This window comes from Saccopteryx leptura, chromosome 1 (assembly GCF_036850995.1).
Source record: "Saccopteryx leptura isolate mSacLep1 chromosome 1, mSacLep1_pri_phased_curated, whole genome shotgun sequence".
NCBI classification, from domain to species: Eukaryota; Metazoa; Chordata; class Mammalia; order Chiroptera; family Emballonuridae; genus Saccopteryx; species Saccopteryx leptura.
This window is the reverse complement of record NC_089503.1, coordinates 184,884,093-185,027,264: the sequence shown is the minus strand read 5'-3', so window position 1 is coordinate 185,027,264 and position 143,172 is coordinate 184,884,093. Positions and strand designations below refer to the sequence as shown.

Sequence of the window (143,172 nt, the reverse complement as noted above, 5' to 3'; positions counted from 1 at the left end):
TTTATTTTTTATTATATAATAATAATAATAATAATACCTTTTATTATATAATGAAAATAATTTTACTATTATTTTTAGTATATATACATATGCATGGAGAACAGACCAGTGTACAAATCACAATGTTCACATAGTTATATTGTGTTTGTATCTTCTCTATTTTTCAAATATTTTTGTTGACACTACTTTTACGATCAAAGTTAATTTTTTAAAATTTATTTATTGATGAGAGAGAGAAACATTGATTTGCTGTTCCATCCGCTATGCACTCTTTCGCTGGCTCCTGCATCTCATGATGGAGAGGTCAAGTTACACGGACCTTCAGCCTTTACTTAACTAGCACTGGAAGGTTCAAAAAGAGAATAGAACCATTCATTGCTGGAAGCAATGTCTATCCTATAGAAGGTTTGGACACAGACCTTACTAGGAATCTTGGAGATGTGATCAAATCTGGAAAAATCAGGAAAAGAGTCAAGATGAGTTAGAAAAGTATGTTATTAAATCTTAGGAGAGACTAGTGTGTCAGGTCTCATTCAGTTCTCAACATCATGAGGATGGAACTTCTGGAAGGTCAAGGAGGACTCCAAGGAGTCTCTCCCACCAACTACATCACTGATTCCCAAGTCTAAATTCTGCTGCTTCCAGATCTACTAGTTCTAGACTGTGTTCCTCTGTCACCTACTGTTGGTCTTCAGTTCTGTCTTAGCTTCTGATTCGATGCTTTCTCTTTATTTATGGTCCTAGTGTTGTGCTGGCTTCTGCTCTGTTCTGTCTGCTTTCTTATTAAGTGTCTTTTCTTGCTTCCCTATTCTGGATTGCTCAATCTCAAGCATGATTCAGAAAGAACACATAAATAATAATACAAAATGGTGACAATTATAAAAGAACAAAGTCACAAGTGCTGTGACATAGTCAAGGACCTAATTATCTGTGCTTGGAGTTGGTAGGTGGGGGATGGCTACCCAGAGGAGATGAGTGTGTTGGACCTTGGAGTGTGAGTAGGAACTTGCCAGGTAGGATAGAAGGACTTCCCAGTAGAAAATAATCAGATGTGAAAGTGCTTGGCAAGCTTGGGATGGCTTGTAGATGGGGAGCCATAGGCAAACAGTCTTGCCATTGTACTAAGAAATTAGGACTCATCCTCTGAAGGTAGATTTTAAAGCATAGGAATGACTGGATTAGATATATTTGGAGAGTTCATTCGGTAGCATTCCCAGGATGGTGGAAGAGGGCAGGTCCCTACCCCACATTTCCCATTCCTGATTCATTCTCTGTAGCCCTGGCCCTCTCATGTCCCAGTTGGATCCATGCTTCTGTTTTAGGCCTTTTTCTATTCCTACTGTTCTTCACTGACTATGTCTCTTTATAGTTTCAACCATCATCTCTATGCAATTTCTAGCTGCCCTGTCAACTCTAACCATGCATTTCAGTTGGCTATTAAACCTTTGTTCCTGCATGTGCCACCAGCTCCTCAGAGTCAACTTGTGTGTAGGCAAACTCTTCAAATCCTTCCCCCAATCAATTAGTTCTTTTTAAAAAAAAACAACAACTCCATTTCTCCTTTTTTTTTTAATTTTTTTATTTATTTATTCATTTTAGGAGAGGGAGAGAGAGAGAGAGAGAGAGGAGAGAGAGAGAGAGAGAAGGGGGGGAGGAGCTGGAAGCATCAACTCCCATATGTGCCTTGACCAGGCAAGCCCAGGGTTTCGAACTGGCGACCTCAGCATTTCCAGGCCGACGCTTTATCCACTGCGCCACCACAGGTCAGGCATCAATTAGTTCTTGCCTCTGATTCTTAATTTCTGCCCTTTGCCCCATCATTCTCTGAGTTATCCAAGCTCAAAACTTGTTGGCTCTTACCACTTCCTTTTCCTTGTCCTTAATGTTTAACCCATTTCCAAGTCTGTCAAGTATTTCTTTGTGATTTCTGATGTCTCTGTCTTCCCAGTTCTACTGCAACCATCCTACTTGAGACGCCCACCCCCATTCTGTTATAGGAATGACAGCCTCCTACCTGGTCTCACAAGTCTCCAGTAGCTCTCCTGGGTCCTCCTATTCTGATACAGTTTCTAAAAATCAGTCCTTACTATAGAGGGCCACGTATAAGATACTGAGCATAGTTGAAATCACCCTTAAAAATCCCTTATACCTCGGCCCTGGCCGGTTGGCTCAGCGGTGGAGCGTCGGCCTGGCGTGCGGGGGACCTGGGTTCGATTCCCGGCTGGGGCACATAGGAGAAGCGCCCATTTGCTTCTCCACCCCCACCCTCCTTCCTCTCTGTCTCTCTCTTCCCCTCCCGCAGCCGGGGCTCCATTGGAGCAGGGATGGCCCGGGCACTGGGGATGGCTCCTTGGCCTCTGCCCCAGGCGCTGGAGTGGCTCTGGTCGCGGCAGAGTGACGCCCCGGAGGGGCAGAGCATCGCCCCCTGGTGGGCAGAGCGTCGCCCCTGGTGGGCATGCCGGGTGGATCCCGGTTGGGTGCATGCGGGAGTCTGTCTGACTGTCTCTCCCCGTTTCCAGCTTCAGAAAAAAAATACAAAAAAAAAAAAAAATCCCTTATACCTCAATTTAAAAAAAAATTCCCTTAGGAAGATGCTATACTGAAATCTGACAAACCATCTCTACAAAAATCCAACAATAATAAAATACAATTATTTTTCTTCCAGCAAAGGAATAGATTGATTGTTCCCTCTTATTTCCAGAACTACATAATGTAGTTGGCTTGCATTTAGAAGCCACTGAGGAGGGGAGATGAATTTTTAAACACTACTTCTATAAAAGGCAAACAAGGAAGAATTGAAACTAAGGGAGGAAAAATAATTGTTTTCTCTTCTGAGTTCTTGACTGAGCCCCACTACTGTAATAAACAACAGAATAGCAAAAGAAAAACAAACAAGGATATCTCCTCCCTGTGTACATGTAAACCTCATGTACACAGGGAGGAGATATCCAGGGAAAAAGAGTGACTTTCTGAGGTGGCTTAGAACTCTGGCTTAAATACCATCTTCAGCTAAAGACAAAAGAAAGAAAGGTATGTGAGAGAAAAGTTATGGGTGGTTGCCAGGAAAAGCACAGTAAATAAGAATAAGGTTTTTATGCAAAGTTAAGTCCCTGCCTTCTCCTTCTCCTGTTGATAAGGATCCAAAGTTGTCTCAGGGGATAGCCCTTGTCTTTCCTGACAGGGAAGGGAGTAGGTATCTGGGCTCTGCCACTCTATACCACCAATTCAGGTGGAACTCCAAGGATTCTGAAACTTTTAAATTCAAAGCTGGCCTTCTACGTCTTTATGAAAGTATATATTTTTTTCAAGTTAGGAGGCTATAGTATATAATCTTTTAACATTTTGTTACCCTGACTTGTAACTTCTAGCAGCTTAGCCATACGGTATACGACCCTCTATCAGTGCTCCTGTTCTGGCCATGAGTAAGAGGCTGGCTGTGTATGTGGTGCCTTTTCCTGGACTGGAGGGAGAGATCACATTGGGGCTTTATTCTACCAACACACAGCACAGACACAAATTGTGGTAGGAAGCCCTATGGCTCCTCTCACCACCTCCCTCCCCATCATCTGAGCTCCTTCTCTCTCCCCCTCCCAGACCTTCTTGTGCTGCAAGGAAATCCTAAATGATCCTTACTTTATTCTCCCTTTGACACTAAAAAGTAGCTCACAAGTCCTCAAAATCAGCAACCTCTGAGAGCTGGGTGAAAAAGCACTGTCCCAAGGAACAGCATTACTCTTCCTGGGAACTGTGAGGAGCACATTTGGGAAATGCTAGAAGATGGGCAGTCTGTGCTCTTGGTAATGCTGGCAGAGAAGATGATGAGAGGACACCGGGCTTGGGCCTTGGAAGAGAAGAAGAAAACAGAGGAGGAAGGGATGGTGAAAAAAGTGGAGACAAATCCAGGACAGCAGCGCAGCTCAGTGGCCTAGGAGAGGAGAGCGGCACCAGGACCAGAGCCACGGAGGACACGAAGAAGTTTCCTGGGTGGACAGACAGTACTTGGCCTATGTCCAAGAAGAACCAGAAATGACAGCGATCAGAGTGGTAGAACCAGACTTTATTTAAGACTATTGCAATAGAGGGAAAGACACCTCAGTATAGAGATGGGCTCAATTCTGAATATCGCTGGGCAAATGGGTCTTCCCAGCCAAGGAACAGGGTGAGGGCGGCAGAGGAAAATTACTGAGAGAAAATATCAGGGGCAAGGGAGGGTCTGGCTAAACAGACGCAACAGGATTTCTTGCTGAAGACAGGGTCAAATGTCACCTGGGGGGTGGTAGGGGATGAGGAATCCATGTAGATATCCAGGTGATCAGATACTGAAGGTAGGAGGTTGTAGTTCAATTGACTTAGGGTTCTTGCTGAAACTTGGTTTTATAAAATGCACAGATGGGCCTATGAAATGTTCCAGGAGTCTGACTAAAGTCTGGTCAAGCAAAGAATCTTTGTCACCTTGACACAGAGGGGCAGCTTTGGTCCCTCACAAGATGCAAATCCATGGCTCTCCTAGAATAATCCTATGCACCACACAGCCCTGCCCACGTTAGGCCTTATATCCACAGCGAGCTTCTGTTCCTATGGTCTCAGCTTCCTGAGCCTGCAGACATGCCCTAGATATGGCACCGAGGGCCAGTGATATCAGGGAGCATGATACCTCCCACTTTGTTTTTCCTCAAGATTTCTGTGGCTCTGTGGGAGCTTTGTGGTTCCATATACATTTTAGGATTAGTTGTTCTAATTCTGAGAAGAATGCCATTGCTACTTTAATAGGGATTGTATTGAACTTGTATATCGTTTTTAGTAGTAAGGCCATTTTAACATATTAATCCTTCCAATCAATAAGCAAGGTATAGCTGAACATTTGTGAAAGAAGACACACAGGAAGCTTGACTTTGACTGACTCTGGATTAAAGTAGTGTAGAGACCATGCAATAGTTGATTCCATTTAGCTACTGGCTGTTGACATAGGAACATAACTAATATTTCTGAAATGTAGTTTTCTTGACTCCTCTGGTCTCTATTTTATGTTTCCAAAACAGCTTAATCAGAGCTCTCCATATTTCTGGGGTTTCAGCCCCACAATTCTTTTAGGGGTCATAAGGAGTTCATATTGGCTTTGTGGAGGGTGATAGCCTGCAGGTACTAGACCAGAAGGGAGAAAGGACAGGGGAGGAGAGGATGGGGAGGCTCCCTGGGGACAGCTTATCTGCAGGTGGGCGAGTAGCCACCATATAACCTCCTTGGAGTCACTCAGCTATTGTTGGAGCCACTTTGCTATTGTCCTTATGACACAAGCAATACCTACTATGGTGTGCTCTCTATTGTGATGGTAGCCATGGATGCTACAGCCACCACAATTTAAATGAGAGGAAATGCAGTAAAGGTCAGCAGGATGGCATTTAAACCAAACTTACAAGAATAAGTAGAATTTGGATAGGTGGACGCAAAGAAGAAAGGCTCTCTAGCCAAATGAACGGACGGGCACAGAGCTAACTGGGGATGGACTCACCTAGTCGAGGCTTTGGTGACGTGCTGGGAGGGAGGGAGGGTGACCAGTGAGAGAGTTTAGACCTAAAGTGTTAACACAAAGGGAGACACCAACCCGACCTGAGTGCTTGTGAAGGAGGAGGAGGCTGGCAGAGGTATGCAGGGTGATTTGCCAGAGCGGCTTGAGGTAGACAGGGGTCAAAGTCACTGACACTAGCACACACATTTCATATTCTCAGCGGTCAATAGCATCAATCCCTCTGTTTGGAAATGTGGATGACTCACAGTCCTTGATGATTTTAATGTATCTATTACACAACTCTTTTCACAGAAATTAAAAAAATAAAATACAATCCCAGAAACTTAAAAACTTTTCATATTTCTATAGTTTTTTCCATTCTTTATGTCATTTTGGTATTTTGTTTGTATTTCAGGTTAAAACAATTTGAATATATAGATTAAATCCAAGCAGGGACACTAGAATGAATATATTAAGATCCCCAAAAGTCAGTCTTTATAATTGCACAGTTTTCCCCAAGTACCTGAGTTTAGCTGATGGTAGAGGTAAGGGAACAGACTCGTGTTTACTGTTGAGCACAGAGCTCTGGCGGATTCCACTAAACTCCTTGGGGAGCCGGGATGCCTATCACAGATCTCAAAATGGAGACATTCACAAGCTGAGAGCCAGGAGCTCATTTAATATATGTCACGGCAGCCTGAAGAGACGAACAGAGGAAAGAAATGTGCATGCCACATCTGGGAGTGTTTAGAAGTCAAGAACAGATTGTTTAGAGGAGGAGAGAGTAATTCCTTTATTTCTCAATCAGTAAATCATTGCCACATACTTTTAGACCAGGGGTCCCCAAACTACGGCCCGTGGGCCACATGCGGCCCCCTGAGGCCATTTATCCGGCCCCCACCGCACTTCTGGAAGGGGCATCTGTTTCCTTGGTGGTCAGTGAGAGGAGCATAGTTCCCATTGAAATACTGGTCAGTTTGTTGATTTAAATTTACTTGTTCTTTATTTTAAATATTGTATTTGTTCCCGTTTTGTTTTTTTACTTAAAAATAAGATATGTGCAGTGTGCATAGGGATTTGTTCATAGTTTTTTTTATACTTCGGCCCTCCAAGGTCTGAGGGACAGAGAACTGGCCCCCTATGTAAAAAGTTTGGGGACCCCTGTTTTAGACCCTCTTCTCACCGAACATTTTTATGTCCCTTTCTCTCCAAGATTTTACATGACTTTAAAGCCATTTCCACATTGTCTTAGTCTGGTTGGCCTACTGGGTGACATTAACCTGCATTTCTCACAGTTCTGGAAATTGGGAAGTCCAAGATCAAGGTGCTGGCAGACCTGCTGTGGTGAGTGTCTCCTTCCCAGTTTTCAGGTAGATGTTTCCACACATAGTGGAGAGCAGTGTGAGAGGCAAGCTAGCTCATTTCTTCTCATAAAGCTCCTACCTCCAAATACTGTCACATTGGGGAGTAGGGCTTCAACTTACAGATTAGAGAGGACACAACACCGAACCCATAACACATGTAAATAAAAAATGCTGGCATTGTTCTTCCAAGGACAGCGAAGTCCATCTGAGCTTAAACTCTAAAGGAGATGAACTGTCTCGATTGTGCCTACCTACCTTCTTTCAGGTGCAGGTGATCATGAGGACTTCATGGAGGCATTTGAGCCAGGTCTTAACAATGGGGTTTCTCTATTTGGTGATCGTGGGGTGGGAATTTCAGGTGAAGGGGAAAAATGAGTAATTGCTTCTAGAGTTGTTTATATTTTTAGAGGACTAAAACTCTCAGCAACTTTACTGAATGTAAAAATTTAGGCAGATAGAAGATTTTTGTTGTTGTTTTCAAGAGGCCTCTTAGCATTTTTCATAGAGCAGCTAAGCCAGTTACCTTTGCTACTAAACTATGATTTCAGTGGACAGAAGAGTCCACTTCTGAGCCTCACATAGGCCATTTTGCTTGAAGATGATTCTTAGACACAGGGAGTTCTTCCTACCTGCTCAGACTTTGTGACAGACCATGGTTGTCTTCTTGCTACAGTTGGAAAAAATTACTCCACCCCTCAAAATATTCAAAGCATATTTTCTTCCAATAGTAAATCTGTAAAATCATCTTGTCTTTCCCTTCTTTCTCTGTCTTGGTCATTAACATGGCCCTCCAATCACACCATGTACCAGCTGGTCTTCTAAATAAACCAGGTTCACTCTTGGCCACTGCTCATCCTCTCTGGGTGTGGTAGTGAAGAGCAGAGAACAGTCCGGGCAGCATCTGGAATAACCAGTAACAGATGTAGGGATGAATCATCATCCTCAGGAAGTCTGCCTGCATCCAAGGAGAAGTGTCTATAAGGAAGGATGGCTTTATCCACCAGCAGACGGCCCAGCCATGTCACCAAGAGATGGCCTTCCCCAGTCATCTGTTTGTCGCCATGTCTAGAATTTCACCATTCATTTTAGCAACTGGCTGGCAAATGTTAGAGCCGGTCACTCAGTCACTCGGCTCTGAGACTAGGGCTGGAAAGTTTGCCCTGTGGTTTTCCATTATCTTGCAGGGTATCTCTGTTGGGGGCTGGGATCACAAACTATTTGGGAAGACAAATTCATTCAGCAGACATTTTGTACTGAGAGCCCACATGACATTCAGCTGTGTGGATGGGCAGCAGAAAGAGAAGGAACCCTTCTCTGATCTTCAACTAAGAAGATGAGAGTCCTGAAAAAGCATTCATAAACACCAGGGGACCTTGCATGTGGGTAAATACGATAACTACACCACACGCAGAGCCAAGTGGGTGTGACGTGAGAGAGGCTGGTTCACCAACATGGACCCAGGGAGGGTCTGTCCCTGGTGTCACCTTTCTCTCATTTGACATGCTACCTTAGAAGTTGGTGTAGTCATTCTCATCTTAAAGACTAAGAAACGAAAGCTCAGACAGGTATTTAGCAGAAGCTTTGTGTAAGCCCCTTGGTCTACCTCTGGGGTGGGCAGATGCATGGTGACAATGCCCCACTTCAAGCACATCCCACTCCATTGCCTCTGGGCTTTTCCCCAAAGCCATCGAATCTGTCAGCCCCCAGGTCTCCAGAGGTGCCTCAGGGCAACCTACCATGGGGGATAGATAGCCTTGCTATTTGTGTCTCTCTCCTTAGGTTTTAAAAAATGGGGCTGAGCTAGAGAGAGGGGTTCTAGGATAGCAACTGTTAGCTAAGCTGTCAGATGTGTAATGGAAGTATTGGTCATCATCTTGTGTATTCAGAGGTGTGTTACACCAATGAAGAATATTAAAGCTTTAATAAATTATAGCCATAGCCCTGGCCAAGTGGTTCAGTTGGTTGGAGCATTGTTCCAAAGCCCCAAGGTTGCAGGTTCAGTCCCCAGTAGGGGCACGTACAACAGTCAACAACTGGGTGTGTGGATGGGTAGAGCTGCAGGTGGATTATTTCTCTCTCTCTCTCTCTCTCTCTCTCTCTCTCTCTCTCCCTTCTTCTCTAAAATCAATTTTTAAAAAATTATAGCCGTGAACCCCATTAATCATTAATCAGCCAATAATTAACCTTAGACACGTAAATTAATGTTAGAGGCTTACCAAATGAAAGAAACTGCTGTTGTCTGAATCTCAATTCCATCTCAGACTATGAAGGGTGATAACCTCAGGTGAGATTTTTCCTTTGATGCCTCAGTTTCCTTATCTGTAAAAAGGGGATAATAATGCAAACTCTGTAACACTCATTCATTCATAATTCATTCAACAAATAGTTGTTGAGCCCTTTCTCTGAACCAAGCATTCTTGCTCCCAACAGTGAACAAGACAGATATGGTTCTCCCTGTCATGGCGTTTACATTCTAGTGGGGACCCAAGAATAATTCTGAGAAAAATTACTGAACTGACACCTGTGCAGGAAGAACGCCACAATCCAATACATCAGAGACAGTTTTATTAAAGGCACTAGTTGTGGTATCTCCCTATTTTCTCAGAAAAGCATTTCAGGAACCAACACAACCTTCCTACAGAGCTGACCTGGCGTGGACTACCAATTGCCCATCACCAACAGATCTAGTAAATATAACCCCGTATTCTCTCCATCTCACAGCTTTTCTCCTCTCTCCATAGTGCTTAATGCAGTGGTTCTCAAAGTATGAGCCCTAGAAGATTTCCAGGTGCACCCTATGGTATTCCAGAGAAATATGTGCCTGTTGGGGACCAAAAAACCAACCGGGTTTTTGGAGTTTAGATTTTTGGGGGACAGAGGTGTGGGGAATTGGCTGTAAGCTGACAGTCTGCCCAACCCCCCACCTCACTTGCCTGATTAGGTTGCAAACGGCTGTTAAGCTGTGGTGCTGGATTGTTTACACTACCCTCCAAGTTCCCCGGAAAGACTGGAGGCAAGTTTCTTCTATCCTTTGTTTGGTGTCAAGTTAAGATGATATGTGTGTGTGTGTATGTGTGTGTGTGGGGGGGGTTTCTGCATTCAACACAATTAAGAGTAAAAAGAGAGAAATTCTTCAATGTATTGACGAGGAAATGAGAGTTTGCCTTTCAGATATATGCCCAAACATTGAAGAAATCGCTAGGACACATCAGGCTCATGTTTCTCATAAACACAAGAATGAAAAAACTTAACACATTCGCACCAGGACCTGCTGAATTTACTAAATCTTACTAAGAATGTATCTATATATAAAAAAAGATAACATTTTTGTTGTTTTTTTATTTTTAACCCCTTTTTTTTACAAATTCTAAAAAGCATAACTCAAAAAATATAACATAAAAATGTTTTTTAATGTCAGAATAAATTTAATTTTGTCATATTTATTTCATTTAATTACCATAAAAGCATGCTTGGACTTTATATTTTTTCTTTAATATTTGACTTAATTATTATAACATATTTCTCAGAAATTTGTATATAGAGCGCCTACAATTATTTGTAGGATTTTAAATGTGTCCCAACTTCAAAAAGTTTGAGAACTTCAATGAAGTGCCTCAGTGAAGTGATGAATACAGGATGCTTTGTGGATCGCTGCAAGGTTGTACAACATTACAGAGAGTCAGGGACCACATACCAGTTTCTTCATTTTGTGAATAGAGTCCACTGGCTAAATCAAATCCAAAAAGAAGGAAAAGGCAGGCTGCCTCCAACCAAATTCTTGCTTAAGAAGGCACTGTTAACCTAAAACTAAAAAGCCAAAGTGAGAGGTTACAAACATTTATTTGAGAACCAAAAGAATAGCTATTCACGCAGCACTGATTCAGGCAGAAACACAAATAGTGGTTTAATTAGGAGGCCAAAGCAAGGGGGATTTATGAGGAAGAGAAGGGTAACAATTACATCAATAGAAGGAAGGCCTTTATATTGGTGTAGATCAGTGGTGGGATTCAATTTAACAACCAGTTCTCTGCCCTAATGACCGTTTTAAGTATAAAAAATGATATACCAAAAGGTAGTTTACTATTTCATGCATTTAATACTTAAATAAGAACAATTAAAGAGGTACACAAAACTAGATTATGTTATAAGAGTTTTAAAATGTTAATGAAAACATGAAATAATACTTGACAAAAAACAATAAAACTGTTATTTAAGATATTTCCAATGACAGCTTGTCATGCCTTGGTTGTTTGGCACTTTTTTATTAATTTAACTTTAATTTTTTTTTTTTTTAATTTTTAATTTTTTTTTATTTATTTATTTTTTTACAGAGACAGAGAGAGAGTCAGAGAGAGGGATAGACAGACAGGAATGGAGAGATGAGAAGCATCAATCATTAGCTTTTCGTTGCACATTGCAACACCCTAATTGTTCATTGATTGCTTTCTCATATGTGCCTTGACCGTGGGCCTTCAGCAGACCAAGTAACCCCTTGCTTGAGCCAGCGACCTTGGGCTCAAGCTGGTGAGCTTTTGCTCAAACCAGATGAGCCCTTGCTCAAGCTGGCGACCTCGGGGTCTCGAACCTGAGTCTTCCGCATCCCAGTCTTACACTCTATTCACTGCGCCACCGCCCGGTCAGGCTAATTTTATTTTTTACAGACAGAGCGAGAGTCAGAGAGAGGGATAGATAAGGACAGACAGGAACGGAGAGAGATGAGAAGCATCAATCATCAGTTTTTTGTTGTAACACCTTAGTTGTTCATTGATTGATTTCTCATATATGCCTTGCTCGTGGGCCTTTAGCAGACCGAGTAACCCCAGCGACCTTGGGTCCAAGCTGGTGAGCTTTGCTCAAACCAGATGGGCCTGCGCTCAAGCTGGTGACCTCAGGGTCTCGAACCTGGGTCCTCTACATCCCAGTCTGACGCTCTATCCACTGTGCCACCACCACCCCCCTCAGGCCACTTTTTTCTCTTTAAGTCATATGTTTGTTTACTGAAGTAACAAACGCGAGGAAATTAAAATATAGTATTTCATCAAAGGTATAATGAGTTTTATGAAATGAATAAATATTATAAGCATAGTTCATCAATTTTTTTTTCATCTATGGACAGATGTACGGTAATTAGAAAGCAACAGCACAGATGAAGATTAAAAAAGAGTAAGGAATGTAGATTTGTGATTTCCACATTGGACAGCTGCCCAAGCACCCACCTTAGAGAGAACTCCAATTACAAGCGCCATTTTAACAACCCGTTCGCTGAACTCAACAAAAAATTAGGTATCGGTTCTGCCGAACCGGCGCGAACCGGCTGAGTCCCACCACTGGTGTAGATATGCTAACCCAGTGGTGGGCAAACTCATTAGTCAACAGAGCCAAATATCAACAGTACGACTGAAATTTCTTTTGAGAGCCAAATTTTTTAAACTTAAACTGTATAGGTCAGTACATTGTTATTAACTTAATTAGGACCTACCGACACTCCCACGCATAACTGCACGCCCGCACCTGGTGTTTTGTGGGAGAGCCACAATCAAGGGGCCAAAGAGCCGCATGTGGCTCCCGAGCGAAGCAGCAGTTTGCAAATCACTGTGCTAATGTAACAATTTTAAGGAATGTTTTTAACTTTCAGTCTGGTAGTCAGGATACTTGCTTTCTTGTTACTTTTTTTTTTCCCCCCACTCAGACTGCGTTCTCTCCCTCTTACTCTCCCAAAGGAAGAGAAGAACGATCATCAATGGCAAAAGGCAGTTGCACAAGTAACACCAAGAGCCGGCTTCACACGGAAGAGAACACTGCAACTCCTCCTCCTGGTTTCGGGTACTCTGTTGTTGTTACTTTTGCTTACAGGTGCTTAGGATATAATAATGCTGCTTCAGGCCCAGTCCAAAGCTATTTTGTCCGGTTTTAACATTCCAAGGGGTTAAGGACTAGGATGTACAAGGCAGTCCTGGGATAGCAGCTCTGACTCCATTTTAAAATGGCTCATTCATACCAATTTTTACAATTCTTAACACTAGAGCTATCCCACTCTTTTACCTTATTATATATTTGGAATTTGTCTATTTTTATTTCTTCCCTGGGGTACGTGAATATGTGTATTCATTTCTCCCCTGTTTCAGCCAAGTTATCTGTCAGAGCCATTTAATTCCCTGAGTTTCTTATAATCTGGAAGTAGTTTTCTTTTAGCTACTCTTTATCTTCCAGATGATGAACTTGACACACTTTGGCTGATGTCCTTGAATTATGTCATATCATATTTATATTATGACTTCTCTGGCAATCAATTATATTCGACCTGAAAAACTTAATTGAGTTGTGCTGTTTTGAAAGCAACAATTTTGGCAACTGCCTTAAAAACCACAGGAAGTAGCCTGACCGGTGGTGGTGTGGTGTGTACTGAACGTTGACCTGGGACACTGAGGACCTAGGCTTGAAACCCTGAGGTGCTGGCATGAGTGGAGAATCACCAACATGATCCCAAGGTCACTGGCTTAAGCCTAGAGGTTGCTGGCTTGAGCCCAAGGTTGCTGGCTTGAGCAAGGGGTCACTGGTTTGGTTTGAGTGAACCAGTGACTCATACAGCCTGGTCAAGTATGAGAAACAATCAGTGAACAACAAAAGTGATGCAACTACAATTTGATGCTTCTCATTTTTCTCTCAAAACCAAAAACAAACAAAAAACACGAGACAAGGTTTCTAACAGCACAGAACCTTTCCTATGTGAATTTCAAAGCAAGTTAGAAGATGTTAATTAAATCTCAATAATACATGTTAAAAAATGACTCAGTACTAATCAGTGGGACTCAGGTTAGTGCACTGAGCCCAGATAGCAACTTAAATAGAGAATAATAATACCAAAAAGCTTTTCTCACCTGTGGCTTCATACATAGTCCCTTCACATACTGTGCAATCCAGGTTACTCAACTGGTGGGGTTTCAGTATATCATGCTGCTAACTCTGTTGATAGCAACGTCTTTTAGTATAGAGCTTGTCACATTCATGACATTCCAAAAAATGTTTTCTTAGAAATTTTGGGCCAGAAATAAGAAGACTATTTCACGTTTAAAATAGAACTTTACAAGTTATTTCTACAATTGTGTTCAGAATTATCCAAGTGTTACTTTGAAGGTGAAGTAACAGCTGAAATGCAGTTGTTTTAAGAGTGGATACTTAATTCTCTTCTGAGACCTGTTACAGTCTTCTTCAAATAGGTCAGATGGTAAAGCGATAAGTGCTCTGTATAACTTTAATTTTTGTTATCTAGGGCACACTTCAAAATGACCAACACAGCCCCTACTGTTGGGAAGTTGCTTCTCTGCCTATGAAAACTTGCCACTCCTCTTCAGTCTGTTTGCAAACATCTACCTGCTGAGAGTTCCGGTTTCCGAGATTCTAAAATAAATCTTGTCATTTCTTCTGTGGTATCTGAGAAAGGAAATGCCACGCGGCATCTCTGAGACAATCTCTTCCTCCGCACTGGCAAAACGCAGCACAGGCGTGCTGGCCCTGCCGTTCCAAACTCCTGACATTATGAGCTACCTGGTACTTTATTTCTCTGTCTCCTTAAGAAGGGCAGGTATTAATTTTCTTTTAACACTCCTACACTTGTCCAGTCTCCCCAGGTCCTCCCTTTGGCCTCCTCGCTGCCCACCGTCCACCCCTCCTCTGTCGGCTCACGACGCCAGGGACAAAGGCCCGGTGTCTTGGGTCGACTCAAAGGAAGGAAAAAGATGGCCCATCAGGGAAAGGGACAGGAGAGGAGCAGTCGGCAGGCGGCTGGTTCCCGAGATGTCCGGCTTTCTTAGACACATTAGACCTAGAAAAGTTTCCTTTGTCAAACAAGTGCCCACGTGGCGCTATGGCGGTCACCACCGGCAATCCCGTCAGACCGCGGGGCACGGACTTGGGGACGTGCCACCCACCTTCTGAACTGGCCAAGGGGAGCCCGGGAAGTGGAGGCACCGCGGGAACCCACGCGGGTGGGTCCGCTCGACGCCAGAGGCTGCGGGGTGTAGCAAGGGGAGAAGTGAGGGGTGCGGGGTTCCCAGGAGTGGGGGTGTGGAAAGTGTGGGGCGGAGTTCCCGGGGGTTCGGGTCGTGAAGGGTGGGATTGCGAGGGTGACGGGCCCGGGAGACGGGGCACCCGGGGCGGGGGACGTGGCTCCGGGGATGGGAGCGCAGGAGACAAACTCCTGGAGGTGGGGGCCGTGAGGGGCGGGACTCCGAAGCGGAAGGGCGCCGCGCTCGGGGGCGGATCGGGGCGGGGCGAGGGCGGGGTGGCCCCGGGCTGCGGGGTAGGGGGCGCGGGGAGGGGCGGGCAGGGAGCGGCGGCCGGCAGGGTATGGCGTCCATGGCGGCGGCTATCGCGGCCTCGCGCTCGGCCGTCATGAGCGGGAACCGGCCTCTGGACGAGCGGGAGCGGAAGCGCTTCACCTACTTCTCGTCGCTGAGCCCCATGGCTAGGAAGATCATGCAGGACAAGGAGAAGATCCGCGAGAAGTATGGGCCCGAGTGGGCGCGGCTGCCGCCCGCGCAGCAGGACGAGATCATCGACCGGTGCCTGGTAGGTCCCGGAGCCCCGGCGCCCCGCGAACCCGGAGACCCCGAGGAGCTCGTGCGCTTCCCCGGCCTGCGCGGGCCCACGGGCCAGAAGGTGGTGCGCTTCGGAGACGAGGTAGGCGCGGGAGGGGCCGGGACCCTCGCCCTCCCGGTGCCCCGTGCCCCGAGGCCCCCGGCTGGCGGCACCTGCCTGTGTGGGGCCGCCGCGCGGGTCGCGGGAGCGGAGGATGGAGAGGAGAGGGCGCAGGAGTGGGAATGGGTAGGAGGGGGTGTCCCGGAGCCGAAGGTCGGGGTGGGGGTTCCCTGGATGTTTGGGGAGAATCGCCGAGAGGAGGAGGTCTTTAAAGACCCCACTCCCCCTTTGGAGACCTGCTCCGCTGGGCGGCACCGCTTTCAGCGACGCCCCGGCGCTGAAGGCAGCTGCTTTTAAGCGAGGCCGGCCAAAGTGGAAACAGCAGGAATCTTAAACCAGACAAGTGGTTTCTAATCCACTCTACCCCTAAGTGTGTGGCGGTGGGTGACTTAACCTTTTAAAACAGGGGCCGGGAACCTATGGCTCGCGAGCCAGACGTGGCTCTTTTGATGGCTGCACCTGGCTCGCAGACTAATCTTTAATTAAAAATAATAATAACGTTAAAAATATAAAACATTCTCATGTATTACAATCCATTCATTTCCTACCGCTCATGATTGCGGTGGCTGGAGCCAATCACAGCTGTCCTCCGGGAGAACACCAAATTTTTATTGGACAATGTGTAACGTACCCGGGTTGTTGTATGGCTCTCACGGAAGTACATATGTGGCATTCATGGCTCTCTCAGCCAAAAAGGTTCCCGACCTCTGTTTTAGAGGCTCAGTTTCCTGCGGTATAGACCTGGACTAATAATACCCACCCCATGCCTGCCAAGGAAGGCACTCAGCAAATTCTACATAATATTTGTGAACTCTATGGGGAGAGTGAAATTGCCAAGCAAGATAACGAGAAGGAAGAGGTGCCTTCCAAGATAAGGAGGCGAAACCCAAAGCTCTAGGATGTTTTCCTAGTGACCACGATGTACAGCTTTGTTTTGGGGTGAGCATGGTTGCCCCAATATACATTTCAGTGAGTTCTAGCAAGACTTGGTACATATAAGAGCATGCCTGGGTCCCAAACCTAGACACTGTGTGTGTACTCAGACTTCTAGAGGGTGGTCATTCTGAAGGAAGACACACAAACTCTACAAGAAAACTTCAGGAATGACCCTTACTAAGTCACAAGGGCCTGATTGCTCCTATGCTGCTCAGAAACTTGGTTTTTTTCTTGGAAATATATTTAGCTAAAATCTGCTCTGTGCCATTAGATTTTGCACTGTACTTATTTGGCCTTTGTAACTCAATTTTTGTCATGAGTGAAGTCAAAAGGAGCAAGAAGTGAAATCCTTAAGTTCGTGCATTAAGATTGTGAGGTTGCGTGGAGGAGGAGCTGGGCTTGGAGAGTTTTTCCGAGGAAGTTGTGGGCTGTGGAGAAGGAATTCTAGTTAAGAATGAGGTTTAAATCTGATTTTCAGGCTTGGTTGCACTGAGCCATGTACTTAATACAAAGTATTTGTGGTCATAAGCCCACGTTAATGTGAGGGAAATGTGAAGGGCAGAAATATGCTGCCAGTATTGACTTATTCTGACAATATCAAAAGAAAAATCTCCATCAGACTTTAAACTCCGAAGGCTTTGCCAGGAAAAAGAGGGTGTGGTAAACTAGAAGGATGAGAGTATAAAGTGCATTCCTAGAGCTGAAACGTTTTCAGTGTGCAAATATGCATCCCTCTAAAGACGTTGAAGGGTTTGTACTCAGACTTGGGTGATGAAAATGCAGGCAGCTCCTCTGGGAAAAAGTCATTCAGAAATAAATATGAGAGGAAATAAACCTGTAAGTATTGTACTTAAAAATGTTGGCAAGTGACAGTTTTCCTTTGTTTGGTGTCTGGCTAATACCCACAGGTCTGCTCATCATCTAAAGCCCATGCCATATAAGGGCCAACTGTTACTGTTAAGAAAAATGTGGCCAAGTTCATTTAGTACTCTTAATTCCTTAACTGAGTGCCACGTTGAGCTGTTTCTGAATTTGTATATCCCATGTGATTTAAAAACAAACGGAACTGTTCACTGTGGTACCTGCATGCCCTTCCAGACCAAATTAGCCCTGTTTTTCAGAAATGAACTCAACTTTGCAAAAGGGGCAGAGAGTACACTTATGCCCCTGACCAACCTCAGCACAGGTGGCAGAAAGACAGAGACACTGATTTGAGGAGAGGCACATGGAACATTGTCCAGGCTGTATTTTTGCCTGTAGTGGCTCTGTGGTTTAGGGAGTTTAAAGTGTACTCCCTAACCTGGCAAAAGGTTGGCACCAAAGTGGAACTGGTGCTCTCATGCCCACGAGGAGGGCTATTCATGGAGGAGGGCTGGTGCCCAGGCACAAAAGGTGATGGATAAGGACAAGTGGTAGGTGACCGCTGGGTAGGCTACTGGACAGAGCAGCCCTCATAGGTGGCCCCAGGTTTGTCCTAAAGGGCATTAAATTAAATCAGCTAGGGCACTTGGTCCCTCCCCACTTGATCTGTCTTCTGATATGGTCCAGGGCCACATAGAATAAAGAGTGCTCCCTAGCGCCCTCCAGTTCCCTACTGACTATCAGTAAATAAATTCCTGCTATTGCTAAGCCTCGAGTTGGCCATGTGAAAAGTAGCTGGGTTTTTATGGACTTGGATTATATGCCTCAGGGCATATATTTGAAACTGGGTTTGTTCTGTCCACAGTGTGGTGTGGCCTGCCTCCTGACCCTCAATCACACCAGCCTCAGATTGTGTCCCCTTTTAGCTACCATGAGGACCAGGACATTGCCAGTTTCTTTGAATACCACTCCCCCATTGCCAGTAACATTTTTGTATTTTACATGGCAGCATTTTAAGTGAGATTGTGCAAATATAGCTTCCAAATGTGACCATCACCTAGTCATTCTTGTGCATTGCAGGACCAATGACTAGAGATTTGATTGTGTATTGATGGTCATAGCTCTTGGTGGCCGTGAGTATGGCCCGGGCTCAGTGCACACACTGTAGTTGATTGCCTCTGTGATAGTGCCACTCTGCATAGGACGGGTGCATCTGTGTGCTCGTATTTGCTTCTCTGTCGCAAAGGGAGAGGACCAGGGCCTAGATTACCCCTGCTGGATGGCTACCCTGATGCAGAGGGGGGCTGGCTGTCTTGCATTGAAGCCGGGAGGGGACCTATCATTTCTTTCAGTTCTTATGTCCTTGGGAATCAGTTGAGCAAATATTTCTCAAAACCAGTTATGTTAAAAACTAGAGGCATTTTAGCTTAGAGGTGCTTAGCCTTTCCGTAAATCTTCATCCGCTCCTTTAAAAATGCCCCCTGGGAACGTATGATCTCAATACAGCTTCAGGGCAAGGCCACCAGCTCCTGCTGTCCCCCATCATCTCTCCTGTCCACCCTCAGAGTGCTTCTGCCTCAGCAAAAGCAGAGATGCACAGAGCCCCATCCCTGGAACCCAGTCCTGGCCACACAGCCACAAGGCAGCAAGGCATTGCCCTCGAGGATGTGGTCCTCCCCCTGGGAAATAAGTGGCTTTCAAGGTTTCTCAGGTACAGACACAGACATTGGTCAGGTGCCTGGTAGAACATGAATGCATATTTGCAAATAGATGCTTTTAACAGTGTGGTGTGGCTTCTTGTTTTTAGATTGCTGCTTTCTTCCCCCAGCAGTAAAGTTTGGGGTATGGCTACTTTGGGAGATGGAAAGTTTGCATTTTAGAAGGGTTTAGAGACCACCCTAGTTTGTTTCTGGTGCTTCGTGTGTGATCAAGGAAGGAAAAAAAAAAAACACTGAATTTTTAGGAATGTGTTGCACTCTGCTCCCTGCCCCCCCTTCCAAAGTCCTTGCTACCGATGTAGTAGGATCTGAGTGTGCTGGTGAGAGCTGGTTATAGATAGGGTTCTGAGCTCTGGCCACATTCTCCATTCCATATGGGCCATAAGCAGGTGACCCTGGAAATTGGGCACTTGGTGTATAAATATATACTACTCTCAAAAATCAGGGGGGATATTTTATTGCTTCATATTTATTTTGAAATATCCCCTCATTTTTGTGACCTACCTCTTCCAAGTTCAGTGTAATGCAGATGAGTCTGGGTAGGAGCAGCCCAACCTGGATTTTGCGTGCAGTAATGCAGAGTATTGAGGCTCTGGAGCCTGACAACTCTGCCCTCTCTTCAACAGCGCAGCATGACCAGCTGCTCTCGTAAATGTCCCCAACTGCATCTCCTGCAGGAATCTGAGGACTCATTGGCACTCTCTTACTGCTTGTGGCCTTCACATGCTTTTCTGGGGCTGAGGCCTGGCCTCCCTGACTCCGCACACCTGTGGCACTGCCTGAGGCTGCTCTTCCTTGGCAGGACTCTGAAGGACCCTTGCTCCCGGGGCGGCCCCTGGGTGTCAGTGTGGAATCCCTTGCGCCAGCTCACCTGGCTGCATCCACTTGCCTGCAAAGCACCTGCCTCCTGGCCAGCCCCATGTTTGTTTTTCTGAAACAAACTAAGTTATTACAACATTTATAAAAGGATGTTCCTGTCGATTACTGTGAAAATTCGCAAACAATGCAGAAGCAGCATTAGAAAGCAGTTACTAGTATCCTTCCAGGACTTTCCTCCAGTATGAAATCTTGGTCATATCTGAGTGTGGCTGGATCTTTGGCTTCCCGATGGAGGACCTATAACCCGTGTGGTCTCCTCTTCTTTCAGCCTCGGCAGCTCGGCCTTTTCCTTGAGGGAGAAAAACTAAAAGGAAATTTGAGAGTTCCTTTTCGATATTATGGACTTGTCTTTTTAAGGGAGGTGGAATGTATAACTATGGTTCCCACCTCTGTCTGGCAGAGTTGTGTGTTTTTTAGAAAAGATGACAGAGTGGACGTGGCTTTTTGTGTCCCTGACCTTGGGTTCTGAGCCCTGGCCCCGGACAGGAGTTAAAGATGTGGCTTGGCGTCCAGATCCAGTTGCACAGGCTGCGGGGGGGGGGGGGGGGGGGGAGCTGCTGGCCTGCCCCGAGTTGTCAGTTGTCAGGCTCCCTTCACACTGATGGTCTTCGGCCGGAAGCAGCACCTGGCAGGTGCTTTGCTTGCTCCCTGGGACTCCTTGGAGAAATGGGGTTGAACTTCCTGAGCCCTGAGAGCTAAGGCAGCAACACACGCCCCCTCCCTGGCTCCTGTGGCTGCCAGGTAACAGGTTTGGCAGAGAAATTAAGTGACTAGTTCACTGGCACGCAGGGAGGGACAGAGTTGAAAGCAAGCTGACTGGTCTGGAGTCACTCTTTCATTGGCAGGAGTCACTTGATACTCTAAGCAAGAGATTTCCCTTAGTTCTGGAAAAAATATCCAGTTTTCAAAAATATACATGAAAACCAGACCTGTTTAAACTTCCTACTTGTGTTTCTGTTCATTTCCTTAGACCTCTCCCCCACTGCCCCCCGGGCTCCCCTGTCACCACAGTGGCTCCGCTTCGCTGCTGTGGTCTGTGCAGGCTGGTTCAGAGTCTGTGTCCCTGGTAGAAGCTGCCAGCAGCTCAGTCCCAGCCGCTGCTCTGCTGCTGGAAGTGCAGTTCTGTACTCGCTTTTGGAAGCCCTCTGATCAGCAGAGTTAAATATACGACACATCAAAAGAGAAAATCATCGACTTCATAAATAATGTAAATGGTATTAGTCCCTAAGAATGAGCAGTTGGTAAGAGCATATTTTAATGATTCTTCTTCCCTGCTCACCACTCCTTTTTATTTTTTAGTAGACTTAATTTTTTAAAGTGGTTTTAGGTTCAGAGTAAAATTGAGCAGAAAGTGAAGAGTTTCTATACACCCCCTGTCTGAACACAGCTCCCCCACGACCAGTACCTTCTACCGGAGGGTACCATTGTTGCAACTGATGAACCCTCACCAAGACATCGTTGTCCCCCAAGTCCATATATATTAGGTTCACTCATGGTGTCGTACAGTCATTGGCTTTGGACAAATGGACAATGACAAGTATCCACCATGATAGTATCATACAGAGTATTTCACTGCCCTGAGCATCCTCTGTGCTCTGCCTGTCCATCTCCCTCCCTCAACCCCTGGCAACCACTGATCCTTTTATTCTTTCCATTGTTTTGCCTTTTCCGGAATGTGATAGTTGGAATCATACAGTATGTGGCCTTTCAGATTGGCTTCTTTCACTTAGTAAAATGCATGTAAGGTTCTTCCATCTCTCTTCCATAGGCAGACTATTGTCTTGATAGCTCACTTCTTTTTAGTGATGAATAATACTCCATTATTTGATGTACCACAATTTATCCATTCACTTACCAAAACACATCGGTTGTTCCCAAGTTTTGGCAATTATGAATAAAGCAGCTATAAACGTCACCATGCAGGCTTTTGTTGTGGACTGAATATCAGAGAATATGATTACCACCCACACGAAGAATGTGCTCCCTGCTGGATGTGCCAGGAGGCCCAGGCCACCTGTCCTCAGTCAAGGATGACAGTCAGCAATGTAGGGGAGTGTCTGTCCCATTCCACAGGCTCTGCCTTATTTCTAATTTCTCTAGCTTATGGTATTTTACAGTTGAAATCTTCCCTTTAAGCCAAGATGCTACCATCTGTCAACCAGAAACAGGAGTATAGTGACAATTTATAGTTCCAGTGAGCACCTTGCCATGTTCCTGGATCTTCATGCTGTTTCTGAATCACTAAAGAAAAATCCAGTCCATTTCATGGTTGGGATTTTAACTTTTAGAAGCTCAGCCCTCCTGGTGAGAGGTGAGATTTAACAGACAAAGCACCACATCTGAGTCTAATGGATAGAGTGTTGACTGTTTATGGTTCCATACCTATTATATAGGTCAGCAGCAGTTGTCATAGTTTTTCTTTAGTCTTTGAATGAGACGAATAAAAGAAACTTTAGCTGTGGTTCTCATTATTCTGGAACCTTGCTGCATGCTAGGAGACTGTTCACTTGCGGTATTGATCATACTAATGCCACAGACATGGTTTCCCTGCTCCAGAGTGGGTGTGTGAGAGCAGCCTAGACCAGGGCTGGTTTAGGAGAGGTCCCTATTTGGGGATGATGAAGACCATCTAGTAATATTGATCCAGGGCACCTCTGCATGGGGCGTGGCCTGGGTAGACAGAGGTAGACCCTCAGCCCTGGTGGTCAGCGAGCACAGCCTGAGTGGCCATGTGGCTAGGTGTTCCCAGTGTGAAGAAGGAGTCAGCATCTTGTGAAGGACTGACCTGCCCAGTGGACTAAGGTATGCTGCCTAGTGGAACGGCTGCATAAGAATTATCTAGGAATAATATCTAGGGTTTTGTGAAACTAAGTTCGGTAGGACCCACAGGTTCTGCCTCTTGAAATAGTACTCTCGGCAATTCAGATCTGCAGCCACACCTGGGAACTGTGAGGCCAGGGGACCTCTTCCAAGAGTCTTGAATCTGGTGTCCTGGACAGTCAGTGTGAACCCAAGTCCAGTAAGGACCTGAAAAGAGCCATACCCTCTAGATACCTGTGTGTCCTAGAGAGGGCATCTGCAGGGAGGCGCAGTTTGTTCGGGCTGATTGCAGAAGGGCCCTGAGGGACACACAGTGCAGACAGACGTCCACAGGTGCTGCCTCTGTTCCACATGCTTGAGACGCAGCAGTAACACCCATTGGGCCCTAAAACCGGAAAGAAAGTTATAAAAAAAAAGAAATGCTCAGTAATCTCTAATCAAGCTCATCAGAAGGAAAAGTGAATATTTATACGGTTTCACCACATTTGGAATCAATGTTCAGTCCAGAGTCTCTCTTTTTTTTTTAAAGGGTAGATGACACAAGATAACATTTATTTATTTATTATTTATTTTTTTACAGAGACAGAGAGAGAGAGTCAGAGAGAGGGACAGACAGACAGGAACGAAGAGAGATGAGAAGCATCAATCATCAGTTTTTTGTTGCAACACCTTAGTTCATTGATTGCTTTACTCATATATGCCTTGACCGTGGGCCTTCAGCAGACTGAGTAACCCCTTGCTCGAGCCAGCAACCTTGGGTCCAAGCTGGTAAGCTGGTAAGCTGGTAAGCTGTGCTCAAACCAGATGAGCCCGCGCTCAAGCTGGCAACCTCGGGGTCTCGAACCTGAGTCTTCTGCATCCCAGTCCGATGCTCTATCCACTGCGCCACCACCTGGTTAGGCCAGAATCTCTCTCTTTAGAATACTTTTGGAAAAGTCGTGACTTTTACATAGAAATCATAGCCAAAATTATAGAGGAATTACTTGTAACCAAATAATTTCAAAAGCAAAATTGCCAAAGTGCTTTAAAAATTGAATTGCAGAAGTTGTATTTAATGCAGATTGTGGGTATACTGGCTGCAGCAGAGGTGTGGTGGAAATGGGGGAGGCAGGAAAGCAGCCCTGCATTGTAGCACTTGCTGGGTTGCCCATCAAGCCCCAGGTGATGCCCTGACTCAGAGCCACCCAGAGGTGCCGTGTGTGACACCACTGTGTAGTGTCAGATGTACTCTTCATCTTGCAGAAGCAGCAGATGCAAACAACCTCAGGAGCATGGATGATCACAAAATGTATTAATTAAGAAATGATGAGCTTTGACAATTTATTACCTTTGTGGCGTTTCTTTCCAAGGGTACATACTTTTTTGAAAATATGTTTTCGGCCTGACCTGTGGTGGCGCAGTGGATAAAGCATCGACCTAGAAATGCTGAGGTCGCCAGTTCAAAACCCTGGGCTTGCCTGGTCAAGGCACATATGGGAGTTGATGCTTCCAGCTCCTCCCCCCTTTCTCTCTCTCTGTTGTCTCTCCTCTCTCTCTCATCCTCTGTCTCTCCCTCTCCTCTCTAAAAAAAAAAAAAAAATGAATAAATTAAAAAAAAATTTTTAAAAAGAAAAGAAAATGTTTTCATTTTTTAGAGCAGTTTTAGGTTCTTTGCAAAACAGTAGAAAGTATAGAGAATTCCGATCTACCTCCCCCCCTCCATAGAGGCACAGACTCCCCCACTATCGGCCTCCCCAACCTGAGTGGTGCCTCTGTCACAGTGGGTGAACCCACAGTGACACCAGCAGTATTTCCCAGAATCCATGGTTTACATTGGGTTTCCTCTTGATAGTAAATACTCTACAGATTTGAGAGAAGTACCCATGATTACAGTATGGTACAGGGTATCCTTCTGCCCTTAAAAATGCTCTGTGCTCTGCCTCCCTTTAACTCCTGGCCACCACTGGTCTTTTTACTGCCTCTGTAATTTGGCCTTTTCCAGAGTGTGATAAAGTTGGAATTAGACAGGATGTAGCCTTTTCAGACTTTTTTTTATTGTGGTAAAATATACATAACAAACTATACCATTTTAACCATTTTTATGTGTACATTTAGTGCTTTGCCAACAATGCCACAGTCATTGATGAATGGGTACAGGCCTACTTCCGCTCACCACTGGTTGCAACCTCCAAAAGTAAAAATGTCTGGGCCCAGAAAGATCTTAAACTCCCTGGGATCTGTTTTTATCAAGTAATAGAGGCGTAAATGCTGGAAATTCCTGCAAATATGCATTCTAAGGGTGTGAGCAGGGAATATCTATTCTCACTTTTAAGAAAATACTGTTTCTTTTAAGAAGTGACATTGCGTTGGGTGAACATGTCCCAGACAAGGCCTCTGGACAGTTAGGAAAGATACTTGCCATGTGTCCATCCTAGGTCATTTGAGTCACATGGGGGCCCCCAGAGCCTGCCACGTGTACACTGGCATCTGATACTTGGCCAGAGCTGTGTCTCCCGTGGCCCTCTATGACTTCCTCTCTGGTTTTTGTCCCGTACTGTGCTTCAGAGAAGGAACTGTGTCCAGAGAGATTCGGTGTTGTCTCTGGTTGGGACGTCTCCTGTGGAACGGAATTTAACACTGAAGATGACCACTTTGGCCAAGAGCAGACATATTTGGCGGCTTAGTTTCAGATCTTTGGCGCCAGGGAGGCAGGTGGGAGAGCCTTCAGAGGAACCCTACAGAAAACACATGTGATTGTCCACAAACATGCCCAGCCATGTGTTGGTTGCCTATTTATGGTTACGTACCATAAACAGATTAGAAGAAAGAAAGCAGTGTGTGTGTGTACACTGCAGTTCTGATGGCACTTTGCATCCTGCTGCCTGGAGAGCCTGTTCCCGCCTCCCACGCTTTTTGTGGCTGGGGTGTGTGGCCAGTGGCTGACATCAGAGCTTCAATCACATTTTTGTTTGGCATGTTTATTTTTGTTAAGTGCTTTATTATTTTTTATGAGCTCAGAATTGCAGAAACCTAAGGAATTTGCCCCTTGACTCAGTTTCTTGCTGGAGCAAACAAAAGATTATTGACTTGACACCAAATTGGGGAGAAATCACAGAGTGACCCTCTCTCTGTGTCTGACCTTCTTGGAATGTCTGCTCATATGGGCTGCTGTGACCACTGGGGACGGCTGGTTTACCAGGTCCCAGACTGGATCTTTGTTGCTTAGTCTTGAATTCATTCACCTTCCAAGGCCAAAATTCTTATTTTAACCTTTGCAGATTTCAAAGAGACTCAGGTTGCATTATTATTATTATTATTATTATTATTATTATTATTTTAAGTGAGAGGAGGGGAATAGAGACAGACTCCTGCATGTACCCCTACTGGGATCCATCCGACAACCCTGTCTGGGGCCGATGCTTGAATCTACCAAGCTATCCTCAGTGCTAGGGCCTACACTTGAACAAATTGAGCCACTGGCTGTGGGACGGGAAGAGAGAGAGAAGGGGGAGAGGAAGGAGAAGAGAATCAGATGGTTGCTTCTCCTGTGTTCCCTGACTGGTGATCGAACCCTGGACATCTGCACACCAGGCCAACACTCTATCCACTGAGCCAACCAGCCAGGGCCACATAATATTTTGAAGAAGAATCATGTTGCATGATAAGAGGAGTTCAGCTCCAGTGTGCCCTGTTCTTGGCCAGCGCTCTTGTGCCCTTTCCTGCCTGTACACACTTCCTCTGTCCACTAAGGTGGCCCCTGGGCTGTCCCACCTCTGGCTAGAGGAACACACTGGTCCAGTGACATCCCTTTACTTTTTGTCAAGTCTAAATCAACATTAAATGATGCTTACATTGCATCGGCCGCCTTCATTTTTCCCAACTGACAACAAAGCTCATCTAGTTTTATTACTTCTGAGAGGAACTTATGGGGTCCTGAGATCATAGAACGGTAGTGACCTTAGGTCATGTAGCTCAACTGCCCTCCCCCCACCCCCACCATACACACACAGGGACAGGATGCAGGAGCCCACAGCCTCTGCTGGTCACAAAGTTTAGCTCACATTCCTCCAGGCAGCCCATTTCCATTTTTGGAGGGACAAAGTTTGTAAATTGAAAATAACTTAGGTTTAACTGAAATTCCAAATGAGAGGGCAGTGGCCCAGCTCCCTTACATTTTTAAAGTTTTGCCTGACAACCACAAGAGATAGCACACATGCAGACAAGAGGGTAGTTCAGGTGGGAACTATGAAGGAAGTAGGCGTGTCTGCAGACGGGTTTGTCTCGTAGAGGGGGAAGAGTCAGTGAACCTAACTCTGGGGCAGGGAGAACCTCTGGAAAGTGGGGAGACATAATTTACCTGGGGTGCTTTATGAAAGAACAGTCTCAACGTAAAATATTTTATCCTATTACAGTTTGTCTCCAGTTTGTCTCACCCAATATATCCCAACTTTTGGTATAGAAAATATGCCGCCCAATATAAGCTGGGCACAGATGAGACATTTGCTAGCACAGGAAGATAGCTGGTGGGTTGGAGGGGTCACCAAGGAAAGGCCCTTTTCCTGTCATTGTTTAGCTCAGGGAGCAGACATAATGGATCCAAGGTCACATTCTCAATGACTGTTCCAAAGGGCTCTTTCCATCATGTTCTACTTGGTGAGGGTGTGGAGTGATATCAGAATTCTCGTTATATTTAGGCACTTGCATTAAATTGGCATTTTCATCATTGATTTTGTTGATTGATGCCTTTCAGATCTCTGGTAGGCATATGGGAGGAGGAGGGGCTCAGATGTATCAGCTAATGGCAGACTGTTGCTGGTGTTCTTTTATTATGTTACCCCATTTAGTCCTCACAGCAACCATGCAAGGGGAGAATGATTCTCCTTTGACAAACATGGAAACTGAGGCTCAAAAGGCTAATCATCTTCCTGTGGCCCCTTGGTTCATCATTCTGAGTCCTGAACCCTAAAGCCCCCTTCCCCTTCTATTCAACATCCCTACCATCGAGTCCATCATGGGGCCTCCCAGGCCATCACGGATCTCTGTCTGACCAGGGAGGAGCTTGCCTGGCAGCCTCAGCTGGAAAGGTAGGGTCTGGCCCGACTGTGAAGGTCAGCACATTCTCTGTAGAGCATCAAAACATCAGGCTTATGTCCAGCCAGAAGTAAGAATTTGTCCTCAATTTTTGTTCCCTCAAGGCCATGGGGGGATGTTTGCATGGGTGTTCAGGTTTGGATTTCAGATTTCTTAAATTTTCATTTCAGGACATAACTTGGCAAGATGAGCATTCTGCCCCTTTCTCCTGGGAAACAAGGGTAAGTTGGATTAAATTTAGAATTGTTTGTCCTTTAAAAAAGATTTGCGTTATATGTTTTTCTTATGATGGACTTTGAAGGCAGTGGCCCCACTGTTGGTGGAAAAGGAGGAAGGTGGGGAGGGGCTGGTGATGAGTTAGCACACTGCTGTGTGATGTCTGGGCCCCCATCCTGGGGCCCAGGCTCAGCCTGTCGGCCATTCTCTGCTTCTGCTCCCGCCCAGCAGCACTTGGTGCCTTGGTGGGGATGCTTCATAAGGCAAAGCTGGGAGTGGAGCTTTTAAAAAATTATTTTTAGGTTGGGGAGGAGAAGGTAACAGCTGCTTTTCTTAAAATGAAATCAGAAGGCAACAGGGACAGGAAGTTGATTCAGGAGAGACAGTGGCAAAGACAAGATTGTATATCCAATGCAAATGCCTGGAAGAGTCAGCTCTAAGGTGCAAGAGTCCGGAGGGTGAGGGAGAAAGGAAGATGCACTTTTTACCATCTGGAATGGAAATCGCCAGTGATGCACATGTGCATGGATTAGCTGATACAACCCAAGGTGATCGCCAATGCTTACTCTGGTCTCCCAGGCGATCACAATTTATTATTGTTGTTGGCAGGGTTGCCTATGAGTATCCAGCTTGATTGCTCTTTATTCATTCCCACATCCTCCCAGGTTGCCCTAGTAGAAGTGCATTCATAAGCAGCAAAATGACCAGAAGGCAGTGTCTCTCACCAAGGAAAAGGAGGAAAAAGCCCAGGACTCTCTGAATTCTAGAACACTCAGTGCTGTGTGATGGAGGGTTCTTTGCATAACAGAGGCCATGAGGGGGACTTCGAGCCTGGAATAGGGCTTAGGCTTGCAGTCAGCTCGGGGCTCCTGGGCATGAGTTAAAGGGGAGGATTGTTGGTTTTTCTCTTGTTTCCAGTTTCTCATCTCAGTAGAAATGGGCATCCAGGGCACTTTAGAGCAGGGTGGGGGTGGGTCTGAGTGGGGCGAAGCAACGAGAATCTGCAAGAGGCCCTCACATGGGAGCTTGTGTCTTAAAATGAAATATTGGGTGAGGGTTTAGCTAGGTAAGGACAGCTGGCATTGTTGCACAGAGTTAGCATTTACATAATAATAATATAAATATTATAAATCATAAGAAGTGATTGCTGACTGCCTGCAGCAAAATGAGTGGCCTTGGGATAGAGAGGTGTGTGAAAGTTGAGGCAATCCTCACGTCTGGTTCAGAGGTGGTTTGAGAGGACACGGTGCTTTGAGAGTATGCAGACGAATGTGTTCCCCCTGTGAGCACAGGTGCCTCTGCCTTCACTGGATTGCTCTGCTGGGACCCACACAGCTTAAAAACAAAGGTGCAAACATATACATCCTGCGTGGGGTTTTTTTTATTTTGTTTTTTTTTTTTAAGTGAGAAGAGGGGAGATAGAGAGACAGACTCCTGCATGTGCTCCCTGGGATCCACCCAGACACCCTGTCTGGGGCCCATGCTTGAGTCAGCAGAGCTATTTTTAGTGCCTGAGGCTAATGTGCTCCAGTGGAACCATCATCATCACTGGGGGGCCATGAACCAATCAAGCTACTGACTGCAAGAGGGTAAGAGGGAGAGAAGAAAGGATTGAGGAAGAGGGAGAGAAGCAGATGGTCACTTTCTTGTGTGCTCTGACCATAGAATTGAACCCAGGATGTCCATATAGTAGGCCAAACCTCCACTGAGCCAGCTGGCCAGGACCATGCTATTTTTTTATTTCGACTGTAGCTTAGAAACCTAGCTCCATGTAGAGGGCAGAATGAGGGACAGTGGGTATCTGGAAGCTGGAGTCCCCCTAGGGATCTGGATGCTAGTTGAAGGAGTGGCTGATGGGGAGGGGAAGAAGTGAAGAAGGATGTCAGGGAGCAGCCTGGAATGACTACAACTCCTAAATCCAGCAGAAAATCCTTGTCTGGTGCCATGTAAAGGAAACAGTAGGCTATCACATTGGCGTTCAGCCATGGTCTTTGATTTCCTTTTGTATGGACCCTCTGAATGGGTAACTGAGAGGACAGGCCCTGTAGGTGAGATCTAGGGGTAACAGGCAAACAGGTGCTCGGCTGCGGGAGTGGCAGCCTTGGTTCAGTGACCCAGGAAGCAGCACAGGTCCTGGGCTGGGTGGGCCCTCTGTCTGATTCCACAGCAATGGAGACACAGAGAAGTCAGAACCGTACTGAACATGTATGTCCTAAGGCCTAAGTCCATTGTGTGCCCCATGAGAATGTCTGCTCTCTCAAGAATTTACCTGGTTAAATGTCCCAGAATCAGCTACTGGTAAAACTGCCTACTTCCATCTGTTTTTAACTCGTGTAGATGACGTTCCAGGGACAGAGATGGGATGGTGCCTAGGGCAGCTGCTGACATGGGGCTTAGCTCCTCGGGCCAGTGTGGGGGACAAGTGCCTAGGAAAGTGCCTAGGAAAGGTCTTGAGAACAGGATGGTAACACAGGCCAGTGTGGATCATGGCTGGCGGTCATTGTCCACAGATACCAGCTGGGTCCCATGGGGACCTGGTGAATTGAGAAGGTTTGATAAAATCAAGTAAGTATGTCACCTATTTTCACTTGTGTCCTTGTGTAGCAAAAAGCACAGTCTTTGTGGGTTGGACTTCTCTGGTCTACTTCCTGTTCCCTTTCAAGGAAAAGCAGCTTATTTCACCGATGTTGGGCTCACTAAGTGTCCTCATGTTTTGGTTCAAACCCTCAAGGTCAGACTTGTGTTGTTTAGTGAGCGAGCCTTGTGGAGAGCCTTCAAGAGCAAGGGGGAGCTTACCTCCTCCTCTGCCCTCATGAGTCATCGGCAAGTTCTAGAAAGCCCCCCATGCATGCCTCTCAGTCTTAGGGTTGGAGCATCCTGGACTTTGTCACTCTCTGCCTTAGGATTTACAGATTGATCAGAACCCCTTTGGAGAGCTCATTGAACAGCTGCAAACAGGAGGTGGCTTTAGCCAGTACAGGTGACCAGATCTCCAGGTGCAGACTGGAGACTCAGAGCCTGTGGCTTGTTCTCCCAGTAGATGCCATCTTCACCCCATCAATAACCTGTTGTCATAACAGCCTGCCCCGCAGCTTCTGGCCGAGAAGAGCCATGTTGGGTTTTTTGTGTGTGTTTTTTTTAATTTTTTAAATTCATTTTAGAGAGGAGAGAGAGAGAGAGAGAAAGGGGGGAGGAGCAGGAAGCATCAACTCCCATATATGCCTTGACCAGACAAGTACAGGGTTTTGAACCAGCGACCTCAAGTGTTCCCATGTCAACACTTTATCCACTGCGCCACCAGAGATCAGGCGAGCCATGTTTTTTGCTTGTGATTCTGATTCTGTAGGTCAGCCATCTGGGCAGGGCTCTGCGGGCTCAGTGGGTGTTATGCTAGCCTTTCCTGGGTAGCTCATATGTCATCTGACAGCCTGAGGGGAGCTGGCTGCTCCGAGATAACCTCACTTCTCTGTCCAATTGGCGCTGGCCGTCAGCTGTGCCACACGTGTGGTATAAGAGCTCCCTGGGCCAGAAGTGGGAGCCTGCAGGCCTCTCAACACTCAGGAGTGAAAACCACACAGTGTCACTTCCACTTTGTTCTGCTGGTCAAATTAAGGGATAGTCCACCCTGTATTCAGGTGTGGGGAAACAGATCACAGCCCTTGATGGAGAGTTGCAGAGAATTTTTGGCCGTTTTTAATCTAAGATCCTGTACCCTGGCAGCCGTGACACCAGCTTATTTCATTCCGTTGTTGACCCATAATCCACCAATTTCTTTTTTAAATTTCATTTTTCAGTTGTGGTAAGATACATACAACATAAAATTGATCAACTTGGCCATTTTTAAGTGTTCAGCTCAGTGGTGTTAAGTGTATGCGCAATGTTATGCACCAGTCACCGCCATCCAGCCACAGAATTTTCTTCACCTTCCCAAACTGAAACTCTGTCTCCATTAAAAGCAACTCCCCATTCGCTTCCCCCAGCCCCTGGCAACCACCATTCTACTTTCTGGCTCTATGACATCATCCCATTGATTTAAAAAATTCAGTGAACATTTATTGAACATCCACTCTATGTCAGACATTGTGCATAAGACTCAAAGTGAGTAAACACTTCTATGCTCAAAAAACATCCCAGTGAGAAGTGAGCTTCATTAGGTGACAAAACTCATACAGGAGAAAAGTTTTAGCCTCACAATCATCCCTTCAGCTATTTCCCCCCATTCACTTAACACATAGTCATGGACATGTTGGGAGGTGTAATCTCACACCTTCTTTCAACTCTTGCTTTCAGCAGATTGAATGAGTGTCAGGTGCCTCAGAAGCCCTGGTGGTCAGATAACTGAGGCCAGGGCTGACCCAAAGTCACGGCTGTTGGGGCAAAGCTGAGAACCCCAGGGGTTTGGGGTTTCTTGTCTAATGGCTGTACCTCTCTGTGTGGACTTCTTCTTTAGGCCAGCACATGGTAGTTCCACCCACATAGACTGAGCCAGTGCTATGCTGGAGACCGGGTCACTGCCCAGTGCTGGGGACCGAGGGGCTGCTGCCCAGTGCTGGGGACTAGGAACACAGCCCAGTGAAGCACAGCTCTCATCAGAATTTCCCTTGATGGCTGGGCAGGCAAAGAGGGGTCTCAGTGCAGCACACACTTCCTGCAGCCCATCCTCCCAGCCCGGGCCCCTCCATCCTCCCAGGCTGACCCAGCCGGTGCCCCTGTTGCTGAGATATTTGTGACCTCATCACAAAGGGAGGCTCAGAGGAAGCGCTGCCTGTCCCAGCTGGGGCGGGGTGGTCATGGCCGGCATCTTTCCCACTCATCCGTCAGCTTGGTAGGTGTGCTGGGAAGGGCGCCTGTGGGACCCCACAGTGGACTCCTCTCTCATGCTACTACTGATATTTCAAGAGGAAAAAACCCAGCAATTGGAATGCTCCAGAGAGGGGGGAGGCAGGAGCTGAGAGGATTCTTAGCATTCCCTGTCACTCTGGGCTAGGAGTGTGGAGGAGACGCCTGCAGAGGCTGGTCAAGCCCAGCCACTGGCGATAGCGGGGCTCTGGAGACCCCACCCCAACCGCATCTGTCTTTCCTCCCCCATATTGTCTGGAGTTTTCCCTTCTATATTCCCCAGTCCTTCATCTGATGGTCAGCTGCCTATTTGAGGACCGTAAGGAGGCTACATGAGAATCAGTTCCTTGATTCCTTTGATATCAGAAGATTTCTGAGGGCCAGCGTAGACCATCCCCAGAGCAGAGAGGCTTCCTAGCCCCGTTCTCAGGAAGACAAGTGAGTTCAGGAGCGTCAGGGACCTGCACAAATGTTGAATTCTTTTGCCCTAAGACCGGTGGCACTGTCCTGCTCTGGGTCGGGATTCGAGGAAGGCAGGAACCTCAGGCCGAATGGACAAAGAGAGACTGGCACTCAGGCTGTCTGTGGCTCCCAGGTCTCCTGCCCACAGGGGGACAGGGCCTTCCATCGGTATGTCCCGTACATAGGGGATCCCTTGGTTTCAAGCTCTGCCTAGCTGTCATCCTCACAGCCAGCTGCAAGTTTCTAAGAAGCACTGTAATGTGAGGCCGCACTGTCCCCCATCACAGCTTAGCTCCTGCACTGCTTGGGGACCCTCCTGAACAAGAACCCCCACTTCTGCTCAGCAGTCAGGTATCCCCACCCATCGTCGACAGCCCTGGCCCTGAGCTGCCATGCCCCGGACTCTGTTCTCTCCTGCCTCAGTGGCCATGCCCTTTCTTACCTATTCAACTCCATCCTGCCTTCCATAGCCAGCCCAAATCCAGTGCTGGTAACTCTGCAGTCATGGCTGCGGCTGAGCAGCTCACTCATGCCTGTCAGTGCTGAGCACCTTTGGGTGCTTCCTCATGTAAGCCTCACGACAACACATTTTGCAGACCAGAAGATCGAGACATAAAGTGAAGGGTATGGAGGAGATGTCGAGGCCAGGCCCACGCGCTGAGGGGCAGCATCAGGCACTTCCCTCCTCTATGTCGCCTTCAGGAAGGGCTGGGATAGATGGAAACACAAAGTTTAGATGACAAGCCCTTGGAAGGCAGAGGCTGTTACTTGTCCCTTAACCTCATAATCACAGGATCAGGGCTACTGCACACCTGCCACCTATTGGGTCTCTGTTGGGTTTTCTTGGGGCTCTTGTTGCCATGGGGCCGGATGGGTGGGCACTGGGGACCGGGCAGAGTTCATCCACGGTCTGCCCAGCTCTTCAGACCTCTGGGTTCCCAGGTGAAAACACAGGAGTGTGTTCTTCAGCCCCTGGTCTGTGACGGGTGTCTTGTCATTAAGGCAGGTATCCACTAGAACAGCCACTCTCCACTGCCCGGAGGTCTGACACCCCTAGACTCCAGTGGCTGGGTCACGCTTCCCTGTCAAGTTGTCATTTTTACTGATTTTGGGACTCTAAAGGTATTTAGTATTTCCCCCTATTTTTCATCCTCTTCCTTCTTTGGAGAGGCCATGGAGAGAGTAGATGTTAAATGGTTTGTGAATTTATTAGGATTTGCTCTAGAAAACTGTTGTTTCTTCCATCACTGTTTCAAACCTGCAGCCTTTGTTCAACAATTTAGATCTGCTGGAGGCTGCCAAGCCAAACAGTTAGTTTTGGCTGCCTGTTTGCACTCCCCCTTCCCTGAAATATACATTCCTCTCCAGTGAGTGGGACATAAAAATAGATACTGGGCTCAGCTGTGGTCTTTCTGTTTTTAGAACGGACTTGGCCAGCTGAGACCGAGTTCTCCACATGGGGTGACTGACGCCCAGTCCTGGTGTTGTTGGACTGACTCCTCCCAGCACACCCTCTTTGTACTTTTTAGCTGGCACTTGGGATGTTGATGGTGGGCTGTCAGTGTTGCTAGAGGGGAGAGGGCTTCCTATTTACTCCTTTTCTCGCCTGGCTCAGAGATCTCCGGCTAGCTGAATCCCCCGCCAACTTCCTGCCTGTCCCCAGCATGGAGGCAGCAGTCCTTTGACCCATCAGTCCTTATATGCAGTGTTGTGCTGAGGCGCCGGCTCCACGTGGCTTTGTGCTGTGGGCAGGGCTGGCCTCACCTCCTTTGCCAACACCTCTTTCTCTACACCTAGAAACTGACCTCCCCCCTCCCCCGCCAGAAATAAGAAAATTGTACCTAGAACTTTATTGTCTTTCCTGTATTTATCATGGGGTCACAAAGTTGTCCCCCCACTAGCCGGTCACTTCCTTGAGGCAGGGCTGTCTCTCTCTTGTTCACTGATCTATCTCTGTATCAGAACGGCCCCAAACCTGTGGTACATACGGCGTGACCATCAAAGGCATATAAAAGGTGAGGAGGTCATAGTCTTGACAGTCCAGACCTGCAGAACAGTACAGTAGTTTGACCATAATACCCATGGGAAGCTCAACAGCTCAGAGTCTGTGGCCTGTCACTGGGCACCCAGGGAGGGAGATACCAAAGTACTATTCAACCCAGCTTTGCTATTTAGGCACTGACATTGCCTGCTGTGAGCAACAGTCACCACATGCCATGGCCTGGTGACCAGAGGAAGGTATACGAGGAGCCGTCGTACCTTGGGGTCATGGAGGTGCAGCTTAGCTGACCTCAGACCATGAAGAACCAGGAAAGCAAAGTAGTTTGTATTTACTGAGCACTTACTATGTGCCAGGCACTGTTCTAAAACCCTGAGGGCATCTGCTCATTTGATCTTCATAATAGTCCAATGAGGTAAGAATAATTATTACTCCCTTTTAACTAAAGAATTATGAAAACCAAGTTCAGGGTTGGGTAGCTGGTGGCGGGTTTGCCCTTTACTGAGGAGGAGCAAGTTTGAGGGGACGAAGGGGACAGTGAGTGAGCGGTACCTGGAAGCACCTTGGTTGGGTGCCTGGTGGGCTGGGGCCTGGGGAGTAGCTGGGGACGTCTCTAGGGAGAAGGCTCAGCTAGCAGAGGCCACCCAGGATAAGACGAAAGCCCTGGTGGGATTGAATCACTGAAGTGAGAATCAATCACACCTCCTTTGAAATGGCAAAGGCTGTTGAGGTAAAAGGTGCCACTTCTGTGTGGCCCGCAGGTGTGACTGCACAGGTTGGAGATGAGTTCGGAAGTACTTTTTGCTTTGCCCTGTTGTTGTGCACAGGGACCTTTACAGAATGTGATCCCAGGGTGCAGTCCCTAGATGGATAGGCTGCTCCCGCAGCCCCGTTCTGGTCCACTTGTGCTGGATGGACCTAGGAAGATGAGATCTAGACAGGAAGAAAGACCCTTGGCTCCTCTCTCTTCCTCCCGGCCCCCTCCCAATGGGCATGTGCTTTAAATATGTATAGATAACAAACCCTTTTCATGGGGGCAGAGCAATGGGGAGGAGACCCAGCACCAGCACAGTAGATCCAGGAGAACTGTTTTTTAAAGGAGGTGGTAGTCATATTTTACTTGTAAAATAAAGAACAACATATGCCGAGGGTGGGGGGTGGGGTGGCGACTTAGGGTTCGATATCCTGCGATGTTTTTTTCTGTGAGTTCTTGTTTTCCTCATTTTCTCTCCAAAGCCCCCCAACCAGGCAGCCCCTTCTGTCAGCACAGCACTGTCTTCTAACCAGGTGACACCCTCCTTGGAGGAGTGTGATGCGGTCTCCAGTTGCCCGAGGAGCCCTGGGAATAGCCTCTGTCCTTCTGTTGGAGAATGTCACATCCAGCTACGTGCTGCTTGAGTACCCTTTCAATGATGCCCCAAGCAGTTGCGGAACCGCTGTGACCGCCTTCTGTCCCAGCGCCCCTTGCTCGGCTTATTGCTGTCCACATGGACAAATGTTCAGCTCAGCTTCCCAGAGCCCTCTAAGCAGAGATCCCAGCCAGAGGGATTGCTGATCCTTAAAGCCTGGGGCTTGATGGAGTGCTCACTTCTAAGTGCCTTCCTTACACTGCACTTGCCAGATTGAAGTTCTTTTTGTCCTCTTGAGTCTTGGGCCCCACTTCTGAGGTTTTTTTCTTTCTTTTTTTAAGCAATTTGCTTATTTAAGGAAACCATCATCTCTGTGCCCACAGTATCTATTCTGTTGTGGAATTTGGAAATATGCCAAGTGCAAATGGTTTACTCAGAAACAGACCTTTAAAAATCAGATTAGATCCTTGACATAGATACATAGGAGCCTGCTACACAGGAGGCTTTCTGCCGTTTACTGGGATGGACGTGATTCCCGGCGGCCCTTGGCTTTCTATCCCAGCTGTGGTGCCCTGCCATAGTGCCCAGCATGGCTTCAGGCCTTGAACTCACTTGATCCAGGTTGAAATCTCAGCTGCTTGACTCTTGATGGGCTTGCTCCAAACCTCCATTTTCTCATTTGTAGAAGGAACATTCCAAAAACAAAACCCAACAACAGAAAGTGCCAGCTGCGTTGGAGACTCTCGGTAATCTACATTTGTCCTGAACCCCAGCTCCTGGCTGGGCCCGAGCTTCAATGTCCCTTTCTTGAGTTTTATTTCTTACAACATTGAGTTTGAAAGTGGCCTGTGCTCATGATTCAAACATGAGTTCTTTGTGGTCTCAGCATCTCATCTTCTGGGCCTTGAGGGAAGACCTTTGGTGATCAGAATCTGGGCTTTTGGAAGCTTCAAACTGAGCACATATGTCTTTCTAGGTTCAGGGTCTGCAGTTTCTACAGGAAAAGCAATGTTTTCATCCTGCTCTTAAACACGTCCATGCCTACTGGGGAGAGGCCTGGGAGAGGGCTGTTTGTAAAAAGTAAAAGGCCTGAGTCAACTATTTATTAAGTGAAGGACTAGTCATTAAAATGGTAAGAACTATGTTTCATATATAAGTTAACAGACAGTTTTACATTGTTATACTGAGAAATAACAGGGGAGCAGGGACTGATGTTACTTCTGCTGTGTAGCTGGTGGCATTAGAAATGGGGCCAGCTCCTGGCAAACAAATATGGTGGTTGGTGTGCATCTAGAATCATTAAAAGAACCCTTTTGTATTTTGATGTTTTACTTCTGGAAATCTATCTGAAGGGATTAACTCCAAGTGGAGCAGAACTCTGTGCTTGGAGACATTCGTGGTGACCTTAATTATAACAACAGAGATAAGAAGAGGCAAACTGTCTGCTAATATGAAAGTGGTTTAGCCTGACCTGTGCTGGCGCAGTGGGCTAAAGCGTCAACCTGGAATGCTGAGGTCACTGGTTCAAAATCCTGGGCTTGCCTGGTCAAGGCACATACAGGAAGCAACTACTATGAGTTGATGCTTTAAGCTTCTCTCTCTTTCTTTCTCTTTCTTCCTCTCCTCTCTCTAAAAATCAGTAAAAAAAAACAAAACAAAAAAAATGTGTTTAGTAGATGGTGGAACAGTTACTCAATGAAACATCTTGCACCCAGTAAAATATATGGTTATAATGACCATGGACAATGCTTATGTTAAGTGAGAAAACAGTACCCAAAATTATGTGCACCACAGAACAGCCACCTCATAAAATACGTATATGAAAAATACTACACAAAATACATAAAGGAGTACTGATTATGGGGAATGTGAAGGAGTATCAATGTTTTTTTTTTCCTAATTCCAAAACTTTCTATATTGTAGTTTAATTGCTTTTATTTTTAAAAATACAGAAGAGGGGAGCTGAGTGATGAGGAAGGAAGAGAGGACTTGTCAAGATTGGTTTCAGAGTGACTGAGATGGCAGGTTGCTCGTCCTGCAGCGTGTGGAAGATGACATCCTCTGTGTGTTCCCATCTGAAGAGTTAGGTTTCCATCTAATGATTTGTTGGTCGGAACAGTTCAGCACTATCATTTTTAGAGATCACTGTGTTGGCAGCATTAATTGCAGAAAGCATTTCTGGGGCTCTCAGATGCGGGTGTGGGCTGTGCTAGGTGCCAGGCCCTGCCTGCCTTCAGGGGGTCTGTGATCTTGGGTGCATAGTGGTGTTCTGGTTGATGGGAACAGGAACAGGGTGAGACCAGTGGAGGAGTGACAACTGGGAACGTCTCAGGGCAGGAAAGTGGGACCATCTCTGGAGTGAAGTGCTATCTTGGTCAGCTTCGGCTGCTGTGACAAATACCATAGACTGGGTGGCTTAAACAGCAGACATTTATTTCTAGCAGTTCCAGAGGCTGGAAGACTGAGAGTGGGGTGCCAGTGTGGTGTGCTGCAAACCAGCGCAGCTAGTAATTCCAGGTCCTGAGTGGGAACGGTATGGAATTAAGAAAATAGGCTTACAGATAAAGGATGAGGTCAGGAGGGCTTTGCAATTGCTGATGGCAAGAAGAGAGCACCCTCCACGCCCGTTTCTTGCTTTATTTATAGGGCAAAGTGAGGCCGTTATCAAATCAGAGATCTCTGATCACATTTCCAAGGCAACCCAGTAATTTTACCAAGTGCAGAAAATTTCCACCATACATAACATCTTAACTTCACACAAAACAAAGTATAGAAGAAACTTGCCTCCAGTCTTTCCGGGGAACATGAGGGGTAGTGTAAACAATCCAGCACCACAGCTTAACAGCCTTTTGCAACCTAATCAGGCCAGTGAGGTAGGGGGAATGGGCAGACTGTCAGCTTCTAGCCACTTCCCCACACCTCTATCCTCCAAAAATCTAAACTGCAAAAACCCTGTTGGCTTTTTGGTCCCCAAGATATCCCCTTTTCTGTTTTTTAACTTCAATTCGTGTGTTGTGATTCATACTCATCTGATTTCCCAGGTTCTGATTTGGAGGCAGACTGGAAAAATAGAAAATAAACACAAAATTTAAATAGCTAGTGCTAACAGATACCAAAACAAGTGTCTTACTACAACAAAGGGATTAAACCCTTTTAGATTATCAAGCAAATTCTTAGCTAATACAGCAGGATCTAAAATAAAATTTTTGCAGTTTTGAATGTCCTTAACATGTTAATGTAATTTCACCAAGTCCATGTTGACACCATCACCGCTCCACATTATCTATAAATGCAACACAACCCACTTCAGTCTGAGAACTTTCCCAAGGAGCAGGAGTCACACACATTGAGGAAAAGTCTGCATGGCACTGGAACTGTTGTCACATTTCCACACTCTCCAGCTAGTGTCCAGGTCCCAGTAACCACTACTTCTAGCACATTAAGGTTTTCTCTCAAGCTCAATGTCAATACTGGATTTCTGGCAATGATTCAGGTAGACTGGAAGGGTCATCTGCAGCATGTATGGAGATGGAGCTTCTGTTTTCTTTAACTTGGAGAGATGAAACCAGGAGGCCTTTCCCTGGAGCTTTGCAGCTGTGGGGTGGTGAGGAGAACCTTGGGATACACCATGCTGGGTGGTAGAGGTAAATTCATAAGACAAGTAGGCAAAAAGGAGAGAGAAAGAGAGGCTCTAAATTTGGGGAGTAGGTCCCAGCCTAAAACAGGCATGGGGCATTGAGGCAGGAGGATAAAAAAGTGTGTAAAGGAGACACTATGTATTAAATAAGGCAGTGGATACATGGCAGATGGGGAGGAAAATAAGACCATCAACACCCACAACAGAGATCTTTGAGGGATGGGCAGAACCTGAATATTCAGGCAAGGCAGAGTAAGTGGCCCTTGTTGTCTATAAGAAATGAAATCGGTTTACGTGCTACTTGGATGGTTACCCTAGGCTCATCCACGGTGACGTGAGATGGGGCCGATGGTCCTGGGCACCTTCAGACTTCAGTGGTAAGTCCCAGCAGGCTGGGCAAGGTTAGGTCAGAGGTGGCTGAGGTAGGGCTGAAAGAGACTGAACCCTCCCTTGGAGGAGTGAGGGGGCAGCTTACCTTCCAGTGTACCTTTTTCCCACAGTAAGGGCATGGCCCTGGCGGGGGCCGAGAAGCCAGGCAGGCTTTAGCCCAATGACTTTCCTTTCCACTCTTGAAGCAGGGCCTTGATGGAATTCTGTGAGGCCCCTTCGGGGCATTGGAGCCTTTAATTTTTTTTAATTTTTTTTATTTTTTAGAGAGGAGAGAGAGAGAGAGAGAAGAGGGAGACAGAGAGAGAGAAGGGGGGAGGAGCTGGAAGCATCAACTCCCATATGTGCCTTGACCAGGCAAGCCCAGGGTTTCGAATCGGCAACCTCAGCATTTCCAGGTCAACGCTTTATCCACTGCGCCACCACAGGTCAGGCACATTGGAGCCTTTAAGGGCGTATGCCAAGAGCTGGTATTTTGCCTGATCTCTTTGGGCTCTGCCTGCCTTTTCCTGTTTCGGTCATTATAGATCTTAAAAGCCATGCTCAGGAGATCTCATTGAGGGGTTTGAGGATCCTCCTCTGCCTATATAAACTTTTCCATATATCTGGAGCTGATTGGAAAAAGACAGGACAGTGTTATCAGCTGGATCAAATGAAGGAGGGTAGGAGTTTGCAGGAGAAAGAGGTTTGGAGTGTGCTAAGAGGATTTGATAGATGGAACAGGTTTGACAGAGAAAGGGATGAGGGCATAGAGTCTCTTATCATGGCTCATGGTGTCTCACTAAATGTTAAGGAACCCACCGAGGAGCCACAGGAGACCTAGGAAAAACACATACATATCCTCCACCCCATAGGAGAACAGGGTCTGGCCCTTGCCAGATTCCTGTGAGCGGGTCCCTCTGTCACACTTCAGGGAAGGCTTTCCTTGTAGGATTCCAGAGTCTCTTGGCTGCTGAATGGCCCTGTACATCAGTATTCAATTTTTTTTTTTTTTTTTACAGGGACAGAGAGTCAGATAGAGGGATAGATAGGGACAGACAGACAGGAACGGAGAAAGATGAGAAGCATCAATCATCAGTTTTTCGTTGTGACACCTTAGTTGTTCATTGATTGCTTTCTCATATGTGCCTTGACCGTGGGCCTTCAGCAGACTGAGTAACCCCCTGCTCGAGTCAGCGACCCTGGGTTCAAGCTGGTGAGCTTCTTGCTCAAGCCAGATGAGCCTGCACTCAAGCTAGCAACCCCGGGGCCTCGAACCTGGGTCCTTCCACATCCCAGTCTGACGCTCCATCCACTGCGCCACCGCCTGGTCAGGCTCAAAAATTTTTTTAAAGTAAAAAGCATGATAAGATTTGCAGTTCCAAGATATGACTCCCCCTTTATTATTTTTTATAATTGACATTTATGCATTTGCTGGATGTGCTTTCTAATGCCTTGACCCTGAGGATTGTAAGGAAATACTTGTCCTCAGGTTAATTCTAAAAGTCTGACAAAATACAGTAAATGCTTTTCCAAGTAACATTCCCATATTTTTCAAAACTTTTCAACCCCATTAACTAACAGACAATTTAGAGAGCACATTAAGGCTGAAAAAATCCAGTATGGCCTTTTTTATCTTCTCATTGTAAAAAAAAACTTACACTTTTGTTAGGCAAATCCACCCTGCCCCAAGCCTGACAGCTTGCAGTAGCTGCTTTTTGAATAACCAGTGTTGCTTAGCAATAACAGATGCATTAGGTCAACCAAATTAGCAAGTCTTTAGGATCCACATTCCATTCTATTTAAATTTAAATAAATGCGCCTTACAAGTTCCAATTAAAATAAAATGTAGGGATGAAATCATTTTATTTTTTCAATATTAGAGCTGGTATTTCTAATTTTTGCATGCAAGAACTTAATTCAGGCCTTAAAAACGACACATTTTAGACAACATTAGACAAAGAGTAAACAGAAACAAGAATTAGACAAACCAGAGAGAAAGCCGGGATTTCAGGGCACAGCCAGATTAGAAAGACGCCTGCCTGATCTTAGGGCATTTTCTGAGAGAGACTAAATGACAGATCAGACTAATCAAACTTTCTTGAGAAAAATCTTGGGCGGCCGCATGAAAATTCTGTATAGTCATATCCAACAGGCATCTCCTGCCTTAATTTCCAGGCAAAGAATAGGAAAGAAACAAAATGATAGTTCAGAGGATTGTAGCTAAAATATTAAATAAAATTAGACGACAACAGGAAAATTTACAACTTTCCTAACACCTGAGTCTCCTATCCATTCTCAAATTCCAATAGCTGCTGCAACTGGCAGTTCAGGTTGATAATGCTGAAATTTCTCTACCTCAATTTTAGCTGAGCTGCAAACTAAGTTGATGGGTTTGGGGAAGGCTCCAATGTCTGTTTCCCTGAATCACATGCCCTTCGGCAGTGTACTTAGATTTACAATCATTCGTCCAATGTTTCCCTCTAATGCAGCATGGGCAGAAATCCTGAGCTTTAAGGGCTGGCTGCCCTTGAAGGAGAGGCTGAGACTGACATCCCAGGGGAACAGGGCAATTTCTAGCAAAATGTACCAAACCCCCGCACTGGAAACAAGATCCACAGGCAGAAATATTTCCCTGACCTTCTTTCTTTCGTTTGTTCTGCCATTTGTCAAAGTAGTGTCCTGGAAGCCTCCTCTGAAGCACTGTGGCAATAGCAAGACCTTGCATGTATGAAGTCCCAATATCAGCGCATATTCTGATATAGTCCTTTGTATCTCCCTTTTTGCAGTGAGGCTGAAGTGCAGCCTGGCAAACAGAATTAGCATTTTCATATACTGTTTTACTAAAATCCTTCCTGCTTCTTTGTCTACCACTATTCTTTCAACTGCCTGAATCAGCCGTGAAACAAATTCCTAAAATGGCTCATCAGCACCTTGCCTAATTTTGTGCAGTTCCTCCATTTTGGCCCCAGTAGGCAGGCATTTCCATGCTTGTGTGGCTATCTGGTTAATCATTTGATAAGTAATTAGTTAATACTCTAATTGAGCCACCATAGGGGCATATTGTTCTTCTCCAGTTAACATATCAGCAGTAACAGCAACCTCCTCTTGCCGGTTTCTCTCATCCTGCTCAGCTGCGTTTTCATAAAAGTCTGATTTCCATAACAAATGATCACCCCTGGAGAGACAAGCATGAGCAATAGCCTTCCAGTCATTTGGGGGAAGAGCCTTTGCACTAATACTATCTAATAAACCAAGTGTAAAAGGGGCAGTAGGCCCCATAGTAAGCACAGGCAAGTTTAAGCTCTTTCAGAGTTTTAAAAGGTAGAGGTTCATGCTCTTGCAGTACATTCCCTTGATTGTCCCGCCTTTCTACAACAGGAAAACAGGCAAAGCCATTCATTATTTCCCCTATATTTTGAGCCTGATCTAAAGCTTACTGGAGTGGGAAACTCCAAAGGTCTGAGACAAAGACCCTGGGAGCAACCCAGTAAGCCTAAGAAAGAGCAGAGGGCAGCAGAGGCACAAAGGTTAAGGCGGCCATGGCCAGACATTTTCATTATCTCCCGAGTCACCCTCAGACTCCAAGGTCTTCTCATATTTACATTTCTCTGTTTCTACCTCACTCTGATCAAACAACATCTTCTCCTCAAATAAAAACATTTGTACAAAAAGAAAAAGGGCCCTCACTTTTGACCCTAACTGTCCCATTAATTTATTACTCCCAATTATACTCTTCCCCAAAACTCTACTCAAAAATTTTACTTACTATGTGCACTTAGTAAGTACAGCTAGTGCTCGACTTACGACCACGATTGGTTCCAACAGACCGGTCGTAACATGATTTAGTCGTAAGTTGAGTAGGCTATATGTACAGTACTGTGAAGTGATGTTATAAAAATCTTTTAGCCATATTTTATCATAATTTTCTTTCATTATTGTATCGAGTCTGGGATAACAGTTGAAATGGTGCACACGGAGATGGTAGTGCAGCTGGAAGCTGGTCCGCACTGTCGTATGCCCAGCTGGGCAATGCTTGCGCTGCCAGACGTGGAGCAGTCGTGGCTAGCGATTGTGGTCGTAAAGTCAAATGGTCGTAAGTTGCATAGGTCGTAAGTAGATCAATACCTGTAAATGGGGAGTTCCATCACCTGCCTTCAGTTTAGTTTTTCCTTCCTAAGGTCCCTATTCAGGTGCCACTTGCCATGAGCCAGCGCAGCTAGTAATTTCAGGTCCTGAGTGTGATCAGTGTGGAATTAAGAAAATAGGTTTAAAGATAAAGAATGAGGTCAGGAGGGCTTTGCAATTGCTGATGGAAAGAAGAGAGCACCCTCCACATCCGTTTCTTGCTTTATTTATAGGGCAAAGTGAGGCCATTAGCAAATCAGAGATCTCTGATCATGTTTCCAAGGCAACCCAAGAATTTAACCAAGTGCAGAAAACCCCCACCATACATAACATCTTAACTTCACACAAAACAAAGGATAGAAGAAACTTGCCTCCAGTCTTTCCAGGTGTAAGGCCAGTAGCCACGGCCACCAACACAGCCGCCTGGCCCATGCAGGTTCGCATTGGATTCGGACAAACGCTAACGAAACAACGGAGCCAAGAACTGGTGGGCCATTAGCTTTAATCCTAGCTTGCACCTGGCGGGCAAGAAATACACACAGTGGGAAAACACTTCCCTTTCCATTTAGGGCTTCCAGAGCCACTGACTTATCCGAGTTTCCTAGAATCAAAGGTTTATACCTCACCAGCCTTATTCATCTCTGTTCCCCATCTCCTTCTTTTTGCACAAATTCTGCACAAACTGGCCTCTCCCTCAGCACTTCGCCATTTTGGCTGCTTCTCCTCTCCCCTTCATGGCCTTTCTCTGTTCTCCCCCAGCATGGGCTCCTCGGCCCCATTTATATTATAGAAATCAAAACCTTTAATCCAATATACAAACAAGGAAGTCTCTGATACAAAGTCACTTATCTGAGGCATAATGGGATTCCTCATGAGAGTGCACCCCCCCCACCACCATGCAACAGTCAAAGGTGGGAAAGGCTTAGTCTTAAAACTAAGCCTAAGGCTATAATGACCCTGCCTGCTTACAGCCTGTCCCCACACAATGCAAACTATAAGCAAGCAAACATATATATCATATTTACAAACTTATTTGACCAACACCGGGGAACATGGGGGTAGTGTAAACAATCCAGCACCACAGCTCAACAGCCTTTTGCAACTTAATCAGGCAAGTGAGGTGGGGGGATGGGCAGACTGTCAGCTTACAGCCAATTCCCCACACCTCTGTTCCCCAAAAATCTAAACTGCAAAAACCCTGTTGGCTTTTTGGTCCCCAACAGTGGTGGGTCCTGGTGAGAGCCGTCTTCTGGATTGGCTGTCATCTTCTTGCTGTGACCTCCTAGGGTGGAGAGAAAGATCGTCTTTCTCAAGCCTTTTCATACAGGGGTGCTAATCCCATCCTAGGGGTGCCATCCTTGTGACCTCATTTAAACCTGATCACCTCCTAAAGGCCTCACCTCCTGACACCATCATTTTGGGAGTTGGGGCTTCATTGTGTGAATCTGAGTGACACAATTCAGTCTATAGCAGGTGTGAAGGGGCTTATCGGGCCTCTGCAGCCACACTCAGGCTTGCCCTGGACTCTCTTGGTTTTAGTCCAGGAAGGCAAGGTCTGGCTCTGTTGGTTTCTTTCTCTCGTTTTCTGTTGTAGGTCAGGAGGGAAGAGGCCAGGGAGGGCTGGGTTGGACCCTACCCTGTGCTGTGTTATGTCAAGCTTGTCACCCTCCCAGGGAAGTAGTCACCCACCCATCAGCTCTTCCTTGGGGAGGTCCTACATAGAATTACTCCTCTGGTGGGTGCTCTGCTCGCTGAGCAGAGAGGCCTTACCAAGCAGTGGGATCCAGGAGCCTATGAGCCATTCGTAGCGTGGTCTGTGCTGGGGCCTTGGTGTCAGAGCTTGTGCTGTGTTCCAGCTATGTGATGGCAGTCTTGGAGGTCACAGCTTGGGACAGGCAGGAGGCTGCGGGGAGCACCCTTCTAGGTGCTAGGTGGGAAGCTGTCCAACTTCTGAATTGCTTAATAAAGCCAAATACATCTTCAAATTAAAAAGAAAAGAAAGTTCTAGGAAATGGACAAGGAAACAGAGTTATGGTTGCGGGGAAGAGGTGGGTGGACTGTGCAAGCTGGCACCTGTTCTGGGAATTCTAAGGGTTGCTCCCTGTTTTCTCCTCTGGTGGTAGAGTCAGATGGAGTTCAGCGTCTCTTCCTTATCCATCCAGGAGCCAACTAGTGGCTCCACCAGCGAGACCAGGCAGCCGTGCAAAGCGCCTCAGGGCTCGCAGGCCCTCCGGCCCTCCCAGGGCAGCAAGTCCTCCAGCCTGGATGCTTTGGGCCCCGCCCGGAAGGAAGAGGAAGCATCCTTCTGGAAGATCAATGCTGAGCGGTCCCGCGGGGAGGGGCCTAAGGCCGAGTTCCTGTCACTGACCCCCAGCCAGATCAAGTCCATGGAAAAAGGTGAAAAGGTCTTGCCAGCCTGTTATAGGCAAGACCATGCCCCGAAGGACAAGGAGGCCAGGGTGGAGAGGCCCGGCCACCTCTGCCAGGAGCCGCGTGTCCTTCCCAGCACCAGTGTCAACCACGAGGGACCCCAGCCCGCCCAGGCCTGCACCAGCACATTGGAGGAAGTCACTCTTTCTGAGCCCATGGCCAAGCTGCCTTCTCTGGAGGCCAGCCCCAGGGATGAAGAGGACACGGAGGATGAGCTGTTCTCAGATCCCGTGCCTGCACAGGTAGGTGGCCCCTTCCTCCAGGAAGGACATGGGTGTTTCCACCTCATAGCTATGGTGTGCAAATATCTGTTCGAGTTCCTGCTTTCAGTTCTTTGGGGTGTGTTCCCAGAAGAGGAGTTGCTGGATCCCATGGCAATTCTGTGTGTAACTTGGAGGAACAGCCACCCCGTTTTTCTCAGTGGTTGCACCATTTTCCCTTCCTATGAGCAGAGGTCTGGTTTCTCCATATCCTCACCAGTGCTGGCTATATTTCCTTCTTTGGTAATAGCCCTCTAGTGATCGCCATCTCACATGGGATCTGATTGGCATGTCTCTCATGCCAATCAGTTGCCTAGTGATGCTGAGGGTCCCTCCTGCTGCTCATTGGCTGTTTGTATCTCCTCTTTGAAGAAATGTCTCTTCAAATCCCTTGCCCAGTTTTATGTATGTGTTTTCTGTCGTTGGGCTATGGTCATCTCTGGGTGTTCCCTGAATGGGGTTCCAGGTGCTTCCATGCCTCTCTCAGCAGATGACCTGGTCAGCTGTCCTGAAGAAAGGGGGTCCTGTGGTAGGTGATGTATCTACCTTCCTTCGACTGCACACTCTGCAGCCCATCCTCCCCCTTAAGGCTCTCCACCATCTTAACCTGAGACTTTGGGCCCTTCCTTTTCCTGCCTTCTCTTTGTGTCTCGAACCTTCTGCCCTCAGCCCCTTCCCAGACAGGCTTGCATGCCTCTCCCCCTGACGGCCATCTTTCTCTGGCCCTCTGCACATGGGTCTTCCCATACGGGAAGCACTGACATACAACACGTGAGAGGTTTGATTGTAAGAGACGTGGGACAGCGTATGGGGAGGGGAGGGTCAGAGAAAGCACACTGAGTCCCCCGAAAGGACAGCCTCTGAGCAGGAAGCCCAGAGTGACACGCCCCCACATTGAAGAAACTGCCAGGCCACCAGAGAAAGGGAACTCACCCGAACTCCTTAGTTTTTTTCATTTTTGGCTTGGTCTGCATCAAATTTGGAGGCAGCAAAACTGGGCTGGAGATAAGCGTCCAGAGACATTGAGAAGCCCATTGCCAGCTTAGATGCACTTTTTGTTGGCAGGCTGCATGCAGAGTGGGCTGTTAGTGTCCTTACCCAGGAAGGCTCGGCCACCAGGGGACTGTCTGCTGTGCCGCCCCAGAGGACAGGGGCATCTAGTCACAGGGGGCCTGGTGGGAGCCTGATAGGCTGTGTGTGAAGTCTGCAGCAGCTTGAGACAGCCCAAGCTCACCCCTGTCATTGAAGTGGGAGAATCTTGACCTGAAGAATGTCCCTGGGTTAAGAAAAATACTCCAGACCCTTCTACATAATCTGAAAGAAGCTTTTCATCTTTTCCCCATATTTTTTATTCCCTCCACTTTGTAAATTTTGTGTGTGGATGTGTGTTACATTAGAAAGACTATATCTGTAACATGCACTTTCATTCCATGGTGAATAAGTTTAAATATGCCTGTCTCTCAGAAAGAGAAAAAGATACATTTTTCTCATTTTCTCTGTAGGGAGGTCTAAAAGCTGCTCACAGACACATCTGAGGACAGAGAAGGGGTGCAGGGTCCTGACAGAGTGTCACTTGCATTGAATTTTTATTTAATTTTCTGGTTCCAAGCACTGAGGCGAATTGAGGTTGGGGAGCCTCAAGACTGAATCAGGCAATTTCATTTGGGTCATTTTAAATGAGATGTTATTTTTAGATTATGGAATACTAAAAAAGAAATCTCTCTTTCCTTACTTTGGTGTTTTTCTTTCCAGCAGGTCAGCTCAAGCAATGTCATCTTGAAGACGGGGTTTGATTTTCTGGACAACTGGTAAAGTGTGTTAGATGGGAAAGTACCACAAAACACCAAGGGCCCCCGAGTGTTTGCAAAGTGGTGTGGCGGGGGAGACTGGAAAGGGCGGCGTTTCCCTGGGTTGTTTCCTGGTTTCTATACACAATTTTCTTAATCTTTTGGAAACTGGTAAATATCACTTTGTCTAGATTTCCAGACTTTTCCCTTTTTTGGTAAGACCAGATAGATATGCTATTTTCATTGCTTTAATAACAGAAGTTTTACGTTTGGAATTTTTTAAAGACTAGAATTCAGTAAATCTTGTAAATAAAACTTCTGTTCCAGTCGCACGCAATTTTCCCCCTCTATGTCACAAAAATTATAACAGTGATATCTGTCTCCTTCTCCTTTATCCCCTCCTTTCTCTGAACATGTGGAGTTACCTTTGATGAGTGATTGTTAGTGCTGTCCTCAGCAGTGGTGACGTCTGCATGCTGGCTGTGGTCATGGAAGGATGTGCTCTCCACCCCGCCACCCCCACCCCTGCTCTGGGCCATCCAAGGCTTCCCCCACTGAAGCCACATTTCTTAAATCATGTGCCACCATCCACTCTTGCATCATTTCCAGGAAACAGACTTGACTCATGGCAGAGGGCGTCTTCAAGCTGCCCCAATACTTACTCAAATGATTCATCATTGTTTAAGAGTTGCATGCTTAAATGTTTTGTATTAACTTTTCATTATTTTGTATCTAGCCTTAGCGGTTGTAGGGCTACCACTTCTCTTGGATTTGTACTGTTCTCCTTCTGGAAGTTCTTCACTACTTACGTGGCCTGTGTATTTCCCTATCCTGGGCACCTGCAGGTGTCACTGGCGGGCAGGGCTTTTTCTGGTTAGTTGTGTGAGGCCTTCCAGCATGAGACTGGCAGGGGCTCCTTCATCCCAAGGACTGGTCAACCTGCGTCGCCATGGACCCTCCCCAAGCGCTGAGCGCCAGCATAAGTGGAAGAGTCCAGTTTCTGCACGGACCCAACAGCACTCCCTGGAGACCTTTGTGGTCATGTCAGTGGCATCTCCTGGAGTGGGACCTCTCTGTTCACTGCTGCTCCGCTGGGGGAAGCTCCCAGGATACTCAGGGGAGCAGCTTGGCCCATGCCCCCGATGGTGTGGAAGGAGTGTGGGCCTTACCCTGGAGTGTCTGTGCCCTGACCATGGACCCTGAGCTGCATGAACCTGCAGGACATACCCAGGCGTGATCTGAATGTCACCTCTCACTGTGTTCTCCTCACCTGAAGCCTTAAACCCAGCGAGTCCTGCCAGTGAGCACCTGCTCTCAGCATCAAAGTGTGTCTTTTAAAAAATGCCTCTTTGTTTTATAGAACAAATCTGAAATGATTTCCAGAACATTTTATTTGTCCCCAAGATGAAGCACATGGCAATTTTTTTTCTAGGAGAGTTACTACCAAAGCTGTGGTTTAGCCAGTGTTTGGTTTGGTTCCTGCCAATTGCTTAATGTCCCTAAACCTCATTTGCTTCCTTGGGGTACTGGATTTGACCTTTCTCCTTTAGTGACTGTCTTTATTGTTCAAATGCAGGTTCTTTCTGTACCATTTAAGTATAGTTGAACTACAAAAAGGAAAAAAGTTTTCTAACATGGTGGTGAGGGAAAGGAGCCTAGAAATCCCATCTGGAACAGCACAGCAGGGGTCAGCCCCTCGGACCAGCTGCGAGCCTCCAGCCTGGCTGACCACCTGCTGGGATGAGGGCAGTGACCTGTCTTACACCCCAGGCTTGAAAGCAGGCTCCCCTAAAAGCAAGGAGACGTGCAGACATGAGTTTGTACTCCTTGGTGTTGGCAGCAAAGAAGAAAGATCTTTGTCCTGGGACAATTAGCCCAAGGTGAGCTGTCTGTTCTGGCAGACAATTTCTTTTCTGCTTTCTCCTAAAGCCCGGTAACCCCTCCAAGTTCTCCTGGGGAATCCTAGAGGGAATCCTAAAGTCGTGTTGCTTTGCTCCACTTTCAAAAGTAAAGGAGCTCGTGAGAGGGAGAAGCAAAAGCCTGGAGGACGCTGGCTCATGGTCAGCATCTTGCCTGACCTTCCGGTCCTCCTTGTAACCACAACATTCTATACAAAGATGGCTCCTTTCCTGTCCTGGGAATCTATATGTTCTGTATATTCATTCAAATAAGGGAAAATTAAGCTCTTACGTTTGCCTCCTTTTTCCCCACTGTATATCAGCATGGAGCTTCTGAAACCAGGAGTTTCTATTTATTATTTTAAAAATACGCACTTGTGAAGCATGCGTGTTTCTGTATTCCCCACACCCCCTGCCCCTGCATCTGGGATTCAGCTCAAGGATTCATTGTCTTGCTTTGAGTGACTGTATTTTGCAAATCTCTCCCAGGAAGTTAGAAGCCAGTCTCAGTTCTTTCACCTAGGGGTCCTTCCCTCACCCCCTTGGGTCTCAAAGTGATGCCCACTTGAGAACCGCGGGGTTGCAGCCCCTAGCAGGGGTCCCCAAACTTTTTACACAGGGGGCCAGTTCACTGTCCCTCAGACCACTGGAGGGCTGCCACATACAGTGCTCCTCTCACTGACCACCAATGAAAGAGGTGCCCCTTCCGGAAGTGCGGCAGGGGGCCGGATAAATGGCCTTAGGGGGCTGCATGCGGCCCGCAGGCCGAAGTTTGGGGACGCCTGCGTGGGTGTCTGAATGACTTCCCTTTCTTTGCGCCTCTCTTTGATACGTTTTCAAAAATGAAAATTCTTACTGAGTCCTTGTAACTTGGTTGCGTTTTATATTAATAGCCTTTAATAAAGTCATTTAAAATATTCTAGACATGTCTGTTTAGGCCTCTGCTGGGGCCAGGAAGCCTGTTAGGATGATTGTTATTAAACACTGAGAAGAGGAAATAGATTCTTGCTAATTAAACCAGCATGAAACCCCATTCCTGACCTCTAGTGGCACAATGGATAAAGCATTGAACTGGAGTACTAAGGTTGCTGGTTCGAAACCCTGAGCTTGCCAGGTCAAGGCATATACAAGAAGCAACTACTACCAGTTGTTGCTTCCAGCTCCTCTCGTTTCTCTCTCTAAAAATCAATAAATAAAATCTTTTAAAAATATCCCACCTTGCACAATCCTGACCTGGTCCCCCTAAAGGTTTGTGGAAATCAGTGTCGAGTATACAGGTCCCCAGCAGAAGGGGTGGGCTGTGTCCTGAGGGCTCTAGTATTGCCCTTGGGTGACATACTTATCACATCGAATGATTGACTAGAGAGAATAGATACTATTTATTGTCCTAAAAGCATTCACATTGAATCTGGTAGAGCTGATTTGGGGGGGGAAGAAATACAAATTTAAGTCTGTCCAGTCAGTCCATTTCTTTACTGTGCAGGTGGTAAGTTGCCAGAGGAAAGTTTCTAGGTGTGAACTTTTCTATGTTGAATGTGCTTTTAAGACACCCATCAGGAATATAGTGATTGAGGTTGACAGACTTCTCCTGACTTATCATGCACAATGGTGCGTTGCTGCCTTTGAGATCTTGGGGAGCAAATATTTCTGGGTGAACAAGTGGTTGCTTACTGCTGTCCAGTGACTTGGATGAAGCCTGTGGGCTCAGTACACCTGCACATGGTGAGAGGAACTCAGAATGTCATACTGATATATCTTTTTTAAAGTGTTTCTTTGCAAGAGAGAGCCGTCGACATAAAGACAAAATATACCTGGATGTGTTTAGCACTTTGGAGCAAGGAGGGAAGATGTTGAATCTGGGAGCAAGAACGCACTCTTGTGGGGTGGGGTATTCATGAGGCTTTCTAGTCATTTTGTCAGTCTTACTCATGCTTATCTGCAATTGAATGAACTTAATGGCCCCTCTGGTGTGTTGTTACCAAAAAGGGGCACCCTACAAGGAAATCAGCAATTTGGAACCCCACCCAGACTAAGGCAGTGAGTAAGCAAGCAATTCTGAATATAACATCAGCTTAAAACTCAGGAGCAGTAATTCCAACTGAAAACTTAAATAAAAAGGTACCAACTGCTAACGGCAACCAAGAGTATAAAGTGTCCAGCAATCAACTTCAACAAATACAGGAAGACGTTTCTAAAGAAAACTATAAAAATGAAATAGAAGGCATAAAAGATGAGATCATCTTGGGTGAGATACTTAATAGTATAAAACCGTCATTTTTTCCCCAAAGTATTTTATAAAGTTAGTGCAGCTTCCACAAAAACTGCTGTTGGATATTTAAAGAAATTTGACAAGTTGACATTAAATTGTAGATGGAGGAGAACAGTTCACCAGGGACAAGGGGTTGTAATGCATTATGGAAATACATTACAAAGCCATAGACATAGGGTGTGGGTGTTGGTGCAGGGGTAGACGATTGGACCAATGAGACAGGATGGAGACTTGGGATAAACCCATACATACATATGAGGGGACTTAGTCTAAAATCCAAGTGCCACTGCAGACCATCAGGTTCACTGTGTGGACAGAGAAATGTAGATTCCAGCCCAACACCACATGCAGGGTGGGCTACATATGGAGACAAGACCAAGTTAAAGAGGGTAGAAGTATAAAGCTAACAGGCATATCTTGTGGCCGAGGGTAAAGCAGGACTTCTTCAATGAAAGTTCAAAAGTACAGACCATGAAGCCACATATTACATTGCATACATGGAAATTCAGGATTTTCATCAAGGGAGTAACCATGGATAGAACTAATTAGCTGAAAGAATGGGAGAGGATGTTTGCTATGTCAATTGCAGTAAAGGGCAAGCATTGAGAATATATTGGGTATTCCCGCAAAACAACAAGAGGCCAGCAACCTCAACAGATAACTATCATTAGAGAAAACGCTTAAAAACTGGGAAGCCTATGAAAAGGTGCTTTAAGTAATTGGTTATCAGAGAAAAAAAATTATAGAGTTGCATAATGCCAGAAATGGGTTAGGGCAGTGGTTCTCAACTGGGGCAGTTTTGTTCCCCACCCTAGGACATTGGGTAATGTTGGAAGACATTTTTATCACCACTGAGGGAAGGGAGAACGTGCTGTGGACACCCAGTGGGTGGAGACCAGGGATGCTGTCAAACATCCCGTAGTGTGCAGAACAACCCCACAGCAAGGACTCTGATCCAAAATGTCAGTGGTGTTGAAGCCGAGAAACCCTGGGATAGCAGACGTACAGATACTGTGTCAAGAGTAATGTAATATTTTGCCACATATCCTGCAATTCCCACCAAAGATATTTGTCTTAAATTCTTACACGGGCACTTAAGGGGATGTGTATAGGACTGTTTGCTGCAGTGCCATTAGTGAGAATTGGGGACAAGCTGGGTGTCCATTTGGAAGGTGGTTAGATAAATGAGATGCCCCCACCATAGGTTATTAGGTGGCACTTAAAAGCAACAAATTCGATGGACACATGGCAACATGGATGGATCTGAACAAATAGAGTACTTGGTGGATAAAAGCAACAAACAAAATGGACCAATCATGGCAATGTGCTGGTAGGCACCTTGCAAAGAAATTTGGAATTTTTCATATCCAGGAGTGTTACTGATCTCTCAAATCAGACAGGAGGCTCACTTGTTTCTCTGGTGTGTTGGGTTGAGGTAGCCATTGCCCAACATTGGTTAGATCCTTTGTGGCTCGTCTCCAGTTGTAATTTGTGTATATGAAATCACACCAGCTGTTTGAGGTAGGGCAGGACACTCTGCAGAAGAGGTGATTTTATCAGTTGGCCTGTTGCCTTTTCCACAGCAACCCCAAATTTACTCCATCTAAGAATCTGTCATGCAATAAACTCATATACAGTAGTATAAGTGGAGATCTTTAAAAATTATGTCAAAAGTTGTAATTATAGTATAGAATGTGTGGGAAACAGAGTCGACTGCTTTAACACCACACCAGCATTTTGAAGCATTTATGGCCTTTTTTTTTTTTGTGAAAATGTCCAGGTTCAAGTGGAAAACAATGTCACAGGGACAGTCCAGATTAGAAATGAGGTCTACATGCATCCTTGGCAACACATAGACCCTGGCCGTTTGCTTGTGCTGCGTACTCCACCTCCCTGTCGCTACTCCCTCATTTTGTCTTCATGTACTGATTCCTGCCAACATCTGGCTCCGGGATTCGTTGGTGTATAATACAGACCTAGTTGCTACCCTCATGGCTTGCAGTCTAGTGGAGGAGGCGGACTAAGCATATGACTATGTGAACAATTTCATAGTTGAAAATTGTAAAAAGTAAATATTTCTACTTCTGGCCATGACAGAGTAATAAGGAGTGGACTTACCCTCTTGTTATAAACAACTAGAAGATTGGAGAAAATACAGGGTGGGGAAAATACGGGAAACAGAACTTATTCTTGTATTATTATTTATTAATAATTGCATTATTTTCTATACAAACAATTTTTAACCTACCTGTGCCCCTCCCTGTACAGGAAAGAATGATTTATAGACTTTGGACAACAACCAATGCAGGACTGTGATCCCAAGAGAAGGGCAAAAAGTGATGTAGCCTTATGATTGTCCAGCTTTCTGACTTAGGCATTTTCTAGCCTGTGCTGCAGGAAGTCTTATTGAACTGGGAAGAATGAGTTTGGGGAGGAAGAGGGAGCTGGAACTTGTAGGCAGGAACTATGCAGATAATTCCCCTGGAGGGTGTTGGAGGCAGTTTCTGGATCACAGCACAGGGAGGAGGAAATCCTAACAGCCTGGTGATCTTGCTCAGGTGAGGACAATTAATTTGGAGCTGGGGAAGCCAAAGGGGCTAGAATTGGAAGGGCAGAGTTCCAGAGAAGAAGAGTTACAGCAATCTGCATAGGAGTTTCATTAAGTCTTTGGCCAAAGACCAACCTGTCCACGTGTTTGGTGAAACCCTAATGGGCCAGGCAAGAACAATCTCCATGGAAATAGCAGCTTCTCAGGAAGGTGAGAGGACTTTGCAGTTTAACACAAATATTTTCCAATTGCTTCAGACATACAGGTTCCCTCACCTTGAACTGCAGTGACCCACTGAGATGGAGTTTATTTTACTTGTCCAGAAGTGGTAATTTTCTTTACCTCCAGCTGTCGGTCATGGTGCCCTAGAACTTCCTGGGTTTGCCCTTATACAGAACCTGACTCCAGAATTAACCCCAAGGGCCTGAAAGGGAACAGGAGAAAAAGGAAGCTTTAAGCCAATCCCAGTGCATGATATGACTGCTGAATAGTTTCCAGCTCCTGGTCCCAGTTGAATGGCCCTTATAAACTGGAATAAGTCCTTGTAGAGGCTGGGCCCCAGAACCAAACTCGTGTGGTTTGGATCTTCTTGAAGGCATGGTGACAGATGAGGTGGCCCATCAGGACCTTTCCTCCTTACAGTTCAGTTCAGTTGGAAGTTGAATCAGCTGGTTTTTAGGTCAGACATTCTGGGGGAACTGATTATAACCAGCTTTTCTGCATAGCCAATTTGATGGGGGGCAATTTTTTGATTCTGAAGTAGCTATTTGAACAGAGCTTCATAAAAAATATCTATTACAATAACAGTCATCATTTATTGTTCATAAGTGTGCATAGTTCCTCATTCACACCTAGGGGACCTCGCCCCATCTCAGCTCATCCCCTCCCACTCCAATCTTTACCCCTCAATAGGCATCAGCAGTAGGCTGAGCCCTTGAGTTGGCTGAGAGTTTTTATTGGTTTTCTACTGATGCTATAAAAATTGCCACCAACTTGGTGCTTTCAATTCATTATCTTACATTTTTGTAGATTAGACGTCTGACACGGGTCTCACTGAGCTAAAATCAAGGTGTCAGGACCTCATGGCTAGAGGCTCCAGAGAGAATTCACTGCTCCCGTTTGTAAAGGCCACCCCTGTCCTTGGCTCATGACCCCACCCCCATGTCTGGGTCTCTGGCTCTTCTTCCGCATTTTACTCCCCTCTGCTCTTGACGTCATGGGGCCCACTTGGATAATCCAGGATAATCTCCCCATTTCGGAGTTAACCGATTACAGCCTAAACTCCATCTGCAGTTTCAATTCCCCTTTGCCGTGTGACATGGTCACAGATTCCAGGAACATGGTGGTAGGAGGGGGAGGGCATCAGTCTGCCTGCCTACCACAAGACATGTTTTTAATTACTTGGTAAGATCACCAAAATGTCCCAGAGGAAGGAACATTTAAACCAGGAGAGTAGTAAGAAAACCACTACCATCAACAGTTCAGGCAAGAAGCAGTGAGGAGTTGGCCCAGATGGGCAGCGCTGGAGATGGAGGCAGGATGGACTTAGGAGACATTTGGGAGATAGCTTGGCAGAGCAGGCTGCCACTGCAGGGCAGTGGGATCTATTCTCACCCTGGCATAACACAGCTGAGAACGGCTGTTCTGATTACGAGGAGGTAACGTCTGCACGAAAGCCAACCTGACCCTCCAGAGTCAAGGCCACACAAGAAATGGGAAATTGTTGGCCATTTCATTGGCCACAGGCTCTCCTCAAGCCAAGTCTGGGTGTCAGTGTTGGTGTAATCCTACACATGGTTTACCTCAGACAGACAAGCTCACTTGATGGACGATTCCTTCCATCTTGATCACGTGTCCCTACTCCCAACAAGAGGAGGAGTTCCCCTCCGTTCCCCTTGGATTTGGGCTGGTCCTTGTACCAACTCTGACCCAAAGAATGTGGGTAGTTACCTTGTGTGACATCTGAGCCTCAGCCTCTCGAAGCTGGGCAGCCTCCACTCTTGCTCTCTTGAAATGCTCCCGTCTTCATGCAGAGAACGTGGTCTGACCCACGTGGGCAGCCATGTGGGAGAGAACCGGGGCCACTCAATCCGCAGACCCAGCCAGCTGCCAAACATGTGATGAGGACAGCAGGGCCAGCCAGGCTCCGGCTTGAAGACTGTCTTGGCCTAGGCCACCATCACAAGTTAGCTTAGAAGTTTCATTTCTCACAGTCCTGAAAACTGGAAGTCCAGCTCTCTTCCTCTTATATGGACACCAATCCCATGAAGGGGAATCTACTCTCATAACTTATTCACCTGCCGAAGACCCTGCCTCCTAATCAACCCTATTGGGAGTTAGGGTTTCAACATATACATTTAGGGAGTACAGAAACATGCATCCGTAACACCCAGCTAGTGAAACACATGAGGAAGCTCGACTGACAACATAAGGAACCCAGGGGAGCCATCTCCGCTGAGCCCAAATATCAACCACAGAATCGTGAGCAAAAACACGGTCGCTATTGTATGCACTGGATGCTGGGTGATGTGATGGAGTTGGGCAAGATAACTGATGTGCCTTTTCCTCTGCTATCGCCCCTCCCCAAAGCTTACAGTGGATTTCTGTTATGAAGAAGGCAGAAGAGGAAGAAAAAAAGCAAAAGAAAAATTTTTTAAATTGATTTTATTGGGGCGACAGTGGCTAACATAATTATACAGGTTTCAGGTAACATCTCTGTACACCATACTGTGTGTTCACCCCCCAAGTTAAGTCTTTGTCCATCTCCCATACCCTCCTGCACCCCTCCCACCCTGGCAATCATTACACTGTGTCCTTGTGTTGTTGGGGTGAGGAGGGTGGAGGGATTGAGCAAAAGAGCAAAAGAAATTTTGCCCAACCAGATAATGCTGTGTGGAGTGGAATTCCTACGACAATTTGCACTGATTTCTGCGCTTACTGGTCATAAACGGACAGATGCATTATCTTTGGAGGGCCCTTGGCTATTTGCAAAGCACTGTTGCTCGTCTTCATTCTCTCTCAATTACTGAAATGACAGATGGCGGCCACCAGGGCTGTAAGTACAAAGAGGAGCCCTGAGATGACGGCAGAGCCCCTAGTAGGGCTGCTGGAGGCTGGCAGAGCTCAGAGGAACAGAACTAAAGATAGACTTTCACATGATGCCTAGCGCCCAACTTCCATGACTGGGCGGTTCATCAGCCAGCGGGCATGCACTGTCCCCACTGGTGGGGCAGTGAGGTAACAGCAAGACATATAAAGGTGCCATCACTGCTTCCGGAAGTCTAGCTGGAAAGGCAAAGGAAGCTACAATTTAAAAAAGGTTTATTGCTAACCTGTGTTTTACTGTCTGTGAGTCACTGTAAGTTACCAACCTGTCAGGCCTACAGAGTTAGAGAAGGTAACAGAACAGAGAACAGGGGTGTGGAGCAGGGGGGAAGCCTCCAGAAGACACGGGGTCACTCCTGTAATACTTTTGACCTCTCAGGTGGAACTGTCCCAGGAGGCAAGTAAGTTAGTCGTTTCCCTGTGGTCACGAGGTGGTGTGTCTCATCACTTGTGGTTGAGATAGCAAGAGCATTTGAATTATTGTAACAAGAATTATCATCCATTAAACATCTAATATGTGCCAACTGGCATCCTGGATGTTTTGAGTCATTTAATCTTTGCAACACTTCTTGCGAAGTTGGTATTGCTATTAATCTCATTTTTAGATGGGGAACCTGAGGCTCAGATTGGTTGAATAACTTCTGCAAACACAAACAGCTAGTACGTGGCAAACTGGGATTCAAGGCCCCGTTCACCTGACTTCTAAGCACGTGCAGGACCACTGTGCAGAGGCCAGACAATCCTTCAAACTTAATGAAGCAGTCACTTCCTAAAAGAGAAATCCATTTCCTCGAAACATCTTTATGCTTCCTCATTCATAACATCCAGTTCACTGAGCTGTGACTCCTGGAAGCTTCTTGTCCTTTTTCTTAGAACACAAAAGCTACAAAGAGCTCATTTCTGAGCACCTTCTTTGGATGGGCTTATTTGTTGCCCAGCGGAAAAATTAATGTGGTCACTTTAACACCCAGCTTACATGCCTAATGTTCTTGCCCTTTAAAAAAAGAATAAAAGCATTGTTCCCTGTCCTCCACAGGGCCCTCGGTGCCTTATGCTGCCTTGTCCATTTGGGTTCGATTGCTGAGTGTCTGTCACAGGGAGGGGAACCTGTATCTGTGAGGGGAAGACACATGTCTTGGGGGCCAACAGCCCAGCTTAGGGAGGAAGTCACCTTCAAAATGTACAGGCAGTGGGTGGAGTGGAGGGTGGGCAGGAAGGGGGAGGGGACTAAGAAGTACAAACATCTAGTTATGAAATAGCCATGGGGCTGTCAAGTATAGCACAGTACTATGGATGGTGCCAGGTGGGTACTAGACTAATTGTGATGATCCCTTCTTAAGGTGTTGAATCACTATGTTGTACACCTGAATTGAATATAATATTGTATGTCAACTGAAATTTAAAAGTTAAAAATAATTGTTAAAAAAGTCCAGCAGCGGCAACAGCAGTAGGGGCTGGCTGGGACTCTGTCATCCTAGCTTTCAGAATTCTGCCCAACACCTACCTCTCTCTGAGCGTCATAGTCTTCTTAGATAACACTCTGAAGTTCCTGACACAGAATAGTCACCTAGTCACTCCTTCCTAGCATGGCCTTACACCTGCATGTGCATTTAAATTACATCCTTCACAAAATATATTTACACATGAGACATTTTAACATAGCATTTTAAATCGTATAGTGTTTTAGACACTATAGGGCAAATGTATTCATTTCCAAGTCTGGGTTGCACAGCTTCCAAATCATGCTGACAACTTGTGCTTCTTATCCTTAATAACCCAGAGGGTGTCGTGGCTTGACCTTGGAGGCCATGGACGCATGAGAGCTGTCTGGGGATACACAGTGGTAGCCGCACAAAAGCTCCATGGCTCCAGAGACAGACGGGTCGATGTGCTGTGCAATGTGGAAAAACTAACCTTTCTCTCAAAGTCTCAGTTTCCTTCTCTGCACATGAGACTCACTCCCCATGTCACAAATTGTGGGGCTTTGTGAAGGGAGGTGCGCTTGTTGGTCTGACCCTCGAGGTGACAGAGGGGAGCTTGGGTGGTTACATGGTTCTGCCATTGAGTCTTGGCCATATCTGAGGGGGTAGTGGAGGTTGGACTCCATCAGCAGTTTTTAATCTGTAATATTTGAATGATTAACACTCCAAGGGGATGTTTCAGGGGACACCTTGGGAAGGCTCGAGGCTGGTCTGGCCCCTTCAGCTAGGGAGCTCTAATTTGATCTCTCTCCTGCACTAAGGCTTTGCACCAGCCCTTTGCTGTGAAAGAGGTTCTGGTGAAAAAAATCAAGGTTGGAGACGACTGGGCAATACAAGTTCTTGGGTCACTTCAGCTTCTCATGTTCTCTGAGGCGAAGGAGTTCTCAGCTCCCCTGAAAGTTAAGCTCAGCCTTGTCGGAAGTCACAGCTGCCCCGGATTAGAAACCGCTTTCCAGGAGATGCCTGTCCTGCTCCTGGACAGAGCCGAGCTGTCCCATAGAGTAGCCACTAAGCTCTTGAAATGGGCTGAGTCATAATTGAGATGTTGGAAATGCAGGGTACACACCAGATTTCCAAGGCTTAATGTGAAAAAGGAAGGGTGTTTATCTGAACGAAACAAAATCAGTATATGGGAAACACAAATACACCCCCATGCTCATTGCAGCATTATTTATAATAGCGAAGACATGGAAACAACTTAAGTGTATATCAGTAGGTGAATGGATAAAGAAATGAGGTCTGTATACACAATGGAATATTATTCAGCTATAAAAAAGGAAACCCTGGCCCTGGCCGGTTGGCTCAGTGGTAGAGCGTCGGCCTGGTGTGCAGGAGTCCCAGGTTCAGTTTCCGGCCAGGGCACACAGGAGAAGCGTCCATCTGCTTCTCCACCCCTCCCCCTCTCCTTCCTCTCTGTCTCTCTCTTCCCCTCCCGCAGCCAAGGCTCCATTGGAGCAAAGTTGGCCCGGGCGCTGAGGATGGCTCCATGGCCTCTGCCTCAGGCGCTAGGATGGCTGTGGTTGCAACAGAGCAACGCCCCACAGGGACAGAGCATCGCCCCCTGGTGGGCATGCCAGGTGGATCCCGGTTGGGCGCATTGCGGGAGTCTGTCTGACTGCCTCCCCGTTTCCAACTTCAGAAAAATACAAAAAAAAAAACAAAATAAAAAAGGAAAGGAAACCTTGCCATTTCCAACAACATAGATGGACCTACAGGGTATTACACAATGTGAAATAAGATAAAGATACTGTATGACCCCACTTATATGTGGAATCTTAAAAAAAAAAAAAAAAACAACCTCGTAGTTACAGAGAGTAGACTGGTGGTTGCCGGGGGTGGGGGACTAGCATGGAACAAAATGGGTGAAGGCAATCAAGGTATGAACTTCCAATAATAAGATTTTAACACAGTTCCAGCCATGGCTCACATTACGTTTCTCCTGGGCAGCATAGTTTAGCTCCTCTCCTTCCAGAGGGCCTTCCCATGCAGTCTTCTGTCTAACTCACACACAGTAGGGCTGAGGTGTGTCCTGGATGACTACTCATCATGTGGACAGAATATGAAATCTTGTCCTGCTTATGGCCTCTGTGACTTTGACCAAGTCTGCTTCCTTCTCTGTAAAATGGGGATCCCTGGCAGCACCCCAGTGGTTCTTGTGAAACTCAGACCAGACGATGGATGGAGCCTTCAGGAGGTCACAAGGCTGAAAAGGCTGATGCCCAGAGAAGCGCTGTGGCATTTTCATGCTGGGCCTGAGACCTGTCCCTGCTGGGCCAGCATTCTTTCCTACCACTAACCTCTATGCCACACTCTCTCTCCTGACCCGCTAGTCCAACGAGTTGTCAGATTAATCTGACAGAAGAGGCCCCTGCAAAGGGCAGGGTTGCCCTTTGGGATTTTGGGCAGGAAAAATAACAAAATTGACTTCAAATAATTGTACGACATGGGCCCGGGATCAAGCAACATTTTAATGCAGCAGCTTTCCTTGCAAATAACCAAGCAATTTTGAATCTTCCAGGTCATTCTTTCCAGTGACTCCTTTACCCCCCAAGATAGGTGGTGACCATCCCTCTCCTCTTTTTCCATTTGAAGACAAAGACATCCTACCAAAGGACGACAGAGCAGTAAGTATCCAGGGCCCAGAGGACCATGTCATATGGCCTTGCTGGAGCTTCTGTGGCTTTGCTGTTATTGGGTAGCACTGTGGGGCAACCCAGGGAGCATCCACACCCCTAAACTGCAGCTTCTTCTTTTTTTTAAGTGAAAGGAGGGGAGATAAGAGACAGACTCCCACATGCACCCCAATTGGGATCCACTGGCAACCCCTGTCTGGGGTCAGTGTTCAAATCAACCAGGTTATTTTTAATGCCTGAACCTGACACGCTAGGACCAACCAAGCCATCCTTAGGGCCCAGAGCTGGTGCTTGAACCAATTGAGCCACTGACTTCAAGAGGGGAAGAGGGAGAGAAGGGGGAGAAGGAAGGGGAGAGAAGCAGATGGTCACTTCTCCTGTGTGCTCTGACCAGGGATTGAACTTGGGACGTCTGCACACTGGGCCAACACTCTATCCACTGAGCCAGCCAGCCAGGGCCTAAACTATAGCTTCTAAAGCATCCTTGGGTGTCAGGTTTGAGTGGGGAACATACATGGTATCACAGGGGAGGCGCCTGGCCTGGGGGACCAGATGGTGCCTGAGTTGTCACATCCTGAGTCTTAGAACTGAGCCCAGTGACCTTGGATGCAGGAGGCATCTGTCCACACATAGCTCTCCTTCCTCTGGAGCACAGGCTGATGCCACGGGCATCTCTAACCTCAGCTACTGGGGGTCCTACTGGACAGCACAGCACCTCAGTCTCTATGGGAGGCACCAGGTGAGTGCAGGTAGAAGGGACTCTGGTGTCACAAACTGAGAGTCCCTGCTGTGCAACCCAGTGGTGACATAACCTCTCTCAAAGGTCATGTTGACCTTACAAGGGCACAGGAGGCTGGAGACAAGTGCTGTTGACAGAATGCCCGACTCTGCCGCCCTTGTTTTCAGAGCATCCCATGACGACTCAGGGAGGTGGCAGGAGGGAAGAGGTAGAGGGGGCTCCTCTCCTGGTGCCTAAAAAGACTTCTCACAGCTGCCTTACTTCTATCCCCTGTCCTGGCCACCACCTCCAAGGTGACGCCTGTGCCCTCTAAGAGATGTGATGCAATTTGTGACTTTGTTCCCTCCTAGGGAGGAGGGGCCCAGAGCGAAGGGGCAGGCTCCTGAAGAAAGGCCAGGCAAGGAGGGTGCTGGGTGGCAGAGACCTCTCCCCCCATGGGTGTCCCCTGGGGTTGGCACCATCTCAACAGAGAAGTGTCAGCACAGTGGTGAGGGGAGAAAGCTGGGTCCAGGGAGACCATCTTTTTAGAACCTAGCAGGTCAACTGTGAGGGACCAGAGACGATGCTAAATGAAGAAGTTGAGCTCTGGTGAGTTTAGAAGATGAAGGAGTTGATCATGTTGAGCTGCAGAGAGGAGGGAGGAAAATGGAGTGTCTCCTTGAAGCCAAGCTCTGGTGCAACCCACAGAGAATCGCCTAGACAGTCTCATTCTTCTCAGGACCCAGCATTGCGGGGAACCAGATGAGTGCCTTCTTGGGCTTGTTGGCCTGCCTTGCCACCTCCCACGACCTCTCCACCCACCTCACTGGATGGGACCAAGCCACACTTGACTTGCCTTCAAGGCTCCAGAGCTAAAGAAGGAATCATAGAATTGCACAGAGCAAAAACAGCCCAGAGAGGTTAAGCGATACAGTTTAGGTCACACACCTCTCTGGAGGTCAGTTCTAGACTAGAATACAGGTTTTCAGACTAAATCCTGTGCCGTTGCCATTGAACATGCATTTGCTGCATGTGGTTCAGTTGCCTGACTTGGAAAGAGAGTGACTTTTCCCCCCAGCAGAGCTCTGCTGGTAATAAACAGATAAACTAAGGCACATCAGTGGGCTCTGTCCTTCCATCTAGAGGTGCCATTCAGGTACCAAGGGAAGTCTATCTCCCCCTCTTCTCCCTTCCTCCCTCCTCCCCCCCCCCCACCTCTCAGAAAGGCACAGAGGCTCTGGGAAAGTGTCCCAGGCAGGCGTCAGTAGCAAGCACAGCTGCAGAGCCACAAGGCCTTCACACTGGTACTTGGCAGGCGGCCTTGGCTCTCAGTAGAATGGTGCTTTGTTACCGCAAATGAGCCAGTGCACTGAAGTGAGCTGGCACTGAGGCCCTAGGCACTCCTGCCAACCAGGTCACTTGCCCCTGTACCTCTGAAGCCCTGGTCCTCAGTGCACCACATGGCTCTGCATCGGACAGGGGAGGAGGAGCCGGGACAGGCTCCCCAATTCAGATAAAGGTGCCCTTGGACCTGGGGCTCCCTCCTGGTAATGAATGTCCCTGGGGTTTTGGGACCTATGGGAAAGATACCCAGTCCTAGGTTTGGTGCAGGCTCTTTAGATGTGACCACAGGGCTGTGATTGATGTCAGGCCTGGGACAACCCCATGTGGAGAGATAGGGAAGGAGGGCCATCTTTGCTGGCTGTGGGGGTGGGGCAGGAGGAGTGGCCACTCCCTGCCCACAAGCTGCCCCTGTTCTAGCTCAAGGCCCACCTAAGCCTTCATTCAGAGAATCCCCCCACCTCTTTATATCGTCCTTTATTGAAGACTTACAATGTTAAAACATATCAAACACTGACCATTCACACACACAAATTTCACTGTGCAGTTTGGATCTGGGAAAGTTAAGTCACAGAAAAGGGAAGACGCACAGCTAGTCAGTGGCTATCCTGTGATGCTAAGCTGGCTGGGTGACTGGCAGCTGTTCACAGGGGAAGTCCGTCCACATAGTTGCTCCTCTCAGGACCTGGAGTCCCACAGAGGAGACTATCCCTTAAGTATAAAGCCTCTATTTCCCTTCGAAATGTATATCGGGGAGATTTAAGTGCCTTTGGTCACTTATACTGAGAATGGTTTTCAGGTTATTTTGAAGCATCACCGACTCTCTAACTGGGACAGATGCCGCTTCCTCCAGCTGAGGCCCAAGCATCTCTACCCGAACATGTCTGTCCAGCTTCTGCTCGAACAGGGAGCAGACAGCATTGTTTTCAAGTCATTCCTCCGCCAGCTGGTGAGCCCCTCTGAGCCTCAGTTTGGGTTGTTTTAAAATCTGTTTTATGGGAATGAGAAAACCAATCTTGTGAAAGCGTCTGAATATTAAACAAGCTATTTATAAAGTGTAACTGATATTTTGAACAAACGGGATGAAATCAGAAAGTGTACTTGTACTTGTCTTGTGTTGTAACCATTGAGGAAGTTCTCTCCTGGCCCTGGGTGAGGGGTCAGACAGGCTCACGCCTCCATGGTCTGCCCTGGGCAAACAGGTCTACAGACACTGAGCTCATCAAACACACTCAATTCAGTGACTAAAATGTCCTAAGGTCTGGGTGGGCAGTTGAGGCTAAATCCACTGAACACAGTGGCCTGAATATCCCAGTGGTGTTAAAGGTGTGACTTTCACCCCTGCAGTCAGGGAGGGAGCATGACCTGCCTAGATATAGATATATTTCACCCAGCCAAGCTGATGTCTCTCTTACTAAAAAAATTAACACTCAATAAACAAATGAACCTACTTAGACATGCTCAAGCTCAGCTCAAGTTGTATTTTGTTGAATAGACAGCTGGTCTCATTAAATATACAAACTTTTGTTCCATAAAAAATGAATTAAGACAATAATTCATTTTGTCTTAATTCCTTGAAACAAAGATGAAAACACAAACATGAATTATAATTTTTGACTCATTTAATAAAAACCAGTCACTAAGGTAAACACTAATTTTTTCTCATATATCTAATTATTTTCTCTCTCATATCTCTACTTCTGTCTCTTATCTCATAGATCATGTATATTTTATTAATGGCTTTATTAGGGTGAAATTCAAATACTCAAAACACTCCCATTATAAGCAAATGCTTTTAATGTCTCTTAGTAAGTTTATAGAGTTGTGCAATCATCATCACAATCTACTTTTAAAACTTCCCATCATTCCAGAAAGTTCCCTCATGCTGTTTGCAGTTAATGCTCACCTCCACTTCCAGCCCCAGGTGACCACTGACCTGCTTTTAGTCTCTATAGACTTTTCTAGGAGTTCTATGTAAATAGAAATGGAATAAGCACAAATCAGCAGTTTATTTAAAAACTTTGCCCTGGCAGATTGGCTCAGTGGTAAAGCATCAGCCTGATGTGTGGATGTCCTGGGTTCGATTTCCGGCCAGGGCACACAGAAGCGTCCATCTGCTTCTCAACCCTTCACCCTTGCCTTCCTCTCTGTCTCTCTCTTTTCTTCTCCCACTGCTAAGGCTCCATTAGAGCAAAGTTGGCCCGGGCACTGAGAACGGTTCCATGGCACTAGAATGGCTGCGGTTGCAACAGAACAACATTCCAGATGGGTAGAGCATCACCCCCCGGTGGGCTTGCTGGGTGGATCCTGGTCAGGTGCACGCATGAGTCTGTCTCTCTGCCTCTGTTTCTCACTTCAGAAAAAAACCCCACAAAAAACCTTTTACAACAATCCTGCACCCATTGCTGGGTAAGCTCGGGAAAGCATTGGGAAGTGAGGGGGGGGGGGGCTTGCTGCTCTGTCATCTTTAGTCATTAGTCAGGGGACAGAGTTCTGATGATGCTTCATTTCTAACTTGACCTTCATACCAACATTCTCCCTCCTTCCCTCTGCACGCTCCTCCATGCCACCTCATCCGCCACAAGTCTATCAGTAAGAAAATGTGACCTGGCATTTATTGAGCTGATGTCTTATTGTTTATTTCCCATTAGTCTGATTTGCTGGGGTTTCCTGTTCAGTGTCAGGGGAGCCAGAGTGTGGCTTCTTCATGCTTCTTCCCCACCATGGTGGAGATGAATGAAATCAAGTCTGACCTGGATCTGGACTCCCTGGGAAGAAATAACATTGCTTTAGCTTTTCTGTCCCAAGAGCTTTGGGTACAAAGCCTGTCAAGGTATCTAGACTAGACAGAGACTGTTTTCGTTGCCAACTCTCAGAGGAGGGGTAGAGAGTTTCATATTGTTCTACTCTTACCAGTAAGCACCCAGAGTCCCCTGATGTTTGCCTCAGTAAAGAATCACAGCAACGATGGACAACATGCTTAATTATGTCCTCATGCCTTTTCCTTCTCCTTTCAGGCCACATCCATGTTTATAAAACCATTGTTCTCTACAGGATATTTGAATACAGTGGTTGAAGCTACATTAAGCCAGGCTTCTGCGTACTAGAACTTGGAATAATTAGTAATGGGAGGAGGTGGGGGAAGTGGAGGAAGGAACTGGTCGGGGTGTCTGAGCCTGGACGAGAGGCACAGGTAGGGGCACCAGCTAGCTCAGGGCGGTGATTTAACAAAGCAGCAGCATACAGTCAGACAGCATGGCAGAGCCATTTAATTCTTCCCGGACCAGGATGCTGTGGGGGTTGTGAAGGAGGAGAAGGCTCAGCAGCGAAAGGGATGCCCCTGGGCATGACAGCTCTGCACCAGCACACATGCTGGAGTTCATAGCCCAAAAGTCAAGTCTCAGCAGGACTGGCTGCTCCCCCCCCCCCCCCCCGAAGTCTCAGATGTTCATTGTCAGGATGATGAACTGGGAAGAAAAAGAAAAAGAAAAAGAAAAAGAAAAAGAAAAAGAAAAAGAAAAAGAAAAAGAAAGAGAGAGAGGTGAGGGCTGGTAAAACCCCTCCATTTTCTTACCAGCCTCAGGAACGGTCCCAGTTTATGTCACAGGAGCTCCTCCATGTGACCATTTTGCATGCAAACATGGACTTCTGCCTCAACGTGCAACATGAAAAAAATGTCTTATACTTTGAATTTCCCTTTCTGAGCAAGTCAAGCCAAGTGCCAAAGGTGAGAGAAAGAGAGAGAGAGTGAAATGTACTTTCTCCCTGTGGAGACACAGCCTCCTGGGTCCCCGAGGGCAGGGCAGTAGAAAGTGCCTTTTCCTCTTTGACGAGGGGCCCCTCCACCTTGAACAGGGCTGACCCTCCATCACAGAGGCGCTGCGGAGAGGGAAGTACGGAACAACTGCACAACGTGACTCCTCACCTCCTCCACCCTGAGTGCCTTCTGCCTGTTCTGCCCACTACTCTCTTATTATCACGTGGTGACATGGGGGGACATGATTTCGTGGGGGGATGATTTTTCTCTCCTTTCTGCCCTCCCTGGCAGAACAGGAACCAAGGTCAAGGTGATGGAGGACAGCTCGGTGCAGGAAGACTCTTAGCAGAGAAGGAGCAGGTGAGGTCAACTCAGGTGGAGAAAATCTCTGTATCTTGCGTGGAAGGAAGGGGCATTCAGAACGGTGGCTCTTGAATTTGGCCACACACTGGACTCACCAGGGAAAAATTTAAATATCAATGCTTGGGTCCCCACACCTGAGATTTGGATTGAATTGGTCTGCGGCATGACAAGGGCACTGGGGTTGCAAATCTCCCAAGGAGATGCTTATGTGTGGCTGGAGTCGGGCAGGTTAAAAACAGGAGAGGGGCACGGGAGGACACCGATTTGTCTTGGAGGGTGGTAACTATGGGCAGGGGCAAGAGCTTACACTGAATGGCTTGGGTCTGCTGAGTCAGGGGGACAGGAGGAAGAGCTCGTTCCAGCCCCCAGGCCTGTGACACTTAGGTAGGAAATGACGCCCTGAACCTGAAGCAATGGAATGTTTCGCCTATGCTTCTGGTACTCTGGGTCTTTGATGAAGAGGCCACTGAATGCCAGACCTGTGAACTCCCCTTGCACTGCGGACAAGTGACAACTGTCACACTTTCTTTATGCTTATTAGTGGCAAAATCTTGCAGCAAATAGAAATAAAGGTGGGCCCAGGGGTTCCTCTTGTTTTCTTTTCTTCTTCTTCTTTTTTTTTTTTTTTTTTTTTTTTGTATTTTTCCGAAGTTGGAAACGGGGAGGCAGTCAGACAGACTCCCGCATGCGGCCGACCGGGATCCACCCGGCACGCCCACCAGGGGGCAATGCTTTGCCCATCTGGGGCATCGCTCTGTTGCAACCAGAGCCATTCCAGCGCCTGAGGCAGAAGCCACAGAGCCATCCTCAGCGCCTGGGCCAACTTTGCTCCAATGGAGCCTTGGCTGCAGGAGGGGAAGAGAGAGACAGAGAGGAAGGAGAGGGGGAGGGGTGGAGAAGCAGATGGGCGCTTCTCCTGTGTGCCCTGGCTGGGAATCGAACCCAGGACTCCTGCACACCAGGCCGACACTCTACCACTGAGCCAACTGGCCAGGGCCCTCTTGTTTTCTTAAGAGACTAGTTTGAGGATGTACATCTTTCTTTTTTACACAGTTAACAACCAGAGTTATATGTATTGAGTGTGTTGTCCTTGCTAAAAGGGAAAGAGAATGCTAGAAAAGAAATGCCCAGTTTCTAGTCTCAGTGAACTTGTAATGTATCCAGGGACCTGGGATACAAACATGAGAACATTAGTGACAAGTCAACATAAATGAATTTTCAAATTTATGATATTACTATGAACCAAACTTTTGGTGTAAGTTTAAGGCTTACATCTCTTTCAGCAAATGGTGAAACTGAAGCATAGAGCAGGTTGATTGACCAAAATCAGTGCACAGGGAAGAGGAAGATTCCATCTCTTGTTTAGGACACACTGTCATCCACCTCTTTATCTTGGAATAGTCAATGAATGGTACCCAAATCCAAAGTGGTTAGTGAATTTGGAAGTGAGCTAATGTGTGCGGTGTGAGCCTGGGAAAAACTGCTCAGAGCTGGGGAAGGAGACAGAGGCTGCCTGGCTTCCTACCGTTACGGCCACGGAGAGCAGAGATGGACAGAAAGGCACAGGGACAGAAAGAAAAACGTGGGAAATTGAAATCGCAGGAACCACTGAAGGAAAATGTCCTGTGATCTTCTCCCTGCCTTTGGGCAGTAGGGGGTTTCACCAGTTCTCAGGCTTCAGTGTGTTTAGGAATCATTGGGGGTCCTGCTAAAGTGAGATCTCATTCAGCAGGTCTGAGGTGGGGTTTGGTTCCCTGCACTTTTTTGTTTCTGTTTTATTAGATATAATTGACATAGAACATTGCCCACATTCAAGGAACACAATGTGTTGTTATGACACATTTATATACTGCAATATGATTACCACATAGCATTAGCTATCACCTCTGTCATGACACATACTTATTCTTTCTTTTTTGCCCTGAAAACAAATAAGATCAAGACTCTTAGCAACTTTGAGGCTTATGACACAGTGTTGCTACCTGTAATCACTCTGCATTTCTAACCAGCTCTGCTAGGTGGTGCCCGTGCTGCTGGTTGTCAGATCGTGCTAGGCAGCGTGCAGAGAGCAATCTGCACCTGGAATGCCTCTTCCAAGCCTCTGAAACTCCATCACGCTCTCCCGCCATCACTTTTGCTGTGATTAGCCCCTGTAACTGCTATCACTTGTATGTTTTGCAGGGTTTTTGAGGAGTTTGCACGTGTGCATACATATACATGTGTGTGTGCATGTGCGCACACACACACTAAGAATCATGAGACCACAGGATGATATGAGCAAGGGGGAGGGAACAAATTGGAATGTAGAAGGCAGGCAGGCTGAGGAGCCCACATAGCAGAAGGAAAAGAAGACAAGGTTTGCTAGCTCTCTCTGTTCCTTAGGACTAATCTCAGTTTCCACTTCTGCAAAATGGGGATACTATTAGTCCTTAGCTCATGTGACTATTGTGACAATTCCATAGACTGCTAAATGCACAGTACATCAAAACTATTAGCAATCTGATTGCTGTTTTACCCCCAAAGCTAAATGTTAACCCTCACAGGCAATCAGGCAATCAGCAAACGTTTATGGAGTGTGGACTCCAGGCCTGGCCTAGGCTAGATTCCTAAGTGGAAGGTAGGCTTGGTCATACCTCATTTATGTTGAGATGAATGAATAGCTTGTTCTTTGTACTGAGAGCCTGGAACACCCCTGATGGGAGAGACATGAGAAAGGCATCTTTGCAGGAATCGTTCCTTCCACAGGCTTATTTTTTGCCCAGGACGAGGGCCTTCCGTGAAGCCTGTGAAAGAGCTACTCTGCCTGGTGGTGAGCATGGGTCCCACAGACCCAGCTCAGACCCTGACGGGATTTCTCTCCATGGAGGGAGGTAGCCTTTTGAAATCCTATGATGGAAGAGGCTGATGACCTCAGCACTGGGTGGCACACGTTGGCATCTACAACATCCAACCAGTTCCTGAATCCAAAACATTTCCCCATCTTCACTTTTTTGGAGGCTAAGATCCCTTGCAATCCATGGCCCTACTCCCAGAATAAAATCATGTGCACATGAAATTTTGCATGCATCCTGAAAGCTGAGAGCCCCTTGTGAGAAGTGAGCACTGTGGGTGCTCCCACATATTGGAGGAGCCAGGATAGGCGGGAGAGCCAGCCTCAGCCAGATGCTGAGACAGTGACTTTGCCCATTTTAGTCGAAGTGGTCAAGCCAGTCAACTCTGTCTTCACCTGACAGTCACCTGGGACCTTTAGAAACAACAAATGGGGGAGGAGGCTGTCATAGAATAAACAAGACAGAACCCAACAGCCAAATGCAGCGAGCAGATCCTAAGACCACCAGGAGAATATAAAAAGAGGACCTGTGGAATTTCAGCATGGACCAGGTCTTAGGTGACGTTGAGGACTTACAGAGAATTTTGTAAGGTATGCAAATTGTATGATGATTATGCTAAAAACAAGTCTGTCTTGTGATAGGTAATTACAGATGAAAGGACCGAATTTCTTAGAGCTGTTATTAAATAATTCAGAAAAAAATGTATGTGTTGGGTAATGTTTAGGAAAGATTATATGATGACAATTACTGAGGCTGGGTATAAGGCACTGGAACCACCTGGGTTGTTTTCACAAACACTGACACAGTGTGCCTCCCCCTAGATTCTAATTCAGTTGGTCTACTGAGCAGCCTGATAATCAAAATTGTGAAGCTCCCCCAGGGATTGTAACGTGTCACTAAGTTTGAGAAGCGCAGGTGGAGGGAAGGCTCATGGGAAATGATTATTCTTTATACTTAAGAGTCTGATTAAAAATATCTAGAATAAGAAGTTAAAATAATCCGTGGTCTTCTTCAAAGTTCTCCAGACAATGAATCTAAAGTGTGGGTCCCACGTAGGTGCTGATAAGCCCGAAGCACCTTCTCCCTGTCATCCCTAGATTATAAGAGCAAGCTGAGCACCCAGAAGGCTCGGGCCCAAGGGCATTAAGAAGGGAAATGGTAAGTTGAGAGAGAGAAGCCATCAAGTCTCAATACTGGTCATTTTTGACCAACCAGTAGGTCTAATAAGTGAATGTCTTTCAGGAGGGTCTTTGTAAAACGCACTGCTCACGGACTACCGGAACCCACCTGGCTGGACATTAAAGGCCCTTAGGACCTGCTCAATTCTCTCAAGTCAGCACTGTCAGTCAGCACCCACGCCCTGTCCACTACACACAGTCTTCGGACGCTTACAGTCCATGAAGACATGATCCCAAGAAGCAATACATGTGTTACCCGTGTCACAAAAGAAGCAGTGGGAGCTCTAGCACACTTGAAGCCAGGAGCCCAGACACTGCTGGGCTTCACCAGAGCCTGGAGTCACCTAGTGACACACCTTAGAAAATGCTGATGGGACTGGCGTCATCGTGGGTGGGACCCAGTGAAACACAGGCTCTTTGTTCAAAAATTATGAAGAGTAAAGATGGTGACCCTGGAGTGTTAAACCAAGTGCGGGCTCCCTCGGGGGTGTGGGGCCCTGTGCACTTGCCCAGACGGCACCCCCCCCCCCCCATGGTGGCTGTTAGGTGCCAAGTTACAGTCCCCAGACGTACTTCATCCAGCTTCAATTTTGCAGCAATATGACAATAAACCTCAAAGGCCGCCTGCACATAAACTCTCTCCTTTCTTGGGGTAGCAAATCCTGTTTGAGGTCTAGGGCTTACTTGTACAAAGACATGATGGAGAGAGAAAGAGAGAGACCCTTCTGACTCTGTGTATTATGGTGGGATTTGACCTGAAACCGGTTCTTGCTCAGCTCAGAGGCAGGAACCTCTCTCATCTCTGCCTGTCATCATCCTCCCACAAAGACATTGACTGAATACAGGGAACGACTGTTACAACTGATGCATTGCAGGGAAGATGCACATATTCCCGCACGTCACAGACACAGCTGACGGCTCTCTGGGCCTGTTTTTTGTCATGATTTGTGGCAGGTTGTTTCTCACATGCTCCTAGAAGGTGACGGAGGGGAGGTGGACTCTCCCCCGGAACTGAGGACATGCAGCCCCCCAGACGCTTACGGCTGGCATTCTCCAATTGGACCAGGCAGTTGAGGAAGTCATCAAAGCCCAATTGGAGCTCCTCATTTGCATACCTGAGGACGATCAGCTGCAGGAGGTGATTGTTCAGCTGAAAGCCTGTGGGGACAGTGAGGAGACAACACGACTGGGTCCCAAGGGGCGCATCATCAAGGAGTGCCAGTCAGCTGACCAGTGGACAGGGAACTCCCAGACCCGATCTGAATGCAGTGTGACAGTGCGCGCATGTGCGTGTGCGTGTATGCGTGTGCGTGTGTGTGCGCGCGCGCGCGCTCACAGGTAAAGTCACAGCTATTTCTTCTGAGTTTAACCCTTTGAGTAGTGAGTTTTTTCCATGCTAGCTGACCCCCAGGAGTGAGTTTCTTTTTTAAAAAATGAAATTAGTTCCAATTCCAGTTTTATTAACTTAAAATCATGTTTGATAACCAATTTATGGAAACAAGATGAACATACAATAGCCTTTTTTTTTTTTTTTTTTCATTTTTCTGAAGCTGGAAAGGGGAGAGACAGTCAGACAGACTCCCGCATGCGCCCGGCCGGGATCCACCCGGCACGCCCACCATGGGGCGACGCTCTGCCCACCAGGGGGCGATGCTCTGCCCCTCCGGGGCGTCGCCATGTTGCGACCAGAGCCACTCTAGCGCCTGAGGCAGAGGCCACAGAGCCATCCCCAGCTCCCGGGCCATCTTTGCTCCAATGGAGCCTCGGCTGTGGGAGGGGAAGAGAGAAACAGAGAGGAAAGCGCGGCGGAGGGGTGGAGAAGCAAATGGGCGCTTCTCCTGTGTGCCCTGGCCGGGAATCGAACCCGGGTCCTCCGCACGCTAGGCCGACGCTCTACCGCTGAGCCAACCGGCCAGGGCCAATAGCCTTTTTTTTAAAGGTTGCCTTACACATTTTTAAAATAAAAATCTTGTACTATTGTACTCTGGATAGTCAGGAGGCACGAGAACGTGCATGAATGTTTGTACTGTGCTCCTGGTCTTGGTTTGGACGCCAACCTCATCCACTATGTCTTGCTGACTTTTCAGGACACCTCATTTGGGGGAACTCAATGCTGGGTGGTGTCTGAGCCCCGTTCCCATCAGCCTTCTTTCTAGTTCTATGTCCGAGTCTACGTCCAGCTTCATGTCCAGCTCCTGCCAGGCTACAAGATTCCAGCCATCACCCCTGCAGTGAGTAGACATTTCCCAAGGGCATTTTAACCCAAAGGTGTTGGTGTAGTGGAAGCTCTAGAAATAGCATTTCTCAAAGAATAAAATATTACCATTTGTGACAGCATGATGGACCTAGACGGTATATGCTATGGGCAATAAGTCAGACAGAGAAAGACAGAAACCATATGATTTCACTTATATGTGGAATGTAAAGAAAGAAATTAAGAAACAAAATAGAAACAGACTCATAGATACAAAGACTAATGGTTGCCAGATGGGAGGGGGTTGGGTGAAAGAGATGAAGGGCTTAAGATGTACAAATTGGCAGTTATAAAATAGTCATGAAACTGTAAGTACAGCAGAAGGAATATAGTAATAGTACCCCAATGACTGTGTATTGGGCCATGTGGGTACTGGAAACATCAGGGGAAACACTTTGTAAAGTATATGATTGACCACTATGATGTACACTGGAAACGAATACAAAACAATATTGAATGTCAATTGTAATTGAAAATAAAATTTAAGAAGAAATCACGTACCTGACCAGGCGGTGGCACAGTGGATAGAGCATCGAACTGGAATGCAGAGGACCCAGGTTCAAAACCCCAAGGTCGCTGGCTTGAGCATGGGCTCACCAGCTTGAGTGCCGGTTTGCTGGCTTGAGCGTGGGATCACGGACATGACCCCATGGTAGCTGGTTTGAGCCCAAGGTCACTGGCTTGAGTAAGGGGTCACTCGCTCTGCTGTAGCCCCCAGTCAAGGCACTTATGAAAAAGCAATCAGTGAACAACTAAGGAGCTGCAATGAAGAATTGATGCTTTTCATCTTTCTCCCTTCCTGTCTGTCTATCCCTATTTGTCCCTCTCTCTGACTCTCTCTCTATCTCTGTCAAAAAAAAAAAGAAAAGAAAAAATAAGAAATCACATTTTTTCCAAAGGGGCGCTAGGCTAGTGCCCACCGTGAATGTAAGGGTGCAGGGGCCCATTCACCTCATGCTCAGGGCAGTGAGGATGCCAGGCTGGGGCAGGCTCCTGGGTTTGAGCCTCATGTTGCTCTGACCAGGGGCCATTGTTTCACTTCCCTGGGCTTTGTTTTCCTCATTGGTTGAATGAGGGGAGGTAAAGTTCCTTTTAGATCAATATTTAATGCTTTGATTTCTAACCACTGTCCTCAGGGATGACATCCCCTTTTCATTTAGATCTCCATGCTCACTTTCCAGGAAATGTTCGAAGTATTCCTCAAAAGCCCACTAGGGTGCCTGATTCCAGACAGAGGAGGCAGCCAGCCTGACACTGAACACAGGTCCTGGCACCTACACAGGGGTGCTGGCTGTCGGTGACGTCCAGGTCCCTGGCTGCTCTCAGTGGGAAGCCTCCCCTTCCCCACCCTCCCTAAGTTGGGGTAGGAAAGACTAGGTCACATCCCTCCTCTCTGAAGGGCTCCCCTTTTCCCCTCCTCTGTTCTTCTGGCCTAGAAGTGGGGTCGCCACCCCCTAACAAGTTGTCATCTGTGGCACTTTCCACATTTTTTTTTTTGTATTTTTCTGAAGTGAGAGGCTGGGAGGCAGAGAGACAGACTCCCGCATGTGTCCGACCAGGATCCACCCAGCATGCCCACCAAGGGGTGATGCTCTGCTTATCTGGGGCATTGCTCCATTGCAACCAGAGCCATTCTAGCGCCTGGGGTGGAGGCCATGGAACCATCTTCAGCGCCTGGGCCAAGTTTTTGCTCCAATGGAGTTTTGGCTGTAGGAGGGGAAGAGAGAGATTGAGAGGAAGGAGAGGGAGACGGGGAGAAGCAGATGGGCGCTTCTCCTGTGTGCCCTGACCAGGAATCAAATCCAGGACTTTCACACTCTGGGCCAACGCTCTACCACTGAGCCAACTGGCCAGGGGCTCTCCACATTTTGAACCATCTTATTTTCATCTCCCTTGCGTAGGACACAAGATGGTCCTGATTTTGTACATCCTGTCCCTTTATCAGACCATGAAGCTGACTGTGCTTCCAGATACTTGGTTTACTTGGGAGGGACCAGATGACAAGCTTTGGCAGGGTGCAGGGGGCAGGCCTGTGAAGCCGGGCTGTGGGCTGCAGTGACTGCCCAAAGCTCAGCTATACGTGGAAGACAGGCGACCCCCAGAGACTCAGTCATGGCAGCTACTCCACCCAGAACCCACCCTTCTTGCAGGAAGCCTGGTATAAACTGTGAGTGAATCATCCAGTTTGGATTCAGACCACTGGTGACAAAGCTAGAAACAGGGCTGCAGATGGCTCCTCCCTGACCCAGGACCAGGCGATGGAAACCAGAGGTTAGAGGTTTGGACGCACTGCAGCTTGCCACCAAAGGGACACATGAAACTAACTCTGCGTGGCCAGAAGTGCTGGCCAGAGGCTGAGAGGCCTTAGGGGTCAGGCTAAGTTCATCCTTGGTGGGTGCATTTGAGAGATTCCTGCCCATACTGCATGGTGGTTTAAAGCATGGGCCCTGGTGTGAGTGAGGGATGCTGAGTCGGAGGCCTGGCTCTGAGGCCTGGATGCAGTCTGTGCCCACATTCGGGCTTTTCGGTATGTGCATCTGAACGGCTCTCAGCACGGTGCGCAGCTCGTAGGAGGACATGGTGCCAGACCTGTCGGCGTCACACTGGAGGAAAAGGCTCTGTGGGAGGACAGCAGAGGCAATGAGGACCACAGAGCCCCCTCCCGGACCATCGATGGCAGTAACTGGGGGAAGTGAGCTCAGGAGGGGAGACTCCTCACAGGGGCAGGGCAGCAATGGCTGGGGTGGGTTCTCCAGAGGAAGGCGGGCCCTTTTGTTATTTTCATTTGGTCAGTGGCACTGAGATTTGGCTGTAATGTCAACAATAAGTGCCGGAATGCCGTTCTTTTTTCTTCCCTTTGCCCTTCCCTTTGCCCTCCTGAACACAAAATCCCCAGCTGGCAACACTTCGGTCTCTTAAACCCCTGCTTTCTGCTCTGGGCTTGTACGATCCCAGGGGTGCTGTGTGCTCGCCGGGCTACATACTGTCCATGCCCTCAGTCTGCCCCAGAACACTTTGAATTCATCGAACTCTAGCTTCCCGTTGCCGCTGGTCTGTGCCAAGTGCGTTAAGGAGACCTTGAGTGCGTGTCAGCTGGAGGCTCCTTATGGGACCTCTGACCCAGGACCGCAGCGGGGAGGGGCAATGGGCTGGGGTGGGTGACGTGGGGACACAGGTTCAGGGCTTTAGGGGAGGTGCTTTAACTGTTAAAACATTAATGTCTGAAGAGAGGACATGGCAGGGTTGAGATGGCATCGGCACACAAAACTCTTTCATTCCCCTGCATGGGACCCCAGAGTAGCAACAAGATCCCCAAGTCCCTTCAAAACATTCCCCTCCTTGGACAGGTTGTGCCTTTTGATTCTGTTCCAGGTCTAGCAGCAGGGACCTCCCAGGCTTTGGTTGCCCTTGTAAAAAAGACCATTGTGCTGGGTATGGGCGCCCGTTTTAGGAAGGTCTGCACTATAGAGAAACATGTAGCGTCTACTTCTGCACACACATTGGAAGGATACATCCATTAGAGAAATGATGTTTTTGCAGGAAACCAGGCTTAGCTTCTTGAATTTGATGTCCTTTTCTGAAGTCACACATGAAAGCAGAGTTCAGATCATCCCTAAAGAGATTTACCTAGTGCCATCTGCTGAAAGTCCGATGGCGTGGTTAGATCTGGGGCTGGGGAGGGTGGGGACATGGCCGATCTCTTAGGATGCTGGTGTGAGTAGAAGTTGACATGGCCTTTTGGGAGGAAGATTTGCAAAATACAAAAGAAAGCCTTAAAAATAGAAATATCCTTCCATCTATTTATCCCAGTTTTAAGAATCCCAAGGAAACAAATATCAATTAAAATTTTCCTCATCAGATTACTTTTTGTTTCTTTGTTGATTAATATTTTTAAGTCGAATTTATTGAGATGACACGGTTAACTTAATCATATAGGCTTCAAGTGCCCAACTGTACAACACATCTCTGTACACTGTATTGTGTGTTTACACCTCCAGGTCAAGTCTCCATTCACCACCATTTATCCCTCCAACCCTCTTCCACCTCCCTGCCCCAGCTTTTCCCCACACCCCGGCAATCACCACACTGTTGTCCGAGTCCATCAGGTTATTTATATTGGCGAACATTTAGAAATTATCTAAATGACCAGTGGAAGGGCAATAAGTTATGTCCAAAAGGTAGATTAGTACACAGTTCTTAATAATTATGCTTTTGAAACATATTTAATGACCTGAGAAATTGGAGAAATTTGAACACTCACACACTGCTGATGGAAATGTAAAAGTCACTTTGGAAAAAGTCAGGCAATTATTAAAACAGTAACTACAGAGTTACCATGTAACCCAGCAATTCTCTTAGCTATCTATATAACCCAGAGAAATGAAAACACATGTTCATACAAATAACTTGTACCCAAATGTTCATGGCAGCATTATTTCTAATAGCCAAAAAGTGGCCATAACCTCAATGTCCATCACTGGAGGAATGCATAAAAAGAAGGTGGTCTGTTCATACAGTGGAATACTATCCAGCTGTTATAAAAAGAAATGAAGTGTGGCCCTGGCCGGTTGGCTCAGCGGTAGAGCGTCGGCCTGGCGTGTGGGGGACCTGGCCAGGGCACATAGGAGAAGCGCCCATTTGCTTCTCCAGCCCCCCTCCTCCTTCCTCTCTGTCTCTCTCTTCCCCTCCCGCAGCCAAGGCTCCATTGGAGCAAAGATGGCCCGGGCGCTGGGGATGGCTCCTTGGCCTCTGCCCCAGGCACTAGAGTGGCTTTGGTCTCGGCAGAGTGACGCCCCAGAGGGGCAGAGCATCGCCCCCTGGTGGGCAGAGCATCGCCCCCTGGTGGGCGTGCCGGGTGGATCCCAGTTGGGCGCATGCGGGAGTCTGTCTGACTGTCTCTCCCCGTTTCCAGCTTCAGAAAAATACAAAAAAAAAAAAAAAAAAAGAAATGAAGTGTGACACATGCTACACCATGATGAATGAAAGGAGCCAGTCAAAAAGGACCACATATTATGTCAATCCTTCCATATGAAAAGCCCAGAGTGAGCAGATCTCTAGAAACAGAAAATAGATGAATGTTTGCCAGAGACTGGGGGAAACGGCTCCTGGGTACAGGGCTGCTTTCTGGAATAATGAAATGCTCTAAAATTGATGGTGATATTAGCACACATCGGTGAACATATCAGAAGCCACTGAATTGTATATGTTAAAATGGGTGAGTCATGTAGTATGTGATTTATATCTCAAACCTGTCATATTAAAATATAAAATTGTGTCTATAATTTAAAACTAATCATGTGTTGTCCATATGTACAGGAGTGGACAAAAGTGGTTTACAGCTGTAATACAAATAAATAATACAATAATCAATAAATGATAATATAAGAATAAACTCTAGGTCCTGGCTGGGTAGCTCAGTTGGTTAGAGTGTTGTCCTGAATGCCAAGTTTGTAGGTTTGATCCCTTGTATAGGCACATACAGGAATTAACCAATGAATACATAAATAAGTGGGACAACAATTGATGTTTCTCTCTCCCTCTTCCATTCCTCTCTCTCTCTAAAATTATAAATAAATAAAAATAAACTTGGGCCCTGGCCAGTTGGCTCAGTGGTAGAGTGTCGGCCTGGCGTGCAGGAGTCCCGGGTTCAATTCCCGGCCAGGGCACACAGAAGAAGCACCCATCTGCTTCTCCACCCCTCCTCTTCTCCTTCCTCTCTGTCTCTCTCTTCCCCTCCCGCAGCCAAGGCTCCATTGGAGCAAAGTTGGCCTGGGCACTGAGGATGGCTCTATGGCCTCTGCCTCAGGCGCTAGAATGGCTCTGGTTGCAATAGAGCAATGCCCCAGATGGGCAGAGCATCGCCCCCTGGTGGGCATGTCAGGTGGATCTCGGTCGGGCGCATGCAGGAGTCTGTCTGACTGCCTCCCCGTTTCCAACTTCAGAAAAATACAAAAAAAATAAAAAATAAAAAATAAATAAACTTGGTGCTTCATGTACTCACAACTGTAAATTTACTTTTGACCACACACAGACTACATGTGTGATACATATACACAAATACAAAGACACATACATATTTGTTAACAGTGATCATGAGTGGTGAGATGATTGTCATCCTTGTCATCAGGCTTTTACACTTTTTAGAATTATCTACCATAAATCTGCATCATTTTTGTAATCAGGAAATAAGCCTGTTTAATTGTAATCAGGAATTAAGTCTGTTTAATGTCAGCCCTAGAAGGCAGGTCTGTGGACCCTGAAAGCAGGGAGCCTGAGAGCTGAGGGGCCCTAGACAGTGTGCTGTCACAGGTTTGCCCCTACAGGAGCCTGGGGTCCCCCATGGGGCACAGAGTGGGTGTGAGCACTTACTCTTTTGTAGCACAGCATTTAAAACATACTCCAGTTCCTCTGCTGTCACCTCCATGTCCTGTTAAAGTGGAGAATATTACTTTTTAGGGCTCTCAGAGCCTTCTTTGGGAGTTTCTTTCAGTTCTGACCTTGCTTTGGCTCAGTGACAGACCAGCCCTCAGGAGTCGGCTACAGGCCCTGATCAGACGGTGCGTGGCTGCAGCGGCTCACTTCTCCAGGACCTGCGACCCAACCCAGAAAGCGGGGAGCAAGCTGGGCAGGCCAGCATGCTCACAGTCCCTGAGCTAAAGTTCCCATGGGATTCTTATGTTGGGGGACATTTGGGTCTGAGCCCCCTGAGTCCCCAGCCCTGAACAGCAGAACATTTAAATGCCCACACTGGGACAGGGGGCTTACCCCAGTAACTGTTTCAATCAGAAGACCGGGAGTATGGCTCTTATTTTCAAAACCTCTGGGGGTGAATTTCAGAACCACTGATCGAGGGTGCGCCTCTAAATCCCACTATATCTCAGCATGCACAGCACCTAAGAGCTTCTTAGAAATGCAGAATCCAGGCCTGCACAGCTCTTCGCTGAGGACCATTTATCTCCAGAGGCCCAGCTGACTATGTACAGGACGGTTTGGGCAGCACTGACTTAGGCCTCCTCTTGTCTAGGGTTTTAAACCAGCAAATAACTGGCAGAGTCATTTTCACATATATCTGCCCAGGTTCTACCTCTGGGCATCTGAGGCCTAGGGGTTGGGATGGGTTGAGATGGGTTGGGGTGTTTAGCCCCAGTGAAGAACCACTAATCCAGCCTAACCCCCCCTGAACGGAACAGCCAATTGTCCAAGTGTCCACCCTGCTGGTGAGAAGAAGAGCAGGACCAGCCCTGAGCCCCTGAACTCTCTAGATACTTTCTGAATTAATAAAGTTGAGTGACTCTCCTGAAATAGTCCCCCCTTCATTGGAAACCTCAATCTCTATTTCTGGTAATTTCTGTCCCTCCCTACAACCCTCCACCACTCCCAGGGGTGCTCACCCAAGCCAACCCTCCAGATGGGCCCTGAGGCTGGGGATTTTTCACACCCTTACCCCCTCACCTGCTCTCCTGCCCGGGGCTGCAGTTCACCACCCTGCCTGCTGTGGTGTAGACAGAACCTCACCTTTCCCCGCCCCAGTCCACTGTCCCCCAGTCTCCCTGACTGTGTCTAGAACAGTGCTGAGATCCTCGATCAGGGTTGCATCCCCAGGTCTGGGTGTCACTCTGACAAGTCAGGAGCCCAGTCAGGGTGGGAAGCTAACCTAGTCATTAGCATCTTACAATGAATTGGTTACTAGGCTACATTTATTTATGGCTACCAACTGAAGAGCTTCACAAGGACATGGATGGGGCAGTTTCTGGAAAGACAGAGGCCTGAGCAGGTTCAGGGAGAACCCAGGGCCTCTAACAAGCCAGCCGAGTGACAGAGAAGATGGGAATGGGGCCAAGGGGCAAAAGGATCCATTCTCTTCTTCCCTGGTGATCTCTATGGCCCTGGTGTTAAGGTGCAAAATGCTGGTTACATGTTTATAATTTAATGGTGGCTTGAATGATACCACCTTCAAAGAGAGTGGAGAGAAGGCAGTGATTTCTGGGCAGAGTTCAAAGGAGCCATCTCATGATTTTCCCCCCCTGGTCTGAGCCCCTCTGGGGGCCAAGCCTCCATCACCAGTGCTGTGAAGGGTGCGGTGGGAGGGCCGTCTGTAGGAGCTCTCAGTGACCAGGGCTGATCTCACTTTGTAACTAGCCCCACCACGCGCGGGGAGTGTTGCTGACAAGCATTCTTGTTACTATATCCCTGGAGTTGGGGACATCGTGGAGATCAAGGCCCTGGGCAGCCACAGCCACACCTCACCTCCCTAGCGACTCGTTCAAACAGAGCCCTGAATTGCTTCTCCTCTTCTGTCTCCTGGCCTGGTGCGGTCGGCTTTGGAATCTAAAACTGAACCAGAGGAGCTTGGATTGGAACCACAGGAAAGACACGTGGCATCCACTCTCCTATAGAAGTAGCAGGAAAGAAGAGGTCCGGCTGGAGGTGGTGCCACCAAGGGAGAAACCCAGACCTCCCAGCCAGATGACGTGTGTGCCATTCAGACGAGCTTGGGATTGGTCCTGCCGATGACACTAGGAACAGTCCTAATTCCTTGTGAAGGCTCCTTGGAAGGAGCGTCTGAAGGTCTTGTTGGTGGCCTCCTCAAGTCCTTCTCGCCATACAGGTGAGAACACTAAAGGCAGCGGACTCCTGATGACACTCTCTGCACTTCCTCTGTCTTACCACGCACACTCTTGCCTGTGATAAGCTGCTCGGTCATCGGCATTGGTGACAAAGCTTTGAGAGCAGGAGTCTGTTCCTAGCATGGAGCATGTGGCTGGGTGCATAGGAAGAGCTCAGCAAGGGCTGTGGGTGTTTGTCTTGTTTCGTTTTTGGGCCCCGTTAATAAGCCACAAACCAGACAGGGCAGCGAGAGCAGCAAGCGCCCTCCTGAGAGCACATCACTGCTATCTGGGGGTGTCAGGCTGCCTTGGTGACATCTGAGCACCTTGGGAAAGTCTCAGCGCCCCTCAGAGGCGGATTTAACGGCAGAGGCACTGGGCATGCGCCCTGGGCCCAACTTCTGAAGGGCCCCACAAAACCCCAACTTTTTTTTTTTTTAAATAAATTTTTATTAATGGGATGACATTAATAAATCAGGGTACATATATTCAAAGAAAACATGTCCAGGTTATCTTGTCATTAAATTATGTTGCATACCCCTCGCCCAGAGACAGATTGTCCTCCGTCACCCTCTATCTAGTTTTCTCTGTGCCCCTCCCCCTCCCCCTAACTCTCTCCCTCCCTCCCTCCTGCGTCCTCCCTCCCCCCACCCCTGGTAACCACCACACTCTTGTCCATGTCTCTTAGTCTCGTTTTTATGTTCCACCAATGTATGGAATCATGTAGTTCTTGTTTTTTTCTGATTTACTTATTTCACTCAGTATAATGTTATCAAGATCCCACCATTTTGCTGTAAATGATCTGATGTCATCATTTCTTATGGCTGAGTAGTATTCCATAGTGTATATGTGCCACATCTTCTTTATCCAGTCTTCTATTGAAGGGCTTTTTGGTTGTTTCCATGTCTTGGCCACTGTGAACAGTGCTGCAATGAACATGGGGCTATATGTGTCTTTACGTATCAATGTTTCTGAGGTTTTGGGGTATATACCCAGTAGAGGGATTGCTGGGTCATAAGGTAGTTCTATTTTCAGTTTTTTGAGGAACCACCATACTTTCCTCCATAATGGTTGTACTACTTTACATTCCCACCAACAGTGGATGAGAGTTCCCTTTTCTCCGCAGCCTCTCCAACATTTGCTATTACCCGTCTTGTTGATAATAGCTAATCTAACAGGGGTGAGGTGGTATCTCATTGTAGTTTTGATTTGCATTTCTCTAATAACTAATGAAGCTGAGCATCTTTTCATATATCTGTTGGCCATTTGTATTTCTTCCTGGGAGAAGTGTCTGTTCATGTCCTCTTCCCATTTTTTTATTGGATTGTTTGTTTGTTTGTTGTTGAGTTTTATGAGTTCTTTGTAAATTTTGGATATTAGGCCCTTATCTGAGCTGTTGTTTGAAAATATCATTTCCCATTTAGTTGGCTGTCTAAAACCCCAACTTTATACTTTTTTCTAATGACACCCAGTTTGGTTTCATATGTGCCATATTAACATTAATAGTACATAATATTTTTTATTTATTTAAAAATATGGTTAACATGTATTTTTATTTTCCCTGTCTCTCTCTTTTTTTTAAGGAGCCCAATATTTTCTTCTATGCCTATGGCCTCAACTGACTTTAATCTGGCTCTGGCGCCGCGGACAAGTAGAAAATCAGCCCTGCTCTCCCAACGCACAACACAGGGAAGAAGAAACGTGTTCCCCCGAGTCCCCAGTGAGAGAATCTGCCGGCCTCTCTAATTTTAAAGGTATCCCATTCCCTCCAGAAGCATCAACTGTCTCAGGAAACAGAGAAAGTAGACAGCACAGAGAGATCACTCTAATCAGAGGTTTCTACTGGGCACCTACCTGGTTCCCCTGCCAGGTCCTGCGGGCTGGGAGAGGTCAGAAAGCAGAGTCTTGTTCTCCAGGTTAGGATCAAGGTGCTTACCTGATCACAGGTAACCACTCTCTGACCTTTTGAGCTTTATGTGACGCTTTGGTTACAAGGACAGGCTCCAGGACAGCCACCGAGTCCCGTACTCCACAGTAACACAGGAAGGCTCACCTCAGGAAGGTCGATATCCACATCTCCATCCAGGTCCCTGCGGAGGCAGAACAGACACTTCCTCATTAGGATCCGCGGCGCTAAAGGGCCCAGAGGTCCTGGAAGGCTCTGTCCCATGAAGACCCTCTTCGCAGTGCCTTTCACATGACCTCACTCCTCCTCCCCATCTCAGAGCCTGCCCAGAACGCAAACAGAGGGAGCCAGCTTGGCCCTCACCGATGGAGAACTTGCACGTTCTGGGTTTCTGGAATAAAAAGCTAAACTGCAGTCATTCCCATTTCCTGGACACACTTTAACAAAGAATAGTTATGAAGAGTTATATAGAACAGCAAAGTCCTGAGGCCCTGTGAGCCGAACACTGTCATCACTGTCATCTCCAAAGGAGATCTGAGGTCACTGGAGACAGTCCATTAGCCATTGAGTGTGAATCATTCATGGGGAATTTAAAGATTATAGAGCACATTGGATCAAAATAAAAAAGAGGGCCTCTGAAATGGCCCTTCCTATGGCTGTCACTCCCTGATCCCACTACGAGCAAGGGGCTGTGTGGTTATGTGTTATGTCTGGGGAAGATGCTGGAAACATGTCTGCTGTTCACATAGTCAGGGGAATGCAGTGTTTGGAAAGCAGTAATACTGAGAGGAGGCACAGGCTTCAGCCTTTGCTGATACATCGGGGAGAATCCAATCTTAGAGTGAGACGTGAAGCACACCCACAAGAGGTCTGCTAAAAACTTGAAGGGAACACAGATCAGCAAACATCAGGATGGAGCCAGGGTGGTCCTCCCTTTCCTCCTCCTTCCCTGGGCACAGGACAGAAGCTTTATTGTTTTGTAGGACTCTCTAATGAGAAGGAAACCAGTGGAAACCAAGCTCAATGTGGCTCTTAGGGAGAGACAAGCTGATTCTATGCTCAGTATCAAAGCAGAAGATCAGGACAAGTGTGCGTGTGGGGTGAGTTTTGTCGTATGTCAGCTGCCTATAAATGCTGAAGACTGTGACTGTACCCACTAATGGGACAGAGCACACTGAGTGTAAGACTGGTACAGCCTGGTGCTCTCTCTTGTTCTTGCCTCCCCAAGAAGTTGCCAATCTGCTTGGGTTTCGTTTGGGGTGCTCTCGTGTGAACAGATCCTGGGAAATTTATCCTCAGTTTGCACTAGTATCTGGGACAAGACTGGAGGAGAACTTCCCAGCGGAGTTTTTAAAAATTAAAGGCTTTATTTCTTCAATTTAGTGGATGAGAAAAAACCATGTCTTTTGTGATCAGCTTGGGAAACCCAACCAGACTTTGTGACTAGAAGTGCTCTCTCTGCACGTGCACCATCAATCCAATTCTGCCCCACCAAACAGAAGGTAAAACCATAGCAGGCTAAATAACCACAGTGCTCTCCTTGTTAGTTGAGGTTGTCCTCTGTTGGGACCCAATCTGGCTTAAATACAGAATTAGTTGATTTTGCCATTCTCTTGGATTTCTACAATGTCTCCATTGGAAAAATAAATGACTTTTTGTATCTTGAACCATTTATTTTTACTTCCACTGCTCAATGGGGAATGGGCAGTAATGGGAACTTCTTTTTCCATAGACATAACTGACACAAAATAATTTTGTTAAGACACTACAAAGGAAAGGTGGAGAATGCCAGGTACGTTCAATGGGAGGCAGAGTTACCAACATTTATTTAAACCGGAATTGCCAGAACATGTCGTTCTTTTCTTTCTTTCTTTCTTTCTTTCTTTCTTTCTTTCTTTCTTTCTTTCTTTCTTTCTTTCTTTCTTTCTTTCTTTCTTTCTCTTTCTTTCTTTCTTTCTTTCTTTTTTTCTTTCTCTCTCTCTTTCTTTCTTTCTTTTTTTCTTTCTCTCTCTCTTTCTTTCTTTCTTTCTTTTTTTATTGAGAGGTGGGGGAGGCAGAGAGACAGACTCCTGCATGCACCCCCAACCAATCCACCTTACTGGGGCAATGCTCTGCCCATCTGGGGCCATTGCTCCATTGCTGAGCAACCAAGCTATTTTTGTGCCTGAGGTGAGACCATGGAGCCATTCTCAGTGCCTGGGGCCAACTTACTCAAACCATTTGAGCCATGGCTACAGAAGGGGAAGAAAGACAGAGAGAGAAAGAGAGAAAAGGAGAGAGAGAGAGGAAGAGCGAAGAGGGAGGGGTGGAGAAGCAGATGATCGCTTCTCCTATGTATTCTGACTGGGAATTGAATCCCGGGACTTCTACACGCCGGGCCAATGCTTTACCACTGAACCAACCAGCCAGGGCCACATGTCATTCTTGCAACTTGCAATAGCTACCTTCTTTGCTGTGCACAGAAATAAGTCTGGCACCCTCAAATAGGGCTCCCACTCCAGAAGCCTCTTGCTAAAAGGATCTGGAAAATGAAGGGCTTCACCCAAGAGAGGGTCTTGTGAGCACCATTCCGGGAGCAATTGGACAGAGTAACTTTTTAATGGTTTTTTGAAGGAGCACTGGGCATGCACCCTGGGCCCAACTCAAATGGAAATGTATCCTGTTTTGCACATGAGTTAAGAAACCCTCTGCCTTGTTTCTCAGGTACATCAAGGAAAAGAGAAGAATGGGTTCTTGGCTCCAACAATCTCCTGGCGACTTCTCTGTGAACAAGCCATTGAGTGAAAGGGATTCTTGAACCCGTTACTCACTGGGTGATGGCTTTCTTCTCTGAAAAGATCCTCAGGCAGAAATCAGCTTCCTGGTGGGGCTCAAAGGTGCTAGGTATGAGGGTGTACTCTCCGGGCGGCAGCTTGAACCTGTCGGAGACTTCTCTCAGGTTGATGAACGTTTTGCTTCTGGCTTGGGAGGCATGGTACTTGAATAAATCTTTGTTCAGGTGCTCCTCTTTACCTGGGCACTGCAATGGGAAAGGCAGGGACCATTTTGCTAGTGGGGAGATGTTGGTTTTGGGTATTTGGGCACAGTTTGGGGACTGGCCATTGAGTCTCAGGCGTGAGGCCAAAGAAGAACCAGGAATTTAGAGCTCAGAGGGTGAACTCTGGGAAGCAGTTGGCTTCCACCCACCTGGTAATTGGCATAGCCGATGGTCAGCATGCTGGCGCCAAACCTCTTGAGTTTTCTTCTATCCTTTTGCATCAGGGCCACACGGAAAGTGCACCCCTCCTGCCCATCATCTTTCTCAGTCAGGGACAACTTTATTTGTGGATTGGTCCAAAAGGTATCTGCCATTTAAAAGAGGCAGATTATTTTTCCTCCTTTAAAAACAAAACAAAAGATAACACACACACACACCCCACCCCATCCTCCCAAACCCGAGAAAATTTCTTTTCTCCCTATTCCGATCACCCTGCTGCCCTATTTTTCTAGACCCCCTGTGAGAACACAGTGCCCTATGCTCAGTTCTACCTTCCTTTGAACCATTTCCCAGGCAGTCTTTTGTGTGTGTGTGTGTGTGTGTGTGTGTGTGTGTGTGTGTGTGACAGAGACAGAGAGAGGGACAGATAGGGACAGACAGACAGGAAAGGAGAGAGATGAGAAGCATCAATTTTTTGTTGCGGCACCTTAGCTGTTCATTGATTGCTTTCTTATATGGGCCTTGACCAGGGAGCTACAGCAGACTGAGTGACCCCTTGCTCAAGCCAGCAACCTTGTGTTAAAGCTGGTGAGCTGTGCTCAAACCAGATAAGCCCACGCTCAAGCCGACGACCTCGGGGTTTTGAACCTGGGTCCTCTGTGTCCCAGTCTGACATTCTATCCACCATGCCACCACCTGGTCAGGTTGCCAGGCAGCCTTTTAAAGATGTTCTTGTGGATCTAGTTGGCAACAGTTTGCTCCATCTTAATATTTCCACTTGGCATTTCAAGGGGGACAGCAGTGCACTTGTGGCCCAGCACCATCTGATGGTTGTGTAATTTGGTAGAATCGACCTCCTCCTCAGCTCCTGGGGTGATTCTGATGAACCTAGGCGAGTCTCTCTTGCCATGAGAACGGGACAAAGCTAATCAGCCCATAGCATTCACCAGGCAGGACTGGTTTGAGGAATTCTCAATTAGAAGGAAGTTGAGGATTTTTGTTTAATGACATTTAGGAGCTCTTGCTGTGACAGGTTGAGGTTGCAGATCTCAACTTTGTCCAAATGGGCTTTAAAGTCACGAAATGCCATCCTGCAGCAAAATGGAGAGAAATAATGTGTAGGCAGTGATGCTGTGGTTCGTTCATTCATTCACTCACTCATCTAACAGACAGTGTGCCCATCCTCAAGCAGTGGGAAGACCTCAGGTATGTGGAGACAGAAAACGTACACACAAAAAAGTTAAGAAAAGAATTAGGAAGGCAAAAAGAAATCAAAGGTAACAATATAGGTTGATTACATGTAAGTGTTCCGAGAAAATAAAGTCAGGTGCAGGAGGAGGGTGCAGGGCCAGGTGCTAACAGAGAAGTAAGGAAATGCCTCACTGACCAGGTGCGGGGACCCAGGACACGTGTGTTTGCTGGGCTCCCACTAAATTTCCTCACTCCCTCTGCCTTGTTTCTCTTTCTACCACCAGCTCGATCACAGGCACAAGTAGCCCATCAAACTCTGGCTCCTACCTCCTGCTCATATTCAGCAATTTGTGTGAGGACTAATTCCCAACTTGAGCATTTTTTCTGCAAGTTTTGCTCTTTTCATAAAACTCATTAACCCAGAGCCTCTGTGCTCAAAATTCAAGGTAAGTTTGTCTCTAATTTCCAATTCCACAGCTTGTCACTCTTTTAAACACTCTGCGTGGTTCCACAAATTTCGTCTACTTTGGACTTTTCATGAGGCAGATATGGCTAACGGGTCACCAAAGTTCACCCAAGACAGGGCCAAGGATGCACCCCACCCCTTCCATCTAGGAAGGAAGGTGAGCAGTGATGTGTTACTTCTGGATCAAGGCTTTTAGAAAGTGGGATGTCTTCTTCAATCTTCCCTTTTTCTCCTCTTCTGCTGGCTTTTTGCAGATGACCATGTGGCCCCAGGGGACATTGGAGCCACACAGTAAGAGGCGTTTGGTCCCTGAGCCACTGCCCGGAGATAGCCACCACAGAGTAGGAATGGCCTCGTGGACTGTTCCATGATTGAGAAATAAACCTCACTGCATTTGTGTCCTCACACATTTTGAGTCTCCTTGTTACAACAGCTAGTGTTACCCTAAGTCATCAGTCCTTGAAGTATGGAGCCAGCATAACAGAATTTCTTTTTTCTTTCTTTTTTTTTTTTTTTGTAATTTTCCGAAGCTGGAAACAGGGAGAGACAGTCAGACAGACTCCCGCATGTGCCCGACCGGGATCCACCCGGCACGCCCACCAGGGGCAATGCTCTGCCCACCAGGGGGCGATGCTCTGCCCCTCCGGGGCATCGCTCTGCAGCGACCAGAGCCACTGTAGCGCCTGGGGCAGAGGCCAAGGAGCCATCCCCAGCGCCCGGGCCATCTTTGCTCCAATGGAGCCTTGGCTGCGGGAGGGGAAGAGAGAGACAGAGAGGAAGGAGGGGGTGGGGGTGGAGAAGCAAATGGGCGCTTCTCCTATGTGCCCTGGCCGGGAATCGAACCTGGGTTAAGTGACAGGAGGAAAGATAGTAAGACAGATTCCCACATGCACCCCAAATGGTATCCACCCGGATACAATGCTCAAACAGACTGAGCTATCCTCAGCGCCTGAGGCTGATGCTCAGACCAACCGAGCCCCTGGCTGTGGGAAGGGAAGAAAGAGAAAAAAGGGGAGAGGGAGAAGAAAAGTAGGTAGTCACTTTTCCTGTGTGCCCTGACCAGGGATCAAATCTGGGTCTTCTGCAAGCTGGGCCGATGCTCTACCACTAACTAAGTCAACCAGCCAGGGCCAACAGAATTCTGAATATGTGAATAATGTAGCAGTTTGGCAGGAGGTTGCAGGAAATACTGGAGCCCTTAGGAAACAAATATCCATGCTATGAATGTGGCAAAATATTTGCTAAACCTGTTGTCTATAAAAAATAAGGAAGACAGACTCAATAAATGCTTACTGGGCTGTGCTCTAAGGGAAAGAATGGAAAAGCTGAAATATTAGTGTGGGCTGGTTTTTGCTTGTTGTATTTAATGTGGTGTTATAGGAAAGAGATTAGCTTAGGCAGGGACTGACCAGTTTAAGCACATGACCCAAGGGTCAGGCATCAGGAAGTTGTGGTCTTGCAGGGTTATAAGAGCCAACTGTTTCTGGACGCCATAAGAAGAAATAAGATTGAAAAAAAAACTTCCAGAAATAAAGGCCCATTAAAATTTTTTAAGCAAAGAGACTCAGTCCAGATTAGGTATCTTTCCTTCTCACTTAGATCTATTAAATGCTCTCAAGGTAACTGCCTTCAAGGGTTCCTGTCATCATGGTGGGAATGGAGTAAGGGACCCTGCCTGTCTTCAAATTCAGGTGCAAACTCAGAGAGCTCAGAGGAGGAATGTAGGGGACCAGAGGCTCTGTCCCCTGCTCTCTGGATGACTGAAATGCCCTTGACACCCAGAGAAACCTGGAAGTGCAGTGAGTTCCTCAAATGTAACAAATTACATTCTGTGCCAACTTTTATGTATATAAAGGGGCTTGAGACTGAATTATTTGAATTGCTCAAAATAAAAAAGAAAGAAAGAAAGAAAGAAAGAAAGAAAAAGAAAGGGAAAGAAAGAGGAAGAGAGGAAGGAAGGAATGGAGGGAGGGAGGGAGGGAGGGAAGGAAGGAGGAAGGAAGGAAAGAGGGAAGGAAGGAAAGAAGGAAAGAAGGTTGGGCTCCTTGCACCTCAGAGCCATGGGGCATGCTCACATCTGCTGTGTGGTTGATACAGAAGTGACAATAGAGCACTATACCAGAATTCTCCATCATCGAGAGTGGTGTGACACAGGCACTGTTGCTCTGCTGGGTCAACTGCACGCCACTCAGAAGAGCTAGGAGATAACACAGTCAGCCTTAAGCAGAGGGCCAGGAGCAGCAGCCCAACCGACACCAGCCTTGGGGGTGGAGGAGTGCCCTCCCCAAGGAGCAGTGCCTATGATTTGTCACTCTTATTGTCATCATTATCATCGTCGCCGTTGTAGGGAAGTGATCCTGGTCAGGGACTACTCACTGGGCCCCAAAGATGTGCCCAGGAATCTAGAGGCTGGTTGGCAATGCCGGTCCATGGCAGCTGATGGAAAAAGGCCCTCAGCACCATTGCCCTTCCCAATGGAAGATTATCATGGGACCATCACAGAGAGATGAACAACAGGGTAGCAGAAGATTCCAACTGGAAGTCGCAAATGGATTGAAATGTGTGACCTGGAGCACTTGTCTGACCTCTCCTCTTTGCTAATAAGCTGACACTTTAAAAAGTGATAATAATATATAGCTTATGTTCACCATGCTTGACACTTTATGTACTAAGTACATTCTTTTTTTTTTATTATTCATTTTTAGAAAGGAGAGAGAGAGACAGAGAAGGAGAGAGAAGAGAGAGAGACAGAGAGAGAGAAGGGGGGAGGAGCTAGAAGTATCAACTCCCATATGTGCCTTGACCAGGCAAGCCCAGGGTTTCGAACCGGCAACCTCAGCATTTCCAGGTCGACGCTTTATTCACTGTGCCACCACAGGTCAGGCCTAAGTACATTCTTTACTTGACCTCTCTAGGAAATCATGCCCATCCTATGGACAAGAGGGCGCAGGTGAGCAGGCTCCAAGACCACTGCATCCCTGCGACCCCTACGCCACCTCCAAATAGGTCAAATTGAGTCACCAGCACAGTGGTGCACTAGCCAGTGAGGCCACCTCAGCCACCCCCATATAATCTTGACCTGAGGTGGGAGGGGGGCTGAGAAGGAACATCTCCCCAAGTCCCTCGTCCCTGGTTGGAAGAGTAAAACTATATAAGAGCCACAATTTTCTTTCGAAGCCATTATCTTCTAAGTGCTCAGACCCAGAGAATGGGCTGACGGGCCAAGCTGTGCCTTCGCCCTGTGCTCGTAACAGGTAGGATCAGAATCAGGGATCAGGATGGGGACCAGCTAGCTCTCTGTCACCCAAGGCTGAGTGGGAGCAGGAGGCAGGTTTGATGACAACCTGGGTGCCTGTAAAAATTCACTTTCTTCATTTCTAGCTCTGCATGATTCCCGGGAGAAAGAAAAGTGTCCCCTGCCCTTTGTAGACTGCGTCCTCTAAAGCGAGGGGTTCCAAGTTTACTCATAATATGAAGCAGCACTGATAATTTCAGTTTCAATATTCCTGTTCTTTCTATTTCCACCAGAAGAGGGAAGCTGGTCTCTTTCCCTCCTCTGATGATGGCCCGGTCTGAATTGACAAGTAGTCCCTGAGGTGTGTGCGGTGATCCCAGGCTAAAACCTGGTTAATAAAGCTACTGACACATGGGCCTGCTGACCTGGTGACCTTGTCTGAGCTGAGGACAAACGCTGACTCAATGCTATTCCAATTCTAGACATGCCACAGGGCTCCCCAGGGTCCTAAGGGCTGTCGGTGGGCAAGAGGAGGGACAAAGTGGGGGAGAGACAGCTCCACGTGAGCCCTGCCTGAGCACATGGAAACATCCTGATCCCAGTCACCTGGGCCACTTCCTAAGGGGCGAGGAAGGGACACATACTAGAAAGGCAGACCTTTCTTTTAATTGTCGGCCCAATATACGACCTTTGGTTAATTGCTCTGTAATGGGTGATTTCCTATTCTACTTCCTTTGTCTCTCTGCTAGGCCTCTGGGCTCTGACTGATGGCCATTGGAAACAATACTCTGGTGACCTGCTTGGCAATATTTTAGGAATTCTCACATTAAAAATACTCATTACTACCCCCATCCCATCCAAAGCGCACACACACATGCACACAGATGCACACACAGACGTAGACACAGATGCACACAGGCACAGACAGACAGACAGACACACACTACTTACTGGGGCTGGGTATATAAATATATCTTATAACTGGAGATAAAGCCTTTTACAATATCCTGGGGATGTGAATAAGTCCCATGGGAGCTCAAACATTCACTGACATAAATGTAATTACATGAAAGTTAAAGAGAAGCTTTTAGATTCGTCCTTGAGAATCAAATTTGACTGCAAGGGGGGCCTGAGGGCCCAGGTAAGGCGCCCAAAAGCAGGACCGGCCCTGTGTAAGAGCCAGGAGAGAGCTGCAGACAAACTGCTCCTCGTTCACACACCTGTACATGCCACCTGGACCGTGTGCCCCATGAATAGTAAGAAAGGGGTGAGCCAGAGATGTAGGGCACTCCAGGGCCCGTTCCACTCCACCTGGCCCCAAGGGTTCCGGACTCTCCTGAGCTCCACTTTCTGGCCGCAGAAGTTTACCTGGGAAACATGGAGTGACGAGTTCATCTATGAGCCCTGGTCAGGCCTGGATTTACGGAAAGCCTTCTGACTACAACACCCTAAAGACATGTCAAAACTCATCAGTTCTTCACTAGCCCTTGGGACTTTCCAATTCCTGTTAAACATCATGGCTAGCATTACCTACCAGTGATGTTCTAGTAATGACGCGAGAATGGTGACGTTGAATCTGGGAAATAAAGAAGACTTGTGATTAACAAGTGATTAGTCTACTTAACAAGTGATTAGTCCACATGAGTCTTCAAATGAATGAGTTTTCGCTCTAGACCCAGCACAGCGAATGGTACAGAGTTCTCACAGAACTGTTACCATCATGTGCACATAACGACATTTCAGTCACCAACAAACTGCATACACAAAGGCAGTATACCATATAGCCTGAGTGTGTGCCAGCCTGTACCACCCAGGTTTGTGTGAATGCACTCCTCTATGAGGTTCGTGCAACTATGAATTGCCTAAACATGCACTTCTCAGACGGCTTTCCTTTGTTAAGCTGCTCATGACTGTATGGAATTTCTTTCATCCTTAGCATCCTACTCACAGATGAATGATGAGAACACAGACACATGTTGGGAATTTGCATGACATTAAGCAAAATCCACTTCTCAGGCTTCTAACTCTGATTATCCTTCTCTAATCAGTTGTGGTATGAGGATCTCTGCCGCCCACATAGAGAACCCTTGACCCAGTGAAAAGAGACGCTTCTGCCATGACGTTCTTGGTCTATCCCACAGCTGGAAAGAGGACTAGTGAACTCTGCAAAGACTTTGGAGGAAAGAGAGTGAAAGTAAAGATTTCTATTCATCAACTAACCAGATGTCTTAGCTCTCAAGATACTTTGTCTTCATGCACTTGGCACAAATTGTTACATTTTTGATGTGAAAAAATAATTTGTGAGTATAACTTTTCCAGTGCAGCATTTCAGAGGCTCATTAATTAAAATGAGCAGGGAAGATAAAGTCCCTGTAGGTACAGAAGAGTAAATGCTACTGAACCGAGCATCATGTGAGGTGGGAGTTTTCTGTGGTTACTGGGAATAATATGTAGGTCTAACATTAAAAATACACGTTTACCCCAGTGAATGACTGGTGGGGCCTGGGAGGAAGGAAAGGAGCCAGTGCAAGTAGCTACAACCCTAAATGCTCCAGGCGTATTGCCCATCTCGATCCCAGTGAAGAGGAGTGACAGGTTCTTCCTTCCGCACTCTTCACTTCTGCTCATGTGGAGAGCGTTACCTGAAGTGTGGGCAGCAACAGAAGTGCTCTGTCCTTCAGAAACTGGGTTTGAGACTCACCCAAGAGAGTCACTGATCAAGTGGGCCAAGACAGGCCTTTGGACTTTACTGGACTTGAACCTGAGAAGGTGGATTCATGGCTTCTCGTCTTCCTCATTATTCATCCCCTGCCCTTTTCTTTCCCACGTGTCCCTCAAAGAGCTCCCCTCCAGAACAGAGCCCTCACTAGGTGGATCCCAGGGACCAGCCCCCCCTCCCCTGGACAATAGCTGCAGAGAAGAGACCTTATGATGGTTGATTTTGTGTCCAATTGACTGGGTCACTGTAAAGCCAGTATCTAAGGCCAGGGCCACTATCACAGCAGCCGCCCGGCCCATGCAGGTTCGCATTGGATTCGGACAGTCGGTAAAGAAACAGCAGAGCCAAAAACTGGTGGGCCATAGCCTTTAATCCTACCTTGCACCCGGCGGGCAAGTAAAAACATACACTGGGCTCCAAAACCCAGTCACACTCAGTGCTCACAAAGCCACTGACTTATCCGAGTTTCCTAGAATCAAAGGTTTCTAGCTCACCAGCCTTCTTCTCCTCAGTTCCCCATCTCCTTCCTTATCCCAGATACAAACTCTACACAAACTGGCATCTCACTCAGCACTCCACCATCTTGGTTGCTTCTCCTGGCCTCCTCCACGTGGCCTCCTTCTGCTCTCTGCTCTGCTCTCCTCTCTCTCATGCTAACCTCAGGAACCAAGAGAGCAAACTCTCGTTCCATCCCCATTTTATAGTGTAGAAATCCAAACCCTTAATCCAATATACATAATAGGGAAGTCTCTAATACAAAGTCACTTCTCTGAGGCATGATAGGATTGTACCACCTTACACCAAAAAGGGTAGGAAAGGCTTAATCCCAAAACCAAGCCCCAGGCTACAAGGATTCTGCCTGCCTTTAGCCCACCCCAACACACATTAATACCACCTGGGCAACGGCCTCTTTCTGTTATCTTTAACAAAGTGAGCATAATACATTTTATCTGCCCAACAGTCACGGAGTACCCATATATTTGGTTATACTTTGTCCTGGATGAGATTAGCATTTGATTCAATAGATTGAGTAAAGCAGCCTTGTCGGGAGCCGATCAACAACTGCTGGCTGACAAGGTCACAGCAGGAGAAGACCCACAACTTCTGGCTGACAAAGTCACAGCAGTGAAGACCAATGGCTGCGGGGTGACAAAGTCACTGCAGTGAAGACCAATGGCTGTGGGGTGACAAAGTCACCACAAAGGATAGGCACAACGATACTTCCCCCTTTGAGTTTTTGAATTAATCTGGCCTTATATCCCCCCTTTTTCTGGGTGTGTGCTATTATTTGATAATAGTACCATGCTTTCCCTGTAGATTCGTAGTGATTTCTTTGGAAATGAGACAGAGGGTGTGAGTTCCACAGAAAAGCCTGCAAGCCCCTTGAACTGGGCTCATAGACATAAGAGGCTGGCTATGATATCCCTCATAAAGGGTTAAGTTTGTAGGAGAATTCCTTCTTAATCATGTTACAAAGAATAGATTGTGACTTGTGAATGGTTAGGAGGCAGTGGCTGTGCACAGAGCACCCTTCGGCCTTCACTTAACATTTTTCCTCCCTAGCCTTTTCATGTGATAAGTAGAGAAACATTCCTTTCTTCTTTGATCTGCAAATAGTGGTATATTCTGAGAAGAATAGAGTCAGAACTTAACTAGTGTTTAAATATAATAAATAAGTAATATTTGATTAGACAATAGTATCTTAGGTAAGGTATAGTAGGATGGCCCATTGTGTGGCCTAGGATGAGAGCGTAGTCAGCAAGAAAAGAATGTTTTACTAAGAGAATTGTCTTTTGACTAAAGGCAATTGCTAGGCTTTCTCAATGAGATGTTCTCATGAGATTTAAAAATGTAGGGAAATCCATGGAATGTCTTGTGTTGCTGCTGGGCTATCTTGCAAGTGTACTCTGCATATCTTTGGATGAAAGCTATTCTTGATGTTATGTTAATTTCTTTAGAGGCAAGCCTTTTAGAACTAATACTCTAAAAGTTTTTACTGATGTTGTTATCGCTATTCAAGTTATTTTGTATTTTGAATTATTTGCTACCTGGTTTGTGACTCATAGATGTAAATTAACTGTTATCCGGAAACATGCAAACATAGTGAAACAAAAGCAATAATTAACACCATGTGATTGTAACTCGGTGTGCGTGTATAAAAAGGGAGCTATACTAGCATTTGGTAGAGATGCCTGGCAGTAAATGCTAACCGGAGAATAAAGAGAAAGAAAAGAATTCGGCTCTCTCACTCCATTTTCGCCGACGCCGTCTCCTCCTGTGGGACCCCTGGATCCCCCCCGGGGCTGGACCCCGGCACAGCCTGGCCTGTGGTGGTGCAGTGAATAGAGCACTGACCTATAATGCTGAGGACATTGGTTCGAAACCCTGGGCTCACCTGGCCAAGGCACACACAAGCAACCAATGAACAGCTACAGTGAAGCAACTACTTCTTGGCCCCCTACCTTCCTCTCTCTGTAAAATCAATAAATAAAATCTTTTGAAAAATAAACTTTTAAAATAAACAAAGCAGATGGCAGTCGCCAATGTCAGTGGGCCTCATCTAATCTGTTGAGTCTGAATAGAACAAAAAAGTGGAAGAAGGGAGAATTTGTTCTCTGTCTGACTGTAAGCTGAGACTTTGGCCCGTTCTGCTCATGGACTAGGACTCATATACCACTGCTTCTCCTGGTTCTCGGGCGTCTGCACTCAGACTTGAACTACACTACCAGCTTTCCAGCTTACAGACGGCAGATGTAGGACTTCTTAACCTCTATAGTAGCACCAGTCAACTCCTCTTTATGAATCTCAATCTCTCTTTCTCCATTTCTCTCTCTCTCTGTCCCTCTATCTCTGCCTCATATTGGTTCTGTTCCTCTGGAGAACCCCAACTATTACAGGACTGGAATGAGGGAAGAAAAGAAAAATCAAAGAACGGGTTCTCACACCTGCTAAACAGGTTTGGTACTGTGGTGAGATCACATGTTTCTCTCTTTCCTGTTTTGCTGTGTTGAATAGCCTGCCTCTTTCGATGAGACATTCTCTGAAATGTCTGAAAGTGGGTTTAAACTGGAATGCACTAAGTAACCACAGGGGGCTAGCATTGTTGAGTCTGTCCTGGTACCCTGTCAAGAGGGGTTCAAGTCACCTATCTGGTCAATTCCTGTCACACTGTAGGCGTGACCCTTAATAAGACCAAAAGGCGTCCGGGCTTCTGATTCTGCAGCAGTTCTGGTCTGAAACACGAAAGAGCAGCATTGGAACCATTGTGTAGGTCAAGACTGTGCTACCTGCCAGACCGAGTTCCGTGCCTGGATCAGCCCCTCCTGCTCGCCAAGGTAAGGGCTGTGAGCTGAGGACATGTGAAATGGATACATCAGGCACCCCTAGGTAGTTAGAAGTGACATTCATCGACTCCAAGTCTCTTCCAGGTGAGGAGACTTTCATTCCCAGATTGGACTCTAGCGATCAGTTCACTTTTTTTTGGCTCCAAACAGAACAACTTGACCGTCCCCATCACAAGACAGAAGCACAATCACACCAAAGAGGCGATAAGAAGCATATGACAGCGTTACAGTGTTACAGCCTTCCCTCTGGAGGGCTCAGAGGAAGCAGGTTTACTAACAAAGAATAAATTCCCAAGAGGACACAGAAAACTTGAGTCAGTTTCAAAAACACACAAGGTAAAATTATATGTGTATGCTTTTTAATATACAAAGTAATTCTTTAAAATACTGTTAGATTTCTATCTATGGGTATGTTTTTTTCATGATCTATGAAGCAAAATAAACAAGTTTCAGGAAAGTACATAGTAAGATGTGATTTAGTGAAATCAAGCCAACCCCCCCATCTCCGTTCGTGTATATATGCACGTGCCCATTTGTACCAGCAAGGGAGAGGTGTGACAAGCACATACCAGGCATCACAAGGTGGCAATGGAAATGTGCCTTTAGGTATCGCCGGATTTCCCCACCTGATACAGCCAGTATGTCTTACCTTTGTAATTTGAAAAACATTAAATAAAAGCTTTTGTTTTAATTAAAATAAATACCCTGCCCTTGCTGAAACTTATGTTCCTCCTTGCATGTGGCCAGGGCACCTGGCTGAGACCTCTGGCCCTAGCCCAGTGCCTAGACCGTGAGCAACTTACATCAATGGAGCAGCCCACCAGAGAGCCCCTCTTCAAGGCCTTCTCTAGAATCTCATAGAAGTTTACTGGAGCTTCTTTAGTAGTGAAGGTCTCTGTTACACCCCCGGTGAAGTCTTCCATGGCCTCGATGGCGCTGCCTCCCTTCAGAGCCTCATAGCTCCCATTCAGCCTGTAAAGGCACCAGAAAGAGTGGAGACTGCTGCAGGGAACAAGGCCGACCACCAGGGGCGCCCTCAGCCAGATTCAACCCCCCCCCCCCCCCCTTTCTTGGTGGTGGTCTCCCAGGGGCTGGCCCAGGCTGGGCGGTGCGGAGGAAGATAGGAAGCAGGGACAGAGTTCACTTGGAAACACGCCAGCCTGAGTGCTCGGCGAAGAGACAGTGTGGTGCTGTGGTCAAGAGCATGGATTCTGGTTTCCTGCTGGCTGCAGGTTCAAGTTCTAATTCACCATTTCCAAGCTGAGTGATCTCAGACCAAAAGCTTCCTAATTAACAAAACAAGGTAAAGGTCGTACTCGCCCTCATAGGGCTGCTGTGAGGTTTAAATGAGTGTGTGTGTCTCTCTCTTCTCACGTGGAACAGGGCCTTTCTCCATCTTTTTGGTCTCATGCACTCCGCTCATTTCCCAAATTACCAGATCGGCACCTTTCTCTCTACCCCTTCCGTGAATCTGTCCCGTTGATTTGTAATAGAACTAGGTTTTGTCGTGGTCTGCATTTCATCCTGGGATCCCCCATCCTACTATGGTTTTGATAAAACAAAACAAAAAGCACCACCTGCCGTGCACATCTGTAAACCCTGAGCTCTCTCTCCTGCTCCACAGAAATTGCACAAAAAGCCCGGGGAATGGAGCCGTATGCAGGGAGCTCTGCGTGGGGCGGCACTCACTTGGCGTAGGCTTTTTCCAGCAAGGTGCTCCAGAACTCGTTGTCAGCGGAGTGGAGGAAGATCAGGCGGTCCCTGAAGGTGGGCAGTCGGTCATCGATCACCACGTCCAGCCACTCACTATGCTGCCAGAACTGCAGTCAGACCAAACTGCCCCTATGGTGCTGAAGGACATCACATGTGGTTCCCTGATTGGGTCACATGGACTCTGTGCAGAGCACCTGAACCTATCCCTGACATCAGCTCAAACACTTGGTGTGGACCTATCACAGTGAGGGGAACAGGACAGTGCCAGATGTGGACAGCACCCTGATGGGCCTTTCTCTCTCCCCAGAACCTGGCGCAGGGGGTGGGGGTGGGGATGGGTTTCTGTGCAACAGGCTCTCAGCTCCCTCCCACCTCCATTCAGGCTGTCTTAGCTGTCCCTCTGCTTGTGTTCCCTCCTTGCCCGGAAGTGGAGCCTCCAAACTGGTGTTCTGGCCATTCACACACAGAGAGAGTCTGTAGTGAGACAGGTAGAAACCTGTGCCAGGTGCAGACATGAGGGGAGTGTATGTGCACACATAGGTGCATGCATGTGTTCTTATACACTCACATGTATGTGCATGTATGCATCTGCATGTGTGAAAACATGTGCGTTTATTTGCACGAGTGTGTCTGTGCCTTCCCATTTGGTTGGCCTTAGAGCGTCTTAGGTAAGAAGAGGAAGTGGAAGGAGGCCCATTTATCTGCAGCTTTGCTGGGTCACCTGAGTGTCTCTGTGTTCCTGAATCAATCCAAGTGGGCCTGCCCAGACCAGGCCCTAGCCCAGGTTGGGTGTGTTTTAAGGACTGTTGACCCACGCTCTCCGTGAGGGCTCCTAAGTGATATTTCAGAGGGAACTCAGTGTGGGCACACTGTCACCTGCCCCAGCTTGGCTCCCACTTGGGGGCTTCACCCTCCCAACACATGTCATCTTGAGGATATCTGAGACTTTGAATTCAGCAGAGGCACTGTTGGGCAGGTGTTTAAGTTCTGGGCCTCAGAACTTCCTAGAGCAGTAGCAGGGTTGGGGGAGCTCAGGGCCGGTCTCCGAGGGGTCAGCTGGCTCAGAGAGCCTTGTGGGACAGCAGAGAGATGGCACTACCAGCCTGGAGGCTCTGCTGGTCTCCAGAGCCCACACATCTGGAACATGACTGAAGACAGTGAGGAGTGGGGAGGGAAATTGATGGAGGATGTCACAAGACTTCAGCATGTGACTGACAGGCCCCCAACAGGGCAGCTCTCACTGCTGGGAGAGTCTGGCCCACATGAGCCTGGTGGCCTGAGGGGAGAAGATGGTGGGGCCAGGACAGGAGAGATTGTCTGCTGTGTGCCTGCATGCCACCTCCTTTGTAGGGTCCCTTGTCATTCAGTGAGAACCCCACAAGGTAGTTAGTCTCTTCTTCTTCCAGAGAGTATATAAGCTGGCCTTCACTAAGAAACTGCCTGTGGTCACCCTGAAGTAAATGGAAAGGCAGTGTCGCTCTCTGGTCAGACTCTGTGTGCAGCCAGGGTGGAGGACAGGGTGGCTGAAAGGGAGGGAGGAGAGAAAGCCGGAGACAAGCAGAGCAGTCCTGCCCGGCAAGGCTCTGTCCTGTGCTTCTCTGTTATTTTTCAAATTCCCTCATGTCTCCAACTCTGCATTTCTTTAATAAGGAGACTCTCAGTCTATGAGACAATCCAGTTCCTAAGAGGTATAATCATTTTAGACCATTTGTGCTTAAAACACAAGAATTTCCCTTCGCACACGGACCTCCACATTTGCCAAAATACCACTCCTGATTTTGCTACACGCTCTCCAGGGAGGTCCTCCTTAGCATGCCTGCACAGCTCACCCCTTCCACTTGGGGGTCATCCATGACAGCGCAGTTTGGGACGCCACCTGTCACACAGGTAGGGTGGCTTTCCTCTGGGGTTTCCCAGCAGCTAAAGACATCCCGGGCATCATGCTGGACCCCAGAGGCAAGTCCATGGCCAGCCCCCGCCTACCTGAAAGTGGAATATTCTGGCATAACCAGGGCCAAAGCCCTGATCCTGGGGGATGACTCTCGCTAGCGCTTTTTCATTAAGCGTAAGGGAGGCGATGGCGGCCAGCAGCCAGCAGTCACCTGCAAAATGGAAGTCATAAGTCATGCTTTTTGTTGCTCATTCATAGCCAGTGGGAAAACTCTGTGCCAGAAGATCTGGGGCGTTCTGGATGTGGCCACATCTTTTCTGCATTAAGAGATGGACAGAATACCAGCAAATGCCTCTGTCTTCCCCTCTGCCTCCCTTCCCCGCTCTCAGGCCAGGTTATCATAAATAGCTGTCCCTGTCTTGGCAGTGTTGTGGGATATGTAGACGTGGGTTTCAGACATAAGCTCTGTAAGCATCAGCTCTATGATGTTCCAGTGACCTCTCCTCAGAGGACCAAGGCTGCAGACCTTAGTTTCAGCATGGCCAGGCAGGCAGGTGTTTCATACCTGCAGCCTAAGCAGGTCTGCAGCACCCGGGGCTCAGAAATAGCCCCTGTGGTGACTAGGGGCACATTTCTGGGACTGATGCCTGCCCCTAACCCAGACTGAGGTATAGGTAATGATAGCTCTGTGGTCATTTGCTTTCAATTATAGTGGGTTTTCAAGTTCTGTTGACTAAATTTTCTGAGTCGTATCTTCAGTTAACACACAACTAGAGAAAAATGCAAAAATGAAAGTATTTTGTGCATGTCGTTCCAGACTCCCGCATGCAGCCACGTTCCCTGGGCTGCAGACACATCTGCCCCCAAGGAACGAGAGTCACTGTACTCCAATCAAGGAAGCAGAGGGACTGGCAAGGAGGAGGGGAAGAAGGAGCAGAGAGTGGTGGCCATGATGGTCCTGCAACCCCAGGGACCCATTGCTGCTCTTGCTGGGATGACAGCTCAGAGACCCTCTCTTGCTGGCCCTCACGGGGCAGTCTGTCCAACCTGTCAGCACATGCTCCTTCAGCTCACACTTACCAAGTCCCCCCTGGCAGATATCAGTCCTGGTGGCCCCTCCAAGAATGAATTCTGGATTTTCCACTATTTCTTGGAAGAGTGAGAGTGTTATTAAAGTGAGGCCTGCCACGCAGTGTGCGGCAAGATGGGCCAGTCTCAGAGTCTCTCTCCTATCCTGAAGCACAGGCTGTTTTCCTGTATTTGATTTTTGTTTCATGTAGGGGGGACATTAGAAGGGGAGTGGCGGCTGTGGTCTGTGCTCCACAGACAGGCCTTCACTGCTGGATCACATCCCCTGGGACAGGTCCTACCTTCTGAACAGCCCCTCAGCTCAGTACTCTGGCCAAAGCAGGATGTCAGCCAGGCCCTGAGGATTCTCAAGGCCACTCAGGCCCTGGGCAGGGTGTAAGGAGCCCTGGGTGTAAGTCCCAGCTCTTCCAAATCCTCATCTCAAAGTGGTGGCATACTCACTCCACTGCTCAGTGCTCAAGATTAAACACAAGTTCCCACTCAGGCTACCCAGCTTCCTTGCTTTTCAAAATATGCATTAGGGGCAAATTTTAAATATATCTATAGTATAGTGACAGATATGTGCATCTATCTCTCATATAATCTTACCAAAGTGCATTATATATATATATATATTTGCATTATATATATTTTATTATATATTACACATAATCCTATATATTATGTATATATAATGAAATCATTAGTATATATGAATATATAGATACTATGGAGGAATAAGTATGAGATATTAACAAAAAGCATTTAAAACATTTGTAAAAAATTAATATACTCTTTCTATTGTTTAAAGGCACCAGGCTCCATTCCTGGCATAAACTATAGCAACGAACAAGAGGGAAAGTTCCTGCCGAGTGACCCGGGGACAGGCCATATGCAAATGAACAGATACTTAAGGCCCTGAGTGGTCAGTGCCAGGACAGAGAAAGATGGTATGGGATGAGGCTGTTTGAGCCAGTGGTCAGGGAGGACTCCCGGGCAGCGACAGTGCGCAGGCAGTCGTGTGAAAGTCTAGGGCAAGGAAACGGGGAGTCAGGAGCCAGAGAGGAAGTCTGGCCATGGTGGACGCCCCAATGCAGGGTGAGGAGGGGACTTCCCCACCCATTTCCAGAAAACAGGACTGGGGACAGGAATTTCCCCCACCCCCAGTATGTGGGCAACACCTGGGGAGACCACTGCCCTGAACTGTCTTCCTCCAGCTCAACTGGACCTGCTTTCCCTCTGGTCTGGCCCCAGAGAATTAGAGGGGGATGGTGAGTCCTTTGAAGGAAGGATGCTTTCCCAGGACCAAGAGCTCAAGTGGGAAATGGTGGTGCTGTCTTTGCAGCCTCCAGGATGTGCAGCGCATGGAGGGTGGACACATGGAGAGTGCTGTGTAGGGTTGATGGATTTTAATATTCCAGTAAACTCAACCAGGGGCTTTTATGGAGAACACTGTGCTTGGTTTACCAGAGAGCCAGGCCTGGCAGAGTCCCACTGACATCCTGTCATGAAACCCCTCGTATTCCAGTCCTCAGTGCCAGGAGCCTCAGAGTCCTATCATTAGGTCATCCTAGTCTCCAACATGGTGGGAAGAGCAGCAGAAAGTCAGGGAGACAGCTCCTTCATGCAGGCCTCCTGGCTTGCCTGTGTGGACCTTTCCTGCCTATGCAATGAGGCACAGGGGTGCTCTCTCCTCCCTGACCTCAGCTCCCAGGGGTGCTGCAGGGGGCTTGAGACCTGGCCAGTGGAAAGGTGCAAAGCAGGAATGTGTGAGTGGTCTCAACAGCAGCCCATCTGGCTCTGGGCAGGCCACCTAACTCATCCAGGCTTTGTCCTCATCTGTCATGTGACACACAGACCACCTTCCTCCAGTTTGGACATTCGGGGCCCCACCAAGAATCTGTATTTGAGCTTCTGCCCCAAAGGGCAGCCAGAAGCCCCCACAGCCTGCCCTGCATAGCCCAGCTCCACTCTAAGGTCCGAAATAACAATGCTCACATTGCCATGGCTACTCATTTTTAAAGTGGATGGAAAATGGTCAGTGAGGCTGGCAGATCTCTGTCCAGCAGCCTGTGCCAGACCCTGAGCCTCCTGTGTGGACAGTCTGTGGGCGTGGAGGCCCCCTGCTTTCCCTCCCGCGCTTTCTGCAGGCGTTGCCAGGCTAACTGTGCCTGCAGCTCCCATCTTGCAAGTGGTCGTTTTTGTCCAGGAAAGTTTTATCAAATTGCATCAAACTATGGATCGGTGGAGAAAAATACAAAAAAAAAAAAAAAAAGAGAACTAATAATTTTCTCCAAGTGAACACATATCTATTAGGTATAAACAGGTGAGGTTCCAAATGTGTGACTGACACCCTTGTCTGTCCAGCGTTGGGTGTGACACAGTGCAGCTGTGTGCTGGTCATGGATGTTCTGTATGTATGTGTGTGCTGAGGGGCAGCTGTGCTGTGGCGAGGGTTACACACCCATGTGCTGAATATATATGACTTGTGTAGGCACGCAGTATATATGTGCCCACGTGCATGTTGTGAGATTGCGTGTGTGCTCAGGGTGTCTTACATTCATGCCCGGGGACTTTGCATACATGTGTGTGGCCGAGAAGAACATTTGTTTGTGTGAAATGCAGTTTGGAAGCTTGAGTACAAGGGTTCCCTGAAACTACAGCTCTGTGATAGGAAGATCAGAGGGGTCTTGACAACCTGAAGTGATCCCAGCCTGCAGCTCGGGGACCAGAGAGGGAGGTGAAGCTAGGCACCAAGTGGTATTCCTACAAGACTGAGGACCCAGGGACAAAGAAATGGTGGCTTTCAAGGTCTGTTCTGTTCATGTTGTACTTCATCAAGGGCTCAGCCCAACAACACACAGACTTTTCTCTAAGTAATCACTTTAAGAAAGGAAAAGCTGGAGAGACAAGATGGCGCTGGAGTAGGCGGACGTACCAGCATCTACCTCCCAGAACCAAAGTGGATTACAAACTAATTTTATGAACTATCATCTGGGAAAACCAACTTTGGACTAAACTAAAAGGACTCTTCAACCAAGGAACGCTGAAGAAGCCACACAGAGACTGGTAGGAAAAGCGGAAACGCGGAGAGGGCTGCCCAGCTCCTTGGAGCGAACGGCAGCAGGGAGAGACTCGCGTGGCGGGAAGTGAGTTTAGCAGAGGGGAAAGGGTCCTGAGCCCCAGGAACAAAGCCCCAGCCTGCAGCCCCAGAGCCCAGAAGAGGCGTAAGGACAGTATTTAGCTGGAAACAAGTCAGGATACTGTTTGTGAGAGAGTCTGATTTCTCAGACCCAGGATCCTTCTTAAAGGGACCGTGCAGAACATCTCTCTCAAAAACAATCACCTGGGGCTCCTGGGGCCGGGGGGGGGGGGGGAGAGGAGAAGACAACAGTAACAGGAAGAGAGTGCAATCTAGGAGGTATAGGGAGAAACATTTTGGGAGATAGCCACTCTAACCCCTGGGACGAGTCACTCCCCAAAGCTAAAGTGAATATTTCCCCCGGAAACAGCAATACCAGCAAAGGGAAGCAGGAGAGCAGCCAAACAAGCTCCCCCGCAGCATTCAGAGCAGAGTTGCATAGAAGGAGGGAGCTTTCGGGTCTACAGTAGCGAGTCTTAGGGTCTGAGCTGCAACGCCCCCACCCACGCGGCTGAGGGCACACCGGAGAGCGGGCAGCAGCGGGAGACAAAAGCCCGTTTCTGCTGGCAGGGGCGGAAGCCGGCTGGCCACCACTGGGCTCAGGTGTGAGCTCAATCTTGCCCGGCTGGGGAGAAGGGGGCGTGCAAAAGTGGTCAAGCTCAGCTGCCAGCAGCCTGTAATCCAGCCTACAGGAGAAGGGCGGGAACCCTGGAAAGGGTAGAAACCAGCCCCGGAGCAAGGGCAGAGGAGCACAGCCCTGCCCCGCCCGTGGAACCCAGGCTTGCGGTCTGACTTGGTAGCCGGCTCCTCCCGTGGGGGTGGAGCCAAAAGGCCAGAAGAGGCAGAGTTCCGCTATGGAGCTGAGCTTGGGCACGCAGCCCTGCCCGGTGGTAGAGCCAAGGCTAGCAGCTGTTCCTTGAGTGGGATCATCCTGCAAAGGCAGGGCGAAAGCTCAAAAACAGGCGGAGACGCGCAGCTGAGCAAAGGTGCTCGCCAGTGCCCTCAGGACCGAGCATAACGTCACACACGGGGGCGGGCAAAGGCCAAGGCCACCAACCCCTGTGCACCCGAGCACGTGATCACAGGCACTCTCGAGAAGAGAAAATGCGGAAGCAGAGAAATACAACACAAATAAACCAAGAGAAATCCCCAGAAAAGGACCTAAGTGAATCAGATATAACCAAATTACCAGATGCAGAGTTTAAAATAATGATTGTTAGGATGCTCAAAGATATTAGAACAACCATAGGTGGCCATTACGAAAACCTAAATAAAGAGATAACAAATATAAAAAAGGACATTGAAATAATAAAAAAGAATCAGACAGAAATGACAAATACAATATCTGAATTAAAGAATACAATGGAAGGAATTAAAAGCAGGATGGATGAAACAGAGAATCGAATCAGTGAGTTAGAGGACACAATAAATAAAGGCATGGAAGCAGAGCAGAAAAAAGAAGAGACTCAAAAAGTCTGAGGAAACCCTAAGAGAGCTCTGGGACAACATGAAGAGAAATAACATCCGCATCACAGGGGTTCCTGAAGAAGAAGAGAAAGAACAAGAGATAGAGACTTTGTTCAAACATATTATAGTGGAAAACTTCCCCCAATTAAAGCAGGAAAACATTTCACATGTTCAGGAAGCACAGAGAACTCCATTAAGGAGAAACCCAAAGAAACCAACACCAAGACACATCATAATTAAATTACCAAAGCTAAATGATAAAGAGAAAATATTAAAAGCTGCTAGAGAAAAAAAGACTATCACCTACAAAGGAGCCCCCATAAGGATGACTTCTGACTTCTCAACAGAAACACTTGAGGCCGGAAGGGAATGGCAAGAAATATTCAAAGTAATGCAGAACAAGAACCTACAACCAAGACTACTTTATCCAGCAAGGCTATCATTTAAAATTGAAGGAGAAATAAAAAGCTTTACAGACAAAAAAAAACTCAAGGATTTCACTGCAACCAAACCAAGGCTGCAAGAAATGCTAAGGGACCTGTTGTAAACAGATCAAAGGAAAAAAAGAATATAGCAAAAGAAAAAAACAGTTTTAAAGAAAAAAATGGCAATAAATAATTACATATCAGTAATAACCTTAAATGTTAATGGATTAAATGATCCGATCAAGAGGCATAGGGTAGCTGCTTGGATAAGAAAACAGGACCCATACATATGCTGTCTACAAGAGACACACCTTAAATCAAAAGATGCACACAGACTGAAGATAAAAGGATGGAAAAAATATTTCACGCAAATGGAAATGAAAAAAAAGCTGGGGTAGCAATACTTATATCAGACAAAATGGACTTTAAAACAAAGATCATAGTTAGAGATAAAGAAGGTCACTACATAATGATAAAGGGAGCAATCCAAAAGGAAGATATAACCATTATAAATATCTACTCACCTAATATAGGAGCACCTAAATATATAAAGCAGACTTTGATAGACTTAAAGGGTGAGATCAACAGCAATACTATAATAGTAGGGGATTTCAATACCCCATTAACATCATTAGATAGATCCTCAAGAAAGATATTTAACAAAGAAACAGCAGACTTAAAGGACATATTAGGTCAACTTGATTTAATAGATATCTTCAGAACCTTTCACCCTAAAACAGCAGAATATACATTCTTTTCAAGCACTCATGGTACATTCTCTAGAATAGACCACATGTTAGGGCACAAAAGCGGGCTCAACAAATTTAAGAAGATTGAAATCATATCGAGCACTTTCTCTGATCACAATGGCATTAAACTAGAAATCAACCACAATAGAAAAATTGAAAAACATTTAAACACTTGGAAACTAAATAGCACGTTATTAAACAATGAATGGGTTAACATTGAGATCAAAGAAGAAATTAAAAAATTCCTAGAAACAAACGATAATGAGCATACATCAACTCAAAATTTATGGGACGCAGCAAAAGCAGTCCTGAGAGGGAAGTTTATAGCATTACAGGCATACCTCAAGAAACTAGAAAAAGCTCAAATAAACAACTTAACCCTGCATCTAAAAGAACTAAAAAAAGAACAGCAAGTAAAGCCCAGAGCTAGTAGAAGGAAGGAAATAATAAAGATCAGAGCAGAAATAAATGACATAGAGGCTAAAGAAACAATACAGAGGATCAATGAAACCAGGAGCTGGTTCTTTGAAAAGGTAAACAAGATCGATGAACCTTTAACAAGACTCACCAAGAAAAAAAGAGAGAGGACTCAAATAAATAAAATTAGAAACGAGAGTGGAGAAATAACAACTGACACAACAGAAATACAAAATATTGTAAGAAAATACTATGAAGAACTGTACACCAAAAAACTAGACAACCTAGATGAAATGGACAAATTCCTTGAATCATATAATCTTCCAAAAATCAATCTGGAAGAATCAGAAAACCTAAACAGACCGATTACAACAAATGAGATTGAAACAGCTATCAAAAAACTCCCAAAAAAGAAAAGTCCTGGGCCTGATGGCTTCACAAGTGAATTCTACCAAATATTCAAAGAAGAACTAACTCCTATCCTTCTCAAGCTATTTCAAAAAATTCAAGAGGAAGGAAGACTTCCAAACTCCTTTTATGAGGCGAGCATAATTCTGATTCCAAAACCAGGCAAAGACAACACAAAAAAAGAAAATTATAGGCCAATATCCCTGATGAACTTAGATGCAAAAATCCTCAACAAAATATTAGCAAACCGGATCCAGAAATATATGGAAAAAATCATACACCATGATCAAGTAGGATTTATTCTTGGGAGGCAAGGCTGGTACAATATTTGCAAATCAATCAATGTGATTCATCACATAAACAAAAGAAAGGAGAAAAACCACATGATAATTTCAATAGATGCAGAAGAAGCATTTGATAAAGTCTAGCACCCATTCATGATCAAAACTCTCAGCAAAGTGGGAATACAGGGAACATACCTCAACATGATAAAGGCCATCTATGACAAACCCACAGCCAACATCATACTCAATGGGCAAAAATTAAAAGCAATCCCCTTAAGATCAGGAACAAGGCAGGGGTGCCCCCTTTCACCACTCTTATTCAACATAGTTCTGGAAGTCCTAGCCACAGCAATCAGACAAGAAAAAGAAATAAAAGGCATCCAAATTGGAAAAGAAGAAGTAAAACTATCATTATTTGCAGATGACATGATATTGTATATAGAAAACCCTAAAGTCTCAGTCAAAAAGCTACTAGACCTGATAAATGAATTTGGCAAGGTGGCAGGATATAAAATCAATACTCAGAAATCAGAGGCATTTTTATACACTAATAATGAACTGTCAGAAAGAGAAATCAGGGAATCCCCTTTACCATTGCAACCAAAAAAATAAAGTACCTAGGAATAAATCTAACCAAGGAGATTAAACACTTGTACTCAGAAAATTATAAAACATTGATAAAAGAAATCAGGGAAGATACGAATAAGTGGAGGCATATACCATGCTCATGGTTAGGAAGAATAAACATCATTAAAATGTCTATATAATCCAAAGCAATTTATAAATTCAATGCAATACCGATTAAAATACCAATGACTTACTTCAAGGACATAGAACACATATTCCAAAAATTTATATGGAACCAAAAAAGAACACAAATAGCCTCAGCAATCCTGAAAAGGAAGAAAAAGCGGGAGGTATCACACTTCCAGATATCAAGTTATATTATAAGGCCATTGTACTCAAAACAGCATGGTACTGGCATAAGAACAGGCACATAGATCAATGGAACAGAACAGGGAACTCAGAAATAAACCCACAGCTCTATGGACAACTGATATTTGACAAAGGAGGTAAGACAATACAATGGAATAAAGACAGCCTCTTCAACAAATGGTGTTGGGAAAACTGGACAGCTACCTGCAAAAAAATGAAACTAGACCACCAACTTACACCACTCACAAAAATAAACTCAAAATGGATAAAAGACTTGAATGTAAGCCATGAAACCATAAGCATCTTAGAAGAAAACATAGGCAGTAAGCTCTCTGACATCTCTCGCAGCAATATATTTGCTGATTTGTCTCCACAGGCAAGTGAAATAAAAGACAGGATCAACAAATGGGACTTTATCAAACTAAAAAGCTTCTGCACAGCTAAAGACAATAAGAACAGAATAAAAAGACAAACTACACAATGGGAGAATATATTTGACATAGCGTCTGATAAGGGGTTAATAACCAAAATTTATAAAGAACTTGTAAAACTTAATACCAGGAAGACAAACAATCCAATCCAAAAATGGGCAAAAGAAATGAATAGACACTTCTCCAAAGAGGACACACAGATGGCCAACAGGCATATGAAAAAATGTTCAACATCACTAATGATTAGAGAAATGCAAATTAAAACCACAATGAGATAACACCTCACACCAGTCAGAATGGCGCTCATCAATAAAACAACACAGAATAAGTGCTGGCGAGGATGTGGAGAAAAGGGAACCCTCCTGCACTGCTGGTGGGAATGCAGACTGATGCAGCCTCTGTGGAAAACAGTATGGAGATTCCTCAAGAAATTAAAAATCAAACTGCCTTTTGACCCAGCTATCCCACTGTTAGGAATATACCCCAAGAACACCATAGCACTGTCTGAAAAGAAGAAATGCACCCCCATGTTTATGGCAGCATTGTTCACAATAGCAAAGATTTGGAAACAGCCCAAGTGTCCATCAGAGGACGAGTGGATTAAAAAGCTTTGGTATATATATACTATGGAATACTACTCAGCCATAAGAAATGATGACATAGGATCTTTTACAACAACATGGATGGGCCTTGATAACATTATACTGAGCGAAAGAAGTAAATCAGAAAAAGTAAGAACTATATGTTTCCATACATAGGTGGGACATAAAGATGATACTCAGAGACATGAACAACAGTGTTGGGGTTACAGGGTGGGGGGAGGAGAGGGAGGGGGTTGGGGGAGGAGAGGGGCACAAAGTCATGGCTTTTCAGCATTTGCCATATTCCCCCCTTAATCTATAGGCAGACAGCAAATATTTACGTATGGTGTTCCCACTATAAAGACTGTTGTCTTAGGGACAAATGCTGATGAACTATTTCAGCAGTTCCTCCTTCTTCAAAGACTTATATGTCAACATAGAGCTCCATGTTTCATAGGACATACTCAAGCTCACTCCATGCTCCCTGGAGCTTTAGCACAAGGGAATGCCCCCCCCCCTTTTTTTTAGTATTTTTTCTTTTTTTAATTTATTTTTTGTATTTGGGGATGGGGAGGCAGTCAGACAGACTCCTGCATGCACCCGACTGGGATCCACCTGGCATGCCTACCAGGGGGGAATGCTCTGCCCATCTGGGGTGTTGCTCTGTTACAACCAGAGCCATTCTAGCGACTGGGGCGGAGGCCATGGGGCCATCCTTAGTGCCCAGGGTGGCTTTGCTCCGGTGGAGCCTTGGCTGTGGGTGGGAGGAGAGAGAAGAAGAGGAAGGAGAGTGGGAGGGGTGGAGAGGTAGATGGGCGCTTCTCCTGTGTGCTCTGGCCAGGAATCAAACCCGGGAATCCTGCATACCAGGCCAATGACTCCGACAGGTCTACCATATCATGCTTTTTACTTAAAAAAAAAAAATTTACATTTCTTTTGAATGCTGATGAACAGGAGACACCAAATCTTTTTCACCTGCAAACTACTACCTTCTTTATTAGATCTAGCTAATAACACTGTTCTGTCTTTTTTCCAAATAGCTCCAGATATATGGAAAAGATTTATATAGGCGGATGGGGATCCTCAAACCCCTCAGCGAGATCTTCTGAGAATGGCTTTTAAGATACCTAGAGGTAGAAAAAGCCCAATAGAGATCAGGGGAACTACCAGCTTTTAGGATACACCCTTAAAGGCTCCAACGCCCCAAAGGGGTCTCATAGGATGCCACCTGGGTCCTGCTTCAATAGTGGAAAGGAAGGTCATTGAGCTAAAGCCTGCCAGGCTTACACGCCTCTGCTGTGAAGAAACAGGGACCCTGGAAGATGGGCTTCCCCTTTGCTCCTCTAAGGGAGGGTTCAGTCTCTTCCAGCCCTGCTCCAGCCACCTATGACCTAACCTTGCCCAGAAAGCTGGGGTTTGCCACTGAAGGCTGAAGGTGCTCAGGGCCGTTGGCCCCATCTACGACACTGTGGACGAGCCTAGGGTATTTCTTCCAAGAAGCAGGTAAACTGATCTCATTCGCACAAGGGCCACTTAACTATGTTTTGCCTGAATAGTCAGGTTTTTTATTCTTCCCTCAAAGATCTCTGTTGTGGGTGTTGATAGTCCTATTTTCTGCTGCTTTGCTTAATATATAGTGTTTCCTTTATCCCTCCTACCTCAATGCCCCACTCATATTTCAGGCTGGGACCTACTCCTAATTTAGAGCTCTCTTTCCTCCTTTTGCCAACTTGTATTATGAATTTACCTTTGCCACCCAGCTTAGTGTATCCCAAGGTTCTCTTTACCATGCCACAGTCACAGAGCTCCAGGGAAAAGCAACCTGGTCTCAACTCTCCAGGCAGAGGAGAACAGAACCTCCATATCCACGCATGCTGAAATTGACTTTTTCCAGTCTACCTGAATCATTACCAGCTAGAAGCAGCGGTCATTGGGACTTGGACATGAGCTGCAAAGTATAGAATGGTGACAACAATTCCAGTGCCATGCGGACTTTTCCTGTGGGGAACTTTCCTGGACTCCTGCTCCCTATGACAGCTCCTAACAGACTGAACTGTGGTTGGGTTGAATTTTTCAGGGATTTGGCATGGTGATGGGGCCAACTTGGACTTGGTGAACATGTTAAGGACACTACTCTTTTATGGATTCTTGCTGTATTGGCCAAGAGTTTGCTTAAAGGCTTTTAATCACTGTAAAAAAAAAAATAGAGGACTGGATGAAGAAGATGGGGCACATGTACACCATGGTATACTATTCAGCTAGGAGAAATGATGACATCGGATCACTTACAGCGGAATGGTGGAGTCTTGGTAGCATTGTGCGGGGTGAAATAAGCGAATCAGAAAAAAACAGGAACTGCAGGATTCCATACATTGGTGGGACATAAGGGCGGGACTAAGAGGCATGGACGGGAGTGTGGTGGTTACGGGGGTTGGGGGGAGGGATGGAGGGCGAGGGGGAGGGGGAGGGGTACAGAGAGAATTGGATGGAGGGTGGCGGAGGACGATCTCTCTTCAGGTGATGGGTATGCAACAGAACTAGATGACAAGATAACCTGGAAATGTTTTCTTTGAATGTATGTACCCTGATTTATTGATGTCACCCCATTAAAATAAAAATTTATTAAAAAAAAAAAAAGAAAGGAAAAGCCACTTTTCTAATGTGGTTGGAGAGGTTAGGCCCTGCTATTGATAACTGTATGCTGCTGCCCGGGTGTTCCAGAGCTGTGGAGGTGTATGGGGACAGAGGGTGTCTCAACAGCATGGGGGGGGTGAGCCCAGTGTGCAGGGAGGTCATGGCCACGTGCCCTGGTGTATGCTGGCTGCCAGGAGTGCGGGTAGTACCTTCAGGGACCAGGTGTCCTGAGTTTAGGCTGAGAAGTGGGGGAGGGAATTGCATGGAAGAAAGCAAATGGTTTCAGGCAGGCAGGGAGTTGGGAAGAAAACCAAGGCCAAGGCAATCGTGAGCCGAGGAAGTTGGGCTGCAGGCCCAGGAAGCCAGGCCGTTGGTGAACTGCACTTCACCCATGTGGCTGTCTCCCCATCAGGCTGGGATACCTGGTCCCTGACCAGCTCCAACTCACTCAGACCCACAGCCCCTCCCACAAGGCCTGGTGCAGACCACACCCACTGGGGGTGAGCTCTCTTTCTCTACAAGTTAGCGGGTCACCCCACCCCCACACCAAGCCCCCAGGATATTCAACTTCCTGCCCTGGGCTCTCTGGAGTGCAAAGCTAGCTGCACAGCACCCTCCTCCCTGATGTCCCCTTGACTTTTCTGGTTTCGGCTGCTTTGCTGGGTGATCCACCCCCGTCCACAGGCACAGCTGTGTTTGCCAAGAAGGTGGTGCTGGGAGGTCACCCTGCCGCATGATCTCACTGGGCAGCTGGCAGCTGCTGCCCAACATGCACTACAGACATGCTGAGCAGAAGTGCAGCAGCAGTCCAGCCACAGAGGCCTTGGGGGAACACTGGAAACTGACCACTTCCCTGCTGCCCCCTGTGCTCCCAAACCAGGGACTTGGAGCTTCATCCTGCAAGCAGAACCTCAGTCCCAGATTCCCTAGAAGTCTATCAGATACAGTGCAAAGCCCCAGCCTCCCCACCCTCACATCCGAATAGGAAACAGCAGTGTCTGGGAAGAGCAATGATCTCCGAGAAAGTCCAGCTTTGACAAAGGAAAGATGGATTGTAGGCTACAGGGTTACAGTCAAAGCCAGGGGCTAGTGGTGTGGAGTACAAGGGTGGGCGCCCTCCTCCTTCCCCTCTCAGATGGGGAGAGGCTGGTGTTGGCTTACAGACACAGGTGGGCCTGTCACCCCCTGCGGAGCACTCTGAGGAACTGTCCCAGCCCCAAGCCTCATGCCCTTGGCTGATGCCTTCATGGGGCCACACCACAACCCACAGCCCCTTCTGCCCAATTCTGCCCAGTCTTTTCCACAGGTGTTGATCCTAAGAGCTCCCCTGTATAAACAATCACTCACTGTCCCACAGGCTAATTGTATCTGGGGTCAGAGAGGAGGTCATCTAGCTGTAAGAAGGGTTGCTGTCCATGGAAGTGGCGTTTTCTGCCTAAAGGAAGAGAGGCAGAGGGCCGAAAGGGCTTGCCAAGGCGGGCTCACACCCGTGCCCTGCTCTGCCAACCACCGCACTGTTTTCAGGGCAACAAAGTGTCTCCATCCATCAGGAAACAGTGTGCTAGTGAGTGCAGTGGCCTTGGGACCAGACCTGTCATGTTCACGTCCTGTGTGGCGTTAGCCTCCAGGCTCTGGTCCAGGGGTCCTGAAACTACAGCCCGAGGGGCCGCATGCGGCCCCCTGAGGCCATTTATCCGGCCCCCGCCGCACTTCCGGAGGGGACACCTCTTTCATTAGTGGTCAGTGAGAGGGGCATAGTTCCCATTGAAATATTGGTCAGTTTGTTGATTTAAATTTACTTGTGCTTTATTTTAAATATTGTATTTGTTCCCGTTTTGTTTTTTTACTTTAAAATAAGAGATGTGCAGTGTGCATAGGGATTTGTTCATAGGTTTTTTTTTATAGTCCAGCCCTCCAAAAGTCTGCGGGACAGTGAACAGGCCTCCTGTGTAAAAAGTTTGGGGGCTCCTGCTCTGATCTCTTCTTTTGTCAACCAGGGTTACAATAATGCCCTGCTCTCAGGGTTGTTTGAGATTAAGTGAGGTAATTCTGGTCAACAGGCAATGTCGCTCAGACCATAGTAACTATTGGCTGTTGCTATAGTAACTGGTGGCTGTTACCACGGTTTGGAACATGCCAGATGGCACATGCAGCTGAGGCACATGGGCCAGGACAAAGGAGCTTCTGCTCCCAAGACACGGCTCTCAGGCAGCACACGGGTACGCACACACCTACAGTGACACAGCATTGGTGCTGACACAGAGACACCAGGTGCTCAAGGATCAAGACGGCTCTGGGGGGAGGCCACTGAGCAGGAGTCCAAGTCTCCCTGCCAATAGAGCATGCTGGCCAGCTGGCCCGAGGGGACAGGGATGCTGTGGGAGCAGTGACCACGAGAAAGGGACATGGGGCATAAGGGCAGCGGGCCATGGGGAGCCTTACCTCATTCCCGGGCAGCACTGAGCCCCCTGAGGGCACTGAGTGGCAGTGGCAGTGGCAGTGGCGTGAGCCCTGGGGCAGTCAGGGTATGTATAGGGCTGGGGGCAGGGAGACCAGCTAGAAGGGGAGGAAGCTGCTCACAGGAGGAAGGCTCAGCCCTCCTGGGATAGCCTTGTCAGACTTAGGAAACACTAAAGAACCAGAAACAGCATACACATGCACCAGGGCAGGGTGGCTTATAGGTGAGCACATGCATGTGCATGTAAGGACCAAGAGAAGATCAGAAAATAAGCAGGGCACTAATGGAACAGGGAACTTAAGGGCTACAGGCAGGTCCTGCTCCTGTTCTGTTAGGAATAACATGCCCAAGGTCGTTCAAGAAGCAGAGACAGATAGGGACTCTGGGAGGCTGAGAGAGAGAAGAAAAAAAAAAAAAAAGAGACAAATGTTTGCATTCTATTGGTTAAAAGACCCTTATCAGAAGTTTAGGTTTGGAATTCGCCAATGAGCTAGACCCCAGCCCCTGTTGCTATGCTATGTGCAGCCCTTTAGCAAATAGGTTACCGCCACATCTGCTTCTGTATTAGGCTTGCTTGCTTAGCTTATAAAAAGATTTAGCTGTGAGTGCTAGGTGCGATTCCCATCCGCAGCTCCTTGTGAGCACGGTGTCTCTGGACACCTCGGGAATTTGCCCCTGTGCAGGTAAAACTGGCCAATAAAGTTACATCTATACTCCTGAAAGTCTCCGATGTTTGTTCTTATACCCGGTGGATGCTACATCTCTGGGGGCTCGCCTGGGATTTCCCTTGGTGGAGTTTTTGGTCGGAGATCAGAGGGACAGCTCGAGTTGAGTAAGTACTCTTTGAGGATCCTCATTTGGTTTTGTTTTTGAGCTCCGGAGCATATAAACCTGAGGTAGTAGGTGGGACACTGCTGGTAACCTACCCAGGGCTTTCAGAATGGAACACCGTTTTCTGAAAGGAATTGTTAACTCTAGGAGTTAACCGGTCACATTAGGAATTTCTGCGCCGCGCTGCGCTGCATTTTGTCTGTGTGCGAATGTCTGAATTGAGTGCGAGACAATCTTTTACTCTAGCTTTTTTTGCTTATTGGTTGGGGTATTTTGATAATTGTTTTGTTAATTCTTGAAGGTTTAGAAGCAGACAAAGCGGGATACAGAAGAATGGGACAACAAGAGTCTGTACCCGGTTCTCCACTTGAGTGCCTGCTAAACAACTTTTCTGATTTTCAGAAAAGAGCCCAGGGGTATGGAGGGCCACCTCTGGACCGAGAGACTCTCTGGACCTTGAGTCAGTTAGAATGGCCTGCCTTCAACGTAGGGTGGCCCACTGAGGGAACTTTTGATCTTCCTATTGTGTTTGCTGTCCGAGCTATTATCTACCAGGTGCCCCATCCAGACCAATATTTGTATATAGATGTGTGGGTTGATATTGCCACAGATAAGCCAAGGTATATCAGAAAGTACATAAAGAATGGCAAGAGAGAGAGAAGGGCAATATGTGTTACTGCAAGTAACCAGAGGGCAGGGAAAGGCAGTAGGGAGGAAAAGGAGAAGACCAATTCCCCGGTACAGTCCACTGTACCGTCATCTAGAATTTACCCTGTTTTGCCTGAACCACTGGAGGATCCCTTAGACCCAGTAAATTTCCCTCCTCCCTATCGGCGGCAGGGAGGACCTGATTCCATGCAGCAGGACGTAAGTGGATTTTTGAGTCCACCACACACCCGGGGAGGGGCGATATATTCACCTTCTCCTTCAGTAGGAGACGCCGCCATCTTTCCTTTGTCTCCTGCAGGAGGCACTGCCATTTTGCCTCCTTCTGCAGGAGGTGCCAAGGGGAGCATGGCCATTTTACCGCTCTGGGAAGTGCCGCCGGCACCAGATGCTGGTCCATGAGCACCCCCTCGCTTCATCTATGTGCCTTTTTCCACCAGTGATTTGTACAATTGGAAGTGGGAAAATCCTCCTTTTTCTGAGAAACTGCAGGGACTAATATCCTTGCTTGAGACAGTTTTTAGGACCCACTAGCCAACGTGGGATGACTGCCAACAGGTCTTACAAACTCTTTTTACTACAGAAGAAAGAAATAGAATAATGAGAGAAGCAGCAAAAGCAGTTTTAGAGGATGGGGGAACGGATAGGGAAGCTGAGAATGTCCTTCCCAAGCAGCCCCCGGCCTAGGACCCGAATACCTCAGGGGGAAGGGAAGCACTCTTCCAGTATCACCGGGCTCTGTTGCAGGGTTTAAAAGCAGCAGCCAGGAGACCCACTAATTTCAGTAAGGTAAGTGAGGTTATCCAGGGAAGGGAAGAATCCCCCGCTGCATTTTTAGAGCGGCTAATAGAGGCCTACCGGGTTTATACCCCTATAGATCCAGAAGCTGAGGAGAATCGCAGGTTAGTAAATATAGCTTTTGTGACGCAAGCTGCATCAGACATTAGGAAGAAGCTTCAGAAATTAGAAGGATTTGAAGGGAAAAATAGAAGTGAGCTAATTGAAATAGCTCAGAAAGTATATATAAATAGGGATGACTCAGAACTAGGGAGAGCAGCTGTCAAGATCCTCATTGCAGCTCATAAGTCAGAGAAGGGAAAAGGAGAGCAGCAAAAAGGCAAAGAGAAAGGTCAACCACGGAAGCAAATAGGCAAGGACCAGTGTGCCTATTGCAAGGAGAAAGGACACTGGAGGAGAGATTGCCCAAAGTTACGAGTTAACAGTCAGAAGCTAAAGCAAGATCCAGAGGTCTTGCTCCAAACCTTGGACTGATGGGGCCAGGGCTCCATTTCTGTCGGCTCCCAGGAGCCCATGGTCACCCTAACAGTCGAAGGAAAGCCAATAGACTTCCTGGTTGACACGGGAGCCACCTATTCAGTTTTAAAGAAGCCACAAGGACACATACAAAAAGAAAATACAAAAATAATAGGGGTAACGGGAAAAGCAGTAGCTTATCCACGGACCACCGCAAGAATCACAAATTTAGGTAGAGGCACTATTACTCACTCATTTCTAGTCATTCCAGATTGTCCTTATCCTCTCATGGGCCGAGATCTCTTGCAGAAACTTCAAGCAACGATAACCTTTAAGCAAGAGGACAGCAGCCTGACCAGGCGGTGGCGCAGTGGATAGAGCGTTGGACTGGGATGCAGAGGACCCAGGTTCGAGACCCCAAGGTCACCAGCTTGAGCGCGGGCTCATCTGGTTTGAGCAAAAAAAAAAAAAAAAAGGCCACCAGCTTGAACCCAAGGTCGCTGGCTCCAGCAAGGGGTTACTCGGTCTGCTGAAGGCCCACGGTCAAGGCACATATGAGAAAGCAATCAATGAACTACTAAGGTGTTGCAACGCGCAATGAAAAACTAATGATTGATGCTTCTCATCTCTCTCCATTCCTGTCTGTCTGTCCCTGTCTATCCCTCTCTCTGACTCACTCTCTGTCTCTGTAAAAAAAAAAAAAAAAAAAAAAAAAGAGGACAGCAGTTCCCAGGAGGGGAAGGAAAAAGTCAGTCTCGAGGTAACGGTGCCCATATCTGAAGAATACTTGATGGCAGTCCTACAGGAAGGTAAGGACGAAGTCATCGGGGTCCCAGAGGAAATACGGGAAAAGGTGCCAGGGGTGTGGGCAGAAACCAACCCACCAGGCTTAGCTGCTCATCAGCCACCTGTCATAGTGCAGTTGCTGAGCACTACTAGCCCCGTGCGAGTAAGGCAATATCCCATACCAGCACGAGCTAAGCAGGGCATAGCACAGCATCTGAAGCGCTTACTAGCGGCGGGTATCCTCTGGGAATGCCAGTCAGCCTGGAACACACCTTTGCTCCCAGTCCAGAAACCTGGGACCCAGGACTATCGCCCGGTGCAAGATCTGCAAGAAGTAAACGCCCGGGTAGAGACTATTCACCCAATGGTGCCAAATCCCTACACTTTGCTAAGTTTGTTACCCCCTACTTGTACATATTATTCAGTACTGGATTTGAAGGATGCTTTCTTTTGCATTCCATTGGCCCCCAAGAGCCAGGAGATATTTGCTTTTAAATGGAATGATCCGGAAAATGGACTAGTGGGACAGTATACATGGACCAGGCTTCCTCAAGGGTTTAAGAATTCTCCCACTATCTTTAATGAAGCTTTGTGTAAGGACTTGCAGGGGTTTCGAGCTGCCCACCCTTTAACTGTGTTGCTCCAATATGTGGATGACCTCCTCATCACTGCAGCCGAAGAAGAGCAATGTAAGACGGCCACCTTAGACCTACTCCAGGATCTCCAGCAGATGGGGTATCGAGTCTCTGCCAAGAAGGCTCAGATTGTCACCCAAACTGTAAGTTACTTGGGATATAACTTACAAGGGGGACAAAGAACATTATCCAGTCAAAGGATTCAAACTGTGTTGCAGATCCCAGAACCCACTAACAAAAGGCAAGTGCGAGAATTTCTGGGAGCAGTAGGATATTGCAGACTCTGGATATTAGGATTTGCAGAGCTGGCCAGGCCCCTCCATGAATTGATGTGGGGCAAAGAACAGTTTATTTGGACAGACAAGGAAAGGAAGTCTTTCCAGGCACTGAAGGAGGCCCTAGTAGCTGCCCCAGCATTGGCCCTACCAGATATGGCCAAACCTTTCCAGTTGTACAATATATTGCTGAGAAGGGAGGGATAGCCTTGGGAATCCTCAGCCAAGAGCTTGGGCCATGGAAGAGGCCTGTAGCATACCTATCCAGGAAGCTAGACCCCGTAGCGTCTGGCTGGCCAACCTGTTTAAGGGCACTTGCTGCTACCTCAATCCTAGTTAAGGAGGCCAACAAACTGACATTGGGTCAGGACATCTAGGTTATTGGAGAACACTATCTAGAACAAGTGCTGCGTGCCCCACCGGATAGGTGGCTCTCCAATGCTCGATTGACACAGTACCAAGCACAGTTATTGAATCCCCCAGCAGTGCAGTTCTTGAAGACGGCAGTCTTAAATCCTGCCACCTTGCTACTGTTGCCAGACCTATCAGTGGTCCATGACTGCAGACAGATATTAGACACTGTCACAGGGGCCAGACTGGACCTCAGGGACCAGGCCTATGAGAAGGCAGACCTCACACTGTTCACTGATGGAAGCAGTTATGTCCGAGATGGACAAAGATATGCAGGAGCAGCTGTAACTACCCAGGACAGTGTCTTATGGCAGAGAGCATTACCAAAAGGTACTTCTGCACAGCGAGCAGAGCTAATTGGACTTACACAGGCCCTCCAGATAGCTGAGGGCAAAGTGGCCAACATTTATACAGACAGCAGGTATGCCTTTGCCACTGCTCACATTCATGGTGCCATTTACAAAGAACGAGGCTTGCTAACGGCAGGGGGAAAAGAAATTAAGAATAAAACTGAGATTTTAGCCCTGCTCGATGCCATTTGGCTTCCCTCTAAAGTAGCCATAATTCATTGCAAAGGACATCAAAAGGGGGACTCTTCAATTATTCAAGGAAACTGTTTTGCTGACATCGTTGCCAGAGAAGCTGCAAAAGAAGGAACTTCAGACATTCTACCGCTTTTGCCTCAACCCGTGCTGCCTTCCAACCCTAAGTATACTCCTGAGGAAGAGCAAGAGGGAAAGCAATTAGGGGGTAAAAGAAATAAGCAGGGGTGGATAGAACTACCTGACACTAGACTCTACCTACCCCAGGGAGTTATAGGAGAGATTGCAAAGGAAGTCCATGCAAGTTCCCACCTAGGGCAAAATAAGATAGAACAACTAATTAAGAAGTACTACAGGGGACCCCAGCTTAGGGATATCATGTAATCCATAGTTTCTAGATGTAAGGCTTGTGCTAAGGTCAATGCTATAAACAAGAAGCTCCCCCCTTTAGTTAGATATAGGGGAAAGTGCCCAGGAGAGTTATGGGAAATAGATTTCACAGAAATGACTCCAGGAAAGGCAGGATATAAGTATCTACTGGTGTTAATACAATAGATTCTTTTACAGGATGGACGGAAGCCTTTCCCACCAAGGGTAAAACTGCTTCCACAGTTTGCAAGATCCTGCTAAGAGAGATCATCCCTAGATATAGAATTCCTATAGCCATAGGATCTGACAATGGACCAGCTTTCATCTCTAAGATTTCCCAGGAATTAGCTACGAGGCTAGGAATTAATTAGAAATTGCATTGTATTTACAGGCCTCAGAGTTCAGGACAAGTAGAACGAATGAATAGGACATTAAAGGAAACTCTAATTAAATTAAGAGAGGAGACCGGCGAAAACTGGGTAGAGTTACTCCCTTTTGACCTGTTCCGGGTTAGGTGTACACCTAACACTAATAGATAGACCCCCTATGAGCTTATGTTTGGACAACCCATTCCAATGGTACCCCAGCTCACCAGAGAGGAAGTAGAGATGTCTAATCATACTTTCCTCAAGTCCCTACAGGCATTGCAGCAGATTCGGAGAGAAGTAAGGGAACTGTGGGAACAAAGAGCTGCAGCATTGGAAGACAACGCCCAGAGGTTGTCGCCACCAGACCCTGGACAGTGGGTTTGGGTTCTCAACCACCGTCGAGGGAACCTAGAGGCGCGGTGGCAAGGATCATTCCAGGTGTTGCTCAGTACCCCTTCTGCAGTCCGGATAGCAGAAAAGCCCTATTGGATCCATCTCTCCCACGTGAAATCAGCCCAACCACCTGACGAAGGATCCCGGAGATGGCAAGTCAAACAGACCCCTGGAGAGCCTATAAAGCTCACCTTCTCCTCCACTTAGGACTGATGACTTTTTATTATTTACCCAGCAAGGGACTAGAGTTGCAGGAATGGGTTTTAATCAGGACAGCAGATGGCGCAGTTATAGCACAGAATAACACCTGGGATAGTAGCACCTCCATAACACTCCAAGCTGATTTATCAAAGTTTTTTGAAGAAAAATTCTGTGATTCACCAGCAGCTTGGAGACATTCTGATTCAGCCAGGCGCCCGGTCTTAGATAACTGGCCTAGCTCATACACTGCAGGTAGTAAGTGTGCACCTCATGTTAAAAATAGGGCTTTATAGTATACTCCACACTATGCCTGCCCTGAACCCCCTTCCAGACATCGCTGAATTTGCGGGTCTCACTCAGATTATTTTTGTAAAGCATGGGGTTGTGAAACACTTGTCAGTGAATTTCAATGGAGTCCACCGAAACCAGACCCAGACATAAGTCTCTTTCTATTAGGAACTAGATTAGGGGGAAGAAGGCCCAATGATGGTTGGGATGAGGACTGTGCTAAAGATAATTGTAACCCTACTATCATTACTATTAAGAAGCCTAAAGACCCAAGTTGGAATTCAGGAAAAACCTGGGGGCTAAGATTATATGTAACTAGACATGATCCTGGTACCTTTTTCACCATTAGAAAGCTTCCTACAAAGAAAAGACCTTTCCTAATAGGAGTAGGGAATGGGCTGCCACCTAGGCCCCCTGTCAGCCTCCCAGCAGCACACACTCCGGCAGCACCAAAACTCCCGGACAGTAAGACAGGCCTAGACCAGAGCGGAGCTACCACGACTCCTACTGTAGACACTTTCCCAATAGAGCCAGAGGAGCAGGACCATAAATTGCCTTTTTACACTCCCAGCCCGTTACTGGAAAGACCACACCACCAAGAGACGTATGCCCTAGATTTATTGGATAAGGTATTCCCCTTCTTTAACAAGACACAGCCTGAAATTACAAAATCTTGTTGGCTTTGCCTTAGTCCCAGACCCCCTTTCTATGTAGGGCTTGGAGCCAACACCTTGAGGGAAGGGGAACTAGCTCCTACTACAGTAACCCTTACGAGGGACCGGAACCAGGATCAGATGAAAGATTGTGTCTCAGAAGGATCTCTCACTTTAGCAGAGTTCCATGGGAAAGGAACCTGCTACCTCTTAGCAAATTTCACCTTAGGTAATTCCAATTACAGTGACTATTGCCTTAACCAAGAAACCCTACTCGCCACCCTAGAGGATCCGAAAGTGACGAAGGCACCTGAAGGACTATAGTTTGTGTGTACTCAAGGCATCTTCAAGTGTATAGTCCCCACTCATCCTGAACTTTGTGTAAGTGCTTACATTATTCCACAGGTATATCTGTATAGGGGAAATCCTGAATTCCTTGTGGCTCCCCCGAGGCGGGAAAAATGAGCTCCACTTCTTATCCCTATCATAGCTACCATAGGAATTGTAGGGTCAGCAGCAGTAGGGACAGCATCCCTCATTCAAGGGGAACTTACCCTCAGACAGCTATCCAAGACATTCTCCAAAAATATTGCGCTTCTCCAAAACCAGGTAATATACCTCGAGAAGCAAATAGACTCCCTAGCCGAGGTAGCCCTTCAGAATAGGAGAGGACTAGACCTCCTCCTCCTCGAGCAAGGAGGACTGTGTGCTGCTCTAAGAGAAGAATGCTGTTTTTATGCTAACCACTCTGGAGTAATTAGAGAGAATATCAAGGTACTTGCAAACAGATTAGAAAATAGGAACTTAGAAGAAGATGACCCAGGATGGTATGCCTCTATGTTCAGAACCTCCCCTTGGCTAACCACTCTTATATCTACAATTGCTGGGCCATTACTGATACTTTTGTTAGCTCTCACTATTGGGCCTGTAGTTATTAATAAACTCCTTATATTTATTAAGGAAAGAATCGAGACTGTAAAAGTGATGGTTCTGTCTCAACCTACCTACACCATCCTTCCTTCTGATGAAGAATCAAGGGTTTGATTTATGCCCTAATAGGAGTTGGGAATGTAAGGACCAAGAGAAGATCAGAAAATAAGCAGGGCACTAATGGAACAGGGAACTTAAGGGTTACAGGCAGGTCCTGCTCCTGTTCTGTTAGGAATAACATGCCCAAGGTCGTTCAAGAAGCAGAGACAGATAGGGACTCTGGGAGGCTGAGAGAGAGAAGAAAAAAAAAAAAAAGAGACAAATATTTGCATTCTATTGGTTAAAAGACCCTTATCAGAAGTTTAGGTTTGGAATTCGCCAATGAGCTAGACCCCAGCCCCTGTTGCTATGCTATGTGCAGCCCCTTAGCAAATAGGTTACCGCCACATCTGCTTCTGTATTAGGCTTGCTTGCTTAGCTTATAAAAAGATTTAGCTGTGAGTGCTAGGTGCAATTCCCATCTGCAGCTCCTTGTGAGCACGGTGTCTCTGGACACCTCGGGAATTTGCCCCTGTGCAGGTAAAACTGGCCAATAAAGTTACATCTATACTCCTGAAAGTCTCCGACGTTTGTTCTTATACCCGGTGGATGCTACAGTGCACACATGCACATGTGTGCACAGATGCATGTACATGTGCACATGCACACACACATACACGGCCTGCAGTTGGAGACAGCAGTAAAGAGCTTCCACTGCATTGATAACAGTGTGGTGCACTTTGGGCCAGGCCCTGAGAGCCCAGACTATTTTGGGTAAAACAGTGACATTAATTGAATGCAGGGAGAGAGGAAGGAGGTTGACATGATGAACCCTGACTGCTCTTATGTACGATGAGACTCAGAGCTGATGATGAAGATGATGATGGTGGTGCCAGTAAGGGCAATAATGATAACAGTCATCATGTATTAAAAAATGTCTGTGCTGGACTTTGATTATTACTGACCCACTTGACAGGTGAGAAGACTGAGGCTTGGGTCAACAGTTAGGTGAAGTGCCAGTCACAGGACACATTAGCAGCAGGGTGGGACCTGCCCTCACCATTAGGTCCAGTACTCTTTGCCCATAGTGACCTGCCCCCACAGGAGCCGCTCCCAGGCCAGTACCCACCCCAAGGGAATGAGAGCCAGTGGTGCCCGGTCAGAGGTCGAGCCCAGACTAATTCAGCATGGCAAATATTGACTCTTTGTCCCAAGTACCAGCTGGCACCCCTTTGGGACCTCTAGACTGTTGGGTGGGGCAGTGTGGATGGTGGCTCCCTTCCGGGAAGGGAGACTCAGGCTTTGAGGAGGGAGCCTTGCTTCCTGGTATTCCCTTCATCATCACACCAGGGCAGGCACCTGCTGAGTGAGTGTGCATCGCCCTGAGCATTCAGTACAGCATGGCCAGAAGCCCTGGGTCACTTCACAGGTGACCTTAGTGGTAACCCCCACTTGGGGGGTTCCCAATGCTTCCCACCCTCTCTGCAGGTTTGCCCTTGGTTCCAGTAGGACATGTATCCTGAGATTTGTCCTGGAGAAAGCTTTGAGCCCCGCTCACTCACCACCTCTGGACAGGACCCTTTCTGACTCTGGCAGCTTTTGTGGGAGTCGGAGAGCTGGGGTTGGGTTGCAGCCAGATGCCCTGGGTACCATCCCCCAGCATACCCCACTTGCTGGTGTGTGCCCCCTGTGCGTCATTCCTGCCCTCACACTGCACAGCTTCTCCACAATAGACTCAGCAGGTATGCACAGATCACCCTGTAGCCCCTCCTCTCCTTGCTGTCCTCTCCTGAGCCGTGGCACCCCCTGCCCACAGCCACCCCCTCTTCGTGGCTTCACTTATCCCTGGCCGTTTCCACACGAAGGGGATCTGTGGCCTCTCGCTGAAGAAGAGAGAGGAGCTGTTGGCCAGGAAGTCAGGATCCTCAAACAGGACACCCTTCCAAAGGCACTCTTGCCTTAGCTGCTCGAAGCTCTGGTTTGAGGAGTGGGTGCTGTGGGCATCCCCGGGAACTGGGTGCCCCTGGAGTCCTGGGGCCTGGTAGAGGTAGGGCATAGCTGCTCCTGGCCAGCGGGCGCAGGTCAGCAGCAATGGGTGGGAAGGAGAGAGGTGCAAGTGCCTGTCAAGAAGGAACCCTCAGGAGTACCTGGGCTGAGCAGTACTTGGGCTCCACCTATTTGCCCGGGAACTTCCCTGTGGACTGAGATGGGACACACCCTGAAGGCAAAGTGTAAGGAGAGCCCTTTGCCCTCCAAGGGCTCCTGCAGACCCGCAGGAAGCTGTGAGCCTGGACCAGTTCCAAGCAGAGGCAGAACCCTCCGCATAATGCTCTGGGGAGACCCAGCAGAAGAGGATTGCTATACAAGGAAAGAGAGCCAGAACCCACACTGGTCGAGGAGGTGGTGGCCAGGATTGGTTTTGCCCTGGGGAGAGTGCAAGTCTTAAATCAGAGAATGACAGTTTTGCAGGTAAAAGGGAGCTTAATAACAGTATATGTTCCTGGGACAGATCTTACATGGCTCTCTCTCATAGCCTGTCTCATTTTGATTTAGAGGAGGGGTTGGTGAACATTTTCTGTAAAAAGCCAGATAGTAAATATTTTCGGCTTTGTGGGCCTATGGTCTGTGTTGCAACCACTCAACCCATAAATTCTCTCCACAAAGCAGCAGGGGAAGAAAATGCTTGTGTTTTTGAATAAGCATCAAGCCAGACTGTGATGGGCATCACAGGCACTCTGCTTAGAGATTTTAAAGACAGAAAGTAACCTCACCTTTTATCTAGACTGGCAGACACACCCCATCACATACACAGGTCCAGTAAGAGAACTTGATGGTACTGTTGGTCATGCAGGGTCCATCCTAACTTTACCTGGGAGTTGTGGTGACCACCTATGTTAGCTCCCCGACTTTGTCCATGGTGGGAAACAAACTTCTCACATCGAAGACCGAAGTTGTTGTACATCTTCGAGTCTGGTGTCCACTGGAGTTCGGCTCCTAGTGTCTCACAGAAGCTGGGACACTGGGGTGGTGGCTCCCTTGATATTTCAAAATTAAGGGAAAGTATTTACAGTGATGAGATTTCTAAGGCAGATGCTCTGAGAAAAAGAATGAGAGGGAGTTCTCTGCCCCCATTCCCAACAGAGTGAGTGAAGTCCCTTATTTTATTTTATATTTTATTTATGTTATTTTATTTTTTATATTTTATTCAGTGAGAGGAGGGGAGGCAGAGACACTCCCACTAGCGCCTCGACTGGGATCCAACTGGCAAGCCCACTAGAGGGCGATGCTCTGCCCATCTGTGGCGTTGCTCCATTGCTCAGCAACCAAGTTTTTTCTTAGTGCCTGAGGCAGAGACCATGGAGCCATCCTCAGCGCCTAGGACCAAATCGTTCCAATCGAGCCATGGCTACAGGAGGAGAAGAGAGAGAGAGAGAGAGAGAGAGAGAAGCTGAGAGGGAGGTCTGGAGTAACAGATGGTCACTTCTCCTGTGTGCCCTGACCAGGAATTGAACCCAGGACATCCACATGCTATTTGGGCGCCATCAGGCTCTGGCTGAGTGTGGATGAAAGTCCAAAGAGAGAGTGGGAAGTGGATGCCAAATGGCCATGGGAGGACCTGAAGGGGTGAGGAAACAGCACAAGGCAGAAGTCCAGGCTCCAGGTAAGCATGGCGGGTCAGGTTGCCTTTGCATTTCTGTTTGTCGTTAGCCTGGATCAGTGAGTTCCATGGGTACCTAAACTCTCCCCAACCTACTGGCAGAAAACCCCATTGCCAACCAGCCAACCTTCTAGGAGCTCACAGTGGGCCAGTCTCTGCTCCAAATGCTTGCGTAGGCTAAGTTAATGAATCCTCACAACCATGAGAAAGGGTTTTTCCTGCTGGGGATTGCAAAGAATATAAAAACATGCCAGATATGTTCCCCAGCCTTGATTAGAGAGAATATGGTACAAAAATAATGCCTGTACTGAAAGAGACATGGGATATGCAGTACCCGCTGTCCCCTGACAACTACGTCCCCATGTAGGAGAATGAATGCGGAGGAGCAGATGTAAAGTGATGGGAAGGCGACCTGCTCATTAGAAATGCTTCATGAGTGACAGCACCTTACACTTGTTGCTGTTGTGCTGCTGGTTAACTCTTCATGTGCCTGAATGATCACCTCTTCAGCTTGACATAAGACACTTAGAAGCTGGAGAACTCTATACTGAGTTGAACAGTATAGAGTACTACGGAGTAGGTGCTCAATACTTATTCACAAAAGATGAGAATTGTTGGTTCCCAAGAAGTGGATAAAATGTGTCATTTTTTCTCACTCAGGCATGGTGTCTTTTGGAGGTAGAACTTTGAACTTTAGGTGTCCTCCTTACTTAGGGGTTCTGTCTCTCTTCGAACCTGTATGGATTAATCAAATGTTGCTAGAAACTGGCCATGTCACTTAGGTTTTCATGCTTCATGGCACGAAGCTGTGTGGGGTCCACTCTTTCAATTTTATAATCTCTATAACTGGAGTCTGTTCACATTTGCTCAGAAGGTATTTGTTGCTGGTTCAATGGAAAGTTTTGGGTTAAGATCTTGGCATAACCCAGCAAGTGCAGGTGGACATTTGCCTCCTAGGGAAGGATCTGGAATTGACAAGTGGATGCTTGGTGTTATGTGACAGGCTCTCTGCTCGGGGCTGCAGGGCACCCAGATGGAATGAGAAGCAGTTCCTGGCACAAGGTCACTGACATCTGGACCAGGGAGCTAAGGGGTGCTGTATATTTCTCTTGTTCAAATATTTAGGAGTGGAAATTATCCTTCTTGGCTTAAAGGTCATACCTGAGCACCACAGGTGGGTTTTTAGGGCTCTCCAAGGCCCACTGGGGTGCTAGTTTTATGGGACTGCACCAGCAAGTCCTACCATTTGTCATCCACTATGTAGACAATGGAGATAGGAACCTTGACTCCAGAAGGTCACCATTAATTAACATGACCATCTAGGAGAGGGGGAGATGGGAGATCTACAGATTCTATGTCCAAATTCCTTATTCCTTACTTGGATAGTCCAGGGTCTTCTTGGAAAACGTTTTGAGATTCGAAGGAATGGTATGAGCTGGAAAAACAGGGTTGAGTAGACATGAGGCTGGGTTACCTCAGTGAGGCCCTGTTGAAGGGACTAGAAGATGAGAGATCTGGATACAGGAGGAAGAGTGAGATAGCTGACTCTGGGGTCATCTGGAGCTTTAGGAGTCTTTCAGTTTGAAGAATATGCATGGGTATTTTTTATTGTATTATATTATTGGAACAGGGCTGTTTGGAAAGCCTGCTAGAACAGACTCCTTCACTCATCATACTCCCTACTGTTGAGTAAGGATACAATAAAATAATGTGAGAGGTCTATCAAGCTAAAAGCTTTTGTTTTGTTTTGTTTTGTTTTGAAATATTGTAAATGCAAACCAAATAGAGCCCTCTCCCACCTTGGCTAGTAGGATTTAGGCCAAGTCTTTATGTCCAGTTAACTTGGCTATTTGCTAGTCATCTTTGTTAAGGATGAGCAAAGCAACTCTCCAGGTTCTGCTCACACAATGCTCAGACAGCAGGAATCATTTAGCTCTCTAAGCAATGGCTAGCAGGCGGCTTCGGCGGCTGTGACTTAGAAACTCCAGCTCCACAGCGTGGTGGCTCTGGTCAGCAGCTGTTCCTACAGTGACTGACCTCCCTGCTGCACTCTTGAGTTCTCCTCTCCTCCTCGTTTGCACTATGAAGGCATTAACTAATACGTTCTTTTTCTAAATTTCTTTGCAGTGTTTTATGTACAAGGAGAACTAATCATTAAACAAATATTTTTTTCAAACTCAGCTTTTGCAAGACACAGCACCTCAGGCTCAAGAGGACAACATTTCTATCATCACAACTATAGCGATGTAGTGGAAAAAGGCTGACGTTTTTCCATTGGGACAGCTATTCCTTATCTAAACTTACCAATGGTGAGCATAACGGTCTCCTGGAGACTTTTCCTAACTCCGGGCACCAAAGCAAACATGGAGTTTGGCCGCGTTGCTACAGTTCACGTAGGTCTGAACAGAGAAATATAGTAGCCCTGGAAATTATACTTTCTGTATCTGATGTACTGACACAGATGCGGCACCCAGGCCTGGCCGGGGTCATCCCTGCACCAGGACAGAACCCACAAAACAAACTGAGGACACCAGAGGACGTGCCATTTTAAATAAGAATATTGTGTTCAGACTTCTGTGACTACCGTGGAATTTCAACTGAAAAAGTATTTCCTGGAATAAAATCCATTGAGTCAATTTAATTCCTTGATCAATTTCTATTTCAAATAATTAAATCATTTTTATTTTTATAATTATTGAGACTTTTTATTATTTAGAAGTTTACCAGGATAAATTCTTCCACTTAAAGTTTATAATGAACAGCTGATTTATTATTGTTTGTTTGCTGATTATAGCTTCTGTCATTGAGAGGTGTTTTTTTTTATGGCTGAATCAAAAGTTTCCTTTATTTTTTTTTCACCCCTTATTGCCAACTCCAATGTCCCAGGCTTAAACTTTGCAGATCTAAATTTTGCCAGAGGTATTTTTTTTCCACTTTTTAATTTTATTTAGACAATTAATTTTAACGGGGTGACATTGATCAATTAGAGTACATAGATTCAGAGAAAACATCTCCAGATCATTCTGACATTTGATTATGTTGTATACCCATCACCCAAAGTCAAATTGTCCTCCGTCACCTTCTATTTGGTTTTCTTTATGCCCCTCTCTCCTCCACCCCTTCTCTCTCTTCCTTCCCCTCCCCCTGGTAACCACTGAGCTCTTATCCATGTCCATAAGTCTCAATTTTATGTCCCACCTATGTATGGAATCATACAGTTTGTAGTTTTTTCTGACTTACTTATTTCACTCAGTATAATGTTATCAAGGTCCATCCATGTTGTGGTAAATGATCCGATGTCATCGTTTCTTATGGCTGAGTGGTATTCCATAGTATATATGTACCACATCTTCTTTCTCCAGTCATCTGTTGAAGAGCTTTTTGGTTGTTTCCTTGTCTTGGCCACTGTGAACAATGCTGCAATGAACATGGGGCTGCATGTGTCTTTACATACCAGTGTTTTTGAGTTTTGGGGGTATATACCTAGTAGAGGGATTGCTGGGTCATATGGTAGTTCTATCCTTAATTTTTTGAGGAACCACCATACTTTCTTCCATAATGGTTGTACTACTTTACATTCCCACCAACAGTGAATGAGGGTTCCTTTTTCTCCACAGCCTCTCCAATACTTGTTGTTACCTGTCTTGTTAATAATAACTAATCAAAAGGTGTGAGGTGGTATCTCATTGTAGTTTTGATTTGCCTTTCTCTAATAGCTAGTGAAAACGAGCATCTTTTTATATATCTGTTGGCCATTTGTATTTCTTCCTGGGAGAAGTGTCTGTTCATGTCCTTTTCCCATTTTTTTATTGGATTGTTTGCTTGTTTGTTGTTGAGTTTTGTGAGTTCTTTGTATATTTTGGATATTAGGCCCTTATCTGAGCTGTTGTTTGAAAATATCATTTCCCATTTAGTTGGCTGTCTGTTTGTTTTGTCGTCAGTTTCTCTTGCTGTGCAGAAGCTTCTTAGTTTGATGTGGTCCCATTTATTTATCTTTGCCTTCACTTCCCTTGCCTTTGGAGTCAAATTCATAAAATGTCCTTTATGGCCAAGGTCCATGAGTTTAGTGCCTATGTTTTCTTCTATGTAATTTATTGTTTCAGGTCTTATGTTTAGGTCTTTGATCCATTTTGAATTAATTGTGGTACAAGGGGACAAACTGTAGTCGAGTTTCATTCTTTTGCATATGACTCTCCAGTTTTCCCAGCACCATTTATTGAAGAGGTTTTCTTTTCTCCATTGTGTGTTATTGGCCTTTTATCAAAGATGATTTGACCATATATATGTGGTTTTATTTCTGGGCTCTCTATTCTGTTCCATTGGTCTGAGTGTCTATTTTTCTGCCAATACAACGCTGTTTTGATTATCGTGGCTCTATAATATAATTTGAAGTCAGGTATTGTAATGCCCCCAGCTTCGTTCTTTTTCCTTAGGATCACTTTGGCTACTTGGGGTTTTTTATAGTTCCATATAAACCTGATAATGTTTTGTTCCAAAACTCTAAAAAATGACATTGGAATTTTGATGGAAATTCCATTAAATTTGTATATCACTTTGGGTAATATGGTCATTTTGACTATATTTATTCTTCCTATCCAAGAACAAGGAATATTTTTTCATTTTATTGTATTTTTTTCAATTTCCCTTAACAATGTTTTGTAGTTTCCATTATATAGGTCCTTTATGTTCTTTGTTATGTTTATTCCTAAGTATCTTATTTTTTGTTGCAACTGTGAAAGGGATTACTTTTTTTAGTTCATTTTCTGAAGTTTCATTTTTGGGATATAAGAGGCAATAGAATTCTGTCTATTACTTTTGTATCCTGTAACTTTACTGTATTGGTTTATTGTTTCTAATAGTCTTTTTATGGAGTCTTTGGGGTTTTTGATGTACAAGATTATATCATCTGCAAAAAGTGAAACCTTTACTTCTTCTTTCCCAAAATGAATGCCTTTTATTTCTTTTGTTTGTCTGATTGCTCTGGCTAGAACTTCCAGCACTACATCGAATAAGAGTGGAGAGAGTGGGCAGCCTTGTTTTTTTCTGATTTTAAAGGAAAAGTTTTCAGTTTTTTGCCATTTAATATGATGTTAGCTGATGGTTTGTCATAAATGGCCTTTATTATGCTGAGATATTTTTCTTCTATATCCATTTTGTTGAATGGTTTAAACATAAAATGATGTTGTATTTTATTGAATGCCTTTTCTGCATCTATTGATAGGATCATGTGGTTTTTATTCTTTGTTTTGTTGATATGGTGTATTACGTTAACTGTTTTACATATGTAGAACCATCCTTGTGATTCCAGAATGAATCCCATTTGATCATGAGGAATTATTTTTTTAATGTGTTGTTGTATTCGATTTGCTAGAATTTTGTTTAGGATTTTAGCATCTACATTCATTAAAGATATTAGTCTGTAGTTTTCTTTTTTTGTGTTGTCCTGGCCAGGTTTTGGTATGAGGGTTATGTTGGCCTCATAAAATGTGTTTGGAAGTATTGTTTCTTCTTCAATTTTTTTGGAAGACATTGAGTAGAATAAGAACCAAATCTTCTTTGAATGTTTGATAGAATTCACTAGTATAGCTGTCTGGCCCTGGACTTTTATTTTTGGGGAGGTTTTTGATAGTTGTTTCTATTTCCCCCTGCTTATGGGTCTATTTAGGCTATCTACTTCTTCGTGACTCAGTCTAGGAAGATTGTATTGTTCTAGGGATTTATCCATTTCTTCTAGATTGTTAAATTTAGTGGCATATAGTTTTTCAGAGTATTCTACAATAATTCTTTATATATCTATAATATCTATGGTGATTTCTCCTCTTTCATTTTGGATTTTGTTTATATGAGTCTTGCTAAGGGTTTGTCAATTTTGTTGATCTTTTCAAAGAACCAGATCCTTGTTTTATTGATTTTTTTAATAGTTTTTCTGTTCTCTATTTCATTTATTTCTGCTCTGATTTTTATTATTTCCTTTCTTCTGCTGGTTTCAGGTTCCCTTTGTTCTTCTTTATCTAGTTCCTTAAGATGTTAAGTTATTTACTTGGGCTCTCTCTTGTTTGTTCATATAAGTCTGTAGTGATATGAACTTCCCTCTTATCACTACTTTTTCTGCATCCCAGAGATTCTGATATGTTGTATTGTCATTTTCATTTGTCTGTATATATCTTTTGATCTCTGCTTTTATTTTTTCTTTGTCCCACTCATTTTTTAAAAGTTTGTTCTTTAATTTCCACATTTTTGTGGGTTTGTTTACTTTTTTGCAGTTGAATTCAAGTTTCAAAGCTTTGTGGTCAAAGAATATGCTTGGTATAATTTCAAACTTTCTGAATTTGTTGATGTTAGTTTTGTGGCCCAACATATGGTCAATTCTTGAGAATGTTCCATGTACACTGGAGAAAAATGTATACTCTGGCATTTTGGGATGAAATGTCCTATAGATGTCTATCATATCCAATTGTTCTAGTGTTTTGTTTAAGGCCAATATTTCTTTATTAATTTTCTGTTTGGATGAACAATCTAGTGCTATCAGCAGTGTATTGAGGCCTCCAAGTATGATTGTACTTTGTCAGTTTTTATTTTTAGATCAGTTAGTAGATGTCTTATATACTTTGGTGCTTTGGTTTGGTGCATATATATTAAGAAGTGTTATGTCTTCTTGATTCAATGTCCCCTTTGTCATTATGAAATAACCATCTTTGTTCCTGATTACCTTTGCTGTCTTGTAGTCAGCATTGTTAGATATGAGTATAGCTACACCTGCTTTTCTTTTAATGTTATTTGCTTGGAGAATTGTTTTCCAGCCTTTCACTTTGAATTTGTTTTTATCCTTGTAGCTTAGATGTGTTTCTTGAAGGCAGCATACAGTTGGATTTTCTTTTTTGATTCACTCTGCTACTCTGTGTCTTTTTATTGGTGAGTTCAATCCATTTACATTTAATGTAATTATTGACACTTGAGGGTTTCCTTTTGCCATTTTATATATTGCTTTCCAATAGCTCTGTATCTTGTTTGGTTCTTCTCTTTTGTTTTTCTGTCATTTGTTTTTGTTTGGTTGTATTCCATACTTCTTTCCTCTGTTTCTTCTTTTTTTAAGCCATGTGTTTCTATAGTGGTTTTTTCCGGGGTGGTTACCATTGAATAATAAAAAGGATATATATATTCATTGTAGAATGTTTTCTCATGAATGCTTCTGTACTCCATCCTCCTTTGCTACTGTCAATCTTTGTTCTCTCCCCTTTTTTGTTTTTGTTTTCACAGATTAATCTTGTTTTTATTGTGATCTTATTGGAGCTTTTACTTGTGATTTTGTTTTGTTTTTTTCTTTGTATCTAGTCCAGGGGTCTCAAACTTGGGCCTGCGGGCCACATGTGGCCTGCCCACCAATTTTGTGCGGCCCGCAGACTGGCCCGCAGACTAATCCACGAAGTTTGATTAGTCTGCGGGCCGCACAAAATTGGTGGGCGGGCCGCGAGTTTGAGACCCCTGATCTAGTCAGATAACCCCCTCTAGTATTTCCTGAAATGGATGTTTTCTGGAGATAAATTCCCTCATCTTTTCTATATCTGTGAATGTTTTTATTTCACCTTCATATTTGAAAGATAGCTTTGATGGATATAGTATTTTTGGTTGGAAGTTCCTCTCTTTTAATATTTTAAAAATTGGGGTCCACTTTCTTCTGGCCTGTAGAGTTTCTGCTGAGAAATCTGATGATAGTCTAATGAGCCTTCCTTTATATGTTATATTCTTCTTTTCCCTGGCTGCCTTGAGGATTTTTTCTTTGTCATTGGTTTCTGATAATTTCATTATGATGCGCCTTGGGGCAGGTTTGTTTGGGTTAAGATAACTTGATGTTCTGTTTGCTTCTTGAATTCAAGGCTCTAATTCTTTCCACGGGCTTGGTAAGTTCTCATCAATTATTTGTTTGAATACGTTCTCCATTCCATTTCCTCTCTCTTCTCTTTCTGATATACCCATTATTCTTATGTTGCTCTTTCTGATGGAGTCAGACAATTCCTGTAGGACTTTCTCATTTTTTTAAAAAATTTGTGAGTCTCTCTCCTCTTGTCTCTGTAGTACCTCTAGTTGCCTGTCTTCTATGTCACTAATTCTCTCCTCTATCTGGCCTGTTCTATTAGCTAAGCTTGTTACCTCGTTTTTCAGTTCATGTATTGAGTTTTTCATCTTTTTATAGTTTCAACTTACTTGGTGAAGTATTCTTTTTGTCTATTGAATTGTTTTTTGAGCTCTCTAAATTGCCTTTCCATGCTTTCTTGTATTTCCCTGAGAATTTTTAGGAGTTCAATGTTTAATTCTCTGTCACTTAACTCCAAGGTTTCCAAGCCATTGAAATTTTTTTCTAGAGATTTTTCATCATCTATCTGAGCTACATCTCTGTCTTTTGTATCCATGATATTTGATTTATTTTTCCTTAATGGCATTTGAGAGTAGTATTGTTAATAACACTAATAAGAGATAATTTTTAAAATAAAATAAAAATTGAAAAGATACAGTGAAAAAAATAAAAATTTTATAGCGATAAGTGGAACAAAAATTACAGAGAACAAGGAGCAGGAACTGAGGAAAGATGACAAAAGAGATTAAAAATGAAATAAAAAACATGCAAAATGCCACAAAGAAAAATATGAATCCAAAATATAATAATTCGTTGATAAGTGACAATTGAATGAGAAAAAAAAAAAGAAAAAAAGTAAAGGTTTTTAAAACAAAACCCTCATAAAAAACAAGAATGAAAAATGTCACAACTATGGATAATGAAGTTCACAAGGAAAAGGAAAGGATAAAAAGAAAAGAAGATAAAATGACAAAATGAAAAAGAAAAAAGAAAAAAATGTTATAAAAATGTAATTTTTTCCTGGTTTTGAGAGGTAGCTTCTTCCTTTTTTTGGCAGGTGGTGCTATACTATGGTTTTTGCCCCTGTGGGGCCCTTGGGCAGAGGTTTGCTGCTGTATCACTTGGAGGCTCAGACAATGGGAGACTCAGTTTCCCAGGTGCCTCTCCCCACATCTCTCCCACCTGAGCTAGCAGCTCAGGAACTTAGCTGTGAGGTTTGTCCCAGCCACTGCTTGCAGAGCAAGAGGCTCTAAGAGCAGCCAGGTCCTTCCTCCAGTACTGCTCAAAGCACAGTTCTGGGTCAGGCTGTACCAACCAGAGCCACCAGTGAGAGTAGGCAGGGCTGGGAGCTGATTGCCGATCTAGTGCCTTTCTAAGGGCCGGCAGACAGATCTAGCATGTCTCAGCATGCCACAGGCTGGGAACCGATTGCAGATCAAGCGCCTTTCTAAGGGCCCCCGAGCATGTCTAGTATGCCTCAGTGCTCCACGGGTCTAATCTCCACAGGCTTCTCCCTTGTGTACTGTTTGGTAGCCCCAAGCAAGCCATGTGCACACCCAGCCTCCATGCCTTCAGCAGTGCACACAGAGGCTTGCACCTGCCCACTTAGGAGGATAGTGCCTGTGATCTCAGAGCCAGGAATGCAGGCCCGCAGAGGCGCCCTGCCCAGACAGTCTCAGGCCCAGGGATCCCTGTGTTTGCACATGTGCCATACTGGTAGTGGAGCTGGGACTTCCCAAAGAGGCTGGCAACAGCCCATGCAGATGTTTATCACTGATAATCTCGGGCTAAGCCCTCCAGCTCGCATGTACGCCCACGCCAGTGGTTCTAGGTGGAGCTACTCTCACACCACCTGGGATCGCAGAGCTGGGAGCACACAAAGCTGCTGGAGCCAGCTCCCGTGGGCACCTTGTACCAGAAACCTCTGCTGGAGCCTGCAGCCCATGCTCGCCCGGCATCCGTGATCTTAGCAGAGCTAAAGTGTTCCTCCTTCTGCTTGATCATCCACCCTAACCCAGCTTCCTCCCTCTGCCTCTGATCCTCCGCTTTGCTCGGCTGCAGACGAAAGCATTCCTTCCTCAGATCAGTGAGGAAAGTGAAGTACACCGTTCTCCGTCTTATTTCCTTCAGAATGGATTATATATTCAGCCACCTTTTCGCCCAATCATACCTTTGTCTGGTATATGTATATTTCAGGTGCTCCTGAGATTTTTTTCTCTGTCTTTAGTTGTTGAATTTGTTGAAATTTCAAGAAGAGATATCAGGAGCACCCCTCATGGCGCTATTTCTCTGACGTCACTCCTGGCCAGAAGTACTTTTTAAAAATCAGTTTTCACCTGACCAGGCGGTGGCACAGTGAATAGAGCGTCGGACTGGGATACAAAAGGATCCAGGTTCAAGACCTCAAGGTTGCCAGCTTGAGCGCGGGCTCATCTAGCTTAAGCAAAAAGCTCACCAGCTTGGACCCAAGGTCACTGGCTTGAGCAAGGGGTTAGTCTGCTGAAGGCCCGCAGTCATGGCACATATGAGAAAGCAATCAATGAACAACTAAGGTGTTGCAACAAAAAACTGATGATTGATGCTTCTCATCTCTCTCCGTTCCTGTCTACCCCTATCTATCCCTCTATCTGACTCTCTCTCTGTCCCTGTAAATAAATAAATAAATAAATAAATAAAATCAGTTTTCAGTTTGTGACAAAATATGCAATGGGAAGTTCTAGCCATTGTCTGGATAGGTTGTGTGGACTACGTCTACCTGTTGTATTCATTAGAAATTGGGTAAAATATATCTAATTTTTTGTGTGTCATTGTGTTCAGAATTCCCTGGATAGTCATCTCATCATGTATGAATAAAATAATAAAATTATACTCAGATAAGTGCTATGAATACAACAGATGTTCCCCAAGCTGATTTTAAAATAAAAATACAATATATTTATATATACAAGTATAACTTTATTGCCTCTCTCATAGGAAGAATAGATTAAGGGTCAGCAAGCTTTTTCTGTAAAGGGCCAGGGAATAACTACTTTAGGCTTTACAGGCCCCACATTCTCTGTTGCAACTACTCAGCCTGAAAGCAGCCACAGACTGTATATAATCTAATGAGCATGGCTGTGTTCTAATGAAACTTTATTTACACAGATTGTGTTGTAGTTTTGGGCCATGGGCTGCAGTTTGCTTATCCCTAGAATAGATGAATGCTCACTCTGCTATTTGTTTTATAAAAGTTCCCCTTCCTGGACAAGATTGACCATAGACTACTATAAAGATAGAGCTTCAGTGATGTGCATTATATAATTTCTTTCACTCCATCTTTCAAGATCACAGCTGTTATTGGAAGCCTTGTGCAGCAACAAATGTGTATTATTAGGATCACACACAGTTTAGTTGGAGGAGCTCAACAACCTTCATCTTCAGTCAAGATCCATCAAACCTCCTGAGAATAAGGGAAGGGAGGGTAACCTGTACTTATCTTATTAAAAATGGAGGCAGAACCATCTCCTAAAACCTCATCACAGGGTTAGTTACAGATAGCGCCTACAAACTAATAACAGGGTATGGCGCTAACCTTGTTACTCATTCAAGGCTTAGAGTCATGAATTTAATTGGGAAATTGTTAAACTTCATACTTTGAGTATTCACTTAAAAACAAAACCAACTAGAACAAATGTAAAATGGGAAACCCATTAAACAGGAAATAGACTATACTCATGGAATTGAATTTTTGAAGAGTGTTCTCTTGGCCTCTGGGTAAGAATAAAAATTGTTATTTTGGGATGTTTTCAGCTACACATAACTGTCTGAAAATGCTACAAATTGTGCTTAAACAAATAAAGGTCCAGAGATAGGCGATTCCTGGTACCAGTTTAGCAGCTGTGATGCCAATCAAAAGTTCAGTTTTGTTTTTTTTTTTTTTTTTTTAAATGTTTAGTTTTTTTTTTTTGTTTTTTTTTTTTTTAATTTTTTTATTTATTCATTTTTAGAGAGGAGAGAAAGAGGGAGAGAGAGGAGAGAGAGACAGAGAGAAATGTGCCTTGACCAGGCAAGCCCA

At 46.4% G+C, this 143,172-nt stretch overlaps 2 protein-coding genes, 1 long non-coding RNA gene and 1 other non-coding gene across 6 annotated transcripts; 1 reads left to right on the top strand and 3 right to left on the bottom strand.

Moving 5' to 3' along the window:
* Positions 1-6,676: 6,676 nt before the first annotated feature.
* LOC136389110 (uncharacterized) lies at positions 6,677-14,892 on the bottom strand. Its single transcript, XR_010748270.1, has 3 exons — positions 14,799-14,892; positions 9,087-9,189; positions 6,677-7,825 (listed from the first exon to the last, which is right to left on the bottom strand). It is a non-coding gene; the product is annotated as an uncharacterized lncRNA (long non-coding RNA).
* Positions 12,551-12,762, bottom strand: LOC136390116 (small nucleolar RNA U3). Its single transcript, XR_010748597.1, has one exon. It is a non-coding gene; the product is annotated as a small nucleolar RNA U3 (small nucleolar RNA).
* Positions 14,893-15,185: 293 nt separating the features above from the next.
* C1H1orf198 (chromosome 1 C1orf198 homolog) lies at positions 15,186-52,141 on the top strand. 3 transcript variants are annotated; one of them, XM_066382905.1, is made up of 4 exons: positions 15,186-15,438; positions 28,022-28,072; positions 46,971-47,519; positions 49,290-52,141. In XM_066382905.1, the coding sequence occupies exons 1-4, from the start codon at positions 15,217-15,219 to the stop codon at positions 49,347-49,349; spliced, it is 882 nt and encodes a 293-aa protein (XP_066239002.1). In that variant the 5' UTR covers positions 15,186-15,216; the 3' UTR covers positions 49,350-52,141. The 3 variants fall into 3 exon arrangements, with proteins under 3 accessions (XP_066239002.1, XP_066238993.1, XP_066238983.1); XM_066382896.1 differs by having other exon boundaries at positions 15,186-15,549; positions 49,293-52,141; XM_066382886.1 differs by having other exon boundaries at positions 15,186-15,549.
* Positions 52,142-68,757: 16,616 nt separating this feature from the next.
* Positions 68,758-129,664, bottom strand: CAPN9 (calpain 9). The gene is made up of 22 exons (XM_066360149.1): positions 129,448-129,664; positions 105,048-105,116; positions 104,060-104,178; positions 102,053-102,183; positions 101,167-101,335; positions 100,173-100,252; positions 95,534-95,672; positions 95,367-95,416; positions 93,185-93,262; positions 90,418-90,499; positions 90,187-90,310; positions 89,399-89,556; positions 89,023-89,231; positions 86,360-86,396; positions 83,948-84,028; positions 82,070-82,127; positions 79,213-79,277; positions 78,685-78,753; positions 78,243-78,318; positions 74,488-74,607; positions 72,071-72,129; positions 68,758-68,784 (listed from the first exon to the last, which is right to left on the bottom strand). Exons 1-22 carry the CDS (start codon positions 129,662-129,664, stop codon positions 68,758-68,760), a joined length of 2,217 nt encoding a protein of 738 aa, XP_066216246.1.
* Between the last annotated feature and the right edge of the window lie 13,508 nt (positions 129,665-143,172).

Excerpts from the sequence above, each read along its gene's own strand:
- C1H1orf198 (XM_066382886.1), top strand. The coding sequence starts at position 15,217 with ATGGCGTCCATGGCGGCGGCTATCGCGGCCTCGCGCTCGGCCGTCATG. Across the intron at positions 15,550-28,021 it reads TGGTGCGCTTCGGAGACGAG|GACATAACTTGGCAAGATGA; the intron begins GTAGGCGCGGGA and ends TTTTCATTTCAG. Across the intron at positions 28,073-46,970 it reads CTTTCTCCTGGGAAACAAGG|AGTCAGATGGAGTTCAGCGT; the intron begins GTAAGTTGGATT and ends CTCTGGTGGTAG.
- CAPN9 (XM_066360149.1), bottom strand. The coding sequence starts at position 129,664 with ATGCCCTACCTCTACCAGGCCCCAGGACTCCAGGGGCACCCAGTTCCC. Across the intron at positions 90,311-90,417 it reads CACAGCAAGAGCTCCTAAAT|AGAGACTCGCCTAGGTTCAT; the intron begins GTCATTAAACAA and ends TCTCATGGCAAG. Across the intron at positions 78,319-78,684 it reads GCAGACTGAGGGCATGGACA|AGCCTTTTCCTCCAGTGTGA; the intron begins GTATGTAGCCCG and ends GTCCTCCCACAG.